This window comes from Malaclemys terrapin, chromosome 8 (assembly GCF_027887155.1).
Source record: "Malaclemys terrapin pileata isolate rMalTer1 chromosome 8, rMalTer1.hap1, whole genome shotgun sequence".
Taxonomy (NCBI): Eukaryota; Metazoa; Chordata; order Testudines; family Emydidae; genus Malaclemys; species Malaclemys terrapin.
This window is the reverse complement of record NC_071512.1, coordinates 2,789,812-2,927,299: the sequence shown is the minus strand read 5'-3', so window position 1 is coordinate 2,927,299 and position 137,488 is coordinate 2,789,812. Positions and strand designations below refer to the sequence as shown.

The 137,488-nt window shown below is 43.3% G+C and overlaps 1 protein-coding gene across 1 annotated transcript; it reads right to left on the bottom strand.

Annotated features, from left to right (window-relative positions):
* Positions 1-24,629: 24,629 nt before the first annotated feature.
* CLINT1 (clathrin interactor 1) lies at positions 24,630-103,554 on the bottom strand. Its single transcript, XM_054037206.1, has 12 exons — positions 103,341-103,554; positions 59,732-59,836; positions 58,931-59,027; positions 57,204-57,312; positions 56,160-56,324; positions 50,493-50,670; positions 44,634-44,877; positions 39,238-39,316; positions 33,550-33,627; positions 27,940-28,232; positions 27,009-27,213; positions 24,630-26,409 (listed from the first exon to the last, which is right to left on the bottom strand). Exons 1-12 carry the CDS (start codon positions 103,379-103,381, stop codon positions 26,045-26,047), a joined length of 1,959 nt encoding a protein of 652 aa, XP_053893181.1. The 5' UTR covers positions 103,382-103,554; the 3' UTR covers positions 24,630-26,044.
* Positions 103,555-137,488: the final 33,934 nt, after the last annotated feature.

The following is a 137,488-nucleotide window of genomic DNA, read 5'->3' as shown; positions in this document are numbered from 1 at the left end:
TGCGCTGCGTTTTCGTGGCGGATCCTGCTTTCTCTCTCCCTCCAGTTCTGTGCTTTCTCATTCTCTTTAATAGATTGCCACATCACTTCTTACAGCATGTCGTCTTTACTTTTTCGCGGTCTCTTCCTGAATCTTTGCAGTCTCTGAGCAGGCGATAAGAGGGACGGCTGAGGTCTCAAGGTTGATGCAACTGTATAGGCAAAATACAACATTTAACAGAGGCAACATTGTTTATACCAGACAGAGTAATGATTCCCCCCCGCACTTAAGGAGTAGAAAACACACAGGGTCTACACAATAGCATAATTTTCCCGTCCGAAACAGAGCACACACATCCCACAGGAGCCTCAAAATGGTGAGTAAGGGGGACTGATTGTTTCAGATCTGCACTGTCCTCTGGGTTTCTGTGCCTTGGGGAGAGCCAACAGCTTCAGGGGGCACCTACACTGAACACTGTCCCAACATTCTCCACAGGAGTTCGTCCTGGATGATATCTCGCTGCTGAGGGTGACCTGGGAAGCAAAGGAGGGTCTTCTACTGCAATGCGGCTTCCGCCCTGGCCCATATGCAGCTTGCCGGTGTGCAGCAATGGCCCCCCCGCCCCTCACGGCACAGTGGCACGGACACGTTAGCCTGGCTGGGACAAGGACCACGGTGGCTCTCCCGCTAAACCTGCGCAAGTGCATTGCACACGTTCTGGATGAGACATTCGAGATTACAGAGGCCAATTACCGCAATGTGATAAGCCACATCAATGCACTATTCCGCATCTAGGCATGCATGCCTAACCCTCTTCTCCCAAAGAGCCCGCACTGAAAAAATTCCTTCCCCACCAAAAAAACAAACGCTTACCGGGAACCTGCTCTTCTGCTTGTCCTCCACCAAGTACCGGCCGCTGCAACTGGCTACCATCCGCCTGGCTCGAGAAGAGCTCCTGGCTGCATGGCTCCAGGGATTCTGGGGTGTCTCCATCCGGCCCACCACCATCACTCCCGTTTTCCTCCTTCTCCTCCCCCCGCCGGCTCTGAAGTGTCCATGGTGGTGCTCGGAGTGGAGGTGGGGTTAACCTCAAGTATCGCATCCAGCTCTTTGTAGAATCGGCAGGTCGCGGGGAAGCACCCAAGTTGCTGTTTGCGTCACGGGCTTTGCGATAGGCACTCCGCAGCTCCTTCACTTTAATCCTGCACTGCAGGGCGTCCCGGTCATGGCCCCTTTCCATCATGTCCTTTGATACCTTCCCGAAGGTATCGTAATTCCTACGGCTGGACCGCAGCTGGGACTGGACAGCTTCCTCCCCCCAAACACTGATGAGGTCCAGCAACTCGCCATTGCTCCATGCTGGGGCTCGCTTGGCGCGTGGAGGCATGGTCACCTGGAAAGATTCGCTGATAGCACTCCACACCACGCCGGGCTGAGCAAACAGGAAGGGGATTTTTAAAATTCCTGGGGAATGTAAAGGGTGGGTCACATGGTTGGTTACCTGAGGCCAGGGCAGTAGAGTTTGAACTGATGACCAGAGTGGCTAGAACAGGCATTGTGGGATACTGCCGAATAATTCTGGAGGCCATTCACAGCGCATTGGGCGGCCACAGCGCTGCAGCGCAATACTCGCTATTCCTCTTGGAGAGGTGGAGTACATGCAGCGCTGCAACCGCCTTGCCAGTGTGGACGGGGAGTGATTTACAGTGCTGGGGGAGCCTTTACAGTGCTGTAACTCACAAGTGTAGCCAAGGCCGTTGAGACAATGTTTGTAAAGCATTCGGAGACCCTTGGCTGGGAGCTGCTAGCTATCTGAGGGAGTAGTAGTACTAGGGTGGCACCTAGGCATCCCAGTGATGGACCAGAACCCTATGGTGCTAGGCACTGTGCAGACAACAAAAAGATGGGCCCTGCCCCCCAAAGAGCCTCTTAAAGGGAAAGTCCCTATGTCCAAGTTCCACCTGGCCAGCCACTGAAAATGAGGATTCCCATCCTATGACACTTGTGGAAGAGATTAGGCAAGAATCCCTCATCTGTGCCAGTTTTCCCTGCCATCAGCCACCTTGCTTATAAAGCTCAAGACAGTAGGCAAGAGAGATTGTTGAGCATGATCATGGTGTGCCATTTACCTAGCTAGGCCCGAATTTAGCAAAGTACTTAAGTAGGTGGCAGACGTTAAGGATGTAAGTACTGTGTCTTGCGGCAGTTCTGTTTGCTATGTAAATCCTTTGTGGCTGGAGTAGCTGTGCTCTTAGGCTCTTTAATCCAGGCACATGTCGAATTATTAAAAGCATTAATCTATTGTCTAATCCAGGTCCTATTAAAAAAAGAAAAACAGAAAACCTAATAAAAAGACAATGAGTGACAGCACTAAGATGTATATAGGAAGGGGGAAGAGGGGTCTGGCCTGGGGTTACCAGTTATGACTCATTTACTTTCATTGGGAATCTAAAGCATTACCCAACTCCAAACTTTTTTTTTTTTTTTTTTTTTTTGCTAGGAGTCAGCTCCTCCTTCCCTGTCCCTCTAACCTTTTCCTTGACTATAAATCATTTAATGAGATTTCAACAACTGCTTCTTGCCCTGTGGAGACAGGACTAGTTTAGACTCCATCCAGATCTGCACAACACTTAAGTCAGATGCTTAACTTAAAGCACCTGGGTAGTCTGCATTAACTTCAAAGGAAGCATGTGCTTAAATACCTTCCTGATTTGGGGCTTCAAAGAAGTTGCATTAGTTGTGCCCCCAAAGGGTTGGAAAGACAGGTGCTATACGGCTGCAAATACCTGATGTGAGCATCTCTCTCCTTGGTTTATTGCTCCCAGGTGCAGTTGAATTAAACTCACTTAATTCCTGTACTATTTTTAATGGAGAGGTGATGTGCATCTAATGCTAGTTAAGCAGATCCTAGCCAAAGCTCTTTAATTGCTTCAGATTAATCAAATGGGACCAATGCTGGTTCAGATGGTAAAACGACAGCTTTTGAGATAGGATTACAGGTTCCTGCCCCACAGTGTCCCCAGAGCCCTAGAAGTAGTGGCCTCTTGTTTGTAGTGTTGCTCTATTCCGGTTTTTGGGAAGGAGTTGATGTTGTAAAAAGAAGAGGGGGGAAAATATATATATGTTTGTTTGTTTGTTTGTGTTTTTTACCACACACCACCTTGAGGAATAAAACTGCCTTGTTTTGGAGTTTCTGGGAAAAAAATCTCATCAGGCTTTGTGGGAACATTGCTTTGGTGCTTCACACATGCACAAAGTTTTCTCAGCCCTTGAAGGAGCAATTGACTCCCTAACCGACACGGTTTCTTTTAAGAGTATGAGTTAAGCAGATGTTGAAGTTTTGACCAGTCTGAATAAGTCACTTCCCCTCTCTGTTCAGGTTTTGCTTCCAGGATCTCTGTGATGACATAAGAATAAAAACCTTTCAGGCCTTCTCTGCAGCTCATGGGGGGGAGGGGGAGCAGAACCCCAGTGTTAGTTTCTTTGCAGGTCCCCTCTAAGGACTTTCGGGAACTCCCTCAGAGCCTTTCCCTCCAGAGAAGAAAAATCACGTAGCGTTAGGGCAGCTGAAGCCTGAACAGTACTAACTCTCCAGTCTTCAGCAAACTGTTGTAAGCCTGCTGCCACTTGGAGGTGTCCATGGAAGCATGCCTTGCTGGAAGAAGGATTATTGGCTGCCAAGACGGGACCTGGTAGATCTGGGCGCTGTAGCTTTACAACAGATTTTGTGCATTACCTTGGGCATGTTACATGCGCCTCAGGGGCCTGGTTTTCAATGCTGAAAACCCTCTACTCCCAGTTGAAATCACCGAGCGTTGGGGGAGTGCTCAGCCGCTCTGAAAACCAGCCCCCAGGGGCTCAAGTTGGCAACACCAAAACTGAGGCTTAGCAGCTACTCTTGAAAACATTGGCTGTGATCTCGGCATGTCCATGTCTTATCTAGAACATTGGGACAATCATCCTGCTGAACCTCTGCCGTGGTGTGCTCAGAACTGATGGCTGCGAAGAGTCCGATACTACGCTGATGAGCACCAGTAAAAAGCTTATGCAAATAAATAGATGGCCCAACCTCGAGCTGGTGTTCTGGGTTTTTCTCTTTGCCTTGCCCCGCCCCATCATTCAGGACTGCCCTGCCAGGGGTGTAGAGGGAGCTCTCCTGCAGCAGCACCAGCGGGGCGGCAGGCAGTGCTAAGACGCTCAGCAGTGAGCCTGGAGACGAGGCCTAGGGAGAGATGCTGATACACAGTGAGCCCAAGAAAAGGCTGGGGGAAAGGCTTAAGATACATAGGAAGTGGGCCAGGTAGACAATCCTTGGCTGCTTATTAAAGGGGTCCTGGGCTGGAGCCCAGAAGAGAGCGAAGGCTGAGGTTCCCCAACCAGCCCACCGAGGAAGGTAGAGCACAAATCTTCCTGCTATTAGGGGTAAGGACTAGTGAGTCTGGAGTTGGGCTGAAGCCCCAACTCGAGCGTGGAGACAATTGTTTGTTGGACTACTAATTTACCCCAGAGGAGGTGGGATTATAAAATTTCCCAGCCAGAGGGCTGAGTCAGAGTGGACGTCAGCAGGGGCTGCCGAAGCAGGAGCGCCTGACATGCCATGCCTAGCCACAAGGGAGCACACTGCTAACGGTGTTACCGGAAAAGCATCACAGAGCTGCTTCTGCTAAAAGCAATCAGCAGCAAAATATTTAATAACGTTGATATTTTAATGTGTCATCATTAGGTTTCAGAGTTAATACCCAGTGGCTTTGAACTGGATAGTTAATTAAAGCACTTGGGCTGGAACCTCTGTCGGTGGCAATAGGCATAGCTCCATTCTAGTCAGTGGAGGCCTTGTTTTTCTGACTCTAGACTCAGTAAGACAACAGCAGATCAGGTCATGTTCAGGAGGTTTTCTTCATAACAAAGGCTGGAAACTTAAGCTTTCATTAAAAAAATAAAGTAATAAGTCTTTCGAAGCTGATGGGCACCCTTGGGAGGGGCTGCTTTGAGGAACCGTCTCTATCTGACCCCGTCCGTGCCTCAGGACCTTTATCGCCTTCCCTTTTGCTTTGTACAATGTCTGGCAGATTTTATAACAGATGGTTTTAATATAACTGCCCAAATGGCCCCTAAATCTCTTCCCTGGGCTAGTCATCTCTGCTGCTCTCTGCTCTCCAGCTCACAAGCTGAACAGATTGAGATCACATTTAATTTGCTTGCCTCTGTTTCACTCTAGCCGGTGCCACAGCCGCAACTCTTCCCTTGTTTTATGGTGTCATTAGAAATGGGAGCTGTTTCTGGACACTTAATGCAGGTCAGCAGCGGTGCTGCTTCTCATCTATAAAGCTCAAGTCCAGGGGCAGGGCTGGGCCTGTGTGTATTATCACCTCCTGTAACAGTCCCATGCCGCCCAGCACAACTGACTCACAGGTCTCGCTGTAAAACAGCTGCCCATGGACGTGGCTAGGTATTCCCTTTGAAGGCAGATTGAGAGCGGATGGCTCAGATGCAGCATATAGTTCAAACCCAGCCCAGGTTGATAGCTGTTCAGCATGACATCTTCCGTAGGTGCCAAATGCCCAAGAGACAGGGTTTGAACCAAAGCCCCCTTTGAAATACAGACCCTTAGATTGCTCTTTCTTCACTTAAAAGTTCCTGGAGCACATTGCTCCTTCAGAGTTCAGCTAGCAGGGGGACGGGAGTGGTATGGGAGACGGCGTCGGATCGACTAGCAGGGGGACGGGAGTGGTATGGGAGACGGCGTCGGATCGACTAGCGCGGGGGGCGGGAGTGGTATGGGAGACGGCGTCGGATCGACTAGCCGGGGGACGGGAGTGGTATGGGAGACGGCGTCGGATCGACTAGCCGGGGGGCGGGAGTGGTATGGGAGACGGCGTCGGATCGACTAGCCGGGGGACGGGAGTGGTATGGGAGACGGCGTCGGATCGACTAGCAGGGGGGCGGGAGTGGTATGGGAGACGGCGTCGGATCGACTAGCGCGGGGGGCGGGAGTGCTATGGGAGACGGCGTCGGATCGACTAGCGCGGGGGGCGGGAGTGGTATGGGAGACGGCGTCGGATCGTCTAGCCGGGGGGCGGGAGTGGTATGGGAGACGGCGTCGGAACGTCTAGCCGGGGGGCGGGAGTGGTATGGGAGACGGCGTCGGATCGACTAGCCGGGGGGCGGGAGTGGTATGGGAGACGGCGTCGGATCGACTAGCCGGGGGACGGGAGTGGTATGGGAGACGGCGTCGGATCGTCTAGCCGGGGGACGGGAGTGGTATGGGAGACGGCGTCGGATCGTCTAGCCGGGGGACGGGAGTGGTATGGGAGACGGCGTCGGATCGTCTAGCCGGGGGACGGGAGTGGTATGGGAGACGGCGTCGGATCGACTAGCCGGGGGACGGGAGTGGTATGGGAGACGGCGTCGGATCGTCTAGCCGGGGGACGGGAGTGGTATGGGAGACGGCGTCGGATCGTCTAGCCGGGGGACGGGAGTGGTATGGGAGACGGCGTCGGATCGTCTAGCCGGGGGACGGGAGTGGTATGGGAGACGGCGTCGGATCGTCTAGCCGGGGGACGGGAGTGGTATGGGAGACGGCGTCGGATCGACTAGCCGGGGGACGGGAGTGGTATGGGAGACGGCGTCGGATCGACTAGCAGGGGGACGGGAGTGGTATAGGAGACCGGGCCAGTCTCTGAAAGGAGGAGTCACTACACTCAAGGCGATTGTAATAGGAGGGGATGCTTTGCTTTCTTGCCTTTTCACACCAGTACAAGGCCTGACTTCAGCTGAACCTTAAATCGCCTTGTGCACTTCGCTTCAACTGCAAAATCCCAGGCGGCTCGTCTCCCTTCCCACCCACTCCTGGAGGTGAAAATCCTGAAATTTTGCTATACGGTAGTCTTATGACAAGAAATCCCCCTTTCAGCTTTTTCATTCCACCACGAGGTGGCACTAGGTTAAAGAGAAACCCCTACGCAAGGCTGGCTGGGGAGTTCGCCAATCGCAGTAGCCGTTTAGGGCTGAATACTTACAAGCCCAGACTGAGGCCATGAAAGTTACACACGATACAGCTGGGCCAAGTGGCAACACTGACATTTCTTATCAACACTGAGTTTATTTAGTCTGAGGCTCTGAGAAGCCAGCTGTGTAGAAGAGGCCGGGTCAAGGACAGCGTGGGCTGGCGGCAGAAGGGGGCTACATTCAGTTAAACACGTTACCTTGACAAACTTTACATACCTGCGTCTCGAACTGGAAAGAGCCGGGCAGGGCATTGTGCCTCATTCAGGGTGACACTTTCTCAGCTGCAGTTAAGTTATTCGAGCCCCCACACGTAGCACTGCTGCCCTTTGCCGCGTGCCCTACGAGCTCGGCACTCGTGCTAGTGAGAGTTGGAACCGGTCGCAACCTGGGCCAGATCAAACCAGAGATCATTAATGAAGACATTCATTTAGACTGCTCTGATGGCCGACCCGTACTAGACACCCTGCAGCTCGGTTGGACAGAGCATCACTTTCTCCACGGGGTACAACCTGCTTGGGAGCGTCTCACTCTGTAATTCTGTGACCACATCCTGGATGGCTCAAGGGGCTTGGTAATGGGGAGATAGAGCCTTTCACCTTCAGGTCACGGGGTCACATTCAATCCAGGTTGGTACTGACCAAAAATGGTTACTCAGCTGTCGAGTGGCCTGTGCAAATTGAGTGGGGGCTCGATTCCAGAGCCCAGTGCGAGGTGTCCCTGCTAAGAAAATGTCACTGCAATTGGCCCTGGAAATCCCAAGACTGAATGGAGCTGAGGCTGAACCACCCCTTCCGTCTTGGAGGGGATTCTTGCCCAGCAGAAAGGACACTGGTTGGAAGGGCAGGGTGGGGAAGCCAGCAGTGCTGCTGCCCTGTGCTATACCTGTTCTGTCGATGAGGATCGACCTTCAGCCTCCCGGCCTGTCAAGCTGGTACCTTCCATGACACTGAATAGCACACGCATGTTTCTCTCCTGCACAGTCATAGCATGGAAAGCTGTGACTCCTGGTCATACAACAATGACAAAAACAGCCAGGGAAAGTAAAATTACCTTCTGCTGTTCAGCCACCTAAGGGTTTCAGATGCGATGTTATAGGAGAACATGGCTACACGCAGCAGCTGTTCGGGAATGCCTTTCAACCTGGAAAGTAATTCAGAATTGGGTTACTTTACGTGTCACTTTCAGGAACACTGGGTGTAGTATCTCATAACTGGGATAGGGTATTAGCAGCATCTGTGTGTGTCCAGGCACTATGAGGGCTGGAGGTAGAGCAAATAATGAGGAACAATGCATTCGGATACCAGAAAATTCACATCACTTTGATGGCTGCACAAATAGAGCTGCCTGTAAATAGAATCATTTAAGTAGGAACAAGCTAACAATCTCTAACGTGTCCTCTATTGGGAGACTATTCTACTTCTTCCAGGCAGATAGCCTTTTCCCATCCTGGACTGCTAAGATCTGATGTGTTAAGTGGAGCAGTCCTCTGACATGTGGGGCTTTCTGTGGAAGAACTGAGACCACCAGCCCAACAGCATCAAGCAATAGGAAAAATGGCAAACCCAATCCTAGGCGGCATCAGCAGAGAGAGAATACCAAACCACAGACACTGCTGATATCTAAGGTGGCTGTTAGCTGCCTGTGCAGTATTAGTCCTGGAGCCACAGGCTGGAAGACCATGGGACTGTACTCACTCCATAGCAGACCAGGTCCCCTTCCCGAATGCATCCAAACCCGCCCAGATCACCTCCTCCTTCCTGGTGCATCCTTAAGCCTAAAGGGGATGGCTAAAAAGCACTCTTCCTTCCTTTGCCAGCCCAGACAGCATGGTGCACGACCCACCCCTCACTAGAGCTCGGATAAGGTGCCCTCATGTATCAGTGAAGCCCGAAACAACCTTTGCAGAGACTCTCCAGACGCTGGCTGAAGGTAGGAGCAAGAGAAGATAATTTGGCACAAGCAGTGTCTCCATTTTAATTAATCTCGAAGTGTCCATCCAGTCTCACCCTCCTCCGGCTCCAGACATATAGCACTGTGTCACTGAGACCCACCTGTACTGCATTTTTTGAAGACTTTAGTCATTACCAACACGAACTTTCCGTACAAATAACTTGTATTTATTCCCTTGAAAAGACCCCTTTGTGTTTGTTCGGCCTTTTAGCTGTCTGTCTATTTTGTTCAAATTCCCAAAATGGGCACCATGCATTATAAAATCCACTTGATCCTGACCCTTGGGCTGGCTGTCATTTTATGCACTGACAGGATTTCCCAGGCTTTAGTTCTCCATGCCACTAACGCTGGGGGAGCTGTCCTTTCCCCCAAACCAGCTACCCCACCTGGGCTTGCTCATAGCAATTGTGCTATCAGTGGGTCCTTCCCTGAGTGACTAACTCCCCCTTTGGATTATGACCTAATGGGATCACCCTGAGTTCGGTAGGCAGCCTATCTTCAGTTACCTTGAAAAGTCCAGCCATCCATACTAGTTTCCTGATTGGTACCCTCTCCCATTACGTGTACGGATTGTTGTCATCTTAGGTCCTTGACGGGATTTTTAAAAAGACTAGATGAGTATCAACTAATCACTTCTCCTTCGCTGCTTCCGGCACCTGTGCCTGCCACTGCAGGACTATAGCCACGCAACGACTCCACCCTCATCCAGTGGCCCAGCTCCTGTGAGCTGCCATGCATACAGCTTTCTCCAGACGCTGCCCATGCGCCCAGCCTGCACTCCCTCTGCCAAACCTGACACGCACCTGCCTCCCGTGGGGTCAAAGGGAGCAGGCGTGTGCACCTTCCTGGCCTGCTAAACAGACCTAGGATTCCCGATGCTCTGCTGACTTTCAAGGGAGGCCAATCAGCTGACATGCAACGTGAGAAGCACAGAAGGGTCAAGCTGCTAATTAGCTTTGAAATGTCCCATTTCTTTTAACCACAACCTAAACATTCCTTGCCTGGAAGATTAGGAAACGTATAGCAATCCCTCGGGGGCTCTCTTTGGGGGGAGTTCCTAATTAAACCTACCAGAACTAGGTGTTTGGATCAACAAATGTGTTTAGAAGCACATTCGCTCTTTGATCTTTTCTTTTGTGCCCACAATTGTCTGTACATTCACTGTTTTTCCACTCACGTTAATACCTTTACACACACATATGGATGGAAGGAGGCACATTGGCTCAGTGAACAGATTCTGGGCACACTAGTCAGCATTACAACCTACTGTGTAAACGGCAGATTCGGTACTTTAACGTGGATTTTTGACTATCAAACTGCAGCGGTGCCTTAGAAGTTGTCCTGGTCAGTTGGGTGTTGCAATGTTCTAGTGACTTTCACTTTCCCTAGTGTTAATGCATATCTCACATGAAGTACGGCGATAGATAGAGCTATTCTGCAGAGAAAGTAGTGGTGTGAGTTCTAGAGGCAAGTTTTCCTGGTTCTATCCTTGATTCTGCATCACATGGTACAACGGATGGCTCTGTGGAAGCACAGAGCATGGGGCCTGGTGAACTAGAAATAGATGTGTGTGCGCACGTGGGTGTGCACACGCGCACACCCACACACACACCTCTCCCTGGCAAAGAGATTATACCTTCTTTAGTTTCATCTATGTGTCAGTACTTGGAATATGCTTCTAAAATGCAGTTCTAATGTTTGTGGTCTCTCAGAGCTTGTCTACACTACCCACCGGGTCGGTGGGCAGCAGGGCCGGCTCCAGGCACCAGCCCAGCAAGCAGGTGCTTGGGGCGGCCAAGGGGAAGGGGGGCATATCAGGCTGTTCGGCAGCAATTCAGTGGCGGGTCCCTCTCGGAGGGAAGGACCGGCAGCCGAATTCCCGCCAAAGAAGAAAGCGGCGCAGTGGAGCTGCCACTGGAGTGCTGCCAATCGCGCTTGCGATCGCGGCTTTTTTTTTTTTTCTTTCTGCTGCTTGGGGGCGGCAAAAACCCTGGAGCCGGTCTTGGCGGGCAGTGATCTATCCAGCAGGGATCGATTTATCATGTCTAATATAGATGTGATAAATCGACCACTGAGCGCTCTCCCGTCGACTCCAGCACTCCACCAGAACGAGGAGCGCAAGCGGAATCGATGGGAGAGCGTCAGCTGTGAACTTACCGCAGTGAAGACACCGCAGTAAGTAGATCTAAGTACGTCAACTTCAGCTACGCTATTCACGTAGCTGAAGTTGCATATCTTAGATCGACCCCTAGCGGTAGTGTAGATGAGTGATTCCATAGAAAAATTGCGGGACTTAGAATAAACATAATTTTACTTGCAAGTGCCAGTCAAACAACCTCAACCTGGGATCTGAAGATTAAGCTGGGTTTATTCCACTACCTGCACCACCAGCTGTACTAGAGGCTCTGCAGAACAGGTATACCCTCAGTTGCACCTCTTCAACCTCACTGCCCTTTGCAGAAGGGAGTGGCCCTCCCATTGAAAGCTGGTAGAGAATTTTGTTGAAGATACACAAGAATGCAGTCCAAGACACCCTCTCCTAGCTGGGTTGGCTCCTGCAATGCTAAGAGGAGTAAAAGAGTGCTGAACGTACTGGATTATAAATTACTTTTAACGCAGTAGGGCCTAGTCAGTGGAGGTATAACCAGCAGAGGATCTGGCCCTAGATCCATTGGGCCCACACCTAAACGTGCATTAGAAGGTGCTCCATTGCATTCAGTGGAACTGCAGCAGCATAAATAAGAATAAAGGGCGTTTGGATGGTAAGCCATTGTCAGCCCAAAATACTATTTGTGATGCAGTGAAATTCATACACACAGACATCGGGATTAGAAAACCATAGCTGGGCTGGCTTAAGAAATTCAAAGCAGAAACAAATCTCCTCTTTAAAATGTTCCCCCTTATCCCTAGCTGTGATTTCAAAGGGCAAGGTCCTCTCTCTGGAAGGGGTTCAGATCAGAGGCTGGGCCTGCAGAACAAAGGAGAGACTGTATACCGTCCAGTTTGCTGGCCTCATGGCGTTTAACCCCTTACGCTCTCCCACCATTTGTGTGTGCAAATCAAAAATTAGTGAAAGATTTTGGTAACCCCCTGGCATCACCAACATTTTGTAAAAAGACTAATTGCCAAGAAGCGTATGCATGTGGGACCATTAGTAATTCTGTAGCTATGCAAATTAAAACAGTGATGTATGATTTATAGCTTTAATAATGTTCTGAAGGCTCTTAAATTTTAATCACTTGCAACATCCTTTTTAATATTCAATTACTTTATTAACTAATTAGGTCACTTGTTGAAAAAGCACATAAGGCGGGTGCTATTTTAATATCAGCTGTGCATCCCAAAATCTTTGAAATGGTGTAAATGGTTTATTTATTTTAAACAGATCATTAAGATTCTATCATTAATAAGCCAATTATGAAAAAAAGCAAGAAACTGATAGATGCCAAACAGGACACCAGCAATGTCCATAGGCAGATTCAGTTTCTGAACAGTCAGCGAGGTGCTGAACTCAGATGGTGATTCCTATTCAGCTGCAGAATAAGCGTCAAGGTACATTTGGGTTCATTAGAGATACACCTAGTACTTTGTGTGCGACTTTAGATTCGACTGCCGAAAGCGCCACAGGTGAGTGATTCTGCTGCATCTGAACCCTTGAAAAGTAAAAGCTTTCGAGGGACCCTCTGACTCCTTTACAGCCCTTCTTATGTTTCCTTTATCAATAGCGAATGCAGGGCATCTCACTTGCATGGTGCATCTGCGTTCTCTTGAGCTGAGGCTTTCAAATTAAAGTAAAAACATTCTGAAGGAACAAAGAGGACGTAAGCAACACTTCTGAGAATCGGACTTAGTCGAGATCTAAGCACCTAGGATCCTGTGTCATTAAAAGTCAACAGGATTTTGACCCCTTTAGTGCCTAAGTCACTTTTGAATATTGGACTTGGGCTTCAGAGTCACTTAGGTGCTTTTGAAAATGTTACCTACGGCCTTTCATTAACGCTTGGTACACCCAAGCCCAGGTCAGCTGTGACCGAAGTTGTCACCATCTTGCTGGTTGTTTGGTGCTCTCAGTCCAATCCTCAGAAGCAAAGTCTCTATTCAGCGCAAAGTACTCCATTTGCTGACCATCTCAGCCGAAGAGAGACAGGGTCAATGGAGGTGGTAAATAAACCACCTTCACCTTTAGAAGTGGCCCCTCTAGGTCAACATTAAGACACGGTCCAGTCAGGCAATGGACAATAGCTTACTCTGCCACTGGGGATGGTAAAACTATTCTGTAGCTAGAGAGGGGGTTTCCGGCTCCCAGGGGTTATCAGTCTGACCAGCAGGATTCACGCTCTTTGCAAAGTATACATTTGCACATCTAGTCACCTTTTCCAGGGAAGTTTGGACTAGGCTTTCCCACAAAACACAATTAAATCCCCTGGGCTCCAGGGCTAAGATAAAATCAGTGTGTTCTTCAGCTGTGCATATTGCATTGCACCAATTTTCACTAAAATCACAAGTATTTGCTGCCAATGGTATTTACGCTCGGACATCCTTTGACTCACATGACCTCTGGCCCCGGCTGTAAACCAATCGTCTTCAGTTGCTGATGAGCAAATAGCAAAATGTCTTTTTTGCTTTCAGTCTGCATCACACCACTCACTACCTTCTAGTGATGGACCTGTGGGCCTGTCTCTGGCTGGCAGGGCTCCTTGTACCCTGCCATTGGAAAGTGACCTAATAAAAGGCAGTGGTCCAGTTTTGGTTTTCAGAATGTAGGATAAATAAGTGGTGGGGAAAAATTGGAATTGAAATTCTAGCAGTAACCATGGTTTAAATAATCTGTCAGTAATAACAGGGTTCCTCTCACCTATGGGCAGACTGGTGGAGTCTTTCAGTGCTTATGTAGACTGGGAAGCAGTCCCCATTGCCAAAGAAGCTTGAGGTGTATAATGAATGCACACAGGATGCTGTGGGATGGGAAAGGTTTATCAGCATTCACTGGGGATGATCTGCAACACTCACTCGTGACTTCCCAGCCGCTAAGTATTGTCCCCCTCATTCCGGCCAGGCCTTTACACCCCACAATTGTGTATTACATATGCGCACACACAGTCCCACAAAAAAAATAAATCTTAAAGAGGAGGAAATTGTCATGATCTACAAGGACACAAGAGGCTGAATTGATAGCAAACAGCCCCGGAGCTCAAATATTCACACCCCACCTAGTGGCAGAATTTAACTCTGCAAACAAGCTAACCATCAGCATGGCCACTGTTATAAAACAACTTTAATCAGTCATTTGTTTCAAATCTTAGGACCAGTGAGAAAAACAAACACACACACACACATCACTCCAGGAATGGACTCGGTATCGCTCCAACTAGCAGAGTTTAGCTTCAGTTGTATGTGTCATGGTATGTGTGGAAAAGTAAAGTTATCAGAAGCAATATGCAGCAGATCTGTAGCAAACACATACAGCTTTGCTTCTGGTTTTAGTTTTTTCTCTTTTGTTTCTTGCTCACGAGGAAAGAGCGCAGTGCTGAGATCAGTGCCATGCCCCTGCAATCATACTGACTTTAGCCACCGCAAAAATCCAGATTTTTCTATTTGACGCCAACCAGACAAGTTTCACTACGAACAACTTTGTGAGCCAGAAATGGGAGCAACCTGGGGGCCAGAGATATCGGTGTTCTAATGCCAGCCCCAGTGCAGACTCAGGCAAGCCACACACTGCCTCAGTTTCCCTCACCAGCAAAATATGAAAAATACACACCTATCTCACAGGGGGTGCATGAAGATTAGTTAGCACTTGAAGGAAAGTGCTGATCAATATTAACCATCTATCACTAATGGGAACTGGACTGTATCGCAAGCTTCCCCAGTACAGAACTGCACCTGTTTATCACTTTGCATCCAAAATCCGGAACAATTAGCAGTACTTCTTGCATGGCTTATAGACCCATTTAGTCATGCACAGGAAATGGGCACTGGATCACGCCGAGAGGATCTGTACAAGACAGAGCCCGGGGTGCCTGACAATGCCAATCCTGCTTAGAATCCAAAGGTGGGGGACGACATCAGAGGAGGCCATCCACCATTCACCTTCTCCTGCCATGGATTGGTACGACACATGCTGCTACATATATATGCTGGATGCAGCTCTCGAGGTCGGGGATTTTAGGAATACAGCCACTGACAGCTCCCAATTCCTGCAGCCTTCTTTTCACAGGAAAAGCGGCTTAGTCTCTGAAACCTGCTGTGTTGATTTCACCGTATGAACACACTGTTGTGTCAGAACAGCTCCCAGAGTGCTACCATTCCACTTCGAAACCTGCAGTTCTCTGTCAAATAGGTATGTTTTATCGCAGTTCCTGTAATTCCTGCCCAGTCATTTATTCATATGTTGGATTCCTAGGTCTCCTAACTCATTTGTGCTGAAAAACAACTCCCAGCTTTGTAGAACACAGTCAGACAAAGCAGAGCGTGGCGTTGAAACTAAAAGGTCACCAGTGCCCAGCATACAACTGGCACCAGGAGAAATAAGGAAAACAACGTGCAATAGAAACCACCACCAATGCTTTGTGACTTCCACCACCATTCCCCTGCCTTCTCATGAACGGAAGCAGAAGTCCTGTTCTCAGGCACAAAGACACTGGTACCGAAGAGTTGATTGTTAGCCTCGCCAATTCGATTCAATGTGACAGTGACACTTCACAGCACATTGCACCCAATCTCATTTGAAGCTGACAAAGATTGTTTCTGCTTTATATCTAGTGGTTTATTAATGGACTACAGCCTCCTAAGCAGATGCATATTCATTAGATAGCCAGCTGTTAGGAGGTTCCCAGATGTCGAATGTAGCTCTGTCTTGGAATGTAATTTTTTTTTCCTTATCATGAAGCAAAGCAATTGAAGCCCTATTAAAGAACCAGTTAATTACTAAACCGGTACCTTATGGCACAAGGTTGTATGTTTTTTTATAATTTAAATCTGCAAACTCTTGGGGACTGCTCAAAATTGTTTAAAAAGAACCAATAAATAGGCCTATACCTGTTTATATATAGCATATACCCAGAATAGGTAAAGAGTCCTAGCAACCGTCAGTATTTATTGCTACTGTGAGTGTAAAAAATTCAGATTTACAGTCGTCAAGGAAGGCTCTCGAAACCTAGTTAAAGGCTCCTTTCTAATAAACATTTCCATTCAGTATACGGTAGTTTCTGGTATGGTGTTCCTCCTATCATTGTGTATGGGAACAACATACAAATGGAGACTTCTTTTCTTCTACTTCCTTGAAACTTTTAGATGTCTGAAGAGAAGCAAATCCCTTGCATCACATATGGGTAGCCACATCCCTGGTGAGCCAATGGGCTCTCTGTCCAAAATAGCCTACAAACGCCGTAGGACGGGAAGTCCTATGTACATTAGCTACATTAGCTCAATAAATGATTGTCTCCATAACAGCCTGATTCTTCCCCATCCCTTTCAAGGCTTTTCACTTTAATATATATATTTTTTTACGTTTGTAAAACTCTATGAATGACTGAAAACATCAGCTCCAAAATACAAGCCTTTAAATTGTTTTTGAAATGTTACAGGAAAAACACACACACACCCTTATTAATATGTTGGCTCAAAACATTAGGTCAGCTCTGACGCTAACAATGTTAAGGGAAAATTGTTCACACTGATTCTGGATAATCTGGTGGAAACAGAAGTGAAGTTCACAAACAGCTGGGCATCATACCATTCCGCAGCAGAAAGAGGAACCGGAGACTCCGATGAACATCCAGTACTGTGGTTCTCACCCAGTTGTATACAGGGACCTCTCTCCCATTTAACAATAGGGGAAGGGTATGGTAGTCACATTCCCCTTATGCCTGTTTGCAGCCTCCAGGTGTAATAGATAGTTTATAGCTATCTATAAATATTGGACTTCCATTTCTTTATCTTGTACTTTCATTTCTTACTCTTTTATAGTCAAACACCAGAGCATTGGGAGCCTGCTTTTCCTTCTTCCTATTCCATCTGATGTCAACCCTCAGACAAAGGAAACTAATTCATTGTTCAGCAATACAATACAAATACATCAGAAGTCCAAAAATATTCACATCTGGCCATCTCTCCCCATCAGTGCAAACTGACATTACTAGGGCTGTGATATCTACAAGAGAAAAGCATTAACCTGACCATATCGTAAAGCAACTTTCTTTTCCTGTGGTCCTAACTCCTTCGTTTATTAGACTGAAGAAAATGTTTACATTTATTTTTCACTGTTTTTGCAATGAAGTCCTGTTTGACTTTGGTTTATGGTTAATTTCACTTCCAGATTCTCAGAATTGCAATGCTGAAGTTGCCAAAACTTTGAAGTAAGTGCTGTTTAACAATTTTCCACTGGAATGTTAAAAAAAATGGAAACGAACATTGGCCTTTTGGTTTCACAGAGGCTTATTTTTGGACCAATTTTGAAAGAAGTGTCCCTTTAAAACATTCCCCCCTCCTCCACAAATACATTAAAACTATTCATCAGCACCACGTATGCAGCTAGTTGACTAGTAATTATAAATACTTATATAATACACACACTCACAGAGGAAGGCAGAGCCCGCAGAAACAAGATCTTGGAGTAAGTGCCTCCAGGAGCAAAGACCTTGGAGAATAAAAAAGTCTTCAGATATTTGTTATACTGTTATTGTTGGTATCACCTTGTGTATAGGATGCCTGCCTGCATTATGTAAACACTTCATTGATAAATCCCTCCCCTACCTCCCTCAGCAAGCTGCATCTTAGTTCCTAGCTGAAACAGATGCTGCTATAAATACCCTGGTTTCGCTGTTTTGAATGTAATTTTGAATGTAGAACATACTGAATGCTCTGGTTATCTCTGAACCTGCATCTGTGCTGCAATTTAACTTGCAAGGCTCTGGGTGCAAACAGGAAGACGCATGTGTTTTTAAATGAGCTCCTACCCACAGAGCCAGACATACAGGGACAGAGTCTCCTACCCACCAGCCTTTAAAATCATGGACCCTCTCGCAATGGAACTACCTGTAGACCGAGCAGCTAGTCATTGTGAGAGTGGCGGAAGCTGGATGTCACTGAGTGGTCAACAAAGCAGCAGGCAGAAGTTAACTTAATTTGAAAACTCCAAGCGGGGACACTGGTAGGGCAAGCGGGAAGCGGCACAGTCCGAGGGACGTGCTGGCTGCCCTTCTTGAAGCCCCCTTTGGCCTGGAGCAGCAAACCACAGCCAGTGGGAGCTGCGATCGGCCAAACCCGCGGAAGCGGCAGGTAAACAAACCAGCCCGGACCGCCAGGGGCTTTCCCTGAACAAGCGGCGGCCCAACTTTGAGAAGCACTGGCCTAGGGAATGGCTGAATTTATTTATTTACTTTTATTTTTTAGCACCCATCCCAACCTGTGGGCACTTTATCACCATTGTAGGTCATACAAAAGTTAGGACACTTGTAGCACAATTACTGGACTAGATGTAAGCAGCAAAAAAAGCCAGCCCCTCCCTTACCAGTAATAATTCATCAGCCGACCCACCATCTCCCACGTTTATCAGCATATATAACTGACTAGTTAGCCACATGTATGGTTTGGTGATAATTGCAAAGTTAATAGAAAGCTATTGTACAGGTTCTATGGGTCAGGATCATTTAGTTGCGTATTCAAAATGTTAGTGACCGTACTAAGGAATAGGTGAATCAGCTTTTACAAGTTCCAGCTATGTATTTTTTTAATAAGATTGATTTGATAGTTTCCTAGAATATTTTCCTTATCTTTACCTGTGTGAGCAAGGTAAAGAGTATTAAATAACGGTCTTGACATATTTCATATCCTGAAAATTGGCTGGTGAGACTTCTTAAATATACGGTCAATACCTTTTATAAAAGCTTACAAGATGCGTTTGTGGATGTGATTTCAGTTTTTCAGGATACAGATCCCTTTAAAGAGAGGTGGAAACTGCTATCATTTCCCTGCCTAATACTTCTACATTCATCCTCCTTAGTAAGAAGAAGAACAGGAGTACTTGTGGCACCTGAGAGACTAACAAATTTATTAGAGCATAAGCTTTCGTGGGCTACAGCCCACTTCTTCGGATGCATCCATAGTGTCACTTCGACACCGAGACAGTCTTTGTTGTGCATTCTTTATATCGACAAGGAAGTAAACCTCCTTTTGTCAAGTTGTGTCCAAGCACTACCTTTGACCACTATCTAAACGTGTTCCCTTAACCTGTCTCTACACTTTGCATGCTCCTTGGGCTGGGACCACGCTGCCTTGGGTTGGGTAATGTCCAAAATAATCCAGGATTTTCCAAAGTAAGTAATCCCCTCCATCCACTGCTTTGGGTTAAATATGGGTCACCTATGGATTATGCTCATCCTTAAAAGCATTGTCAGCTTTATATTTTTGCAGGATGGCAGGTGCTGCAACTCTGGGCCTGATCCCAGTGAATTAAATGGAAAGATTCCCATCAACTTCAAAGAGCTTTAAACTAGGCCCTCATTCGGCAATTTATGGCAAATATATTGATGCGTCCCCCTTTTTTTCCTGTTAAAAGGGCTTCAATGGACTTTGGATGCATGCGTAAGCCAGCTACGTGGGCTACCAGGCAGCGAAGCCCACTGAGAAACAGCTCGGGAAAAAACGTACAACAGAGCATAGCCATAAGATTGAAAGATTCTCTCCTCTCCCAGCACCGCTGGGTCTAATAGCTGAGTAGCTTGAAACTAAAAGCAGTCTGCAGAATTCTGCCTGGATTCCTCCATTTGCACATGTTCTCTAGGGTGTCTCAGGAGTGCTGTGTTGTCATCATAAACCAACTCATGAAATGGAAAGAATTGCAGATTCCATGTAAACACATGTATGAAAAAATAGGTTGAACTTTGGGCTTCCAGTCTTCGATCATGTCATGTCTTCACTACCCACCGTATCGGTGGGTAGCAATCGATTTATCCGGGATCGATATATCGTGTCTTGTTAAGACGCGATATATCGATCCCCGAACACACTCAGCGTCGACTCTGGAACTCCACCAGAGTGAGCGGCGATAGCGCAGTCGACGGGGGAGCCGCGGCCGTCGATCCCGCGCCATGTGGACTCCAGGTAATTCGATCCAAGATACTTCGACTTCAGCTATGCTATTCGCGTAGCTGAAGTTGTGTATCTTAGATCAACCCCCCCCGGTGTAGACCAGCCCTAAGGTAAACATTTAGGCCCTTCATATTTTGTCAATACTTCTAAGGAGCTGGAAGAGGAACACTCAGGTAAAAGCTACAGCAAACCTATTTCAAGGGATTGATAGAGTTCTTGAGTTTTGTTCCTAAAGGCTGTTGCCAGAACAGGAAGATCCTGGTCAGAAAAGCTGTTCCACCCAGGAAGCTAGCTAACACAGGCGTCCATTCAGGAGTTGTTTGCCCAGCCAGTCACAATGAAGGGTGAAGAACCAACTTCTTTCTACCCCAGTGATCCTCAGACAGAGGCTCGGGAGCTGCCCGTTGCTCTTTAATGTGTCTCCTGCCATTCTTTGCAGCACATATTAAAACACTGACATAATTATTAACCAATCAGGATGCTTTTACTGTATTATTAACCAATTGTAGAATACTTGGTCAGTTGTTTTAATACTGTGACTCTTCTGGATAATGTTGATTGCTAATTTGGCTCCTGAACCACTGAGGTCTGAGTATCATTTTTATTGCTCTCTGTGATGTTGCACTCTATATGCTGATGAGTGTGAATATAATGTAACTGGAATATGCTTCATGCAAAAGATCTCTTGTAAGGAATCATTACAAAGCTTATAATCTAGTGAGTATGGTCATCCCATTTGTATAAATGTATCACTCTTCTATCTGAAACTAGAATATGAAATATAACTCTGAGGGCCTATTGTAATTATGCAAAGTGTGGGCCATTAATGGTGGTTTGGAATCTTGATGGCTCCCATCAACCAGGACAATTGACTGTGGATGGCTCTGTTTGCTTGCAGGCCTTCCTGTGAGTCAGGCTGGGAGGAATGAAGGCTTGGGGTGTTACAGTGACATATGATCATGTCACCTGAACTGGAATCCATCTTTAACCTGGTGCTTTTCCATTTAGAAGGAGGGGTGGGAACCCAGAGGGACAAAGGATTCTCACCCTATGCAAAAGATATACAAGTGGGCGGAACAGAACAAAGAGAGGAGCCATCATGAGGAATCCCCTAGCTACCACCTGAGCTGGAACAAGGGCTGTACCAGGGAAAGGATTGTGCCCAGACTAGGAAGGCGTCCAGTCTGTGGAAGAGACTTATTGAAACATCTGAGGGTGAGATTTTATCTGTATTCGGTTGTATTACTGTATTAGGTTTAGACTTGTGTGTTTTATTTTATTTTGCTTGGTAATTCACTTTGTTCTGTCTGTTACTACTTGGAACCACTTAAATCCTACTTTCTTATTTAATAAAAATCACTTTTTACTTATTAACCCAGAGTATGCATTAATACCTGGGGGGGAGGGGCAAACAGCTGTGCATCTCTCTCTATCAGTGTTATAGAGGGCGAACAATTTATGAATGTAAAACGGATTTATTTGGGGTTTGGACTAGGGTTACCATATTTCAGCAAGCAAAAAAGAGGATGGGAGGAGCCCCGCCCTAGCCCCGCCCCTGCCCCTCCCACTTCCCGCCCCCCCAGAACCCCCAACCCTCCCCCCGTTCCTTGTCCCCTGACTGCCCCCTCCTGGGACCCCTGCCCCTAACTGCCCCCCAGGACTCCACTCCCTATCTAAGCCTCCCTGCCTCTTGTCCCCTGACTGCCCCAACCCTTATCCACACCCCCACCCCCAGACAAACCCCTGGGACTCCCACGCCCCATCCAACCACTCCCCACCCCCTGACAGCCCCCCCCAGAACTCCCAACCCATCTAAACCCCTCTGCTCCCTGTCCCCTGACTGCTCCGATCCCTCTCCGCACTCCTGCCCCCTGACAGCCCCCCCGAGAACTCCCAACCCCCCCCTGCTCCTTGTCCCCTGACTGCCCCCTCCTGGGACCCCTGCTCCTAACTGCCCTCCAGAACCCCACCCCCTACCTAAGACTCCCTGTTCCTTGTCCCCTAACTGCCCCCTCCTAAGACCCCCCCCAACTGCCCCCCAGGACCCTACCCCCTACCTGTACCCTGACTGCCCAAAACTTTCTCCACTCCCCCCAAAAAGCCCCCCCCCGTTTCTTGACTGCCCCCTCCAGAACCTACCTGGCCCCCTTACCCTGCTGCTCAGAACAGGGTGTTGGGCTCTGTGCGAGCCGAGCCGGACACGTGGCTGCGCTCCCCAGCACAACAAAACCCGGTCCCTGGCCCTGCACAGTGCTGCTGGACCGGGCTGCAGGGGAGAGCTGCCGGCTCAGAATGCAGGGCAGATCCGGCTCCTCTCCAGCTGCTCCGGAGTCCAGCCCAGGACTTTCCTGCAGCCCTCCCAGCTGCTCGCTCTGCTCTGCCAGGGGAGGGGGGGAATCCCGGACATTTTGAGTGTTTTACAAATTCCCCCCGGACGCTATTTTTAGAACAAAAAGGAGGACATGTCCGGGGAAATCCGGATGAATGGTAACCCTAGTTTGGACCCCGTCGGGAGTTGGACTTCTGAGCGTTAAAGACAGGAACACTTCTTAAGTTGCTTTCAGTTAAGTCTGCAGCTTTGGGGCATGTGGTTCAGACCCTGGGTCTGTGCTGGAGCAGACGGGCGTGTCTGGCTCAACAAGACAAGGGGCTGAAGTCCCAGGCTGGCAGGGAAAGCAGGGCAGAAGTGGTCTTGGCACATCAGTTGACTGTTCCCAAGGGGGGGGTTCTGTGATCCAACCCGTCACTCTCCCCCACAGGTGGAATATCACCAGCCGAAGTGCTAGACTATATTGGTCACAAGTATTTTTACCCCTGTTGACTAACCCTGCAGATCTAGATGACAGAGGCTAAATCGCCGGTGGTCAGTCCGCATCAGTGCTCTCAACAGGGGACATGCACTGAGGAGAGATTGAGAAATCCTAGTGTAGGACCTGAACAGGAAGCTCTCTCATTGGAAGACTTTTGGGAAGTTTCTTCTATCCTTCCACACGTGCATGTGTCACCCTAACATTTGCAATATGTTATAAGAAATGTTAGTCAACTTGGTCATGTAACTTTCCACAAACCAGTCTTGCTATTTTTAAAAGAAATAAGCAGAGTGGAATTAGACTTATGGCAGGGTTGGGAAACTTTATTAAAAAACAAAAAAAAACAAACAAACAAAAACAATTAAGTAGTACTAAATACATCAACTAGGCTGCAGGCAGGGCAAACTACTGGATTATTCTTGTGTTAATTAATCCTGGGAGTGGAATGTCCCTAGAATTGCTTTTCATTAAGGGGAAGCACCCAGGGTCACACCTACTAGCATCTTCCTAATATTTGCTCAGCATCTGCTTTGCACTATGAGCAGAACACCTTGTATGGTCCTCCCTCTTTACATACATACCTTGGGCGGAAGTTTGCAGAGAAGTGCATGCATATATATATAGGATTCACTTTTTCCTTGGGCAGAACCTTTAAGGATGGAAAAACCTCTTTGAGGTGTTCCAATGAGCATCAGGGAGCTATGATATTAGCCCATGCCTCACCTTTTTCATAATTCTTTATGGACCAATAGCCTACTGTTGTCTTGGTCTATGCTAAGACTCAGTTCAATATTAGATTATGGTCTAAGGACAGAGGTATTAGATCAATGAAATGAATAGGGTGGGTCTATATAAACCATTGACCAAGATGACTTCATTTGGAGTGATTCCAATCCATTGGCTACAAAAGATATCTTAAAGGGAAAAAAGAGGATTAATAATAGGGACCAGAGTAACCCCAATGAGTTAACTTCTAAAAATATCTAAGAAATCAGGCAGGGACATAGATTCTATGTTGAGATAAAAGACTGTCAGGCCCCATCCAGAACAACCAGCCAAACTGAGTTTAAAACACATCAGTCTAAACAGCTCACTGTAGCTTCCAATTGTTTACACAGAGGACGTCCACTTTGACTGTCTTTGACAGTCTCAAGTTGTGACACAATCTAACAGTTTGTCCTATTAGTTTGGCTTTCCGTGCGTCTCCACCATACTCTCCAAAAATAATCTGTTCCCTCCGCCTTGCAATTCTGTTTTCCAAACCAGCTTGAATAGTACCATCTGTCACAAGATAAGTTCTGAAGATGATTATTCCAACAAAGTTTAAAGGTTTCAAAATGGCAACTGGAGAGAAGATCTCTCTTGCTCATCCACTAAAGTCTGCCTTGATTACTTTGATGTAACAACTCTTGAAAGCTCCTATTCTTTGAAACTAATTTAAACACATTGAATTGTTGAAAGATTAAAAACCACAGTCAGCTAATTACACTCACTCTCATCTCTTATTCAGCAAATGAATCACTTTTCATTACCACTTAGCTGAAGTACATGAATTTCTGCCTAATTAGAAATGTTGTAGATGGAGCATTAGCAAGGCTGGAGCGGGTCAGGATATCTTGCCTGCTTCATTTTTAATTCCTAACAGTAGAGCCAGATAGGAAAGGCTGGAGATAAGAAGTCATTAAACAAATGTAAATTATTTATAAAAATTACTTTGCCCAAATTATAATTATTTTTTCCCCAAACACTCTTATAAACGTCAAATGGAATGAAAGGAAAAGCGGCCCAACATTGATTTTAATGACCATTTTAATGTTATGTATAACAGAACATTGTGAATACAATGGAAACAAAGTTTTATCAATTTAATAATAAAAAAGAAATCCAAGATAAGAAAGGGGAGGTAATAAATTTCATACCTATAATATAGTGCTTATTCTCAATAATACTCCCAGCTTGTGAGTATAACCATGTCTTGTATTCCAGACTCGAGAATCATGATTCGTGTGTGAACTTAAAATGCAGAATTACAGCAGGAAAACAAAACCTTAATTAATTAGTTTCCTTTATTTTCATTAAATCAATAAAATCTTTGACTGCTACAGGTTTCCTTTAATAATAATAATAATATATATATATATATATGTATTATATATATTTAACTCCTTTCTTTTGGATTCCACCGCTGCTAATGCCATATTTACACCAAAAAGTCACCAAATGTTGTATAAAATCTAAAATCCAACGCTGTTGGATTGACAAGGGTTTAGAGATTTAACTTAAAAGACAATGTAGTTACCTTGTTGCTTTTCTTTTCGTAAAGATGATTTTTTTTTTTTTTTGCCTTTTGACTGCTATTGACACGGTAAACCAGTGGCCCCCTAAGGGTACATGTGGCATAAAGTTGCCACTGAAATAGAACTGCAAAAAGTGTTCATATGCTGGAGTTTTCTGAAAGGAAACCATAAAGCAGCTCTCGATGAAATTTCTCCCAATTCAGCACTGGGTATTAATTATAGCAGTATAGGTGTGAAGAGCCCCTAAACCTATTAATGATCAATTGCTTAAAGAGGTTTTTACAATAAAAATTTGGATATTATAGCAGTGTTGCTGGAACATCAGCAAAAGTATATATATATACACACACATTCCAGGTCCCTTTGAATTAGCCATAAGCACATATGTAAGCCATTGTTTTTTTGGACAAAAATATATATTCTTATAAAAAACTGATCATTGTACTTGAGTGACTTCAAATATGGACTCAGAGTGGTAGTAAAAGGAATGGCTTCAATTATGACAAAGCGATTCAGGGAGAGAAAAATCAAGCTCTTCAAGAAAAAAAAGAAAAGTATAAAATTAGATTCAAACAGATTTACCCAACCCCCATTCCAGTCTCCCCACAAGTTTCAATGTTAAAATTGGTTCTTCCATCTAGAAAGGCTTTTGATGGTCTTGCTACAAAACAATGGCCTCTTAATTGCAAAGTCTTCCAATTGATTCATCAGAAGAACCTTTCGTCTCCCCAGAGCTTGAACGCTAGGTGTTTCAGCATTTACAAAATAGCCTTTTGGTTCTTTATGTAGGTTCATTTTAATTAACTGATAAAAGGAAAAAAGGTATTGATCAGTGTTCTCCATCCCTCCCCCAGCTCTATTTGTGCAGCTAAAAATCCTTCATTCACTCTGACCAATTCTTTACAATCTTTATTTGCTAAAATTGGCAAAATTTGCAAAGGCATCTTGCTTGGGTTGCACAGTTCCAGGAGTCATAGCAGAGGTCATAGCTATATTGGGTACCCCCAAGCCCATTGTGCCTGTCAAACCCATTCCAGCAGCTGGCATCCCCACGTTCACATTCATTCCCAGAATTCCCTGGTTCATCATAGGCGTGTTTCCCAAAGAGGTCATACCCATTGTACCCGTCATAACATTGGGCATCCCCATTCCCACAGGAATGGGCCCTCCCATCAATGAACTTGTTGGGGATCGAACAGGCATCACGTTGGACTGGGAGTTGAGGCTCACGGCTGCAAAATTTTGAGTCATCACATTCACAGGTTGTTGCATATCTGCAGAAAAATAAAATACAACAGCCTTTAATTTAATCAATATCCTAGGGTTGAGCATGGTGAGTTACAATCTACTTTTAGAAGTTATGTAACTATATTGTGACTTTACAGTGAACAAAGACAAGGAAAAAGTTATATTTATGTTCACTAGCCAGTTAGCCTACAAAAGATGACTAATTTCCGCATCTCTTCCTTCTTCAGTTAAAATTCAGAAAAGTCTAACAAAGTTTTACAATATGTCTTTCTCCCAGGTTCACTATTGCTAACGAATTGAGCTCCGAGGACAGAGAGTTGATACCACCCATAGGAAAAGCTTAAGAGATGCGGGAGTCCTAATGATGCAAGCCTCTGCAGTTAGAGACCTGGCTTCACATCCCTGAAACATTCCCGGGCTCATTCTTCTGGATCACGTTACGGTAACAGAGCTGCCAATGGTAAGAGGCAATGGAGCAGATGAAAAATAGGATGATGATTAAAATTAAGAGAAAAGGTGATCTAGCAAAAGGGTCCTTTTTTTTTTTTTTTTAAAAGACACATTGGTAACGTCTGTATAGCAGGTCATGCCAGTGAAGTATTATTACATCAGTGGGGTCACTTACTCTGTTGCTGAATCATTGTATTAAGCGATGGCTGCTGGGGTTTGGAAGGCTGCATACCAGGTACTAAATTGTCCAAACTGATATTTACACTGGGGTCTGACCAAGTGGATGGCAGAGTTTTGCTGGCATTTTTTTGGACCATCTCTGTACTCGGATTATAAAGAGGACTGGGTTTCTGCAGCATACTGTTAACATTCTGCAAAGGCTAGAAACAGAAGAAAAAAGCTTTTTGTTTTTTTAAATGATGCCATTCACTCCCTAACATTTACTACTGCTGTGTCTAAGAAATAAACAGTTCCATCATGTCAGCATAAAATACAACAAATGGTTGTTTGTTTGCATATGAGAAGTTAAAAAGCCAAAGAGAAATGTCATCAGTTTTTATGAGACACGGAGGTTCATCTCTTTCAAAGTAGTTTCCCCATCAGTTGGTATCTTGTTGGAAGTGATCAGGATGGTATTTCATATGTTAGCACTAAGCATTTTGCATAGTGGATTGTGTCACCAAATCAGAGTTGCCTGGCATCTCCCAGACTAGGAGCCCATTCTATTCTGGGCTTTTTGAAATGCATTTGAGGGTTTTTGCACAAGAGTCAATGTGCTTTGGTTTCAACAGCCAATTACTTTCCACTGGAGTAGCCCCCCTGTGTGTCATGGCAGCACACAGATGAGGGTGAGGACTGGTCCATCAGTTGCCTGATGATGTAGGCTGCACACATAGTCTATTGGTTTTTTTCAGGTTCTAACTTTAAAACCTTCCCTCCCCCCAAAAGGATGACAGAGCATCTCAGACAGAGCGACCGAGTGATAAAGAATGCATCTGAGAGCTAGGGGTAACAAGGTTTAAGCTAAAATAGGAGGACAAAAGCATTCTAGAACCTTTTCTTCACAGAGGAACCAGTCATTAAGGGATTGAGTAACAACAGCATACCTGTGACCTTGACATGGGTAGACCGATGCCCACCGCACTAGAGCTCATCATCGCAAAATTCATGCTTTGTGAAGAAGCCATGGTTGCCTGAGAGGAGCCCATCAAATCAAAGAGGTCAGTAGAATTTGAGGCAGCTGGAGGATGGCCAAGAGCTGGCTGTGTGCTACCAAAGAGCTCTACAGCTGGCTGGGCAGTGCCACCAAAGTGCTCTCCTGCTGAAGCACTGGGACACGGAGAGGCTTGGTTGAAGGCACTCCAGTCGCCGAAGTCTCCGTTCCCACTTGCTGCTGTACCTGGGGGTGAGGGAAAGAAGGTAAAAGATTTTTGAAAGGCACAGAAAAACGCCACATTCTGTGAACTGAAACAAATGAGACCTGATTTGTGTCCGTCCAGATTAACATCTGCAGGTAGAATCTCCATCTGGACATCATTCCTTCTCATGAATATTCCAACAGTTTTAACAAGGTAGCAAAGGAAATATGAAACACCCACGCACAGACAAAAAACTACATCTGATAATGTGTCACCTATGGACCTGGGTGAGTGGGACACAGGTTTCCTTCAACTAAGTTTGCAGCATCCAAATGCTTCCAAACAGACACTGGAAAAGTAGATTTGAGGTTCTGTCAAAAGCAGGGCTAGAAGTTTAAGAATCAAACTTGCCAGGACTTTAATCCAATGCTCTGATATTCTCAACAGAGCCATGATCCCAGCTAATGGGTATTATGCAGTCACTGTACATGAGAAGCCCAATTCCACAGTCATAGTAAAGCATACAAGATAACAGCCATTTATTCAAAACTTTTTGATTACATATAATTAATAGCTTTTGCACAACATAAGAAAATAGTGACACTAAGTGGGATACCAATAAAACCAAGAGCTTTCAAAACAGATTACCAGAGGGTCCTTATCTTACTCTGTTGCCTGCTAACATAAGTAATATTTCCCCTGGGCTATGAGAGTACATGATGCTTTGATATGTACCTGTTTCAGATCACATGCCCCAATACCTACATACAGACCAGCAAGCCCAGGATGTGACAGGATCCTTACTTCCATTTCCTTACCTTTATAAGGATCAGTCAAAGCACTGACTTTAAATAAGTTTCCTTCACTTACAGGAAAAAAGTAAGTTACAAGAAACATCATGGGTAACATTTTATAGTGAAAGTTATTTAAAATATCCCAAAAGCTGTGGTGGTTTTTGTTGTTTTGTTTTTAAAGGGCCACAATCTTCCAGAGGGTTTTTTGGGGGTGGGAGGTTGGAGGGGCATTGCATAGGTCAGATTTTTGGTGATGTGGCTAATGTTTTACAGGTCTGGATGTAGTAGATGAATATCATTCTTCTGGCATATGAAATGCATAGGACTGCTTTATTTGCTACATGGATGCACAGCTTAGAGGGAACATTTCCATCATGCATAAGAATTATGATATTCCCCTGTAGGTTGTATCTCATGATGAAGTTCTCATTCCCAGTTAGCCAACAAGCAATATCCCTGCAGTAGGGAAAGAGCTCTGAACTCTAATGATTAAATCAACTCCACTGCCCCCTGCATGAGCAAAGGAAGAGGCTCTGATTGAGATTTCACTGATTTCAAAGTTACTAGACCTATGCACCTAGCTAAGAGTACAACCCACACACCTGGCTATTTCCTAGAGCTGTATTTTGTCTCGTCAAAGGCAACTGCAATAACATTTTACACTCCATGTAAATGATTAAACACCTGTGTTCAAACCTGGTTTTAATTACCCTTACCTTCATTAGTGTATTAAATTTTAAGTAATGGAAAAGGGGGTAGGAGGAAAGAAGTGAGTTTGTTTACAAAATCCAAGCACTACCAGTAGTTTTAACGCAAGAAATGGACTAATGTTGATTAGTTCAGGGCCTTACTAGAACATTTTGCTTTCATTTCCCTTACAAAAGGGACTGTATCGGAGGATTTCAATTAGTACTGCATATTAAAGATTTAAACCCACTTTAAATATTCCTGATGGACAAGTAAATGCTGAATGTGCTGATTCCATGTGTACTGGATGCAGAGATCTGAACACACAATAAGAAAAAGTAGGGGTAAGAGGAGAAGGTTTTGCCCCCCTTTTGGGGAACTTGATCAAAGATGATTAATCCGGGAAGAAAGGATTACTAGAGGGGCTTATATTGTTAGAGAATGATTAATCATTTCACAAGACTCCTGGCCCACTGCATAATGGTGATCGGTATAGATTAATCATGTTAATGCAGATAAAGGATTGTGTCATTTTAGGCTGTATTCATACACAAATTATTTGCATAGTAGGCAGCTTTATACTTGTAAAAATAACTTTATTTTGAATAAGTATCACAAGCAAGGAAGCCTGTACAATTAGGACAGTGTTTTTTTTCCCTGCCGGTTGAAATATTAAAGGTGTGTTTTAACCCACAGATACCCAATACAGCTTTCCTAAATGTAGCAAATAATGCAAAAAGATCCCCAGGTGCTGATCTACAGCCAATTTGCCCAGAGATTTACTAATCTGTCACTGAAATGTCTTCATTCATACTGGATTTACTCCTATGCCCCTAGCTGAGGCACAACTCCCAACTGCCTCAAGAGCAAGAATTACACCCCTTTTGATTGGAGCGCCACACTTTTTGGTCAACTGCAAATATCCATATTTAGCAACATTGTTAAGTTGGCACCTGCAAGTGCCTGAGAACCCTCGACTCCTACTGGAAGGCTGAGCTCAGAAAAGCTCAAATTAAAGGAAGAGGAGATTTTAAGTGGTCACCTCCAACACACTTTGCTGGCATAAGACTGTTCACTCTGGTTTGCTTACTACTACTTTGTTGAGAATCGTTTTAAGCACCACAAGCGACGTGGGCTCCATTTCCCTTGAGAAACCACTCCCCAGTGTGATATTTCATTATGGATACATTCTCCTTGTTTGAAGAAAGAGCTGTTCTCTCTTACTCCTAGATATATTCCTTGTGCCCCCATAAACAGTTCCTTGCCCTCCTTGGCATTCATATCTTTCCTATACTTGTAAACAAGTTGTCATTTAGCTAAGCTATGGAGGACCATCCATCAGTTTTAGCCCATGGATATGCATAAACATAGTCCACTGAAGACAATGGAGTTATGCCAGAGTATTGAGGGCATAACTTGGCCTCACATCAGTCCTTCCAGGTGTAACTCCTATTCCACCTGGAGGTTTTGAAAACTTGATAGCATCTCCCTTGACATCCGTCAAAGCCAATTTACCTTTGTCTCTCCATTTACTATACAAATGTTTTGTTAATCTTGGAAGACAAGTGGGATTTTAGGTATCTTTAGGGATTATCATTCTTCCAACACAGGTGGGCTGCTATTCCTCATTGCATATGAGCCTAAAGTTTTGTTTTTATTTGTTAGACTTTTATAGGTGAATTGTTTGTGGGATTGTGTGGGGAGGTGGGGTTATCCTGACCTTAAATTCCAATTTGCCAATGTAGTACTCAGTCTGAGCTTTGGGCTAGGTCAAACATTCTATTGTTATTTTCCCCCAGAATTTCCAACATACTAAAATTCCTTTGTATTTGTGTCCTCAGACATTCGCAAGCCTCCCAATTTAGTGTGCGCTCTCATATTCCAGATTAATAAAGTTGCTATGATACCCCAGTCCTAGAAAGGATCCCTGCAGCCAGCGATCCCTCTAATTTTTCCCATCCATGTGTGGAATGAAATGTGTTATGTGCACCAATATGGAGGTGATGTGAGACACATCACCTCCATATTGGTGCACATAATGTTCATGGGGTGGGATGGGGCCAAGGGGTTCGGAGTGTGGGAGGATGAGGGCTCTGGCTGGGGTTGTGGGCTCCGGCATGGGGCTCAGGGCTGGAGCAGAGGGTTGCGGTGTGAGGGGTGAGGGCTCCGGCAGGAAGCGAAGACTCCCCCCTGCTCTCTATCCCTGCAGCAGCACCTGGGCTGGGTGACCTGCAGCCCCAGCCCTGGACCTGCCACGGAGAGGTGCTTCTCCCCGGCTGCAGCAGATCTGGGGCCAGTGGGAAGAGGTGCCTCTCCCCTGGCCGTGGCAGATCCCGGACTGGAGGAGAGGCATCACTCCTCACCGTGGCCCTGAGCACCTGCGTGGCACTTAATAGGCTGCTGCGTGGCCATGCAGCTTAGAGGGAACTTAGCCTGCAACACTGCTGAACAGTTTGCTACATTGTTGTTTGCCATTACCATGTGTTTAGGGCCCTTCAATCACTTTTCAGTCCGTGGCAGTGCTCAAAGTCAAGCGATATAAATTTGTTTTTGAAGACAAACTATCAAATACTTTACTGAAATACTGCTGCCCCACTCAGATTAGTTTTTTATAGCACTTGCTTGTATCTGAAAAAGTTTGCGAACTTTTGACTGGAGAGATCAGGAGAAAGGCTGCCTTTTCTCAGAGAAAAAAGTTGGTCAGATGATCTTACATAAGGCATTAGACCATTTTGACGAACAGTGATTAGGTATATCAGTTAGCGATTAGTTCTATCAATAACAGCCAAGAAAGCAGGAAGAGTTCACAAATACTGTCTGTGGGAGCACTCAGCATATCACTAAGACTCCTGTTAAAAAAGTTCCCCCTCCCCATTTCCAAATATTATAAAACCATGTTTTTACTGTGTGAAGTTTTTTCTGCTGTTTGTTTTTCACCTGGCACACTACACCCACAAAACTTGGAAGTGTTGAATACCTTGAGTAAGTTTTATTGTCTTGATTTTCCACCCTAAAAGCCACATCTTATTTTGTTATGGTTCAAGTGAGACCATAATTCCAAATGTCAATTTGAATGGAATTCTACTTTCACTAAAACAAAGTTATGCCTGAAGCTCCCACTGGTACGGTGTTTTATGAAATAAGGCCCTCACACATTTCAGAATCAACTGTATCTGATATTGCCAAGAAGTGGGGCTCTCGCTTCCTGTCTGCGACATACCAGAGTTGTGTTTCCCTGGACCATTTAAGTACTTAAACCTTCTGCCAATACAAAGCTGAAATTTAAATACTGTTTTGTGACATCCACAAACTCTCCTCTAAGCCACCTGACATCCAGGATGGGCAAGGATATTAAAAGCCACTTGGGAATCTGAATCACTTTGAAATGAAGAGGGAGGGTAAAGACTCATCTAAATTTCCGTTATTAACCACCATTTTTTCTGACTACTTATGTACTATTTCCCCTCACTCCCTGTATCCTTTTGATGGATGTGACTATAAAGTCTGCCAATTTCCTCTAAGATATCTTATGACTTTATAGCAACATTGCTAAGGGATGCTTCTCAACAATGCAGGGTGCATCAAATAAGGCAAAATAGGCTTCTAACCCATACCCATTAAAGAACTATAGAAGAATCATTCATCAAAACCAGAAAGCTGTTCTTTACTGAGCCTCAACTCTGTGAAAATACCCATCAGAGACCAAAAAACCATCCAGCACCACTGAGGTGAGCATGTGGCTTTCTTGGTCAAACTAACACCACAAACCAGCCCCAGGAAAGGGAGCTGACTGCCAATAATGCCACAAAAAAGAAAGTGGCTTCATGCCCCGCTCCTCATCCCTAAGGGCCGTTTTTCAGTCAGTAAATTATCCTACCTTGTGGCGAGGGGAAACTTGCTGAGGCAGCGGCAGAACCAAAGTCAGCGAATCCTCCGAATGGGTCAGTTGATCCACCTAGAAAGGAGAGGAATCACAGGGTTGTGGAGCGATGCCCTGCTCAATGAACTTGACAAGGGCTTTCTGTAAGCTGCTTTCAGGCATTTCGTTTTATTTTTAAACCTCCTGCATTTGGCAGTCAGGGTTGGTTGAGTCTGTCGTATGTTTGTACCATTTTTTGAGGCTTTATTACCACCACCATTCTGTATTTATATGAACCTAGACAAATTGGATATTCTTGCCTATGCTGCAGATCTAGCTGATTGTGCTTTGCCATATAGGTGGCAGGGAGAACAAGATGCCAGTTCTGTTTCACAATTCATTCTAAAATAGTAATTCATACAGCGCAATGAAGCTTGAGAGATCAAACTGACAGGAGATGGTGCTGGTATGGTGTAAACTAAGTAATGGGAGGATTACAGAATTAAAACTTGGGAAGCAAAAAATATCAAAATAAATACTTTGTTACTGGAGGAATCCTTAATTTATTATGCTGCTTACCATGAAAAATTAAAAGTCTTCTTATATTTAGTTTTTATGTTTCTTAAAGCATGAATGATTCTGCAATGATCTTGGTATCAAGATTTCAAGGACGGAGCTTGCATTGGTGTTCATTTTTTATAAGTTTGCTTTCTCTCTAGAGCAACAACATTAAAGTCCCAACCATGCCTTTGTAAGCTACCAGTTAAATTATTAACATTTGAATATAGTATTGTAACTATTTTTCCATTAAAGCATATTCAACCCAAACTAGAAAAAAAGCTTTAATAATTATATTTGGGACAACAGAATAGGCAGAAGGCTAATTTCTTAGTCCAAAACACACTTTGCTTGACAGTGTAGTTTTTGTCACTTCTTTCCCCTACAGCTTTTAAGTGGCCATTCTAATGGCCTAAAAGTATCAAAAAGTTGACCTTATTTTTGTTTGTCCTTAAAGATTTCACCTCTGAACAGTCACACCCTGAGAAGTAGCAGCAGCAGTTCAATTATTGTGCTTTTAGTGTTATGCGTACATTATATAGGTTACATCACAGCTGCTTAGCCTGCAGTGCTTAGAAACTAGCCAGGTGGGACTGGAACATCTGTGCTGCACTCAAACACCACCAGGGACAGCTTCCAACATCTGGTGCCATTTCTGAATTGTCTTATCGCTGCAAGACATTCTGCCCCATCTGCTACTCTCAACTGGGTTAATTAAACTAGAACTATCTTCTTTATAATAAACGGCTAGCAGTAATAAAAGGAACAATTCACTTTCTAATACATGTGTACTTGTATTTCTTTTTAATGTTATTTTATTGTCGTCAATATCAGGAAGGCATGACTGTTTTTCAAAGGGGAAATGGTGTCTATCTACAGAACATGTATGATTTGATATAAAGCAGCAAATAAAGAGAAAGGGAGGACCATGCGTCTCTGAATTCCCATGGAAGGTTAATTCCATTGTAATACCTGTACCACTCTTTTTAGAAAAGATAGGAAATTTCAATCTGATGATGATGCCTGAACAAATGCAGTAGGATTTGTATTGAAGGAATTTATATAAAAATATTTGTTTAGTCTGTTGTATTTTGATATAAAAACCTTGCATTGGATATAATGTAAACGTGGGAGGGAGGTGGCATGAGCCAGTCAAATATCAAAGTTGGAAACTAAGTGAGAAGATCAAACTTACTGGGTCTACTGCAAAGGAAACACTTTCATAGTAATACCTCATTTGCTTCCTGTTGAAGAAGGTGAAGATTTGATCTTTTTGTACATAGAACATACAGCATAGGGTTTGCATTCTCCTATGTCAAACCACAACCTCAAGATCAGTTGCTTTCCTGACAAGCCAAAAGAGGTAACCCATAGCTACAGCATTGACTAACCCCCTCACTTTGAACCCAAAGTTGTAAGGGATTTCTGAATATTCTTCATTCTTGCCAATTCTCTCTCTCTCATGTGCCTATTTCATTTTCGGATTGAACATTAAGCTCAAGAGGAAAGAAGCAGAACCTAGACCGATAGCAACAAAAGCAGCTCTCAATGGAGGAAGCCACTGGCCTAGAGTTAAACCTAGTCTCCAGTAATCCTAAAAAATAGCTATGACCACCTACGTGCCACCATGGACATCGCACTGTCTTGTTGCTGTGACTTCTCTATGCAAGTCTGTCTTCACACCTTCTGTGAACAGGATGCAACTTACTTGGGCAACTTTAGTAATTTGTAAATCTCAAACTTCACCATCCCTTTCCTGTACTGTAAAGCTTGCTCAGTGTTCCCACATCTCAGGGGAAACAGTTACAGCACCTACTACACTGAAAAATACATATAGATGAGGAGTTGTTTAGCAAACGCCTCCACAGATCCTGGAACTCATAGTATTTCCCTGCCAATTTCTTTACAGGGGAGATCAAAGACTGCTTTTGACCCCTCCACTGTGTCTTGCGTGACCCAGGAAATGTTCCCACACCCTCTGCTGCAAGGAACATATTGGTCATCACAAGCGACCTGCATGTGAAGGACAGTGCTAATCTTCACAACATGAGCGATCCTCAAAGATTCCCACAGGAGATCTGTCGCTATAAATGAACTCTTTCCATCTGCCTTCGCAGGGCAGCAAGGAGATTATTTACAATGACCAGCTGGTAATATGCCTCTTCTCAATACCACTCCTCAATGCTGCTGAAGAAGGGAAAAATTGCTGTACCACTGTAGAGCAACAAAAAGAATCAGCAGCTCAGATGTGCTCAAATGTGGAGAGCTCCATTTGTTTGAAAAGGATTCAGTTTAAAAATGAAAAAAATTCTAAACAGAAGAATTTTAAAATTCTCTCATCTCCCATTAAAACTGGATTTAAAAGGGAAAGAATAAAAAGTGTTACAAAATAGGCTTTTTACAAAAACCTGATGAAGAGTATTTCCATGGATAAAGGGGCAAGGTGGAGGACAATGTGGATTCTGCTTTTGGAACACATCAGAATGACCATGGATCTCAGCATTCCCAAAATGCATGCCTCACCTCATTTACCTTTCCCTCAATAAAGGCAAATAAAAGTTAATGTATGAAAACTTTAAAGATCTTGGGAAGTGGGAAGGAGAGAAATTAAGACCGATACTAATTTATTTATTTATTTTAACTTGGTTGTCTGGTGAGTACTATGGGTGCTGTTTCTACCCAGCATCACTGCTTTGTCACCCAGACTATTTTCAAGATCACACCATTATAGCACAGGCAGTATCTCAGATGATATTTATCACATTTGACTGTTATTTCATGAATGCGTAACATGTCCAAACTAAACAAGTTTGCACTCTTTTGATAAGTGACATTGTGCAATGCAGCAGCATTGAGATGGTGCCACATTGCTCCTGGCTGCTAACAGTGTAATCCTTTACTGAATTTTCTTGCACTTATGGATTCATAAATAACCCACAAGATTATGAATTAAATACATTTTAAGTTTTATGTAAATCTTATACAATTATATCCAGCGGCGGCTCCAGGCACCAGCGCTCCAAGCGCGTGCCGTGGGGGGTGCCCTGCCGGTCCCTGCGAGGGTGGCAGTCAGGCAGCTTTCGGCGGCATGCCTGTGGGAGGTCTGCTGGTCCCGCAGATTCGGCGGCTGGTACACTGAATCTGCGGGACCGGTGGCTCTCCCACAGGCATGCCACCGAATCTGCGGGACCGGGGACCTCCTGCAGGCATGCCGCCAAAGGCAGCCTGCCTGCTGTGCTTGGGGCGGCAAAAAAACTAGAGCTGCCTCTGATTATAGCTAGTTAATGATTATGCATCATACCACTAAGCTATTAGCCCTTGGTGTTGGGCAAACCTAAGAAGTGTGGCCTTAAAAAACAAAAACCATGTATTATATAAAAGAGTAACAAGTTATTTGAAAAAAATTAAATTTGTTTTGCTCAATGAATACAGCTGGGAAAACTGCAATCAATTCACAGAATTTAATTATTCTAACCCAATCTGCTATGGGGAGGAGGCTCATTCAGCCCCACTATAAGCTACTACAAATACTGCAAGGAAAGAAGCACTACTAAGGTGCCCCATGTTACACAGAAACAGTAGCTTGTGTTAATTAGTAAAATTTCTGTTTGCAATTGAGAGAGAAACCTTCTCTCAAAGGTTTCTTGCCAACTAAAAGGGTCACACTGATGCTTAATTCTCTGTTAAAATTGATCTTGATACTGAGGGGAAAAAATTACATCCAGCCATCTGACCATCCCCATCCTCCTCCAGTTAACTCTTCTTTGATTGTCCCATTAAAACACCTTAGATACATGACAAACTCCCTTTAATAGTTTATGATCCACAGTTTTAACTGTGGCTGGCATGAATGTCTGTGGCATGACACGAGACTTTTTTTTTTTTTAATTATATTATCTCTCTCTTTCTCACACCCACATCCATACACACCCACACCCAACCCATTTTTGTACTTTTGTAGGTAAGTCACTGAAATCTAAAGCTTGCCTAAAAGAGTTACTGTGGTTTCACAGTTTAGTGCTAGCATGGACATGAGTGAACTTAAATTTCAGTTTAGTATTCAGAGAATAATTCACCATAAATTAATTGAACAGAATTGTAACTTCAGAGTGAGTTTTTTGGCATTAGGGTTGGGGTTATCCAGGGGTCATGAGGAGATAAAAGAAATGAGTTTGCTTTTGCTGTATACATTAGATGTGGCTTGTGAATAGAGGTCATCCATTTCTATAGCTGCCTATCCCTTAACTTGTAACATGAGAAACTTAAAGCTGACTGGATTGTGCTTGCTTTTAGAATTAATTATAAATAACTCTGCATTATAACCCATGCAGTTTCTGACAGACTGATTTAGTGGCTAATCTTTATGATTTGCTAACCTTATTATTAATCCTATATATAGTAAAAGCTGTGTTTATCCAGCACTTTAAATCGGACTTTCAATGAAGACCAGAAATGCCGGTTTAGAGAGCTGTCCGATTGGTATAGTCCAGTTGGCGCGGGGCCAGCAAGCTCCCTACATGGCTCAGCATGTAGTGGCGACATGTCCCTGCTGCTCCTCGGCAGAGGTGCAACTAGGCAGCTCTGCGCCGGCCCCGCCCTAAGCGCTGGCTCTGCAGTTCCCGTTGGCAGGGAACCGTGGCCAATGGGAGCTGCGGGGGTGGCACCTGCGGGCGGACGCAGTGTGCAGAGCCATCTAGCTGTGCCTTTGCCTAGAGCAGCAGGGACATGTCACCACTTGCAGGGAGCTGCCCAAGGTGAGCGCCATCTGGATCCGGCACCCCAACCCCCGCCCGAGCTCCCTCCCTCGGAGTCCCACCCAGAGCATGTGCCCCACACCTACTCCTGCACCCCAACCCCCAGCCCCACACCCCCTCCCCCACTCAAACTCCCTCCCTCTTAGTTAACCAGAATTTTTCACTTACTGGCACCCCCCATTCTCCCAACATGCCAGATAAAAAATGTAATATGGTAGTTTGTGTGCAGTTATAAACTTACACACAGTTGTCCATTTTTTTGGGTACTTGAAACATTTTGCTTTGCTTGTCACCATTTTTCTTTCCCCTTTATCCTTACAATATTAAAACCCACAAGCTTGTGCACGGACAGTCAAAATTAAACAGATCATAGATTAAGTATAAGGATATATACCTGTTGAGACTGGCTGGCCAGCACCATCAAACAGATCAAACAGATCATTAGAAGACTTGCTGCCAGGGGGTACTGAAGCCTAAAGAAGACAGAATTTACCAGCTTTTTAAAAAACATGATTGAAGTACTATTTATAGTTCAACTGCAAGTGTAGCTTTCTAACTGTCTTATCACAAACTTCACACATGAATTGAGTATTGTTCTCCTGATGAAATGGCCCCCCAAAATGGCCAGAATGTCTGCAAAGATGCAGATGGGTAGAGGGGAGCTTGTTTGAGTAACCTAATTAAGCAAAGACAGACTTCACTAGAATATATTTAAGAGAATCTGAAGTTAAAAAAGGAACATTACCTACCCATGTTATTTTTACTATCTGTAGCTATTTATGTCCACGGAAGATTTAAACCGGAGAAGCAAACATCAAAGGTGTGCATGTTTAAATCACTCTGGTTTTGGTTGAATGATATAAACCTTATGTAAAATACTAGTAAAGAACGTCACCGTTAACAGGTGGTGAGTATGTTCAATCAGTGCTCCAAGTAATGGATCTTAGGGCTTGTCTACATAGGGAGATTTCCTTCCCACATACTTATCGCAGAATTATTAATTCATTAATACATAATTATTCCATTTAGTTATACTGGTATAAGTCTCCACATGAACACTATTCAAGAATTACATTGATTTTATTCCAGAATGATGACTGTGCTTTGGAAAATTATAAATCACTTATTCTGGAATTGTGTGTCCACAGGGGAATTTACACTGGTACAACTATAGAAGAATAATTATTCTGGTATAGCTATGCAAGAAAATTTTACCATGTAGACAAGCCCTTAGTTAATGGACAGAGTTATCTGGAAGACAGACTGTTTTGCAACACATTAATCTAAAATCTCAGAATAACTGACTTGTATTATCAAATATAATTCCAAAGTTACTGTGGGACCCTGACTTAGCTTGCAAGGTCACAAAGAAGACAGAGGGAAAGCAGTATTGAAGCCTTCCTTTTATCAGTCATGTAACAAGGAAGAGAATGCATTTCCTGACAGTACCATGGCACATCAGAAGTCACTTCACTAGCATAGTCACTAATACTAGTATTGGTCATGAATTTCCAAGAGAATGTTTTTCCATCAGAAAAATGCTGATTTGGCTAAACTGTTTTCAGGAAAGGGTTAATTTTGACAAATTTTGAAAAAAAATTGGGGAGTTTAGAAATTTTCTAAACATCTCATTTTGACACTCCTGAAACAAAAAATATTTTGTTTTTTTGGTTTGAAACTTTAGTTAATTTATACTAAAAATAAAAATGTTAAAAAGTCAAAATTGAAGTGAAACATTTCAATTAACCCAATCTGAAATTTTTGGAGTATTGTTTGTGAAAGTTTTTGAAATTTCAACTACACCTCTACCCCATTTTAACGCTGTCCTTGGGAGCCAAAAAAAATCTTACCACGTTATAGATGAAACCGCGTTATATCGAACTTGCTTTGATCCGTTGGAGCGCACAGCCCCACTTCCCCGGAGCACTGCTTTACTGCGTTATATCGGGGTAGAGGTGTACTTGTCTAATTCAGGATGGGAAGTTTTGTTTTTTTTTTGTTTTTTTTTTTTTTAAATCTTATGGGATGAGAAAACTGCTTCCCACTCAGCTCTAATACACGAGATCACCATCAGTTTGGTTAATCTGAATCCTATATTCTTGCAGGAAACATCACAAAGAATGCACACATTTAGCCAACGTTACTACTCCTGCAGTACAATGGCATTCTTACTGTTCTATAAATCTTGGCACTGGGGTCAAGTGCATCTATGGCAGACTGACGACCTGCTGAAAAGTCTGTTAAGTACCATTTTACTATCGGTCTTCCTGACTACTTGCCTCAGTCACACTGGCACAGAGTTTGTGGATTCTCTTACTTTAGGTGGAAGTGGGAGGCAGTCCAGAACAATCTATCCTGGTCAATGAGAAAAAGGGGAAGGTCTGCTGACTCTCCAGAACTCTCCTGGCAGGCTTCCACATTTTAAGATGGTTTCTACCTACTAGAGGAACAGTCATGGACTCAGACATTAGTCGGGCAGGGGGTGGGGAGGACAGAGAGAGAGAGAGAGAGAGAGAAAGAACTCGAATGGCTGACATTAGCTTTATTCCTCCAATGCGAGTTTTGTACCCTTCTAACGCACTCATTAAATTAGTACTTGTGTTATAACACCAGCAGTAAGAATCTGAGACACCTAATTGAAATTTATAAGCCCATGATCATTTGGAGGGGAAAAGCCTTACAATCCCACTCTCAAAAGAGTTTTAAAACTCAAGAACTGCTTCAGAACACTCTTCCCATAGGCAGCACTAAGGCTGTAGTCTAGTTTGTAGATCCTGGTGAAGATACGCATCAATGGCCAATCAACTCTGAACATCTCTTCAGGTGAGGGTATTTGTCAATAGAGAGCATTGCTCCTATAGACTTTTGAGAACCGGTCTGCCAATTTTGGGGTAGACTTTTCTAGTATCACATCTTAGCCATTTAGAAATGGTTATTTTGAAGATTTTTTTATTCCTGTATTTGGAGTGGAAGCTCTGCAGATTTATAGATCTCTAGTCAAGCTGATAATTCATCTGAGATCCAGTTTGTGCTGAATTCCTCCTTATGCTTCAGATTCAGAGGGAAAGATGATTTTCTTAACATCACAGAATTCACAACAGCAATTATTGAAAGCAAAAGTTGACAGGATCACCTTGTCCTTGTGAAGTATACAGGATGCTTCTTTATCTGGGTAGTTTGAATACCTACAGAGGTAATGGAAACCAAGAAAGCTACTTCAATGGACCACAAGTAGATGGATATGATAACATGGAGTTTGAGAGTTTAAGACCCAGATCAAGTTCCATATAGGCCAATGTTTGTATAAAGTGGCTTTATTTTGACTCTGATGAATCATGCTATGCAAGAAAGATAGTGGAGTCTTACTGCCAGCTCCTAGAATGCTAGATATGTTAAAGATCCAAGAGATGGCTTGTCTACGGGATCAGACTGTTTAGTAAGAATGAAGGAATGTCTTTAGTTCTTCTTGGTGTCATCACACAGTCCATTAGCTCCAACCATTGAGTCTGAGCCAGAAATGAGCAGAAGCCTTCTAAGACTGTTCCTTTTGAGACGATGGTATAACATATAAATTAGATAAAATCTCTTGTTATGCTACATTCAAGAGCCATACTTCAAAATTCAGGAAGGTGGGTTCCAGATGGAAGATCTGGGTAACCAGTAGATGAAATGAACATATGGTTATCATCTCCATTTGTTCAAAGTATCAGGGCCTCATTAACCAACTGGTTACGAGCAGGATGACAAGTAATTTTTCTCTTTTTACACTGTTCTGTTCAGTAAAAGCATGGGGAGAGCAGAAGTAACTTGGAAGAGAGCTCCCATGCATAGAACTATTGAGTGTGTCCTACAAGACATTTGTTTTACTTGTGATTTGGCTGTGAAGCAAACAGGAACACTTAAGGCTGGCTTAATCTCAGATACAATATGGAAGTACTGGTTGCTCATTCTCCATTCCGACGACTGGACAATTTGACAATTCAGCCAGGCTGGATTTTCAGGTATATAGGGCTAAATGAAGGCTAGGATTCTCTCCTCCCATTCCATACTGTGAAATGTCTCTCAGCAGTTCAGAGCTTCTGATCCCTCCCGGGCAGCTGATGCAGACAAAGGTGGTCACTTATCACCTTAAAGTACTGACCCTGCCGGAGGTCTGGGAAGCTAAGAATGTGAACTTCACCGATAGCCTGAGAAGACTTTTTTTTTTTTAAATAGCCTTTTCCACACTGTGGATGACCAAATGCCCTGAGGCTTTTGTGGGAGCCCAAGGTGAACCCCCCACACCTGAGAAACAACTAGTCCCTATTATTTTCTGACTTCTTGCAGATAGGACAGCTGCATAGTGCCTGTCAGGGAGCGCTTGATGAAAGATCACCACAGGAAAAAAATGGAAGTCCAATGGGAAACATGCTCTTCCTTTTTATGGCAGAGAAGCAAGTGGACTCAACTTTGCAGCAGAAATCTTTGCAACAACCTCTTGTGGAGTCTAACCAAAGATGACACATCTATGCATGAGAGCATTGTGTTTAACAGCCTGAGGCAGTCTCAGTGACACTAATTATTTTTATAACAAGAAAGTTTAATTTCAGAGGATTACAATTTCAAATAAGGAACAAAGAGCAGGCCAGGAATAAAGATCCACTTTGCAAGTCAGTGTCAGACTAAAAATAGACAATATAAAAGATATACACTTAGCCAAGATGTGCTTCTAAAAGTTTTTGCCATTTTCCAAGAGATGTCAATAGGCTCTTGAATTTTTCAATATTTTCTGATGCGTGTAAGTGAACTGTACAAAGATTCATACTGTGGATTGACCATAAATAACTGTTTCACAGAGTCTGGCATGCCCACAATTACAGGGAGACAAAAAGCAGAAAGATAACAGATGGGGCAGGTAAGGAAATACAATATTAGTAGAAATCCAAGGGAAGCTAGGAAGACTAGAGCCTTCACCTATACTACATAAGTAGATATTTTAAACACTATTGTGAAACAGGCTTTCAACTCATCCATGTTATAAGACTTCTCCCCCTTCCCCCTTTTGCCTGTGTGTACAGAAAAAAAGTTAGTTGTGGTTGGGCCACAAACTTGTTCCAACAATTATTTTGTCGCTTAGATATGACTGTAATTAAAAACACTGGCCCCAGACACTGAGTTTTCTAGTACCCAGTAGCAATAGAGACTGACTAGATGGACAATATTTGTGAACTTACTAAATGGCTAGGGAAAAAGAAACTTGCCACAAGTATTTTTTTCCCCTTAGGTATGTCCAAACAATTTAGAAGCTTGAAATTCAGCCTAGTGATAAATCAAAATCATGTTTCTGTATTTTAAGTTGGGGCTTTGTATTTTGAGAGCTTTGCTAATTACATATGGCTGAATGTGGTGTTTTTAAACAAAAACTGTTACAAATCCGTATTGTATAGAATGCTAATGTTTTGAAATACCAGACATTTGGAGATTAAAAATAGAAGTATCTTTTGAACCTTAAATACTCTCCTCCTGCTATTTTTTAAAATAGATTAAAATAGAGAAATGATTAAAAAAAAACATCCACCCATCAGAGCCTGTCCATTCTAAATTTGTGTAGCGACGGCACTATATTACTAGATAAGGGACATTTATTCTAGGTCCAATTTTAGGGTCTTAGACACTATTGAAAATCCAACCCTTTAATTTCTGGGAAAATAGTTATTCTTTGGGCTGCTCTATAATCTACTTAATTCCGAGTTCCCTTGTTCTTAAAACAAACATGGTTTCAGAGTTGGAAGAATGGAAGTTACATCTTACCTTTATTGTAGATTGTGGGGTATGAGCTGCATTCTGATCCGGACTTGTTTTGTCTCCCGTGTAATGTGCTGCTGCTCCCAGATCAATGGTTTTGGAAGGATTTGCTGTGCGTTTGTGTCTGGTGGTGGTGGTCTCTGTGGCCTGTGTTATATGAATATGTTTGGTCGTCACCGTCTCCTCTTCATCTTTGAATTCACCTTTGGAGGATTTACCTCTTCTTGCTTTCTTTTCCTCATCACTATCACTAGAAGAGCAATGAAGAATGAAACAAAACTGATAGTAATCAGTACAAATATGATTCAATTCCTCCTCACCAAGATCCGAAGCCCACTGAAATCAATGGAGTCTTTTCATCTATTTCAATGGACGCTGAACTCTGGCCTAAGAATTTGGACAAGAGTGTTGATTTGTATTAACAAAAGACTGTGTAGACAGCGACTTAGGGAAAGGAGTACACAGCTTTAATATTTGAGAAATTAATACTTTACACTTATGTGGCACTTTACAAAAGTGGGGGTAGCATTATCCCAATTTTTCAGAGACTTTTCTGTGCATGTGTGGGGTTTAAAGGTCTTTGTTAGATACAGCTGTCTGGCCTGTTATAATTAGGGATATTTAGAAAAAGAGTGAAGTTGGTAGGCCTATTCAACACTTGCCCCAAGAGGTTATTCACTGGTCGAAATGAAGCGGCGCATCAAGAAAGGGTGCTGGCCTTAAGATGTCAAGCATACCAACTCCACTTCCAGCCCATATCCCATTTGAGATATATGGGCTTTTATTTTCTTTCAAGTATTTGTGAAAAATGGTTACCCAGCTTTAATAAGATTGTTTCCCAGTATTATACAAAACTGTTCTAAATTTCCCAGCTCAGAAAACACATTTATTCGAACACCTCAAAGCACGTGTCTGTTTTAGTTGAAATCTTTTTATGTACCACAGTGTAATGTATGTTTAGTCTGACTATTAAATTCTCCATTCTTACTTTGCTTGTGACCCAAAAAGGTGTAAAATATCATTCATTTTTGCAACAGGCATATTGCATTTTATCATTAGGGCAAGAGAATTGTATATAACAATGAAAAATGCTGGAGAGAAAGCTTAAATATATTGAAAAACTATTTTGAAATAGCAATTCCCTTCTGGGTACATAATTAAAAGTGGAAGGTTTTTATATTTTAATAATGCACAAGAGTACTAACATCTCTAATTGAACAAAGACTGTCCTTTTGTCAGTGGGGATACAGGAGCGGCGCCAGGGTTTTTGATGCCCTAGGCGGCAGCGCCCCTCCTCAGAGCATTTGGCAGCGGGGGTCCTTCCGCTCCATGTCTTCAGGGCGCTTCGGCGGTGGGTCCTGGAGTGAGTGAAGGACGCGCTGCTGAATTTCCACCGAAGACCCGGAGTGGAGGGACACCCTGCCGCCGAATTTCTGCCAAGGACGGCAAAATGCTGCCCCCCCAAATCCTGCAGCCCTAGGGTCGCATAGTGGAAGCACCAGCCCTTTGGGGATAGGACAACCACAATATACTCTAAAGGGTAGCCTTTGTATGTGTCCCATTTCCTCTATGTATATGAAGTATGCCAAACTCCCCACTATTCTCAGCAGAGAACAATCTAGTTGCCACTGGAAGTGCTTCCAAAGACTAACAGCATTAACTTTAGCCAGACATACAAGCAAGTGTGGTGAAAGACTGCACACAGCTCTGCCAGTGCACCTAGTCCCCGACTTGTAGCAACTCTCAGCTGTTCCAGCTCTTGGCCCTCTGAGCCTACAGTACTATTAGCACCATGCACAAGTGAGGGAATAGAAGGAGACCACTACATTCATTTTCAGTTGTAATATCAGGATTTTAATCCAAGTCTCCAAAGATGACTGGCAACCTCACTAATGCAATGCATCATTTAGTCACCCCTCCTGACTTAGAGTGTAAGCTCCTTTGGGGCAGGTTCTTTCCATTGTGTGTTCATGCAGTGCTTAGCACAACAGGTCTCCGACCCTGATTGGGACCTTTAGGTACTACTGCAATACAATTACTATTGTTAATTGTTAACCACATCAGTGCAGCCCCAAGTGTGCATGTGTTGTGGGGAACTTGAGGGAGAGGAGAGGTTATCAAGTGCAGGTGTTGTCACATGCACCGATGAAATGTGCACTTCAGATGCATGCCCATATTACACTATAGCATAAGTTTCAGAAGAACGTAGTAAGGTTAATCTCACTTGCTCAAGAGTAAGACACACATGACCCTTTAGTGATCTACACCACCCTTTAGTGATCTACACCATCTTAACTGCTGCACTACCAGAAATTCTAGCTCTACAAAAATAAAAAGGGTTTGAGTGGTCAACTGACCTCCAAAATCCACAGCATTAGAGAAGCAATGTTTAGGTGGATGCATGTGTTATATCTGAACGTTTTCCAGAGAGGTTAAATATATATACACTGAAATGTAGGACATAAAATATTACAGTGCCCAATTTTCTATAATAAACTGTACTGCTTCAAACTGAATGTCTCAGGAGATTTGTTTTGATTTTTCTTTGATGGTCACATTAACAGCAATGAAACATTATAGATGAACGTTCACTTTAAGTGTGTTTACTATGTACGGAATAAATCCCTATAAAATCGTACCGCTTCATGTGAGAACTGCATAGTGAATGTTAAGAAGTTTCATCTAGTATCATATTGAATCATTAAAGATAAGGTCCTATGAGCGATGCATGTTCACGTAACAGCCAGGAGCTGAACTCTAGCCTGTGGTCTCTTCCTTTGCTTTAGATTCTCTCTCCCCCCCCCCCGAAGGAGTGAAAATGGTTTACTGTCTCTTTGATTCGGGGGGAGATAGTTTGAGGCAGAATGTCTAAACCTAGTCAGCCCGCAAAGAAGGATTACCACTCTTTAAACCAAGGTCACCTTTAGCAAAGATGACACTTATGGTTTTATAGGAGACCAACACCACATTTTGTTTTCCTTTGCCATCTGCTGCCTACCCTAGCTTCTTAAAAGATGGAGAGAAATAAATTTGGACAGAGTTCAAGAATTCCTGTTTGGTATTAAAAAACTGTTTTACAGATGCATTAAGGTACCTGCAGACAATTTGGAAAATACTGCTTCTGTACATAAGGATGGGATCAGCATTAATGGAGTGCAAAGCAAGGAGGATACTGGGGTCAAGCTTGGATCATTAGTGTAAGATTAGCGGGAATCCCAACAAACAAAGGAAAACCAGAGGCTTTTAGCGACTGCTTTCTGAATTGCCTTCTCTTCTACTATTTCAGTTCCAATGAGCCAGCCATACTGATAAGTTGGGAAAGGCAAAATCTAGATGAGTTAATGTACCCTTGGAAGACCTCTGCATACCCATGAGTATGTGTACCCCTGGTTGAGAACCACTGATTTAGGTTATTTCCATGAACCCAGAAGGGAAGGATACAAACTCCATATCTACTGCACACATTCTTCAAAGTACCATTTTGTGCAGTGTTGGATTTTTGATTTTTAAGCCACACATGATTACTAAAATCCAATTTCTTGCGATCACCGATGCTTAGATATTAAATATTTATGTAGAACTTGCACCTGTAGTATTCAATTAGTGGGTTATGAAACGAGAAATGATAAAAATAGGTACAACAGTTCTAGGAGTATAAAGAACTATCAATAGGATTTTTATTGGGTTTTAATTACACATTACATCATGAGATTCCTATGACAATATGGACCTGGCCTGAGGACTTTGCTCCTCCTACAGACAAAACTTCCATTTGTTTCAGTTCCCAATGCACACATAATGGCTTCTAGACTAGGCGCCACATGTGTGCTGTTGAGGCAAAAAGATGCTTTCGGACTGCTTTTTGTGCGGTACTAGAGACACGGCATATTGGCAGAAGTCTGGATTATTTTGCATTGTGGGACTCAGCAGTGCAACCTCACCTTAACTATCACTAGGAAGAGCATTTTTGCTGGTGTATGTTGCATAATTTCCCCTTTTAACTCCTTGTTTAAAATTGATGTTATTACTTAATAGTACCAAACGCTCTTATGGCACTTTATAGAATCAAAGACATTGTCCCTGGGCTGACATTTCTGGTAAAAGATGAAAGGAAAGAGAAAGGATAACAACCAAAGATGCAAGATGTAATAACTATGAGGTGTGAAAGAGCAAATGATTAAGTTAGAAAACTGGTTAGTGCAGAAGATTAAAAACACGGGAGTAGAGCAGAAAGTAGCAGTTGAAAGCTAGCTAAAGAAGAGGGTTTTGGGGAGGGATTAGAAGGTGAGAGAGAGGCTTGCTTGGCACACTAGGAGATAAGGATCCATCCAGGTGATAAGCAGTAGCGGGAGGAAGAACCGTAGTAGCACAAGACAACACAAGGGGAATATCAAGGTAAATATTTGTTCATTTTCTATTTGAAATATAGCTAAGGATCTTTATGGATGTTCTCATGTGCAAAATTGCTTTTGAAAGATAAGGACAAAGCTCAAATCAATGTACCATTATTGTTAAATCTCAAGTTGTTTGTTTCTTCTGATTCTCTCTCTTTGTAGTCTATTGATGATAAATTCTAAGAGGGAACGCTGATGTGTGCATAGAGTACCAGTTTTTGATTTATTCATGTCCTAGGGGGAAGGCCATATTGCCCTGTTCTGAAAAGTGCCACCATTAGTATTACTTTCACTTCCCTGCTGGACTACTTGGTATTAAAAACACTTATACATAGGGTTGTGAAAAACCACTAATACACGTAAATGCAAGATGTATTAGAATTCCTACAATTTTAGAACATTTACCCAAAAGGAAATTATTTAAATGAGCATTTTCTCTGTAGCAATTTCAGATTGTTAAGAATCGGTTTGATCTCCCAATAATAAAATTTAATACATCTGTTGAAGCGTGGTGCATTTAGAGTTCATACTGCAGGCAAAAACACCTCAGTTTTATTTTCTGACTGCAGAGGATTTAGAGGCCAGGTGAACAAACATCTGTCATATTTTACAAAAGGGTTAGTTGAAAATGAAACTATTTGTTTCAAGTACAGGAGCAAGTGGTCCAAATTCTCTGTTCTTCTTGAGATCTGCTCAATACAGAAACCCAGTGAAAAAAAATGAAAATAGGAGGTGGAGGGTGGGGCTAAAGTGGCTGTAAGCAATTTCTGTGTCTCGTCTTATTCTTGGGTCATTTGGGAGTTTGCCGGGACTCGTCTATAAAATAGAGCAGCTTCAAGGCTGCTGCAGTGGGTCCAGGAGGCCACTGCAATAGCTGAGAATTACTAGAGCTCAGTGCACTTTGGCCAGACTCCCCCTGGACAAGCAGTTGCAAGGCCAGCAGAGGTGGCTCCAGGCACCAGCGCAGCAAGCGCGTGCCTGGGGCGGCGTGCCAGTCGCCGTGAGGGCAGCAGTCAGGCCGCCTTCGGCGGCATGCCTGCAGGAGGTCCGCCGGTCCCGCGGCTTTGGTGGCAATTCGTCAGCGGGTACGCTGAAGGCGCGGGACCAGCAGATCACCCGCAGAAACACCGCCGAATCCGCATGACCAGCAGACCGCCTGCAGGCGTGCCGCCGAAGGTTGCCTGACTGCCGTGCTTGAGGCTGCAAAAAACAGAGCTGCCCCTGAAGGCCAAGGCACTTATGCTGACTCTAGACCACCCAAAGAGCCTCCTTATTCTCTGGGGTTGGGGATGACAGCTACATGGCCCCCCTTGAATCAACAGAGCAGGGTAAGGGGGGGGAGGTGTCACACAACAGACTGACCCAAAATTGTATTTCTATTAAGAGGCAAAAAAATGCAGACACCTAATAAGCCTTACAATTATAGTGACTATTCAGAATAGATACAGCTGTTTTAACATAGTAGAAGTACCTGCATCTTTCAGGAGAGTCCTCTCTATCTTTCCTCCGGAACTTGCTGATGGTATCATCAATTGTGCTTCCAATTTTGTCACTCAGTTCACCTAGTTTATCGCTGAATGGAAAAGCGCCCTTGTTTTTATCCCATTCTTCATCCCATTTTGACTTGGGCTCAGAATCGTATCTTTCACCTATACAATTTGTGAAGAAATAACACTGATGATAAACGCAAGAAAAAGCCTGTAGTCTTTTTGGAGTTGTCCCCCATGACCCCCACAAAAACTGTTACCTTATGAGTTTTCAGAGCAAACCGAAAGCTCCCACAGTGCTGAATCAACACTATTACAGCAAGGCACAGCATGGAATGCCAATCATTAAGTGGCAGGAATGCAGATTCAAAAGCTTTTGTTTATGACAACTACACAACCGTAATGCACAGCACAGCACATCAGGATACTGTTAAACCCTGCTGGAGGAGCAGCATAAGAGAATCAACTCAGGCTGTATAAGCAACTTATCAGAATTGGAACATGCCATTTTTATAATGGTCACTTAATGTGTAATATTGCATTCCTGGCCAAGCTGCCACACTAAGTGGTAAATCTTTCAAAGATTTTATACATTTTAAAAGCTCATGAATACACAGAGGCACAGTACCACAAAACAGACTAGTGTGAAAACATATGGTAATATTTCTAGCATCTATTCCAGTTAAAAAACCCTCAAACAACAAGGTTTAGAAACCATTAAGGAAAGTACAGCAACTTACCTTCTCAGCAGCCAGTCAGTGCTTTCATTTCTCAACACTACAGTGCCATCAAGAATTAACAACAAAATAAATTTGCTTCTGAATGTAGAGAATCAAGAACTCCAACTAGCTGCTGGTTAGTTTAGAAAAGAGATTATACCTTTTCTTCAATTACCTGCAAATATTTCATGTACACATCTAAACTGAGATTTAGTAAAGTTAATTTTTTAAAAAAAGAATTTAAAAGATATTTTCACTAAAACTTCCCCTTGCATTGTTGGAATCTGAAACAATATGATGACTGCACTAAGTTTGAAAATTTTAGCAACCCAATCAGTGGCTTGATTTTCAACAGGCAGGTAATTTGGATCCTGGAAATGTTAAGCCACTTATGGGGTGCCTAAATTTGTATTCAATTGCCTAAAATTTAAGCACCAAACATTTGAACATGTTGGTCATAGTGCATGAAAATTAGAAAGGAGACATTGACCAGCCTACTTTTATTGCCTTACCTGAGTGAAATGGAACTAGCAAGCAGACAGCAAAAATGGTAAATTAGTTAAATTATTTGGGAACTCATAAGAAACTTGTAAGATACTTAAAAAAATACAAGGGTCATGCTCAATTAAAACAGTTTTAAATCCACACACAATGAATAAGTTATAGGAATATGAAAAGGTCCAATTGAATCCGAGTTATGCCTCTCTCCAACCTGAATTACACATGCAAAAATAAAAATCTTAATCTCTGAAAAAGAAAATGTGAACATCAAAATGACTCCCTTTGTTAGTTTTTTGTACAATACAGAATCCGGACAAGTACAGATATGCTTTCTGATCAAATGGCTCAATGTTAGTATCCAGCTGCCTGTAGCCTTTTCTCCATCTTGTATGTACCAAGACTATATTGAAAGAGTTTGTTGTAAGTGTCTACCAAACCAGGTAATCAATAGTGCTCTCCATCACAGGAAGAACATAAGAATGGCCATACTGGGTCAGACCAAAGGTCCATCTAGCCCAGTATCCTGTCTACTGACAATGGCCAATGCCAGGTGCCCCAGAGGGAGTGAACCTAACAGGTAATGATCAAGTGATCTCTCTCCTGCCATCCATCTCCACCCTCTGACAAACAGAGGCTAGGGACACCATTCCTTACCCATCCTGGCTAATAGCCATTAATGGACTTAACCTCCATGAATTTATCCAGTTCTCTTTTAAACCCCATTATAGTCCTAGCCTTCACAACCTCCTGAGGCAAGGAGTTCCACACGTTGACTGTGCGCTGTGTGAAGAAGAACTTCCTTTTATTTGTTTTAAATGTGCTGCCCATTAATTTCATTTGGTGGCCCCTAGTTCTTGTATTATGGGAATAAGTAAATAACTTTTCCTTATCTACTTTCTCCACATCACTCATTATTTTATATACCTCTATCAACCCCCCCCCTTAGTCTCCTCTTTTCCAAGCTGAAAAGTCCTAGTCTCTTCAATCTCTCCTCATATGGGACCTGTTCCAAACCCCTAATCATTTTAGTTGCCCTTCTCTGAACCTTTTCTAGTGCCAGTATATCTTTTTTGAGATGAGGAGACCACATCTGTACGCAGTATTCAAGATGTGGGCATACCATCGATTTATATAAGGGCAATAATATATTCTCCGTCTTATTCTCTATCCCCTTTTTCATGATTCCTAACATCCTGTTTGCTTTTTTGACTGCCTCTGCACACTGCGTGGACGTCTTCGTAGAACTATCCACGATGACATCCAGATCTTTTTTCTGATTCGTTGTAGCTAAATTAGCCGCCCATCATATTGTATGTATAGTTGGGGTTATTTTTTCCAATGTGCATTACTTGACATTTAGCCACATGAAATTTCATTTCCCATTTTGTTGCCCAATCACTTAGTTTTGTGAGATTTTTTTTTAAGTTCTTCACAGTCTGCTTTGGTCTTAACTATCTTGAGCAGTTTAGTATCATCTGCAAACTTTGTCACCTCACTTTTTAACCCTTTCTCGAGATCATTTATGAATAAGTTGAATAGGATCGGTCCTAGGACTGACCCTTGGGGAACACCATTAGTTACCCCTCTCCATTCTGAGAATTTATCATTTATTCCTACCCAGAGAAAGTGCTAGGGAGCACATTAATGTGCACTGAATGTGCACTTTTTTGTTTCTGTATTTTAACGTACATTGTGTTTCCTTGTATGTTATAAACATTTAGAATGCTGACAAGCAGCAGAAAAACCTGGCCTGATGTACCAAAATGTAGATTGAGACAACAAAAAGAAATATCAGGTTGGGTGGGGGTGTTAAAAAAAAAAGTTTTCCAATGTAAAGTTTATCCACATATTCCAGAACTTTGTTACACATTAGCCTGACACAGCATTGTTAAAAACTGTGGGCTATTTTGATGATAAAATATAGCCTGTTCACATTTTTTTAAACTCATAAAATAACCCAAACTAATATGTTTTTGGATACTTAAAAAAAAAAAAAAAAAAGACTCTTAAAACTATTTCCCCCCAAAATTCCTATTGGATCCCGCTGGAAAAAAATCAATTTTCTGTATAAGAGACTATTCCTTCCTAGCTGAAAGACCTGACCTTATATGTAGAATTTCAGCCTGAAGGGGTTTTTTAGTGCTGGCATTTTAAGATGATGAAAATGTTTGCAGACACTTCAATACAGTGATAAATGAAGTGATGCTAATTAGAGATCCTTTAGTATAAAAACAAATACATTTTAATGAGATGACACGGGTTCAGATTTGGAAGTGTGGTGAAAAGAGCTGAATAGAATATGGAGAAGGAATGAAGTTTCCCACTGATCAACATGGGGTGGGTAAGTTCTCTTTGGACAGAGAGAAACAAGAGCCAACCCAGACAGAAAGATAGGAGACAACAATGAAGAAGGTACAGAGGCAGTGGCCTGTGAGCATTCTACAAGACAAGAGGATTACCAGAGCCCCCAGCAGGTAGCATAAATCCAAAGGAATATATTGCAAGGAGGCACTTATCCTATAGCATGGTGGAACTGCCTGTCTACCCTATTTTTTTTTTTGGGGGGGGGGAGAAGAGGAGGAAAGAAGAGGGAGGAAATCCTTCCCTATACCATGGAGACGGTTCAGCCAACTGGCACTTACATGTATCCTTCCTCCTCACTGTGATGGAAGGGTCCCCAGTGCCACAGAGTGGCTTGTGCAGAGCAAATCTCCAGGTCACACAGAGAGGATGCATACTCCTGGCACAGCTCCTTCACATACAGTCCAATATCGCACAAAGCCACACTGGTTCCACTGCACAGGAGCACTCAGAAGTTGTGAACATGAGGGTTGGACTTTCCTCTTAGTGGAAAATATCCTGATCTCTAGTAATACCAGGGAGGATATGGACAGACTGATGGTTTATATGCAACATATTGGGCTACACAAAAGAGATGCAAATTTAGATGCACACTCAGACCTTTGTTCCTCAGTGGCAGGACTGGGAGCATAGAGGAGGCCAAGGAGGGAGTGGTGCATAAAGAAGTGCCTTACATTGCTCATGAGTGATCATCTAAGCAAAGCAGACAGAGGTGGGCAAGCTTCAAGGCATGGCAAAAAAAGACCTGATGTGAGATTCCATGCCCAAGTCAAGCTAGCTTTTAGGCAACCACTCCTGCAGATGAAGGGCAACTTCCCTGGACATATTAGGCTCTGGAGTGCCTATTGTCAAGGAGAGATGTAGAGTTATGAATGGTCAAGTGACCTTAATGGCATTTACAGACTTACACGTTTTTGCATTTTATCCTTAGAATATCCCTTTAAACTGATTTTTAAGACAAAGCTACTGCTTAGTTTCCCCCCCTTAAATCCATAGTTCCTTAAGCTTCAATACCAGCTGTTGTTCAACAAGGTTCCTTTAAGTTTCCCAAGCACCCACTGAAACACTGAACAGGTGACCTGCCTTCAGTTTTGCAAGGCCTGGTGGGTGCAATAAAGCAGCACAGTACATATTCAGCTGCAAGTTTCCTAGTGTGTCAAGGCAAAGTGGGTGTGGTACTGGCACTGGGAAGCATGCTCCTTAAGGTGCACATGGGAGCTGCAGATTCAACACATGCCATAAAAATCACATAGACCAGATGCAGACCCCCGAATTCCATTAGAGATTGTAGATCAGCAAGCAGCACCACACGCACATTAACAAGAACACACAGACCTGATGTGAATATCAAAATACATACATATGGTGGCTTATATTCCAAGTGTCCATATAATGCTACATGGGAGTTTAAGATCTGCTTGTATATCCTAAGGTACACATTGTTTTACTTTAACACCACACACTCACCACCATCACCAAAACAAATCAAAGGCACTCAGTGAGGTCAGCTCCCTGAGACAAGGGTAGGATGTCTAGGTCAAGCCATTTTCAGCTATAAAGACGTGAGAAAGTATTAGCGATCTTAAAAACAAAAAAGGAAAAACAAAACCAGAATTCTTCTGGAAGCCCTGAAAATGCAGTTTGATTTGCTTCAAACTTTCCATTAGAATTGCATTGGGGCAAAGGACCCTACATGCCAATTTTCAGATAGATCAGTTAAGTTTTGGAAGCATCAGTGGATCCCCACCAGCCATATAATAAAATCTCCATTTAGTTCATTTAAGTGACACCCCTACCCCCCACCCCACCAAGGGACTGAGAGAAACTGCCACCAATACATTTGAAAATATTTCATTTCTATTCAGATGTACCAGAAGGATTTGAAAAGTTATTAGCTCGATAAGAGTAATAAAAGTGCCAGGCATATTTTAAAGAGTCCTTTACAAAGGGACAAATTTCCAGGAAGGATTTGCTCAGTATTTATTTGCTCCTTGCTCCATGAAACCAAGCTATGTCATTGGGTGCAAATTGCTCTCCTCATCTACTTGAGGAACACAGCACTGTACTCACCATATCTGAACCCTCCGACACTGTCAGAAGAAACCCCAATGTATTTGTCTTTGTTCTTCTTTGCCTTTTTCCTCTCTTCACGAAGTCGATCATCATCCTGGGCAAACTCTACCATTTCTTTCACCTTTTGGCGTATGTTTATACCTTGGTCTTTGCCATTCTCATCTATATATCGGCAAAGGGGGAAAAAAAGAAGTAGCAGTTAGTACTGAGCATTAGACAACCTAACAAATTAAAAAAAGTTACAAAATGAACAATTATGAGAAAAATCCTAAAGTGCACTGAACCTGTCTAAAATAGGAGGTCAAACAATATTTTATTTCAATTGAAATTTCATCAACTAAATCATGTATACAAATTGTATTTAGAAAAGTCTAACATTAATCTTTAACAGATCAACAGCAGTAAGTTTTGGAGTAAAAAAAAAAACAGGCTCAGATTTAAACTATTTTCTTCACTCATATTTTATTCCGATTTTAACCCATTTTAAGAAGCAGCACCAGTTTTTAGCTTTTTTAGTGCAGTTTTTGAAACACTAATTGCTAGAATTCTGTCTCACTGCAAAACTGAATTTTTAAAGTGCTTTCAGCTAAAAACTAAAATTTGCTTTTCTCACCAGCCTCTTTCACATTCAAAACACACATTGGCCTTGCTGCCTTTGCACTGTAAATATTATTTGGTGGGAGGAAAAAAAAAACCCCAGCTTCAAACAGATGTGTGTGTTTTGGAGCTCTAACCTTTTCTTCCCATATGATTAAAGCTATTCCTTTACGGACACCACAGGGGACCAGTCTCTAGTGCATATTTTAATATAAACCCGAACACTCATGTTGTGTTGGTTCTGTTGTTATTAGCCAGTCTTTTCTGCAAGTTCTTGTCTTCACTAATTAATACTCTAGGGTCCCACGTCTTGGATTCTGCACTCTTCACACAACCCGCAACAGTCACATTCTAATTAGAGCAGGGAGGCTTCTAAGCTGGTTCAGGTGACTGACAACTCCAACTACTGTTTTAATTTGCTTATAAGATTTTTCTATTGCTCACCTACAAAGTGGTAATTTTCCAGGGAGCGCAAATCATAAATGTGTTCTCTGGCACTCGTAACAACACGCTCTGATCCATTCCTTATGAGGTAAGCTAGGAGCAGCAAAGACTATAAAAATACAAAGCACATTAAATGATTGCATGAACAAAAGCTCTATCAGAATTTGTTTTAAGTGTAATAAAGAACTAAACCCTAAAATCCAAAAGTTAGTCAATGACAAGATTTGTTCCCCTTTTAAATAAGTAACTATTACACTGATTTGCCTTTTATCGGGTTCTCTTTTTTCTTCCCCTTTTTTGTTTATAAGTATCACAAGCAAATTTAGATTGCATTTGTTCAGTAAAAACCAAAGTAGATTGTTAATATTAGATCATCACTAATTCTTGAAGGAAATAACTTTTCATCAGAAAAAGATGGTTATGGAAATTTAAAAAGCAAACCTAACCCTGTAAAACAAAAAACAGTTTTCCTGTCTCCCCTCCGCCCCTTCAATTCCCCCAATGTTTTTCATTTAAAAGCAATTTTTATGGTGACTTATTTATGTTGCCGTCTACAGGAATGTGTTCATGTATAAAACAGTATTCTGGAGTAAGCTTAAAGAAAACTTCAAGACAAAATTTTTAAAAGTTGAAAAAGTATTTTTTAAAATTGTGAACTTCCTTGAACTTCAATAAGTTCCATCTTAAAAAAAAGTCATACGTGAAGCAGAGTCTACCAGCTAAAATACGTAATCAAAATGCAATATATTCTAACCTGGTAGATAATTCCAACGAGTCTTTAGAACATTAAGTAGTATGTATGATAGCATTAAATATTAATTTACATTATACTTCAGGGAAAACAATTACTATGAGTACAAAGCATTGGGCACCCCAAGAAAACAGAGTATGCCTTAGAATTATTTTTGTCTAGTTATAATCTGAGCCTCAAACAAGACACAGTAGGATCTAAACCTTAAATTTTAAAAATGATATGTGCTATACCAATCCCACTCCACCCTCGAAAACCCCCAATATAATCCCACATATGTTGTTACATTGGAAGTACAGCATAACAATATTAAGGAAAAAGTTGATCTGCGCTACACAAATTATTCAAAGCCAAGAAAACTTCAACTGGTGTTCAGTGCTTTCTCTACCACTAGTAAGACAAAAAGGCAAATGAAATACAATCTTCAAAATGAGTGGGAAAATTTGGATTCTTTTGAGGCAGAATGCTAATGGAAATTAAGTTTTAAGTGGTTTAACTTGGAAACAATTTTAATTTTTCTAGTTAGAAACAATATCCTTTAGAATGCTTAAAAAGAATTAGAAAATAATTTGAAAAAGAATTGTTTATCAACAGGCATACATGCAAACGATTTTTTTTTTTTAAGTACAAAATGTAGATGTTATTCTGTTTGACACTTGTGCAACAGTAAAATAAGATTGCTATGTTAATTAAAAAGCATTTTACACAAAACACTTGTTTTTGGAAAGCTCAATACTGCAGAACAACAAAAGAGAAATTAGACTTTTATAACAGAGTTAACAGTAACATCTGATAGGAGAAATCTAAAGTTTATTGTAACTAGTGTTTCTTGATAATACAAAAATGTAACAGTTGAATACGTACATGCACAACAGTGCATCAAGATATGAAACTAAAATTAATACCTTAGTGTTTGTTCTGCAGTACACAGAGTAAGAGTAATCACATCCTAAAAATGTCTTTTATATGCACACACCTTATAAACTCTCCTCCAGTTCTTTTTATTATCTTTCAACATTCGAGTCCACAGCATGTTCATAAGTTCTGGAAACTGCTCATACATAAATGTAGCTCTAAGAGAATTAAACAAAAGGAGCAAAGCAATTATTTTCATAACAACTTTCCATAATAGTTTGCTACAATTTAATGTTGACAGTAGATGGCAGACTTGGTCTAAAACTATTGTAATTCCATCAAACTCCAAGTGAAGAGCTACCAAAATTTCTTATTTATACAGATGTATTTCACACACCACCATTTCAAACAAAGCTGAGTATCTATCAATCTGGGGGGGAGGGAGAGGAATCTATTCTCTTCAAAGCAATGGTTTAATGTCTACAACATGACTATGGTGGTGCCCTTCATAACTAGCTCATCACACACTATCCAAGCCCTTCTCTGAAAGATAAAGTGATACATATGTTCATGAGCAAACATTTGGCTAATCTTACTCTACTTAAAACCTTTAAAAAGTATTGAAGCAACGGGCCCAAATAGGATCTTTTTTATTCCGAAAAACCCACAAAATGACACATATAGTAAGACCAAGAATTAAAAAATAAAATAAAATAAAATACACTGCAAGTATACTGTGACAGGTTTTTGATTCAGTGATTCTGATGATTTTTTCCCCAGCATATAATCTTAAAATTTAATTTTTAATTATTTGTCAGCTCCTCTATATCAACCTGGCAACCCTGTTGGTCTGGCAGCAAATTTTATATTTCTGTATAAAGATGCATCTTTTTCTTCAACGCTGAGTCAAATTATCACTTACTTGGCAATCTCTCCCATGAGCTGCCCTGAAGGTCCCCATGGATCATCATTGGTTGCTTCTCGAACCTTAGACTCAATGTCTGAATAATTCATAACCACGTTGGTGCTGCAAAGGAAAAAAATTAACACACACATGAAGATTAGCATCAAACTGAGAAACACATGAAAACTTAATAATGACACTAGTGGGTACCTTAATGAGATACCTCTACAGGGTGGGAAAGAAAACATCTTTAGTGCAGAAGCTACCCTGAGGACATTATACAACACATTTAAGTTATCTTTAAGAAGGTTTTTACTATTCCATTAGTCTTCAAGAATACAGATGAGAGACTAGGGATTACATGAGAGATGGAATCAGTCCAGTAAAAATGGCTTTTGGTCAACTTAAAACTGAAACAACCACTAGAGTCTAAATTGGTAGTTTCCCAAGCTAGAGCTGGCTTGCTTGTCGGCTTACATGTTGCACAATTATTTGCCAGTACTTCTATAACTCAATGAACAGAAGTGGATGTGTATTTTCTCAAACCATGTGCATTATAATGAAATCCAAACAATGTCAGTATCCCAGCAGGTGCTAGCAAAATTACACAGATAGGAGAAGTTGGAAAGAAGGGAGATGAGAAATTCACAGGGAAGTATGTTTTTTAGCTTGAACAGTTTTAATTAAGGGAAAATGGGAAGGAGAAAGGGAGAGAAGCTACAGGGCTCCCTGTATGCCGATTAAAGGAATGAAAACAATATCGAGAGTTCAAGGACCCTCTGCGGGAGTTCTTGCAAAAATGCAATATGGAAAGAGGAAATAAGATGTTTCAGTATCATCTCTAAAAGAGTCAAAGAATCTGCCTTCTTAATGAATAGCTGTTACAGAAAATGTTAACGTTTAATTACAAGCCTGATTTTTAATGCTTTCTTCCAAAAAAAAAAAAAAAAAAAAAAAGTCCTAATATACTCTGGAAGCAAGATGATCTGCCTTAACCTTAACAAAAGAGGGGCTCAGTGCATTTATTCCTTAATAACTATATTCACGTGAAAAGAGCTCCAACTGCAATACTTTAAGATGTATTTTTTCAGATATTGTGCCACTGGGAAAATGGAATAATTGTGCATATGCATATTTACATCAGCAAAATATTGCACAACTAAAAGATACACCATTACCTATACTCTGCCTACTTGTATACTTTTCCTCGCACTCTCTAGTGTATTTAAAAGAGATTTGCAATGATTATGTTTATACCCTTTATACTAAGAAGTTTAGAAGAAACTGTTAAATACTGTAGATAATTATACAACTGGTTTCATAATCGGAAAGAAATTGCTGCAACATGATTGTGTTCAACTTGGAGTCCACAGAATGTCTTGTAAACCAACTGGAATGAAATGCGGAACTGGTCCAGTGGCCTAGTAGTAATGCTACGGTGGAGGCTGGGTTCAATATTCATCACCTTCCTGTGTTCTCTGAATTTGGAAGGGCAGCAAAAACATGGCTTTACAGTCACTGGTTTGGGTGTTTAGGGAGAAGCATGAATAGGTTTTTAAAGTGACACTCATCCAACCCTCCATGCAGAAGGATGATGGAACTGGGAGTGTAAAGCAAAAGAGAAAGGAGAAACAAAAAGTTCTTTTAAGACCCAGAGAAGGACACAGAGGGTAATAAAACCCGAGGCAGAACTCCTAGACTTAATCAGGGATTCTCAGCATTAGAATCCTTGCAATCAGATTCTGAAAAACTATTTTATTTGACTGTCTAAAGAAAGTATAACCCACATGGCTGAATAAGTAATCAGCAAGCCAATAGATGATGATCTGTATAGGAAAGCATGTCCAAACTCAGCAATAGGTATGAACAATAGCAATCAGGGTTGTATAAAGTCACCATTAAAAACTATTTAAAAAACCCTACAAACTTCTGTTTCTGCTGTTTTGTTTGCTGTAGACATCCAGATGTAAGCTAGTACCATTTTCAGTTCTCATGCATATGGAACATTTTCATTTATTTATTTAACTACAGGCTTCAGAAGCTTTGCAGCTTTCAGCACACTAGTTTTCTTGTCCTATGTAAGGAAAACTTGTGGGTCAAAAAGGAAAGGTTCTGTTTGTTTTTATAAAACCTCCCCAAGCTCTTGTTTGAAGAGATGGATGGGGAGGGGGAAATATAAAAAGGAGTTTCCTATATTTCAAATAAAGTTTGAGATTGAAAAAAAAAAAATCACATAAAAAAGAAACTTACAGTAAAAATACCAGCATCAACTAAATAGTTTCTCAAAGTACAGGGCTAACACAGTACTGGGGGGAAAGTAAGCAATGGAGCATGGGAGGGGGGAGTGCAGTTAAACCCCACTAAAGTAGGAAGACATGCTCCATTTCTAAAACCATCCAGCAGTAAAGTTATTGTTCTCAGCAAATTGTAGAAAGCTCTCAAATGCCAAGATGAGATCTAATGGCACAAAACGTTCCAAAACAAAATATCTTTAAGCCACAGTTAATTCAGAAACAAATGTAAACTTAAAAAAGTTGTATAGTTTGGCTTTGTTCCAGGTCTTTTAAAAATAGCTATTTCTAAAAAGGTGGAAATATAGTTTTATTCTTCCTTTCCCATGTTTTCTATGGCCCTCATTTCATGCCCTACCCATGATTCCTGTGACCTTTGCAGCAAAAAATAATTTATGTCCAGATGTGAAGGGAAAAAGTGACTAGTTTGATTGCCAAGACTTCCTGTGATTGATATAAATTTAATATCCGAGGACACTTTCAGACGCCAGGGGGGGCTCTCTGATTAGTTTATACTGGGCAGCTTCCAGGGAATCGTGCTGGACTTCATGGACAGATTGCTTTGCAAACAAATGGTTATACAATAGTTAAGACTAACAGAAGGAATCCTAGTACTGAACGCTTAAAGCACACTATAATCACAAAGATTCCCTTTGGATTTACACCAACTCATTAATTTAAAGCCTTCACAATTGAAATCTTATAACAAGCCAGTTTTGACATGGATAGAGATGTTAAATAAACGGAAGAAGTGGATTTAGCAATTAGATTAAAAGTACGGCATATGGAAAAAAATAAATGGACATTAATGATTACAAAACCTTTGCCACATTCCTTTCTGCTTACATGGTACATGCAAACATGTTAGCTTTCTTAGAATTGTCTTTTTAATCTTATAGACCATTGTCAACTCCCACGGATACATTTAACTTTTTTTTTTTCATTCACTGTTCCAGCACCTTATTTCAAAATCAGTGATGTCAGTATAGCTTTGGTTATTATATTTCTAGCCAGAAAGAGGAACTGGCAATACAATAAATAAACGGGTTCAGTAAAAAAGAGCTGTGGTCAGTGGGGTGTTCTTTATTTTAAAATCTCAGCAACAGATGGGTTAAGTTTATAAATACAAAAAGCTACACATTTACAACAATTTTAGAAAGGTTTCAGAGTAGCAGCCGTGTTAGTCTGTATCCGCAAAAGAACAGGAGTACTTGTGGCACCTTAGAGACTAACAAATTTATTAGAGCATAAGCTTTCGTGGGCTACAGCCCACTTCTTCGGATGCATCCGAAGAGAACAGGATGTATCCGAAGAAGTGGGCTGTAGCCCACGAAAGCTTATGCTCGAATAAATTTGTTAGTCTCTAATTTTAGAAAGGTAGCTCAAGTGATGCTCTCAAATTCTTTGGCAGTGGGAATGCCAGTACACCTCATTATTTAAAAATATTTGACTTGTCTCAGTGTGGATCAATTAACAAAGATTAAATATTCCTCATGTTTTTGAAAAAATGTTTATATTTAACACCTAATTCTACAACCAGATAAACTAAAAAAGAGATCCCTTTATTGTAATTAAACATACCCAGTTTACCTAAAGTGTTTTATGTGCTTCTGAAAAGGAAAGAGAATCTTTGAAAGAACTATAGAGCAACTTCATAAATATTCCAAATTTCTGAGTTATGGTTTCCTGAGATCTAGAATATTTGCGAAGCAGCTCTCAACAAGACCCAAGTGTCATGCCTTAAAATGGAGTTAAAAAACAGAAAAGAGGGGAAACGGGTTGGAGAGAAAAATTGTATGTGCTTCATTAGATTTCCTGCTGCTTGTCTTTTTTTGTGTGGGAGAAGGGAGGAAGGAGGTGTGGGAGAGAAAAGTCAGTTCTGTAACCATTCCTACAAAGATAACAGAAAGCCAAAAAACAATAAGCTCCATCCAAAATTTGTTGTGCAGAATATTTACAAATTAGCTATCCGTTCCCACTCATATTCTAGAACACTCATAAATCACATCAGCTTTCAGGAATAAAATGAGTGAAGAAACCTGAAATGCTCTTCCGAAGACAAACATACATGGATTTCTTAAAGCATACACATGAAATACAGTTCATTTGCAAGTAAAGATTTACATGTGTTACAATTTTCTGAAGGAGTGTACTTCACAAGACTAAATGCAAAAAGCATAAAGAGATCATATCTCACCATACAGATGCTGAGCACAATTCAGGAACAAAGTAGGCACAAGAAACACTGTGTACACAAGTGATAATTATGTTGTGCACATGAGCTTTCTAAGTACTTGATTTCAATACATTCCGTGGCTGTGATAACAGTAATATTTTAGGTTTCAGAGTAGCAGCCGTGTTAGTCTGTATCCGCAAAGAGAACAGGAGTACTTGTGGCACCTTAGAGACTAACAAATTTATTAGAGCATAAGCTTTCGTGGGCTACAGCACACTTCTTCGGATGCATACTGTACTATGGCTGTTCACAACACTGAACCCCATAATGAATCATCAAATCTCTATAATGCTCCTCAGCTCTGAAGAACAGCGTAATAATGAGGGTGAAGTGTATTATGCTCTCCAGAAAGTATCAACTTCTCTTCAAAGTGTTTTACCATAAAACACCCATAAAATAAACACTGAAAAGGAAAGTTCCCTTAGGCTACAAAAAAATCACTTTAGTCGCCAGGAAAAATCTGTTCTATTTTGTGTTTTCAGCCAAAACATTAAGGAAAACAGTTTTAAATAATACTTGCAATGTTGTGAGGTGAAACCTTGATAATCAATCATGTGGTTTTCATTATTCTGGATCACAGGACACCCTCCATAGATTCTTATGCTGTACTTGTACCCAAATTGGAACTCCTAAATGAGGTTTACCATCCAGCTCTAGATTTTGGGAAGCAATGTTCTTTTGAAGTATTACAAATACCTGGCTCACTAGAAAATGACATTTCAGCTCCTCAATGTGCACAACAATCCTCTAATGACAAGAGAAGTTTCTGGATTCAGAAATGTCCAAGTGATTCCCTCAACACCCCAGATTCAGACCCAAACTGTGAAATATCCCTAAAGTATCAAGGAATACTGCTTTACAAGTATTAGTATACAAAATCTGAAGTGGATAAAAATTAACTATTGCAGCACACTTTAATCAGTATTTACTGGAGTTTGCACATACAGTTCTTGCCACAGAGAGAATCACTGTGCTGAATAAAACTACACTCCCATGTAAGCAACACTAGTAAAGTATTCCCTTAATTCAATCCCCACTGTAGCACTGACGATTACGTCAAAGTAGGTAGAAGAGCCTAAATTAAGTAAGGAATCCAAATATGAGCCAATCAAAAGAGGTGCGAGAAAAGAAAAACCTCACACGCTAAGGAGTGTAATGGGAAAGTAAAACATATCCACACACATTTAGAATAGAACCCACTTAATACTGGTTAAGGGACCAAGCAGCATTACAAGAGTTATTCAAATTAGTATTGCACAACTAAAAAATCTCAAGTGCAGCCTGGGGTAAGAGTCAGGCCACTCCATGTAAAGAGCTATGAGAATTAGGACTCCTATTGATGTAGCTGGTGTCAGCGAGGGCACAGGCACAATTCTGGACATGAGGTCTGCACTGGCTTTGTTTAATGCTATGTCAAATCTAGTGAGAACTAAAATAAATTGAAGTCCTAGTGAAAGGGAATATTATAATAGTTTCTTTATAGTGATGGGAAAAGGTATTGGACTGGACAGGGCAAGACTAATTAGAAACATTTCTCAAACCTTTGGGAAGCTACCCACTGTGCTGAGGGAGCAAGCAGCGGGAAAAGGGAACCTGGCTACCCAGTTAAATTTTTTAAATGCATATTTCGAACCAATTATGATATCATGTATACATGAACTCCTATGTGCATAATATTATGCCTTTAACTATTACTCCAAGGACCTTACTGGATTATGCACCTTCTGTTTTCCCTTTTTTAATTTTACAACAGGGAACACTAAAATACTAAAAGCTGAAATGAGAAACTTTCTGCTTTTTTACCACCATTAACAATTTGCAATGAAAGATCATTCCTCAAACATCTCCATTTGAAGAGTAAAGCTGAGTGTGTGTGTGTATATTATATGTGTGTGTCTGTTATATATTACAGAAAGCTTTAATACCTACACTACTGAACAAACACCAAATTTAACAAACAAACAAACCTCAACCCACATTTGGAATCATTCTTTCCCAAGAATTACTCCTTTGATAAAGACTGTTAGGTTGGGTACTGGGCAAAGCTCTGTTACTGTAAAACACTGCTTAGTATAGGGAGAAAATTTTGCAAGAAATAATTTATTTTTTTTTTTTTACTAATTGAAGTTTTTTCTATAAGAGTATCAGAGTATATGCCTAATAGTCCTATCCTCAATCTATAATTACCATCTGCTGAACAGTCATACCTTTTAACAATTTTGAGATGTAAACACTTCAGTTTTTATCAAGTCTGTAATTCTGTTAGTGGCTTATTCCCTTTTTATGAAGCAATTCCCCCAATGCCTTCTACCTGATCACTTCAAGTGGAGTTTTCTTATTAAGCGGAGAATAAAATAAAACCTTTGATTGGGGTCATGAAAATATGGCTATGTATACAGAATTGGTAACAATTTAGTGCTCTCCTTTTCTACCTCAGTAAACGGTGTTTTTAGCAGCCTCAACCCCTGTACCCATAAAACCAAATAAAAATACGTTACCAAATATCTGTTGTATTTTTCAGACTGGCCATATCAATCTAGTTACTTGTCAACCCTAAGAGGCCAATGGCTGACATCATCTGAAAATGGATATGCAAAATCAATCTTATAACAGGGGTAAAGACCACATTGTATCTGGCTCAATAAGTAGTTGGTTCCGCTCTCCCTCCTGCACAGCTGTCTCCACCAGTGTATCCAGACTCTTGAGGTGGGGGTACACACAAAAGCATAGGAGTGTTTATCCATATAGTACTGCTCTCTATGAGCTGAGGGGTGAAAACATCATGCTAGTAACAACTCCTGAGGTAAACCTCTGAGCATGTCCAGTCTGGACTTGGAGTTTCCAGGAACATAAGCAGACTCGGACTGAGCTCGCTGTTCATTCTAGTAATAGGAGTGCTGGAGACCATCTCTCCAACCCATTTAACTACACCTCTACCCCGCTAGAACGCTGTCCTTGGGAGCCAAAAAAAAAAAAAATGTTACCGCGTTATAGGTGAAACCGCATTCTATCGAACTTGCTTTGATCCGCCAGAGTGCGCAGCCCCGCCCGCCCGGAGCACTGCTTTACCGCGTTCTATCCGAATTTGTGTTCTATCGGGTCGTGGTATGTTGGGGTAGAGGTGTACTAACTACTTTAGTGCATGTTATTGGGATTAAACACCCAAGCTGGAGGAGATGGGACTTTGCTTGTGGTAAGAGACAGAAACCCAGTTGAATAGTTCAGTCAGCTCATTGGTGCCTCTGTTATGAGCTTTGTTCAGACAGCAGAGCAGTGACCTGTCCCCTGACTTCACACAAGCAGCACACCTAGAGGCTAAAAACTGCACAATAGGTCAAATGAGGGGGTTTATTGAAAGGTGAGGTTATACGACACAACCTTTAGAAGTCAAAGATAGTAACATCCACACTTGTAGAGTAAAATAACCTCTCTTTTACACACTATATCACCAGGGTGAACATTTATCACATCACTGTAACAGCAGACAAAGCAGCTCACATTAATATTATACTTGCAATGAGGTGGCAGTTATCCAGTAGACACTGTTTAAAAAGAAGTCATAGAACTTTTCTCTCCATTTAACAGGTTAAACATCAAGAGATAGAACAGAAGTGCTATGTCCAAACGTCTGAGTGGATGAAGTATCTTTAGTACCTAGATAGCTAATTACAGGATCCTCAGTCACATATTGTAGGAGGAAAATAGATGCATTTTAAAAAGTTAAAGGTTTTCCCTCAATATAAACAACCCAGTCTTAATACTGGACTCAGAAGTTGGCATCTACTGTTAATGTCACATAACATACAAAATTTCCAACTTGCTCATATAGAAGCTATTTCCCTACATTCCTACCTAAGCTGCTCTTAACCTGTTTAGTCCATCTACATAGCGTTTACAATCAGTTTTCCAGAAGCATTAATTTGTTATTAAAATAATTTACCTAATACTTAGCCAGCTGTGCCTGAAATATTTTCAGTAGAGCATTTAAACCGTAACATGAGAAACCTGAGTGCCTGAACTCCAGCACTGATCATCAGCCACTAGGGGCCAGCACAACATGTGAGAAACATTAACATCCCAGAAAAGGAAAAGTTTGATCATACAGCTCTATTCATCTAGTTCTGTTAGCAGATTATCATGGCATCACTTGTTCCAGACTCTGAGGAAACAGAGGTGATCAACCATTCAAAACAAGTGCCTGTTTCAGAAATATACAAGGAACAGGACTTAAAGGTTTAAAAAAGAATACATCAGAGCTCAGAAGAAAAGGTGCATTACAGCCTTAGTATTTCATTGGCTTAAGCTGTTACAGTATGTGTCACTGCCTTAGAAAGCTTAATGCACCAAGTAGCTTGGTTCACAGATGGGAGTGGGAGGTCACATGCTTACTTGCCTGTCTGCTCTCCCAACCACCCCCACAGAAATTCAAGTATCAAAGTACCTCAAGCTTATTGACTAGGTTTGCAGAGGAAGGGAAGTCAATTGTACTTGGAATAAATCTTAACAGTGCATTTAAAAAAAAATAAAGTTGTCTTCATCAATCCAACATAGGTTAGTGATCATCCTACCAGCCCGGAGCGCTGCTTTACCGCGTTATATCCAAATTCGTGTTATATCGGGCCGCATTATATCGGGGTAGAGGTGTACCTTAGGTCAAGTGCTACCTGACCATTTGAAATTACCTACTTTTGAACAGCAGTTTAAAACACCACAAGAATGATGACCAGTGGCACAATTACAAGGAGTTGGGGTGAGAGGGGGCATGAAGGGCACAAAGGTTTTGCATTTGTTCAAAGTCCCATAAGCTGTGGAATTGGGGAGGGAAATGGCCCAAATACTTTTAAGCAGTGGTCCCGTACTAAATCAGTACAGCTGCTGTCAGAGTTGTCTGGAGCATTGCTCAGGCTACATGGTTGCAGTGCCACTGAAATCTGACCCACCTGCCCCTCCATAGAGAAGGGCTGCTGAGCCAAATTTTAGCAAGTGGTGTTGTGAATTGGCACACAGGAAGTCTGTTAGTATACGTGCAGCGTGGGGGAGTCCCGCAAATACTCAACTCCAAGTGGGACCTGCTCATGCGCTGTGTGGGTAAGAGGGGAGATTTGCCAGCCAAGAGAGATCCCAGGTTCCTGCAGGAGGGTGGATGAGCTGGTACCAGAACAGGGTCCAGGCTGTGGGGTGGAGGGAGAACTAGAATTCGCTCCCCCTCCCAAAGAAATATCTGAATTGGTGCCACTGATGACAACAGCAGGCAATGTTGTATATAAATACTGGATATGATAAGAATTCTCTCTCTGGAACTCTCAATCACTTGAGTTTTTTGACCAATGATACCATCTTCACTATAGCACAGTAAGAGTCTGAATAGCATTTTCAACTTTTCAAGTTAACAGTTTTATAATTTATGTGGCAGATGTGCAAGGCAAATTGTACGGAAAGTGATAAGCCAAGAAAAACATCCTGATGTCCACAACTGAATGATGACTTGTGGGAGGAAGGAACCATAAAGCTATTTCCTGTGCCTTACAACTTTTGTGGTTAAAACAGTACCAAATAAATAAGATGACCCACTATGCAGCAACCCCTTTTTCGACCCTTTAAAAAGCATGCTGAATAAAGAAATGAGGATTGCATGCTGCTATGAACACCTTAATACGCTGTACAGAATATACCTTTTCTCTTCATGAACTACTTTTACTTCTCACTTAAAACAGATTTTTAAGTTCCAGAGTTGCTACAACTTAAGTCAATGCTGTGCTATAGCTAAAGTAGTTCTCCCCCCCCCTTTTCAAAATATTTTAGAAAACGTAAGACTATTATTTTTAAGTAGTTATACAATGAAAACTGCATTAAAAGGTCAGTGTCCTGTGTCATAAGAGAGGAAGTCACCCCCTTCTGGTGAAATTTTAAAAGTGCTTTGGGAGAAAAAAAACCCAAACTATCTTTCCCAGGTTATAGACCACTGTGGAAATATTTCATTAATATGAGCTAAGCTCATATTTTGTGCACTGCCAAATGTCAGGCCTTTTACAAACAGCAGTTTAAGCCAGCCAAGAAGCCTAACAGCACAGGACAATGGGACACCTGGACTGGAAGATAATCTTAGAACTATCTAAACTTGTAGTGATCCAGTACTATACACTGAACAAAAAAATCTCTCGTCTGTGATGCTATACCTAGGAATAAGAGAAAGTTTTAATGGAAGTACTTCAGATAGTTATATTCTTTGAAAGAATTTTTGATGCACGTGACGCTACAAACCTCTAGCCATTGGGGCCACAGGTAAGCTCTCTCACAGTGGCGAGCACTCAGGTCTGATGGTATTTAAGGGTTCAGGGCCCCAGTGAGTCTGTTTTCCCGCCCCCAGCATCTCAAAGTCCATTATCCTTTTCCAGTGATGAGTGTAATTTAGGGAAGAAAGCTGGCAAACTGAGAATCTGGTTTAAATTGAAGTCAGTCTACCTCAGGTAAGAATTTTGGGTGTGGTCACAGTGAAATTCTCAGTTCCACTGAAGTAAAGACAAAACTCCCATTGATTTCAATGGGCCTAGGATGCTACTCAGTCTCCTAACCAAATGAAATAGCCTAAGGAAGATCAGCCACCAGGGCCAATAGTGCACTAACTCTCCTTGATGTTAAAACGAGGAATCCTTTTGGCACCTTAGAGGCTAACAAATTTATTTGGGCATAAGCTTTCATGGGCTAGAACCCACTTCATCAGATGCATGGAGTGGAAAACACCAAGTGGGAGGTCAGCCTAATGAGACAACTCAATTAAGAGTAGGATACCAAGGGAGGAAAAAATCACTTTTGTAGTGGTAATGAGAGTGGCCCATTTCAAATAGTTGACAAGAAGGTGTGAGTAACAGTAGGGGGAAATTAGGTTTTGTAATAACCCATCATCTCCTTGATGTTGTTATTGGCAATAAGGTAGGCAATCTAAAGTGGTTAAGAGCTCAAAGGCTGGTTCCATCAGCTTTGTGAGCACTAGATTTACAATCAAATTAAGGCATCTTATGGGGTAAGAATAAGTTAGAGGATTGAAAAGGTGTGTGGGGAAGCTGATACAGTGGCCAAATTAAGACTTACCAAGTTCAGCAAGAAACCATTTCTTAATAAATTAATTTTGTATATTGTGGTTGCTCCTAATGACAAGGATGGGCCTTACTGTGCTCGCTGCAGTACAGACGACACCCCTTCCGCAAAGAACTTACAGTCTAAGAGCCATATGTAGCATGGATAAGAGAAGCAAGTGGCATAATAGATAATAGAAATGTCACTCACGTGTCTTCAGTGTCACAAACATTTGCTAGTTCTTCAAGTCTAATGAGATATATATATAAAATAAGTTACATACAGTGCATATTTCCAGTTCTTCACCCATCAGAACCTTACAGAAAGTATCCATGTCCGAGTTTATGTAGACAGTCACAATAAGCAGTTTTAATACCAAGCAAAGTGTGAATTGGGAGTGCTTTGTTCCAGGTGGGCCTTAAGTGGGCCTGACTGGTATATAAGGGCAGTCAGCAGTGAACCAGCTGAGCGGCGAACAGCAGAGGCTAACAGAGGGAGTTCGCCTGGGGAGAGCTCACTGAGGCTTTCATCTGTGGGTTTCTCAGAGTAATTACTGCAACAGCTGAGGAAGCTCTTAAGAGGAAGGTGACATGGAAGGTGAGCGATCAGCTGTTGTAACCTGCACAGGTTGTGCTATGTTTGTCTTTCTTTCACAGGACAGAAATGACTGTCTGTACAAAGTGCAAGCTGGTCTCCATATTGGAAGAGAAGGTTCGAGGTTTGGAGAAACAAGTGTCGACTCTGCGTTGCATAAGGGAAAAAGAAGATTTCCTGGACAGACGTCAGGAGATGCTTCTACGGCCACAACGTTCTGAAGATTCAGAGCAGGCGCAGCAGGGACAGAACGATGGTGAAGAAATTTGGCAGCATGTGACCTCCAGAAGGAGAAAGAGGAGTGTCCATGTACCAGCAATGGAGATATAGGTGAGCAATCGTTTCCATGTTCTCTCTACAGGTACTAATGCGGAGAGTGGACTAGATGACCCATCTGAGGGAAGGGAGCAGAAGGAGACTCCACCGATTGGAAGGCAAAAGATGCACTGTCCTAGGGATGGGGGTTCCACGACCACCACTCCCAAGAGGAGGAGGAGGAGGGTGGTGGTGGTTGGGGACTCCCTCCTCAGGGGGCTGAGTCATCTATCTGCCGCCCCGACTGGGAAAACCGAGAGGTCTGCTGCTTGCCAGGAGCTAGGATACACGATGTGACGGAGAGACTGCCGAGACTCATCAAGCCCTCTGATCGCTACCCCTTCCTGCTTCTCCACGTGGGCACCTATGATACTGCCAAGAATGACCTTGAGCGGATCACTGCAGACTACGTGGCTCTGGGAAGAAGGATAAAGGAGTTTGAGGCGCAAGTGGTATTCTTGTCCATCCTCCCTGTGCAAGGAAAAGGCTTGGGTAGAGACCGTTGAATCGTGGAAGTCAATGAATGGCTACGCAGGTGGTGTCGGTGAGAAGGCTTTGGATTCTTCGACCATGGGATGGTGTTCCAAGAAGGAGGAGTGCTAGGCAGAGACTGGTCCACCTAACGAAGAGAGGGAACAGCATCTTCGCAAGCAGGCTGGCTAACCTAGTGAGGAGGGATTTAAACTAGGTTCACCGGGGGAAGGAGACCAAAGCCCTGAGGTAAGTGGGGAAATGGGATCCTGGGAGGAAGCACGAGCAGGAGAGCACAAGAGCGGAGGACTCCTGTCTCATACTGAGAAAGAGGGATGATCGATGAGTTATCTTAAGTGCCTATACACAAATGCAAGCAGCCTGGGAAACAAGCAGGGAGAACTGGAAGTTGTGGCACAGTCAGGGAACTATGATGCGATTGGAACAACAGAGACTTGGTGGGATAACTCACATGACTGGAGTACTGTCATGGATAGATATGACCTGTTCAGGAAGGACATGCAGGGCAGAAAAGATGGGGGAGTTGCGTTGTATGTAAGAGAGGAGTATGACTGCTCAGAGCTCCGGTATGAAACTGGAGAAAAACCTGAGAGTCTCTGGATAAAGTTGAGAAGTGTGAGCAACAAGGGTGATGTTGTGGTCGGAGTCTGCTATAGACCACCAGACCAGGGGGATGAGGTGGACGAGGCTTTCTTCAGAAGTTGCTAGATCGCAGGTCTTAGTTCTCATGGGAGACTTTAACAACCTTGTAATCTGGTGGGAGACAATACAGCGGTGCACAGACAATCCAAGAAGTTTTTGGAAAGTGTAGGGGACAATTTCCTGGTGCAAGTGCTGGAGGAACCAACTAGGGGCAGAGCTTTTCTTGACCAGCTGCTCAAACAGGGAAGAATTAGTAGGGGAAGCAAAAGTGGATGGGAACCTGGGAGGCAGTGACCATGAGATAGTCGAGTTCAGGATCCTGACACAAGGAAGAAAGGAGAGCAGCAGAATATGGACCCTGGATTTCAGAAAAGCAGACTTTGACTCCATCAGGGAACAGATGGGCAGGATCCCCTGGGAGAATAACATGAAGGGCAAAGGGGTCCAGGAGAGCTGGCTGTATTTTAAAGAATCCTTATGCGGTTGCAGGAACAAACCATCCCGATGTGTAGAAAGAATAGTAAATATGGCAGGCGACCAGCTTGACTAAACAGTGAAATCCTTGCTGATCTTAAACGCAAAAAAGAAGCTTACAAGAAGTGGAAGATTGGACAAATGACCAGGGAGGAGTATAAAAATATTGCTCACGCATGTAGGAGTGAAATCAGGAAGGCCAAATCACACTTGGAGTTGCAGCTAGCAAGAGATATTAAGAGTAACAAGAAGGGTTTTTTCAGGTATGTTAGCAACAAGAAGAAAGTCAAGGAAAGCGTGGGCCCCTTACTGAATGAGGGAGGCAACCTAATGACCGAGGATGCGGAAAAAGCTAATGTACTCAATGATTTTTTTGCCTCTGTCTTCACGAACAAGGTCAGCTCCCAGACTGCTGCACTCGGCAGCACAGCATCGGGAGAAGGTGACCAGCCCTCTGTGGAGAAAAAAGTGGTTCAGGACTATTTAGAAAAACTGGACGAGCACAAGTCCATGGGCCGGATGCGCTGCATCCGAGGGTGCTAAAGGAGTTGGCGGATGTGATTGCGGAGCCATTGGCCATTATCTTTGAAAACTCATGGCGATCGGGGGAGGTCCCGGATGACTGGAAAAAGGCTAATGTAGTGCCCATCTTTAAAAAAGGGAAGGAGGAGGATCCGGGGAACTATAGGCCGGTCAGACTCACCTCAGTCCCTGGAAAAATCATGGAGCAGGTCCTCAAGGAATCAATTATGAAACACTTAGAGGAGAGGAAAGTGATCAGGAACAGTCAGCATGGATTCACCAAGGGGAAGTCATGCCTGACTAACCTAATTGCCCTCTATGATGAGATAACTGGCTCTGTAGATGAGGGGAAAGCAGTGGATGTGTTATTCCTTGACTTTAGCAAAGCTTTTGATACGGTCTCCCACAGTATTCTTGCCGCCAAAAATAAAATAAAATAAAAAAAATCACTGGATATGCTGCTGTCAGTGGCTTCCTCTAACCATTACTATCTTTTTCTCCAAATTGAAGCTGTTTGGTCCCATCTATAGCCATGTCTACAGTAGTATAAAAGTTATTAACCTATGATCTCTCTTATACAAACGTCCTTCTTTAAAAAGGTTGTTTAATACACAAAGTACTTAGAAAGTTCTAAATTCAAGTACTTAAGGACCACGTTTCCTTTTAATGGGAGGGCTTGACAGCTACATGATAAATATAGAGTAAGAGTTTCATTTCATTATATTAGGTTTCTCACAGTGGATTTACGATATTTAGATTGCACAGTATTCACTGCTATAATGTTATAGTCAATGCACCTTTTTATGATGAAACATCCTAAGAATGGATTAGTAAAAAATATAAACCAATTTCACAGAGAGATTTAATAGTTCCTTTTCGATACACTTTCTTAGCTGAAGAGGAGACTCAATACTTACACAGCTAAGTGCTAGAAAAGTAAACTTGTGTTCAAAATTGCAGAACAGCAAAAGTAGTTATGGAACTGCATATTGGGAAAATTTTCCCATCTCTTTTCCTACACCAATATATACACACACAAATGTGGCTTATTACAGCTGAAGTCACTGTTTAGCAGGCTTAGTTCCTTTTCATTTGTATGCTCCCAAGGTTATGTAAATTACATTTAAGCTATGATAAATATATAACCAAAATATGTAAAAACATGTAGTTTGGGTATCCTAGTAATTTTTGACATGTAGATTTCTGGTTCTTACAGCTTAGATACATTTCGTAGCCAGAATGATTACACTTCTCTTTTTGACTAGTTCTCGGACTTTTAAATAATGAACAGGACAAGAAAATAAAACATTTTCTTTTGGGTAATGGGCAAACTAGCAATTCGATGAGTATTTTTAAATTAACTGTGTTCATGTACAGCATTTAGACATCTCATTCCCTCCCTTAGGACAGAGTTAGCCACTACCTAAAAGAGTAACATCAGCGACTGAGAGTGATTGCTTCCCTGACCTGCCATCTGACTGCTGCTGGAGCTGCTCACCAACGGCTACTGCTGGCTGCTCCTTCCACCCACACAGCCACCTCGGGTGGATTTTGTTGCAACTCTCTTTGCATGAGGAAACAAGGGTCTGGGTCAAAGAGCTCACGCAGCAATAAACCTTGGGGAGAAAGCTTTGGCTTTGTTTGAGTGTCAAAGTCAAATCTCAGAAAAGGGCTAATCTGGACGATACAAAAGGTGCGTGTGATTCATTAGAGAAGGGTGGAAACCACACCTGTTTACAGAAGGGTCAGAGGCAGCAGCAGTTAATTGTTTATTGTAAGTAATACACAAATAAACCTTATTTACAAAACATTGATAAATACGAATATTCTATCTACAGTTACAGATGGAATCACTAATTAAATTGGATTATTTATTCTGCAATCAGTTGCTGGAGTCAACAGTTCTTAAAAAAGAAAAAAGCACTCAGTCTGTAAATTAGATGCTTAATGCAAAATCACCTCCCATCAAGTGAATGCACATCATAACTATTTTCTTTTAATAGTCAAACCCAACCTTATTTAAAATGCAACATATTTTGCTCCTAAACATTGAGGCTAGTTCATCTCTAGTGCAGCTCAAATGAATACGGTGATGTTATACCAGAGATTAATTTGGACCCATTACACGTAACAATACATGTTTATTATATGTAATGTTATAGACTTTCAGATATTGTGAGTGCAAAGGATATTAAATATGCAGAGCATTGCACCACTGCCGCCTTTTGTCTTTTGGGATGAATTCAGCGAATCTCTCTGTTATGTGAGTGAAACACTGGCAGTGCTGGCTACAGCTAAATAGAGTGCAAGCTTCCCACACAGAATGTCCACTGTCTTTCTTGACCAGCAAAACTCCTGCTACAAGACCTCTCAAGTAAAGGCTCTAGTTGTACCAAGTTTTGCTTTCCAGATGCTACCAGAGCAAACTTAATATTTTTATGACAGTAACTCTTAAAGGCTCAATCCAGATCAGAGGACCCATTGTGCTAGGCACTATACAAACACTTAGGAGTATCAGCCCGGATGACCTTTCCAACTAAATAGACGTAACAGGTAACTATCCTTACATCATCCCCATTTTACAGATGGGGAATTAAAGCAGAGAGATTAAGTGATTTACTCAAAAGTCACACAGGAAGTCTGTGGCAGATGCAGGAATAGAACCAGATCACTTGAGACCCAGTCCAATGCCTCAGCCTCAAGGCCATCCTTCCACCTTAGCCAGTTCAGTTTACAATATATAGTATAAAGTGTTGAACATACTTGTTTATCTATACTAGAAAATTCTGTAGAAATTATACTTCCGCTTGTTCCAACACAAGTTCAGATGAACCAGTGGGAACCATAGGGTAGACGAGGTTCTTGAAGCTGTACTAGTTTGCACTGGTATATTCATAAGTCACTGAAGCCTTGCCTAGACTATGAGTCCCATCAATTCAACTGAACCAATGTGAGAACTGATGAAGTTTTATTGTAAAATTCCATGGTGTGAGAAAAGGGAGCACATCATTTCACTTCCATTGTTAGCTTCCACCTTAGCCTACAAAACATTCAACAATGACTAGGCCAGCTGATGTGGTGTGTCTGCTGCTTATTATACTAATTGTAATAGTATTACTGTCCTCCTGTGCTCCCCATCCATTTATTGCATGTCATGTGCCTTACTTGGGGCTGAAACTCTTCCTTGTGCTGCATGCAATGCTCACACAAAACAATCTCAATCTTGATTGAGGTATCTAGGTACTACTGCAATACAAATGAAGAATCATCCCAAATTTTACTAATATAGTAACTATATTAAGCTTTTTTTCTTTTTACAAGATACCTAAGCATAGCATATCTTGCAACACTTCACTGTTTTTAACTCCCCTACTCAGGTCTTCACCCCTTGCTGTGTTTATATCATTTACAAAGTAATGTCCTTGTAGAAAAAAAACTAATTTCAAGTGCATTTATAAAATGCTGAATACATTTGTGTCACTGTCTGACAAACACTTCTGATGTCATTTTCCTCCAGCATAATTACATGCTATTGAATTATCACTTTAAGACCCAAACCTCCCCACCCCAAGAGAACCCTTGAAGCCTGCACAGAGCCCCACTGAAGACAAAGGGGCTTCGTGTACATCAGCTTGCAGGATCAGGCCCCAAAAGTCTTCAACTTCCTAAAAATCTCCACACAGCAAAGAGAATCAGGTTTTTGCCCCTAGAAAGACCATGAGATAAGTGATAAAAATAATGGTTTCATATGGACAATCAGGGTTCAACTCACCCACCTTTTTTTTGGTATAAAGGAGAGACAACAGCACTAGGGATTATAAGAAGCTGCATTAAAAACAAGAAAGAATTGAATGCCTTGAACCTTATGCTTCATATTACTAACAATATAGGAGAGAAAGGATTTGTGGAATTCAGTGCAGGATTATTCCAAAATAGCTATAAGGCAACTTTTCTTTTTAAGCTTGTAAAAAGAAGTGCAGAAACAGTCAACTACTGTCAACTACTCTTTGCATTGTAAACAATGATGTATCAACATGCTAATGCACCGAGACAATTTCTCTGTTTAAAAAAATTACATTAAGATAATTCTTTTAAAAAACAAAAGCAGTTGTATCCCACGCAAGAATTCAGTTGATTTAAAAAATAAAACTAACACTGAGGATATTGGTCTATCGATGACTGTTCATTTACTGGTCTCTTTTGGTTGTGTTCCAGTAAGGCATTTAACAGATCACACCATGGCTTTCTAAAGAGATCACGAGCATGTGACAGGGTTATGCTGCCAACAAACAAGTAACATAGCTTGCCAAAGAATGGTCTTGAAATTATAAATGCTTGAAAAATATTAGCTGAACAATTAGAAATTGAGTGCTTATGCCACAAAATAGGAAGGAATTCTTAGAGAAAGACTTCAACTGGTCTTAGCAAATACACTGTGTAGTACAATGATTCAAACTGGAATTCTAGATGCATCTAGAACTATCCTTACATCTAGGAATGAAGTTGGGATTTGAATATCCAGGAATTAGAGGTTGGAGGGGCTAGGGTATACAAAGAAGAATGTACACACTTCACAATAAAGCATAGTTCTTACTTTGCAAAACATCCACTGTAAGGGACAAGGTTTATCAAACAAAACCCATTCATTGGCTTTCCATCACTGCATTGTTAGCTCAAGGTATAACTCTAGCCTTGCCCCTTAATCAACTCCTGTTTACATACAAAAAACTCAAGATATAGAGTGAAGTGGTGCTTTAACTCTTGCTCCATGGCAGGCCAGCTAAAGCTCAAATGCTGTTGATGCTTGAACTAGTAATACAGTGGGGTCTCCTCTAACCAATAATCATTCTGTGGCTATTAGCCAGGATGGACAGGGATGGTGTCCCAAGCCTCTGTTTTCCAGAAGCTGGGAATGGGTGACAGGGGATGGAAAACAGATACTTGGGACACCATTCCTGTCCATCCTGGCTAATAGCCACTGATGGACCTATCCTCTATGAACTTATCTAGATCTTTTTTGAACCCTGTTATAGTCTTGGCCTTCACAACATCCTCTGGCAAGGAGTTCTACAGGTTGACTGTGCATTGTGTGAAAAAAATACTTCCTGTTTTGTTTTAAACCTGCTGCCTATTAATTTCATTTGGTGACCCCTAGTTCTTGTGTTATGAGAAGGAGTAAATAACACTTGCTTATTTACTTTCCCCACACCAGTCATGATTTTGTAGCCCTCTATCACATCCCCCTCTTAATTGTCTCTTTTCCAAGTTGAAGAGTCCCAGTCTTATTAATCTCTCCTCATACGGAAGCCATTCCATACCCCTAATCATTTTTGTTGCCCTTTTCTGAACCTTTTCCAATTCCAATATCTTTTTTGAGATGGGGCAACCACATCTGCACGCAGTATTCAAGATGTGGGTGTACCATGGATTTTTATATAGGCAATATGGTATTTTCTGTCTTCTTATCTATCCCTTTCTTAAGGATTCCCAACATTGTTTGCTTTTTTGACTGCCACTCCGCATTGAGTGGATGTTTTCAGAGAACTATCCACAATTACTCCAAGATCTCTTTCTTGAGTGGTAACAGCCAATGTAGAGCCCATCATTTTATATGTATCGTTGGGATTATGTTTTCCAATGTGCATTACTTTGCATTTATCAACACTGAATTTCATCTGCCATGTTGTTGCCCAGTCAGCCCGTTTTGATAGACCCTTTTGCAGCTCTTTGCAGTCTGCCTGGGTCTTAACTATCTTGAGCAATTTTGAATCATCTGCGAATTTTGCACCTCACTGTTTACCCCTTTTTCTAGATCATTTATGAATATATTGAATAGGACTGGGCCAAGTATAGACCCCTGGGGGACACCACTATTTACCTCTCTCCATTCTGAAAACTGACCATTTATTCCTACCCTTTGTTTCCTATCTTTTAACCAGTTACCAATCCACGAGAGGACCTTCCCTCTTATCCCATGACAGCTTACTTTGCTTAAGAGCCTTTGGTGAGGGATCTCGTCAAAGGCTTTCTGAAAATTTAAGTACACTAGATCCACTGGATCCCCTTTGTCCTCATGCTTGTTGACCCCCCTCAGAGAGTTCTAGTAGATTGGTGAGGCATGATTTCCCTTTACAAAAACCATGTTGACTCTTCCCTAACAAATTATGGGGGATGGGGGGGTTGTTTTTTGTTTTAAAAAACACTGTTATACCCTCCATCCAAGTCCTCATCCTCTGTACTAATACTACTTTTCAACCCACCCAAGCACATTGATTTCCTGGGAAACATTCTCAATCTACAGACTCCTATGGCTTCCACCACTGTAGTATCTGAGTACCTAACAAACACTGATATCCTCACAATGCAGCTTCTCAATACATTGCTCTTTGCTATTGTGTGTTTGCTTACAGGCTTTCAAGTCATGAGACACTGATTATACCCAAATCACGTATTATATCAAGGGCTTTACTGACATGTAGCTGTAATACAACTACTGCATTCCTTTCACAACCAATACTGCAATCTGATAAAAAAAGTTATCAAATTTATCTCACAAATCATCCAGATAAATACAGTGACCAAGTGACACTATTTTTCCCCTATATTGTGCTAAAGCAAGAATGCATTGGCTGTGACTAGATCAACGGAGCTCATTCCTAGACTCCATTGGCATATAGCAGGAAGAGCACATTGCAAAAGATAAAGAAACACAAATTTAAGATAGTTTCCAAAGTGGCTTCCTTTTTTCTGGGGATGCAAGAATTGCCAAAACTAAGGCTATCCCCTTCCATTCCACCCTGATAATAAATGGATAGGAAAAAACTCTTGAGCTCAAGTAATCTAGAGTTTTGAAGAAGCTGAAATAATAGTTCAGATGGTAAAGCAATACTCCGTGGCCTCACTTCCGGATCTAGTTAACTTTAACCTGATTACACCTAGGCTATTATGCTGAAAAACCTCTTTACATCAGCAAAATCTATTAAATGAGAGCTGACCAATTAAACAACTTGAAGTTTTTCATTTCATACATCTTTTAATAACCCCTTATTACATTCAGGCCAATATGCTGGCTAGTTATGTGATGGAGCTACCAACAGGTACTCTTCCAATCTCAAAAACCACTACTCATTTTTAGTGCCCCGGCACTGGCTCAGATATTCTACAGAGGCTATGCTGCAACATACTACGGTCTTGTCTACACTGCATCTTGATGTGCACAAGCTGGGATGTAAACTCTGGTGCACACCAGTGTGCTGTGCACTAACTGGACATTAATGCATGCTAGAAGTTCCCTACCATCCACTGATGTAGTTCCATTTCAAACAGTACTATGTCAACATACACTAGAAAGCTTTTAGTATGCACCAATCATGTTCACGCCCCACTGGTGTGCATTAGAATTTACACCCAAGCTGGTCTGCACTAACGCTTAGGGCTTGTCAACACAAAAACTGTACCACCTTAGCTATGCCTGTAGAGTTAAAAACAGTACAAACCCCGAGTGTTGACACAGTTGGGAGAATCAGTTACACCTGCGTAAGGCACCTTCCTACTGGTATACTCGAGTCCAAAGTTGCGGGTATACTGCTTTAACTATTTAGGTTAGTGAACCACAAACGTTGGAGGGTTGTGCCCCCCCCCCACCTCTGTCCTTGCCTCCCACACCCTTGGAGCCGGGAGTGGGACTGCAGCTGGGGGGTGAGTGTAATATGAACGGGGGTAAAGGGGCCGCGGCTAGGGGCGGTTCTTGGAGCAGGGCCACGGTTTGGGGCGGGATCAGAGCCACAGCAAGGCTGCGGTGGGGGCCAGCAGCCAGGCCTGTGGCCAGCTGCAGCTCTGATCCTGGCCTTGCCACCAGCATTGGCCTCAGGCCAGGAAAGGAGCTGCAGTCAGTAGCCAAGGTTCGGGCCAGGGTGGTACTTCCTCCCCACCCCCAAACAGTCCGTCATGCCCCCCTGGGGGAGGGGGGGTCCCCACACTTTGGGGACCTCTGCTTTAGGTTTAAAAAGCCACCCCACCCCACCCAAAATAGTTAAATCTGCACAGCTTAAACTAAAATGAAACAACAAGGAGTCCGGTGGCACCTGAGGTTTTTTACCCACGAAATCTTATGCCCAAATAAATCTGTTAGTCTTTAAGGTGCCACAGGACTCCTTGTTGTTTTTGTGTATACAGACTAACACTGCTACAAGTTTTCCTGAGAATGGAATATGTTCATTCTTCTCTAGAAGAGATATTATGTAATGAGTTATACTACAAACCTTTTCCTAAATTAAAAAGAACTCCATATATTTTGTAAGGAGGCAGTATATTTTCTTGTCCTCTTCCCTCTGGATATTCTAGGATCACTCTACTTTAGTTTACTTTACGTGTTGTATCAAGGCAGCACCTAAGATTCCAGAAACTGTTTCCACTATAACCTTACTTTCCGAATCTATTCCTTGGCTATAACATTTTAATCCAGTTTGCTCTATCTGAATCCAAGTTCTGCCTTAGAAAAATAAAACAGAATTTTCACATTACAAAAAACTAAGCCTGAATAATCTCTGCGTGCAAAATTTTAGCTCCCTAAATAAACATTATTGTTTCAACTGCATACTGGGAACAATATTCAGATACATCTTAAACATATTTGAACCCAGTTGTCTGGAAAATCCCAACGTACAATAGCACAATTTTTTTTAATCTTCACCCTTTTATCAGACTACAGCCATTGAAGTTAATCAAAAGCAGCAGCTTTAAAGAACAGCAAAAACCCACTGCTGCCCCATCTTCTCCTGTTTCAGATTTTTCTCCCTGTCCTCTGATGAATTTGGATTACTAGAATTTTGCTTTCCCACTCCCTGAATAGCCAATGAAGGATAACAAAAGATGCAGTTACCAACTCTCAGTATACTCAATTAGCTCATTACTTCTATTTGCCTTTAAGCTTTCAGCGAAGCAGAGTCACAACCTACAAACCCTTTTCTTTGATAAAGAGTTGGACCAAGTTATTTCATAAGATGGAACAAGCCAGAGGATCTCATATTAATGGCTACAGTCCACCTCCATTGGTTCACACTAAACTGTGCCAGACAAATTGCATACAAATAAAATTGTCACAATGAAACATCCAGAATAAGAGATATCTATATACATCCATCTCTCTTTTAACCTTTTTTTTTTTTTTTTTGGGGGGGGGGGGGGGGGGAGGAGGGAGAGAACTTAATTGAGACGGAGCTAAAAATACAATACAAATACCTTGTGGTGATCACTGAAGATAAATATTCTTTTGTATTGCAAAGCTTGGCTGCCAATATTATATACAAAGTAGGTTTTTTTTTTACTGCTTACTTAGAAGGACAACATGAAGTTTCCTCTCCTTTCGGAGGGATCATTTGTTAAAATGGTTCCACTAGCAGATCAAATATCAATTAAATCCTCAAAAGACAACAAGGAGGTTTCATTTGCATCATAGCCCCAGTTTCTAGTTTCTGCCTGCAAGTACAATGAAAAGAGGATAATCTGAGATGAAACAATAGACTTTAAAACATTTAAATAATTTTTCACTATGATCCGATATAAAAACGTACAAATTAATGGGAAGATTCGTATATACAGTAGAACCTCAGAGGAACGAACACCTCGGGAATGGAGGTTGTTCATAACTCTGAAACGTTTGTAACTCTGAAACGTTTGTAACTCTGAACAAAACATTATGGTTGTTCTTTCAAAAGTTTACAACTGAACATTAACTTAATACAGCTTTGAAACTACTATGCAAAAGAAAAATATTGCTTTTAACAATCTTAATTTAAATGAAACAAGCACAGAAACAGTTTCCTTGCCTTGTCAAAAAAAATTTAAACTTTCCCTTTATTTTTTTTAGTAGTTTATGTTTATAAACCCCCGGTATTACTGTACAGTATTTGGTTTTTTTGGTGTTTGTTTTTTGTTTGGTTTCTGCTGCTGCGCTGCCTGATTGTGTACTTCCGGTTCCAAGTGAGGTGTGTGGTTGACCGGTCAGTTCGTAACTCTGTTGTTCTACTGTGCTATAATCTGATCATTGCAACTGCACCAAGTAAATTGTTATAATATATTTATACTATTTTGCATAATTAACCAAAAGAATTCTGTCATTTTGACAGTTTAATGATGGAAAATAGGACTGAGAGAACCCAGATTCCAATTAGAAAATTTTGGATTTCTAAGTTTCCAAGTTATTACCAGTAAAACTATATTATGATGTCACCAAAAAGATTATTGAATTTACCATGCAACAGCCTGAATGTTTAGTATTTTAAAGGCTTAATTGGAAAGCAGATGCTTTCAGCCTTACTTCGTACCATTATATGGTGACTAGAAAGCATTGTGAAAAATGACAACTTTCTTTCATGCTTCAGAGATGCACATGCAGCTTCTACCGACTTCAGTGAGATCACCATCTAAGGGGAGATTTTGACAGTGTCAAATTCATTCCAAAATTAATTTGAATATAGAAGTTTTAGAACCTCAATAGAACACAGCCCCCAAAACACTTCCTGTCCCTTGCCACTCTTCCACAATGCTCCCCCCCAGTCCCACTTAAAAGACAAGAAATCCTATGTTGTGCATGTGAAACTGCATGTCAGGTGCCACTCTCAAGTGACAAATCAAATAAGGCTAATATCAGATGCTGTTTTGAGGGCAGGGATAGGGCAGACAACAAGGAGAGGAGGGTGTTTCCTAATCCACAATCGGTCTTCTTATCATTGCTGCAGATTAATGAGGCTGAGCTGTGTATTTTAAGAGGTTTGAGAAATTCTAACTAATCCTGTCATTTTAACATTTCTAATTGTATCCCAAATGGGCCAGCGATTTTCTGCTACACAATACATATGCAGTCTATATCAAACTGGTGAGGATGATATGAAATACACTTTACGAGTAGCATGACAACATTTTTTAAAAAAAATCTTTCTTAAAACACACAGACACACTCTACAGTGACCTGGTATCACACTAGCTGGGACCTAATGACAATCTGATCCCCGTCCAAACAGATTTACTTATCTATTCAAAAATACTATTTTACACAAAGTACTGGTTGTTAATGATTCATCAACCCTAAAACAAGTACATCCCTCCAGTGCTTCTAACGCAATTACATTAGCTTAGAACTGGAGTTGAAAGTGTCTCATATGTGGCTATCTGCACACCTGCTAAATCAAATTGTAGTTGCCAAATGTGTGATCATCTACTTCAGTTTGCTGCTGTTTTCACAAATTAGCAGAGGTGCCCAAGATAAACCAAAAATAATGGAGTGTTCAACCCCAAAAGAGTGACTGGGATGAGAATGCAACAAACATTGGGTAAACAACAAGTCAGGAGTCTGAAGTAGTGATGTGTGAGGAGGAGGATGCAGCCCTAAGAAAGTGTGGCCAAGTCTAAAGTTGTAATCATTGGGACATGCACAACTGTCCTAAAACATTATTAAGAGCCACTCTTCTAGAGACCAAAAACCACCTCGTCACAATCTAGACATTAAATATTTCTGCACTACCCCATCTTTATAATCCTTGCCCTTCGGCTACAGAGTAGGAGAGTCCCTTTTAAGGTCGCAAAATTCCTCAAAACTTTTAGTATGTGTTTTTACGCTGGCTTCACTTAGGCCTATTGATGGAATTATTCAGTCATGAAAGTCTCCGCTGGACTTGCAGATCTCAAAGGTTATGTCTACAGTATGGCTGGGAAGTGATTCCTAGAGTGGGTAGACAGACTTACACTAGCTGGCACTGATGGCAGTCTGGGCTAGCCACCTGAGTCCAAGGTTCCCCAAGCCCCTGGGTCTGAGCTCAGGTGGCTAGCCTATGGTGCAACAGCCACACGGTGATTTTTTGTATGCTAGCTCAAACTGAGCTTATGAGAGTCTATCTGGGCTGGGAATCACACCTCCCAGTTGCAGCATAGACATACCCACAGTGATTGCCTAGTCTGGGAAATATCAAAGTAAATAACTTAATCAGTTGAAAGCAGATTAATTGAAACCTAGTTATTTGGATTGCTTTCTTTAAACTTAGTACAGTCCCAATTGAGGACACCGAGGCAAAATTCCAAACCGACAATCTCCCTAAAAGAAGACACTCATTCAATAATTTGGCTCTACTCTTCAGAAACAGGGTATGAATAGAGAGAAATAAAATTAGTCTTTAAAGAAATTGTTGGACTTCTTCATTTGAGTGACCTTTGTAGTCCCAGATGCACTTCCATATCTGTCTAAGGAGCATATTCTCAAATGTGAAGGACTTTAGCTAAACAATATCCACTTATTCCACTTTGAGCTGGGAAGTTAAAGCCCACACCCAAAACTAAAAATATACATCTCCTCTATCTTTATCCATTTCCTCTGAATACCCATGACTGCAATGTCAGGAAGATGAGAGAGATGCTGCAAGAAAGATGGAGGTAGACCAATGAGAGAGCTGAACACATTAGTATGCACATTGGTGGAATAATGGCAGGCGTTTGACACACCATCTTAGTCAGGTCTAGGAGAGCCTCGTTAACAGGTAGATTCACCCTGGAGGGTGTTGCCAACTGCAAGATATCCAGCAGCTTGTTTTGAGGATCCTTGACCTCCTCCAGCAGGATCTGCAGAGTATCTGCTACACTTCTAATGAGGTCCTGAAACTGCCTGAAGTCATCAGCCATGGAAGGTGGTGGAGGCATAACCGTCTCATCCGGTGATGACGAAATTGGAGTCTCAGGGGTGACTTCTTCATCTGCCCTAGCTTCCTGTTCTTCGAAAGTTTCCATCTGTGGTGGGGGGGGATCGGTAGGGGGCAGGATGTGAAACCCTGGTTTCCCTGAGGGATGGCACATGTGGTCTGTTAAATTGCTGCCAACAGGCAGCCCACACGTCCCAATACAGCCATTATGGGGTCTGCAAAGATGCGGAGGTACATGCAAAGCTGGTTCCACCATCCTTCGTCACCTGCAAGGTCCTCCCTGTGGCTGGCTAAAGGCAGATTCCCAAAGGGTTACGTAGGAAAACCCCTCACTGGAACCAAGGAGACCTACTGGGAATTCTCTTCCTGCACATCCTCCCATGGGGGAGGTTGGGCAGCAAATTGAGGATGGAGGAGAACCCTGGGCCATGTAATGGCTGCTCAGAGACAGAGGTCTCAGTAACAAGAGACATTCAGTACCTATCAACAACGGGGACTCTGGTTCCTCCAACACTGAGAGGTGCCTCAAGTATAGGAATTCCCGATGACGATGGGCATACTGCAGGCATTGTAGATATCAGATGCCATTGCTTGCTCGGTACCAAGGATACCACTTGCATAGGTACTCCCAGCTGAGCTGCTTGCATCAATACTGATGGCCGGACTGAGGCATGTGTCGGCACCAATGGCTCAGTAAGGTGCTTCAGGCTGAACTCAACGGTACTCTGTGTTTGTTCTCCTTACTGGTGGAGGGCATCAGTGCCCTATTGGAGCCATGCATCCTCTCCTTGGAGCTCTGGGGCTTCACAGGCTTGCTGCAACTGGAGAAAGAGTCCTCGGACTCAATGATACCTTCAGAGACCGATGACCTCACCAGGGATGTGGTCTTTTTTGGAGCAGGCTCCTTAGAGTGAGAGTCCGCGGTCCTCTTTTTGGGCGTCTTCCTAATGGGTTTCACAGACTTTCCTTTCTCAGGGGAACCATGCCCTGAGATTGATGGGGCACTGGACTTGTCCGGGGACAGATGTACCAGAGAGAGTGGGGGGGTTCCTGACCTGGCTTGGATGTATTCCATGGTATATTCCATGGCTAATAGTCTGAGCTTTATCTCACTGTTCTTCCTTGCCCTGGACATAAGGACCAAACAGAAGAATTACTTCTGGGAGACATGGGAATCACCCAGGCAATGGACACACTTGGCGTGCCTGTTGCTTACCATAGAGCCTCCCAAGAAGAGGCAGTGTTTGAACTCTGACAAGCCAGGCATGTCCTGCTAGGAGAAGACAATTCTCCTGGAGGGAATGGGGGGGTGGGAGGGGAGAAATCCTCTCACTTAAAACTAACTAACTATACTAAACACTAAGGGCTTGTCTTCACTACCAGGGTAAGTCAACCTAAGTTATGCTACTCCAGCTATGTGAATAACTTACCCCAGTATATTTGCTGCGCTGCATCGATGGGAGACGCTCACTGGTCGACTTACTTTATTCTTCTCGGGGAGCTGAAGCTATCAGATCCGAGTCGACTGGAGAGGGTCTTCACTAGACCTGCTAAATCGACACCAGCTGCATCAACTGCAGCAGCGTTGATCTCCCCCGTAGCGAAGACCAGCCCTTACTTACAACTTCCTAACTGCAAGAAAAATCAGAAGGCTGAGTATGCTCTAGGTAGATGTGGTCGAGTTCTATCTCAGATGGTAGAGAAGAAACGGAGGGCAGCTTCGCACCTCTATATAGCCTCAGGGTCTGTCATGAGGAAGTACAGGGCACACGTGCAGGACAAATGCTACCTCGAAATCTCCAATCAAGGGCTCAAGAGGTGCATGCGCACCTGAAGTAGAGCACCCATAGGGACACTACTCGAAGAAGTAGTATGAGTTCAAGAGGCCCCATAGTTGAAGTGCAGGTTTTATTCTCCCATTGATACATGTACATAACTGTCACAAACAACTGGAGTCATGTATGTGCATCGAGGGAAAAATGGTGGTCTGCTATTTATGTCTTCGTTATTGGTAACTAGATTTTATATTACATTGTTCAACAAGTTTTGAGGTTTTGGGGGAAGGGGGTTGTTTGTTTTTTAGTAAAAGTGATTGACCAGATGCCTTTAACATGGTTGCTCAGAAAAAAGCAGCAGCTTTCTCTCCTTTGAAAACATCTCTATTTTCAAAGTGTCACTTTATACATTGGAGGTTAGAGCTAATCAATATTTGTATTCTGTTTTTCTATTTTGTAAACCATTTTCCAATTTTGAAACAGGAGAACAATCAAAACTAATTAAATAGAAAGATTTAAATCTCAAGCATACAAAGGCTACTTTTTAAAGTGACATGTGAAAACAGAAATGCACATTGATTTTTTTGGCTGTGGAATAGGGACAGCACTATCATTGTGCTTTCAGTCACCATTAATTTACAACTGAGCACTCCTCTCTTAATGCGTCTTTCAGCCATTCAAATATTCCTTTTATTTAAAGATGGACTGAGAAAACAAAAGCAGGCTCACCCGCCCGATTTGTGGGAATGGGAAAGTACCATCCTACAATCAAGGAAATTTCTTGTTTTTATTACTGAGTTTTGACATGGAGCCATCACTAAATCTGATATCCCAGTCACCTATCAGGATGCATACAACTTACTAATCCCAGAGGCCAAGAGGATCTCTTTTCTTTCCTAATATTGCCATAAAGCAAATCTTACAACGAAGCAAAGCTATTCCAGTTAGGAGGAATTCAGAGGGATTCATAATTTTTTTCATCTGCCTCATCATGTTGCTTCCAGAAAATGAGGAAGAGAAAATGGCCATCAGCCAGCTCTACCTCTAAACCCTGTAAATGTGCTCACTGTTCACCCACGGGGGAGAGAAAACCAGGCACCAATGGTCCACACTTTAAGGTTTCCACTAAAACAGATCATGGCAGTCTATGCTACCACACATGGGGGGAGGGAAGGGAAAGCAGTTGCTGCATAGTTTAGTTAGAAGCTGAAATTAGAGGGTGCATACATAGAATCTGAGTGCAGGAGTCTTCCTTTGGAATTCAAATTATTTAGTGACAGCTGCGATGCTTATGTATAGATTACTTAGAAAGGGGCAATCCTGATTAGAAATTTACAATGGATAGAAATTAGTTATGCTTCTGGGAAGAAAGCATGTATACAACACCCTATTTTATAATGCACTGTCGTAGGCAGCATTAACTGGAGGAAATAGCACAGCATTGGGAGTAAAGCACATCTGAGTTTTAATCCTGGTTCTGCTGCACTCACACTGTGTAGTGCTGGGCAAGACACTTCACCTCTGCCTGACTTCCCTTAGCTATAAAATGAAAGCAAGGCTTAGCTACTTGAGAGCTGTCAAAGTTAGTTCATGACTGAAGAGCACTCTAAAGATGCTCAGATCAGGCACTTGAACTAAGATTCGTATACAGTACATATAGTGTTTATCTTGGTTCTAAGTGCTGTATTTTTACACCCCATACAAGGGTAAGAGTTTCAACCAAATTGGGTCCTGTTCCATAACTAGGCTCCGAGGAACTATAGAAACAAAAATAAATAATAATTAAGGAGCTCTAAGATCAAGTCATCACAGGAATAAAGCTGGAGTGCATGAGTTATGACACACAAGCGTCCCAAAGTCTTCCTGATCGCAATTGCCTTTTTAAATTTAAAATTATGTGCCCAATTAGATCACTCCACTGACTGAGCATTCTAACACCACAGAATGACGTTACCCATTAAATGCAATTACATATTGCAGATCTTAGTACAAGAGGTTACAAATCATCAGTGCTACAATGTCTACTAATGCACACAAGGTACAGTAGTAAGTTAAGGGACAAAGTGGCACATTTTGGAAAGTAATTTCTTCAAGCAATCCTAACCATCTTTATGAATACCAGGCAATTAGAGCTACCTTCATTTGTCTATATGAACCATAAGATTTCATTAACATCGAAGGTCAGGTATTTCAAGATCTTAAACCATAGAAACTGCCATACTGGATCCAACTGAGGTGCACCCAAATCCAATACCCTTATGACGGACAGATGCTTCAAATGGAAGTTTTAAGAAACCCTGTAATAGGCAATTACGGAATAACTTGCCAGCAGACACAATTCTTCCTTACCCCAGCAGAGGTTGTATAGGCTTTTGCCCAGAAGCATATGGGTTTATTTACTTTCCAAGTTGGCAGAGGGCAGATTCCACTGCCACATTGTGCTTCCTGGAAATTGAGGAATCAGAGTAATTTAGCAAAACAAAAATCACACCAAAAGGGTGAAACACAGCTTCACTGTAGAGGGAAAAAAATAATTCATCTGTTTTAATGATTACCATGATTTACTCAGTTTTATGGGTATTCATGTAAACCAAGTGTCCTGCACTCAAATCTACTTTGTGTAATACATGTATATATTTGTGTGTATATTACTACACCCACTTATCTTGCATTAAAAACATTGCTTCACTTTCTTTGATCTACCGCTTATTTTCCGGGCGATAATTTACTGGTACATTTTGGATGGAGGAAAAAAAGCTTTGCCACAAAAATAGCACATGGGCACAGAGATGCAGAATTTATGTTCTTTCAAAAATAAGTAATTTATATTACAATATTAAATTACATGCACTAGTAACTAGAGGGATTAATTTAGAAAGTTAGACGAGCAGGTAGAGCAGGGGTCGGCAATGTTTGGCACGCGGCTCGCCAGGGCAAGCACCCTGGCGGGCCGGGCCAGTTTATTTACCGGCTGACGCGGCAGGTTCAGCCAATCGCGGCCCCCACTGGCCGCGGTTCGCCGTCCTGGGCCAATGGGGGCGGCAGGAAGCGGCGGCGGGTGAGTGATGTGCTGGCCGCGGCTTCCCTTGGCGAGCCGCATGCCAAACATGCCGACCCCTGAGGTAGAGTGACTACTTGAAATTAAGCTGGAACTGTTCTCTTTTTGTTACTAAGCTATTCATTCAGCCCTACAAGAAACAAGGGCTTTGGGAAAGATGTTGCCTGTGACAACCGTGCTTAGCAGACACAGTTACACTCTGTGCTCGTATGCATCATATAGCTTCACAATGAGCTTTCTTCTCAATCCCAACACTACGTTCCTTCTCTCTCTCAGAAGGACTGGTAGGAGCAGAGAGGAAAAGTACATATAAGGACGGAGACAGTAACAATCACCTTGCTTGTAATAAGGATACAAAATGCTCACTGTTAAAGTAGTTATCACCAGGAGGTTTCATAAAGCAGCAATGGGAGGATAACTCATGCAGTCAGGGTTAACTGTCCCTTACATACAGTGATCAAAATGCTCCTTGCTCTAGAGATCTTACTTATACATAACAAAATAAATCTTAAATATAAGGGAAAATGAAATGACCCTGGAGCTAGAGGGGAGTTTACAGGAAGGTCAGACAGCTGTAGATAAGTACTAGACTGTTATTTACCCTTCAGCTGGATAGATCATGTGATAGATCATTTACCATAATACCGGCTATTACTACTGTAAGCCAATGAGCAATAACTTAGTCACGGAAGGGCTGAATACTCTGGGTGGACAAATCCATACACCAAAAAGAAAACTGCCTGTAAACAAGCTCAGCAATTACAGGCATAAGGAAAAATTGCTGAAAAAAAAAAAATAGTTAAGTGAGGGGATTTAAATCACACAGTGGGTATGAGAAGTAAGGCCCTACTTACATCTTGGTCAAACATCAGCAAAAAAATACAAGCAACAGGGAACTGGAAGTGAAATATAAGCCATATAACTGTAGAGTAAACTACTGATAGGCAATACTATTTAATCACTAAACATGGTGCAGACTTAACATGGGCTGATACACAAACACGTGTGACTAGGCGCCAGGGACTCCAGAGTACTATCCTTCATTACCATTGTCTCACGTACAGAGCTGAGCACTTAATACGAGTGCAAACATTACTACCCATTCTAAACTGGGACATACACACTTGCTCTGCATATCAAAACACAGAAATTACCTAAATGCATGCATTTGGCACGACAGTAATAGTGAAATATGTTTCCATAAGTATCCCACTTGAAGTAGGGCCTACAGTGATATGGAACTATGCACGGTCATGTGGGAGTAGAGCTATATATACGCATTTACCTCTACAGCCAACAGCGAGGTGGCATGTTGAAGTGTTGTGGAGGTGACACGTTCACCCTGGGGAGGGGTATGGTCAAGTTTCAACTATCAAAGCGCCAAAGCAATTCTATGATGTCCTCCAAGACTGATTATGTAACTATGGGATCAGAACCCATCGGGGGGGGGGGGGGGGAAGAGATCTATATAAGGACAGGGAATTCAGAATTCAAGATCTTCCTCACCCCTTTAATTAATTTGTATGTCCAAGTATCTCCAAAACACAAGCAGAGTAGTGACCAATCTTCTGTACTACTAACTCATACATCTAAACTGTAATCCAAATGAAGACAGACAGTCTGAAAACTTTTGGATCATCCCGTGCTCATTACATTCATATTTTTCAGTGCGACACCTATTTTGTCTAGGCATTCCTGGTTTTAGAGATTCCAAACCTCTTTTTTCAAGATTACTTTCTCCTTATAGGAGAATGTTAATTTTTAAATTGCTAAAGTATCAGATTGTCTAACATTTTGTACTATTATCAATTCATTTCTTACTCCAGAAGCCCTGGGCATTCAGGAGATAACAGAAGCTTGGAGCAGTAAAATAATGAAATGCTGCAGAAAGTGAACCCCCCGGCTATAAAGTCAACAGACTGAGATCTGATTGTTGCTTGTCACAATAGGTCCAAGGTTAAGTAGGATGGAGGGAAAAAGTTATCAATGTGCGCTAAAAGCCTGTGATGGGAGCTTCTTAGACAATACAGGCGAGTCTCATCTTACGCGGGGGTTCCGTTCCGCAGTTAGCGCGTAAAGTGAAAACCGCGTATAGTCAAAATTACATTGAGTTGAATGGCGGGCGGAATTGCCCGAACTACAAGTACAGTATTAAAATTGTTATTTTTCTCTTTTTTGTTTTGTTTTTTGCCGACCACGTAAAGCTGAAATCGCGCATGTTAAATGCGCGTAAGATGCGACAGACCTGTACACAAAGTTACAATGACATGTTATATTTATGCATCAGCTTTTATTCCCCCACAGGATCCCGAACTGTTTTTCAAACTATAGAAACACAAACACATAGGAATCGTGTCCACACTACTTTAAATGCAGGCACTTCAGGGGAAGAACACATTTGTTGTTTAAACAGGGCACAGCAACAATATGCAAATAATTCATTCAGGACAGTAAATTAAGAATACTGCATCCAACTGAAAGCAGAAGAGGGATTCGGGTAGTCAAAACATACGTACAATTACCGGTACCTAAATTAGAATTTAGCAAGGATATTAGAGCTAACATTTCCATTCCTTTGAAAAGTACCAAGGGATTTTAAGAACATAAGAACGGCCATACTGGGTCAGACCAAAGGTCCACGTAGCCCAGTAGCCTGTCTTCTGACAGGGGCCAATGCCAGGTGCCCCAGAGGGAATGAACAGAACAGGTAATGATCACGTGATCCATCCCGTGTCGCCCATTCCCAGCTTCTGGCACACAGAGGCTAGGAACACCATCTCTGCCCATCCTGGCTAACAGCCATTGATGGACCGATCCTTCATGAACTTATCTAGTTCTTTTTTGAACCCTGTTATAGTCTTGGTTTCACAACATCCTCTGGCAAAGAGTTCCACAGGTTGACTGTGCGTTGTGTGAAGAAATACTTCCTGTTTGTTTTAAACCTGCTGCTATTAATTTCATTTGGTGACCTCTAGTTTTTGTGTTAGTTTAGTAACAGGGGTGGGTTTTTTTTGACTGTGTCTTGTTTTAAACTTTCCTTTATAAGCTTCTTTGGAAAAACCTTTTATAGAATACGAAGCATTGCACACAACAAAACTGAAAAAAGGAAACTGCAAGATACATAATAATTACAAAATATTCAGTTCCCATAGTTAAAACGTGCCAACATCAAGGTCTGAAATGTATGTTTCACCCAAGAGACTAAGGCCAGGTTCCCACTACAAACTTTTGTCATGGGTGTGATGAGGTGTGACTTGATTGTGCTTTTGATGGCATAGGTGATTTTACTTGCAGGGGCTGGGCTTAAATAAACAAAGCCAACAAAAGCACAGATTTCCTGGTATCAGCTGCCTCAACACTAGGATTGGACAGTATAACAGCACAGCTATACTGGCAAAGCACTACTAAAGTAGACCTTGACCTAAGTTTCTGACGGCACAGCACTCCATAACATTCTGCCAGGGCACTGGTTCAGCAGTGACTCAGAGGGGAGGGTGGGACCTGAATCACCAAGATTACATCATGCAACACCCTAGATTTTTCTTGGGCAGGAAGAAGAGAGCTCTGCCATTTAAATACTGACCAGAATCAATCCTGTTTTGTGGTAGGACAGAGAACAAGATGACAGCTCAATGCAGTAGGGCTGCAGTCAAAGAGTTTATTGTTTTGTTTAACATATTACCTAGTTTTTAAAAAAATAAACTAACTTCCAAATGACAAACTCACAGAATCAAAGGTTTCATCTGTTCCAATGTTAATTTACTTACAAGTTAATAACTAAAAATGGCAATTTATTCCAAAAAAGATGAGAAAATTCAAGTCAGAGGCCTGCAAGCAGTATTAAGCTCTGCAGACAGACAGTTCCTCATACTAATACCACACATTTGAGCAATACAGATTGTAATATTTAGTAGCCTATGTTTTAAATTACTTCTGAACATCTGTGAAAAATATGCTAATTAGAGACAGTGGGGATCAAATTAAAGGTACAAAATCCCCTCCATATATAGCAACAAACCTACATTATCCATTTGGTTTAGGCCCCAAACTATTTTCAACTGGCCAGTAAAGACATGGCATGAAATTATTGTTCATGTACAACTCCTCAATAAACCCATAAATTTTACAAGAAAAAAGTGTGAAGCCTATTAAAAGGTTATATTAATAGCTAAAAATACTCAGGTCACACAGTGGAAACTGGAATAGTGTCTTCCCAAAACTTAAAGGGATATGATCAGGTAGTTAAAATAAAAATTTTTATTAAACACAATCTCACAAAACTTCAGTTAAAATAGAAATATTTTCATGAAACTGAAGTAATCAAGAGAAAATTTGTTTGGATGTAAATATTCCTCTCTAGGGTTTGGTTTGCAACCACCACCGCCTGGGTCCCAACCTGCAATTTGTTATGCATGGGTCCCCGCACCAACATGGAGCCAAGTGAATGGGGTTCTGTGTGGGCACAAGGGTCTACCCACATTAACAAACTGCAGAATCAATGCCTTGGAATGGAAACTCTTTGAGGACAGGACCAAGATTTTGTTATATGTATGAACAGTGCCTCGCATAATGGGAAGTTGACCCCGTTTTGGACATCTAGGTACTACTGCAAAGTGATGCTAGTGCAGGTAAATCAAAAGAGAAACTAAATTGTCTAGTTTTACATCTAAACTGAGGGAAGCATATAAAGTAAACACCTTAAAAATGTTAATTATAAACTTGGATCTTTATTTACCCTTTTCATAATCTAAAGAACTATTCTGTCATCTCTTGTCATGCCCAGTCTATTCTCAGATTATAAACTCTATGGGGCAGAGAATGTGTTTTATACCTCTTCTGGAATTCATCTAGCACACTCAGATGTTAATAAAAAAATAAAAAAATAAGTAGTAATAGTAGTAACTTAAAAACAAATGATTACTAACTCCACAATGTCTTTTTTAGAGAATGAGAGCCTAGAAAGTCTAGAAGTGGTTCTCCAATTTGACATCTGATATGACTGATCAAACAGAGCTCTAAGCCAGCAAAATCCAAAGTGAAGGACACAGGTCATCGTGGTGTAGATCACAACCCAAAGAATAGAAATAAATGATTGAACGGAAGCCTTCTTTCGTTATCAAGATATTTCCAACATAAACCTTTTGTATGAATTTATAACTGATCAGCAAGTTACAATAGTAAGTAGGCCAAAATCAGCTTTACGTAGAACCAAAGTCTAGGAGACAAAATAAGCAAAAACCTTCAAATTAAAGTTTTCAGAATTGTGTTTTCAAGTTACTTGCACAAATTTCAAGCCACTTCCTTAATTAAATCCCATTCTCCCTCTTCAAAGGGAGAAAGTGTTACTCTTGTTAAAATTCAACACTGTAGAAAGAGAGGATTTTTTGAATGACTGATTTTTAATAATTAAACAGAGTGGAGAAGCTACTATAATTGTCGAAGCCAGTGGATATGGCACTAGACATGAATAAGGAGACTGAGTTCTATTCCCAGCTCTTTCATTAAATATCTCAGCTTCCTTCTCCATCTAAAGGAGGATAATGATACTTATCCTTCTTTGTAAAGTACTTGAAGATCTATGGATGTAAAACACTACAAGACATTTATGAAAAGGGCTTATTCTAGGCCTGTACAGCACCTAGCACAATGGAACCCTGATCATGGCTGAGGCTTTTGGGTGCTACTGCAACAATAATGCTTTCAAGTTAAAAGTAATTTGCAAAAGAAAAGCTTCCTCACATGGGTAATCACTAAAACCGAAAAGTATTTTAAAATAATTTATTTTTCACCTTTTGAACTATTTCTGCATTTCACTAAGGCTGAAAAAGTTTCACTTTCTGAGATTCATTTGGCACAATGTTGCATTGTTAGGGTTTAAAAGAAATACTGAAAATTAAATGAAACTTTCAGTTTTTAAATTTAAAGAAAGTCTATATTCATGTTTAGTAAAGTGTGTTATGTATATTTGTTTATAACAAAACCTATGCAAACAAAAACTAATCTGTGTCTGAACTCCCTGACAATGTCCTTTTAAAACCTGGAATTCAAGATTGGCACAGGAACACTAGAAACTGAAGGCTGACAAAACCAGACATACCACTTTTTCTATCTATTAAAACTAGTGTCCGCCTTTGACAAGAGGCAATTTCTGTCATAAAAAGGAGACTCAGCAGAGAAGAGGTAAACAACTTCCTCAGAAAAAGTCTTACACCCGGCATTCTTAAAATGTCAACTTTGTTTCCTGTCCTAGAAAAGTCTCAGTTGTGTACTGAGTTAGGGTGCACCAGGAAGCAAAATGAATACTTAACCAGTGTTAACAAGAAGCCGGCTCTTCAGCTGGCTGTTTCTAAAGCAGGATGGTTAAAAACTGTTCCGACAAACTAGAGTAACTAAAGATTAAATCAAATAGAGTCTCATGTTTTGAAAGCAGATTCTTAACTTTTAAGATCAGAAGTGACTATTAGATCATGTCGTCCAGGGATAGGCAACCTACGGCACGCAAGCTGATTTTCAGTGGCACTCACACTGCCTGGGTCCTGGCCACTGGTCGGGGGGGGGGGGGGGGGGGGGGGGGGGGGGGGGGAGGAGGAGAGGGGCAGGCTCTGCATTTTAATGTAATTTTAAATGAAGCTTCTTAAACATTTTAAAAACCGTATTTACTTTACATACAACAATAGTTTAGTTCTATATTACAGACTTATAGAAAGAGACCTTCTACAAATGTTAAAATGTATTACTGGCATGCAAAACCTTAAATTACAGTGAATAAATGAAGACTCAGCACACCACTTCTGAAAGGTTGCCGACCCCTGATGTAGTCAAACCTCCTGTATAGCACAGGCTATAGAATTTCATCCAGTTACTCCTGTACTGAAGCTGATCGCTCATGCAAAGTTGCAACAAGTTTACCATTAAATAAAAACTGCATTCTCTGATGCAGACACATTTTGGGTGAAATTCTCAGTCTTTTCTCCACCACAAAAAATAAGGAATGGCAGAGAAACACACTAAGTGATAACTCATGTCGAGCTACATTCTTCAAAATGAGACAAAGGTGATGGTCATGTTGATAGTAACCAAGGCAGCCATGCCAGTGACAGAATTTCTCATGTGCAGCGTCTAACTATGCAAATAGCTGAGTCTACATGTTAGGTTGCCCTAAGGCAGCTTACGTCAACCTAATTCTGTAAGTATCTACACCAACGTAACTCACCCACTACATTGACTTAATAATTCCACCCCCAGAAGAGACGTAGCACTTCGGTCAATGTAATCAGATCGACACAACATCAGTGTATACACTGCATTGCTTACACTGACTGTTGCTACCTTTCAGAAGCCATCCCACAATGCCCATACTGACAGTTAAATCACTGCAAGCGCTCCTTGTGAGGACACGACACAAGGAGCATAGTGTGGACATGAAAACTAATTTAACTACTGTGGTGGCTGTATGTCGATCTAACTTAAACCAGCTTCATTTTGTAGTTAGGGGTGGCCATGACAGGATGGATGGAGGAGGGCGGATGAGGCTGTGAGAGGAGCAGCAGCCATGATGGGATGGATGGGGGGCGGGGGCAGATGAGGCTGTGAGAGGGGAACCAGCCATGACGGGATGGATGGGGGGGGGGGGGGCAGATGAGGCTGTGAGAGGGGAACCAGCCATGACGGGATGGATGGGAGGGGGGCAGATGAGGCTGTGAGGGGGGCACCAGCCATGACGGGATGGATGGGAGGGGGGCAGATGAGGCTGTGAGGAGGCACCAGCCATGACGGAACGGATGGGAGGGGGGCAGATGAGGCTGTGAGGGGGGCACCAGCCATGACGGGATGGATGAAGGGGGCAGATGAGGCTGTGAGGAGGCAGTAGCCATGATGGGATGTGGGGGGGGGCAGATGAGGCTGTGAGGGGGCAGCAGCCATGACGGGATGGATGGGGTGGGGGAGCAGATGAGGCTGTGAGGGGGCACCAGCCATGACGGGATGGAGGGGGGGGCAGATGAGGCTGTGAGGGGGCAGTAGCCATGACGGGATGGGGTGGGGGGGGGCAGATGAGGCTGTGAGGGGGCAGTAGCCATGACGGGATGGATGGGGGGGGGGAGCAGATGAGGCTGTGAGGGGGCACCAGCCATGACAGGATGGATGGGGGGGGGGGGGGGGCAGATGAGGCTGTGAGGGGGCAGCAGCCATGACAGGATGGATGTGGTGGGGGGGGCAGATGAGGCAGTGAGGGGGCAGTAGCCATGACGGGGTGGGGGGGGCAGATGAGGCTGTGAGGGGGCAGTAGCCATGACAGGATGGATGGGGGGGGCAGATGAGGCTGTGAGGGGGCACCAGCCATGACGGGGTGGGGGGGCAGATGAGGCTGTGAGGGGGCACCAGCCATGACGGGATAGATGGGGGGGGCAGATGAGGCTGTGAGGGGGCAGTAGCCATGAAGGGATGGATGGGAGTGGGGGGACAGATGAGGTTGTGAGGGGGCACCAGCCATGACGGGATGGATGGGGGGGGGGGACAGATGAGGCTGTGAGGGGGCACCAGCCATGACGGGATGGATGGGGGGGGGGAAGCAGATGAGGCTGTGAGGGGGGAACCAGCCATGACGGGATGGATGGGGGGGGCAGATGAGGCTGTGAGGGGGCACCAGCCATGACGGGATAGATGGGGGGAGCAGATGAGGCTGTGAGGGGGCACCAGCCATGACGGGATGGATGGGGGTGGAGGGAAGCAGATGAGGCTGTGAGGGGGCACCAGCCATGACGGGATGGATGGGGGGGGCAGATGAGGCTGTGAGGGGGCACCAGCCATGAAGGGATGGATGGGGGGGGGCAGATGAGGTTGTGAGGGGGCACCAGCCATGAAGGGATGGATGGGGGGGGGGCAGATGAGGTTGTGAGGGGGAACCAGCCATGACGGGATGGATGGGGGGGCAGATGAGGCTGTGAGGGGACACCAGCCATGACGGGATGGATGGATGGGGGGGGGCAGATGAGGCTGTGAGGGGACACCAGCCATGACGGGATGGATGGGGGGGCAGATGAGGCTGTGAGGAGGCACCAGCCATGACGGGATAGATGGGGGGGGGGGGCAGATGAGGCTGTGAGGAGGCACCAGCCATGACGGGATAGATGGGGGGGGGGGCAGATGAGGCTGTGAGGGGACACCAGCCATGACGGGATGGATGGGGGGGGGCAGATGAGGCTGTGAGGAGGCACCAGCCATGACGGGATAGATGGGGGGGGGGGCAGATGAGGCTGTGAGGAGGCACCAGCCATGACGGGATGGATGGGGGGGGGGGGGCAGATGAGGCTGTGAGGAGGCACCAGCCATGACGGGATAGATGGGGGGGGGGGCAGATGAGGCTGTGAGGAGGCACCAGCCATGACGGGATGGATGGATGGGGGGGGGCAGATGAGGCTGTGAGGGGACACCAGCCATGACGGGATGGATGGGGGTGGGGGGCAGAGGAGGCTGTGAGGGGGCAGCAGCCATGACGGGATAGATGGGGGGGGGCAGATGAGGCTGTGAGGAGGCACCAGCCATGACGGGATGGATGGATGGGGGGGGGGCAGATGAGGCTGTGAGGGGACACCAGCCATGACGGGATGGATGGGGGGGGGGCAGATGAGGCTGTGAGGGGGCACCAGCCATGACGGGATGGGGGGGGGGGGGCAGATGAGGCTGTGAGGGGACACCAGCCATGACGGGATGGATGGATGGGGGGGGGGGCAGATGAGGCTGTGAGGGGGCACCAGCCATGACGGGATGGATGGGGGGGGGGCAGATGAGGCTGTGAGGGGGCACCAGCCATGACGGGATGGATGGGGGGGCAGAGGAGGCTGTGAGGGGGCACCAGCCATGACGGGATGGATGGGGGGGGGTGGCAGATGAGGCTGTGAGGGGGCACCAGCCATGACGGGATGGATGGGGGGGGGGGCAGATGAGGCTGTGAGGGGGGAACCAGCCATGACGGGATGGATGGGGGTGGGGGGCAGAGGAGGCTGTGAGGGGACACCAGCCATGACGGGATGGATGGGGGTGGGGGGCAGAGGAGGCTGTGAGGGGGCACCAGCCATGACGGGATGGATGGGGGGGGGTGGCAGATGAGGCTGTGAGGGGGCACCAGCCATGACGGGATGGATGGGGGGGGGGGCAGATGAGGCTGTGAGGGGGGAACCAGCCATGACGGGATGGATGGGGGTGGGGGGCAGAGGAGGCTGTGAGGGGGCAGTAGCCATGACGGGATGGATGGATGGGGGGGCAGAGGAGGCTGTGAGGGGGCACCAGCCATGACGGGATGGATGGGGGGGGCAGATGAGGCTGTGAGGGGGCACCAGCCATGACGGGATGGATGGGGGGGCAGATGAGGCTGTGAGGGGGCAGTAGCCATGACGGGATGGATGGGGGTGGGGGGCAGATGAGGCTGTGAGGGGGAACCAGCCATGACGGGATGGATGGGGGGGCAGATGAGGCTGTGAGGGGACACCAGCCATGACGGGATGGATGGGGGGGCAGATGAGGCTGTGAGGGGACACCAGCCATGACGGGATGGATGGGGGGGGGGGGCAGATGAGGCTGTGAGGAGGCACCAGCCATGACGGGATAGATGGGGGGGGGGGGGGCAGATGAGGCTGTGAGGGGACACCAGCCATGACGGGATGGATGGGGGGGCAGATGAGGCTGTGAGGGGACACCAGCCATGACGGGATGGATGGGGGGGGGGGGGGGACAGATGAGGCTGTGAGGGGGCACCAGCCATGACGGGATGGATGGGGGGGGGAAGCAGATGAGGCTGTGAGGGGGGAACCAGCCATGACGGGATGGATGGGGGGGGCAGATGAGGCTGTGAGGGGGCACCAGCCATGACGGGATGGATGGGGGTGGGGGGGGCAGATGAGGCTGTGAGGGGACACCAGCCATGACGGGATGGATGGGGGGGCAGATGAGGCTGTGAGGGGGCAGTAGCCATGACGGGATGGATGGATGGGGGGGGGCAGATGAGGCTGTGAGGGGGCAGTAGCCATGACGGGATGGATGGATGGGGGGGGGCAGATGAGGCTGTGAGGGGGCAGTAGCCATGACGGGATGGATGGGGGGGGGGGGGACAGATGAGGCTGTGAGGGGGCAGCAGCCATGACGGGATGGATGGGGGTGGGGGGGGCAGATGAGGCTGTGAGGGGGCAGCAGCCATGACGGGATATAGCGGGGGGGGGTAGCTAAGACGGGACATACGGGGATAGGGAGGTAGAAGAGGGAGTCACGAGGTATGGGGTCAGAAGCCATAACGGGGGAGCCCGCTGAAGGGGGCGTGAGGGCAGCACGAGGAGACAGCTTGGCGGGGGGGGCGGGGGGGGCTCCCGCCAGCTCAACAGGGGGCGGGGCAGCGGCCATGTTGGAGGGCAGGAAGGGCCTAGTGGGGGGTGAGCGCGCGGCCGCAGGCCCGGACCCCGACACCCCATAATACTCACGCCTTGTCCACCAGCTCCCGCACTTTCCACATATTGAGCATGGCGGCGCTGGCGCAGAGCGCTCCCCGGCCTAGGTCCCCTCCTGCTCCTCCGCCGCCCGGAGCCCCGCTCGCCGCTCCCCGGGCCCCCGCCGCCGAGGCACCGCCAGGCCAGACCCGCCTCGGCTCGCCGCCTCCTCACCCCGCAGCTCAACGGCACCTACGGACGCGGCGCGGCCCAGCCTCCGGAAGCCGACGCCACAGGCCCGCAAGGCCTGCTGGGACGTGTAGTCCACTGCCAGGCGGGGGCGCGGAGACCGCCGCGCTCGGCCTTAGCCCTCGCAAAGCATGCTGGGGGAGGTAGGCCGCTTTGCCCCGCGACGCTTGCTGGGAGTTGTAGTCCTCGTGAGGTAATCGGAAGAACTTCGGGCGTTCCTCGCAAGGTATTCTGGGAAGGGTAGCCTGTCTTCTTGGGAGATGTAGTTTCCCTCAGAGGCAGGCGCTGGGGCCCCCTCAGAGCACACCGCTCTCCCCAATGGCCCCAGAGTCCCCAGACCGGGGTGTCCCGTCTCCCTCCCCACGGGGCCAGGCAGGCGCGTGGATGTAGGGTGACCAGACAGCAAGTGTGAAAAATCAGGACAGGGGGTCGGGGGTAATAGGAGCCTATATAAGAAAAAGACCCAAAAATCGGAACTGTCCCTATAAAATCAGGACATCTGGTCACCCTATGTGGATGAGGCTTGGCACAGTTCGATTTGTAATATGGTTTGGGAAATAATGTTCACAGGTAATATCGAGGTGTTTTTCAACGTTTTAAAAAATTTATTTTTATCTATTTATTTTTTAACAGTTGTGGGAAATTAACGGGGGGAGGGGGAGAGACAATAATTATTTAATGAAAACTTCACAAAGCCCCAAAACTGTTATGAGCCAAATCAGCTGGGAGGAAGAATTTAATCAGAAAATAAAATGTGATTGATACGGAGATGCTCAGAAAAACACCATCAAAGAAGAAGATGGTGCAGGTTAAAAAAACACAACCACCAACAACCTGGTGTAGAGGGGAAAGGAAAGCAGCTGTACAAATTATATCTATATTTTTCAGTTGGAAGGGTGGGTAAAGATGACAAGAGTCAAGCCCCATTGTCCTAGGTGCTCAACACACATAAATTAACATTGTCCCTGCCCCAAGAGTGCTTGCAATCTAAGTCAAGTTGCAACAAGTGATTGTAAATCTGGGGTGGAGATGACAAGATCATGAGGTTCCATAGGCTGATGATGTGCACTACTTGATGGCTCATTTAACGGTACAACAGGTTTTTAGGGCAGGAAGGGAAACAAAATACCCTATTTTACTGGTTTCAGAGTAGCAGCCGTGTTAGTCTGTATTCGCAAAAAGAACAGGAGTACTTGTGGCACCTTAGAGACTAACAAATTTATTAGAGCATAAGCTTTCGTGGGCTATTTTACTGAATATCCACCAACATTTGAAAGTGAATAAATGGGGATTTTGGAGACAAAATAAAATGGAGACACAGCTTTGAATAACAAGGACATACAGCGAAGCAGGAGGACATTTTTGGAGGAATGACATGGGAAAATAAATATCTTCAATATTCTGGTCTGACTGTTTGCAGTAGGGACTATTGGCTAGTGTGCAGTTGTTCTAATTAATTACCAGAGCAGTCAAACTTAAAATGTTTATAACAGTCTGAAAGTTTTTTGAAATGATGAGCACCTGCACCATTCATTAACGTCATTTGGCACGGAGGGTGCTCAGGATCTTTGAAAATCAAGTTGTAGTTGTATTAAGATAGGAACTGAAAAATACCGAGGAACTCCAAATTAGTAGGCCCTTTTGAAAATGTTGGGTTACGGTCAGACCACAAACCACTGTTATACATCAGATGAGCCACCAGTTAGTCTGCCGCCCCGTCTCATGCTCTAGTTACAACATGGCCTTTTCCTTTCATCCTACTTATGTGTATTTAATAGATTCTCCTGAAACACCTGCATGGATTAATTTCTTTTTTTTAGAGCAGAGGTAGGCAAACTATAGCCCGTGGGCCCATCCTGCCCGGCCCTTGAGCTCCCAGCCGGGGATGCTAGCCCCCGGCCCTCCCCTACTGTCCCCCCACCCCCGCAGCCTCAGCTCACCGTGCCGCCAGCACTCTGGGCAGCGGGGCTGCGAGCGCCTGCCGGGCAGCAAGGTGGTGTGGCTGGCTCCGGCCGGGCCGCACGACTGCCAGACGTGCTGCTCTGAGCGGCATGGTAAGGGGGAGGGGAGTGGGGCGGGGTTGGATAAGGGGCAGGGGATCCCAGGGGCAGTCGGGGGACAGGGAGCAGGGGGCGGTTGGATGGGGTGGAGGTTTGGGGGGGGCGGTCAGGGGATGGGAGGGGTTGGATAGGCGTGGGAGTCCCGGTGGGCCTGTCAAAGTGTGGGGGTGTAGATAGGGGTCGGGGCAGTCATGGGACAGGGAGCGGGGGGGTAGGATAGGGGGTGGGGTCCGGGGGGGGTGGTTGGGGCGGTTGTCCCAGGAGGGGGCAGTCAGGGGACGAGAAGCGGGAGGAGGGGTGGATGGGTGAGGGGTTCTGAGGGGGGAAGTCAGGGGGTGGAAAGTGGGAGGGGGCGGGGGCCAGGCTGTTTGGGGAGACACAGCCTTCCCTACCCAGCCCTCCATACAGTTTTGGAACCCCGATGTGGCCTTCAGGCCAAAAAGTTTGCTCATCCCTGTTTTAGAGCCATGCAAGAAACAACAAGGAGACAGGTCTACGCACAAAACAATTATATAAAATAACTTCTGATTAAAATATGTTTTTAGCCTCCAGGCTTATGCATTATATATATATTATGGTATAACATTACCTCTTTTGGCCATTTTTTTCCCTACAGAATCCATGTAGGTAGAAACATTTTCTTTAATAATGGTAATTATCTTACCTAGATTAAAAGAAAATGGGAATTCAGAGTTAAGAATAAAATTCTGTATTCATGATTTCTTTTTTGTTTATGATTTATACATCACCTTGAATATGCCTTCCACTTTACAGATTATTTAATAGCGTCCCTGCCCTCAAGGCATTACTTAGGTATTGAGATATATATGCAAAATAGTCCACTGAATACTTGACCAACATTCGGAAATAGGGACCACTACACAGTTAAAACTAGATTGTGGCACCTATATTGGAGACGAGTGCTTCATCATCCTAGAGACACCTATATTGGAGACGAGTGCTTCATCATCCTAGAGACACCTATATTGGAGTGCGGTGCTTCATCATCCTAGAGGCAACATCAGGAAGCATGAGAAAGGCAGGCGACTTCCTAGAGTTCTCTAATTGCACCGGGGTGGGGAAAGCCATCTGTCACGCACCTTTAAAGGATGCACCAAACATCTCCTCCCGTGTGGACCTGGCTGGCATGTAGATGGGCATCAGCCCCTCAACTGTCCTGAGCCCAGGGGCTGCTTGTCTGGCTGGCCTTTACTCTCTCCCCTGACAAAAAGAACAGGTGGCTGGGTAGGGGAATCATAATATAATTCCCAAAGGACTTGTGAATGTTTAAACTGCTTCATTAAAAGGTCAATGACATGTCATGGCACATTTTTAGAAAGATTCCATTTAGATACAAATCTCCTCATACAGCAGGTTTTCTATAATTCTCTTCTCTCTTCATTATTAAACATAATGTATTCCTGAGACACATGAGCAACTTCTCCTCCCAGGTGGTTGAGATCATCTGGGTTAACCTAGCTTCTCTGCTCCTAGGTTCCATCTTTATCTGGGTGTGTAAGGTGAGAACAAAGGAGATGCAAAGCAGACGGTGGCGGTCATAGCAGTGGGCAGGGTAGAGGATTTTCCTGGCTGCATTTTATATTAGATGAGTGAGACAAGAAGCACGGAGATTGAAAAGGAGGAGGTTGCAGTAATCAAGGTGAGAAGTGATCAGAGCTTGCACCAGGAGCTTAGCACTGAGAATGGGCGGATGCTGGAGCTGTAGAGGAATAATTGGCAAGATTCAGCAATAGCAGCAATGTGAGGAGGAGGAAAGAAGATTTAAATGATACATAGGTTGTGAATCTGTGGAACAGGAAGGGGAGAGGAATCGCTGACAGTAATGGAGAAGCAGTAAAGGAGAGGGGTTTGGGAGCTAAAATGGGGCATTGAGTTGTTGCCACATTGAGTTTGTAGCAGGACATCCAGATTGACATTTCAGAAAGGGGTCAGAAGAGCAAGACCGAAAGGAAAGGGAATGGCAGGGTGAAGCACATGCACATTTGGAGCTAGTACAAGTTCATCTGCGTATGGTACATGCAGAAGCCTGGTCTCCACTACTCACAAAACAGCAAATCAATTAAAGGAAACTAAAAAAGGAGGAATCATACTTTAAGGCTGCTCCAAGAGAATATTAACTTGCTTAAATTACTTGTCAAGAAAGTGTTGCAAGATTTTATTTGTCTGTGCAAGGGTATTGAGCAGTTATCATAACAACTCCCTTGTGATATAATGACAACTATGGGGCCAGGGCAGTGATTCCATAGATAAGATTGTCAGGAAGTTCCCATTCTAAACTCAGTTTATCTATCTAATCTATCTATCTATCTATCTATCTAATCATATGAAATTTTGGCATGCTGTGTCTTATGCCAGAGGAGAATTTTTCTTTAGAAAGCTTGAGGTCAATTGGACGTTCTTTTTTCAAGCTATCGTACTGTATTTCATTCAAGAAAATTGCAGAAAATGTAAATGAACATTTGCCTTACCTTTCCCCCACATACATCTCTGTACGTAAGCCTTTTATTTTAATTGTCCCCACAAAGCAAACCAGATAGCACATGAAAAATCTGTTGCAACCTAGTGCTCAAGTAATGACTTGTAAGCCTTTAAAACTTAGTTGTTCTTGAACGAATCTATGAACAGAAATGGGTGTGGTGGCAACAGTGGGATGATATGGTTATACCTGTATTCAGCTTTTCCACTTTCTGAAGTCTATTTCTGTATCTGTCTGTCTGTCCAACTGTCTAGGTGCTTATATGTCCTCCATCATCATCAGAGGGTCCTGTGGCACAGGACCCTCTGTTGCTTTTTACAGATTCAGACTAACACGGCTACCCCTCTGATACTCTCCATCATCATGGCATCTAAGTGAATATGGCAATACAATTTTATGCAACATCCAGTTCAGTATCCCAAATGGGCCCTGATGGCTTAAGATTGGTGATAGGATGCAGACTATCTAGACTGCTGGTTCAAATCTAGGCTGGTTTAGAAATGACCAAAAGGTTTTTAACTCCTAAAGCAGGACCAGGATCTGTGCATTTGTAGCCACAGTGTCTGGAATGGTCCTTAACACAGCTTGTTTTTGGCAATACTTGCAGTTAAGCGGTACTCAGCACCAGTTCAGCTGCACCCATTGCAGATACCCATTGTCAGGTACTTATCCTAGCATTGTCAACGACATCTTGTAACAGTGAGTTCCGCAGGTTAAGTATGTGCTGTAACGCACAAGTGGCAAGCTGGGTGTGGAAGCTTGCTGTGTGATACCTGTTCTTGCTCTGTGCTACCATGTTCTGTGGATAAACAGAGGACTTTGGTCTCCGGGAGGATGAGTACAACAGTTTTCATTAGCACTACATAAAGAAGAAATAATATAAACTATCACCACACACTTCAGAGAGAGATGGTGAATAGAGGGGGAAGTTTCAGACACAGGCAGAAGGGGATAACAGTGAATACCAGAACTCGGGCAATCTAGCATCTCCAGGATGTAGGGAGATTAGCACTTTTGCTAATCTCACCCGTATTAGCACATACCACAGGCTTGTTTAAGTCAGTGGAGGATTTAAAAGTAAGAAAATGTTAGGGGTAATGTTCAGGAAAACGTAGTATAACCAGGCAATAGCAACTGCACAGCTAACGTTGAGACAAGCTTTTTATTTAAAGTAGGAATGAAATAGTTGTTTTTAACCCACAGGTGATTTAATGTAGCCTCCAGATTTTACACATGAACTCTTCCGAGCCCCACTGAATTTTCTAAAGGACATTTGTTTTAAGAATTAGTCACTTTGGCAGGGGGAGTATTGAAATAATGCTCCCTGTTTGAAATTTGATGTGTCCCCCTTTTTTTCTAGATCCCTCTAAACAACCACAGACCCTGTAAACCCTGAACTTCTCTCTCTCTCATGCACACACACACGCACACATAAGTTAATCATGTGCACTGCAGCACGAGCTGCAGGTTCTCCAGGTAATGTTTTAGAAGCTATCTCCCCAATCCGCCATAACATTTTCTGTCTCCACCAAATGGAGGTGACAGCTCTCCAGCTACTGCCTGTTTCCAGCACTACCTGTCAGCCTCCTTGACTCACCAGCTGGGCTCAGTGCAGAGCCCTGTGGAGACAGAGACAGAGAGGTGAGGTTCACAGCCGTCTGCAGGGTAGCGGAACAGGCAGTTATGGGGGATATTGAGAGTGAATGCTCCATTTAGAAGGAGCAGAGAGGGGTGAATGGGTAGAGGAGAGTTCTAGGGGAGATCAATGCCACCCTATCCATATCCCCCTCCAATATCGTCCTTTCCCCTGTAATACCCCCTGGACCAGGGGAAAATGCTTTCCTTTACCTCTAGCGCTTCCAGTCTGAGGAACTGTCTGTGGTTCATCTTCATAGGACATTCGTGTTGGCAAACCCCAAGTGGCTCGAAGTGTTCTGAGAAGTAGAAATGGTAGCTCTGACCCTTAGACTGCTGTAGGGACTAAGCCCCACCTGCCCCCTTGTTGTGTTGGCAGGAGACAGGAAACGTGTGTGAGTGCTGGAGGAAAGGATCAGGGTGGGCAGGATAACATCTCAGGAGTGGGGCTAGCAGCCCTGCTGCTCAGACAACTTCCCCTGCTGCCAAAACACCTGTAGTTTGTTAATGAAAGTCCCCACCGGGAGGAAATATTGACCATTAACCTTATTCTGCATGCAGTCTTAGCTCTGTTTTCTTTCCTCACGTCAGCAATCACCTGTGTGCTCAGGGCTTGCAGTTAAGAAGAAGCAGCAGTGGAAGTGCTGGGGTTGCCAGCTAATGGCAGATGCTGAATGTTTTGAGTTTTTCCTACAAGCAGGTAAAAGGAAACTTTGTGCACTACTCTGCTACTTTCCTTGAGGCTTTCAGGCCAGATTTGCAAAGGTAAGTGCCTACGTTGCACCTGTAAAACATTACACGTGGGGAAAACAGCTAGTGGTATGTGTCACCGCTACCTATTTTGTGCCCACAAATACCTGTTTGTCCCTGGCTGTGTATGCTGCATGGAATAAATGTAGGTGCCTGTTTCTGAAAATGTGGTCTTTAATATATAATTCAGAACAGCCATATGTGAGTGTATTCGTTCTTTATGTCCGCAACTCAACTGCAGATTCTTTACTCTCTCTCACACATCCTTGGCTCTGATATATTCTGATGATCTAGAGGCTGGATGCTTGTTGGGACTGTTGCTGCAATACAGCACTTGCTGAAAGTTCTTACATGCATTTCTGTCTCTCCACAGCAGCTCTTCCTGGTGTTTAACTATTCAGTCCATGAAGGAGGAGAAACAAGGAAGAGGCTGCCGCCTGCTTTTTGTAACCTTTAGCAGTCAGACAGGTTTTTCCTGGTTATCAGTCAACTCTTGGAGTTCTTCTACTCCAGTGACACTGGCCAGAGATGAAGAACTAGTAGCAGCAACATGTTACAACACAGGGTTGAAACAGAAGCACATACCAGACTTTTGAGGCTGGGATTCTTAGGATTGGCTGTGGGCGTAAACGTTCCCATTTGCTATTATGTCTTTATGTGTTTAGTCTGCATCACTGAACTTTGTTCCCAACTCCAAACCAGAAAAGTCTCTCCCCTCTCTGCTTTCAAGAATATCGCAAAGCAAACTATGACCCAGATTCTCTGCTATGTCCAGCCACAGCATGAGGGGAGAGAAGGCTGCAAGGTAGCCTGCTGTGTTTCTGTGATTCTCAAGCCCACTCTACTTTGGCTCTTGCACTGCTTAGAGCAGTTTAGGGGTTGCTCTAAATGCAGCAATGGGCAAGGCCATGATGGAGTTGAGGATATTGGGAATACAGAGGGCTCCAGCAACACTCCCTCCTTGTCCCCAGTATGCTGCCTACACCAAAGGCTAAAGGGGGTGGTGTAGAAATCGGAACCAGCTATGATGGATATACAACCTCACAATCTGGGAATCCCCAGCCAGAGAGGTACAGCCAGTTTGCAACCAGAGAATCTGTCCCTCTCCAAGGTGGAGGCTCTGAGGGAAGAAATACTTAAAAGTTCTGTTCAGATTTAGTTTTGATCTTCCCTCAATGGGCTTCAGTTAGATCATGGTTAAAATAAATCTCCAAAAAGGAAAAGGGCAGGGGAAAGTGCTGCTGTTTATCTAACTCTAATAAATAAAATATTTTGCTGAGTTTCTCTTCTCTCCCTGACAAGTCTCTGTCAGGTCATCAAATATATCTCCAAGAAAGCCACCCTGCTACCCTCAGTGGTGTGTTTTTATTCACTTGTTCACCCTTCAGCATGAGCTTAATGCAAACCTTCAAACTCACAGTGAAGAGGGAGTCCACAGGGAAAATGTTAGTAACCCTTGAAGCTTAATCTGCTGAGCTTCATGGTGCTTGCCCACTAGTGTTCTCCAGCTGGAGACCTGTTTGCTGCAGATATACTTTGGAAGATTGGGGCGAAGAAAAGTATAAATGCTGCCACCCTGAATAACAGGGTCTGTTATTGGAAAGGGGAAAAATGAAAGAGAGGAGCATCAAGGTAAGAGGTCTGGAGAGGCAGGGATTGTCAAAAAGCCTTTCCCATCAAGCAGGCTTCAGAGAACCATAACAGACGGATTTTCAGTAACAGTCAACTATAAGAGTGTAGGAAGTTGACATGCTGTCCCTAGGAGAGCCGAGGTATTGACAAAAGACATGCAAACTTGAAAAACATACATTTGTGGAAATATCCATCATGACAAGTGACTGCACTTAAGTCACCAAATGCACCTCACCCCTGGGACAGAACTCACTTATAGTTGCACATCCAATGAAACCATCCATGGATAAAGCGAATGGCCAATAAAAGGGAAGCAATGGGTAATCAGATCTTTCAAAAACTATTTAGCTTTTCGGCAGTGAGTACTTACTATAATTGACGTGTACTTCCCTGCAAAACTGCTGGGCTCCTCAACCCCACCGTCAGAAGTGCTGAGCAATTCTGAGCTGTTTTGAAGCACAAGCACATCTCTCCAGAGTCACTTAATGTAACATCTCAAACTATTCTGAGTAGAAGTCTGACGTAGCCTTTCAGTCATTGTATTAATTGCACATGAAGGATGTCCCTATGTTTTGGGATATTTTTATGGTACTAGCAGCAGGAACTATTTAATGCTAAAGGGTGTTAAATGGTTTAGCACAGAGATGGCCACTTGAGGCCCCACAAAGTAGAAAGTTCTCAAGGTTTGAGTAGTTAGGACAGATTTTCATTTTTAGTCAGAAAGAGTCTGATCGGCAGCCGCTTCTCTGAGCTTACCTTTCCATTTCAGTATTTCCTAGGGGCCATCATCCTCCACTGAAGATGACATTATCTTTTACACAAACTGTGAGTGTTTTTGTCACCCGTTTGATTTCAGTCCAAAGAGAGTTAAGATCTTGGATATATCCCTCTTAGATGGTGAACACCTCTCTTGGGTAATTTTTATTTTCTGCCCGGTGAATGAAAGCCAGACCCACTAACGACACTCAGCTATTTGCTTTAGGATGCACCTGCATATGTACTTGTTTTGCAACAAAAATATCTCTGAAACTGAAATGATTTGTAGGCGAACTACAACTATAGCATGCTAAAAGTAGTCAACAAGAGCTGGTAGATACTTTCTGTAGTGTGGAAACTAGGGGGAAGTGTAATCAAAAATAATCACAATGGGCCAAATCTGAGGTCCTTACTCATTTTTATCAAGTACATCTATCTATCTACATCATCATCTTCTATTTACATAACCATCAAATCTTAGGCAAACTTCCAAGACTTTTTCTCTCTCTCAAGGCTTTTGCTTGAATAAGTGATGGAGAAAATCTGAGTCAAGACTTCAGGATTTAGTCCAGCCTGCTTTCCTTCTCCATTTGGAGTCCATTCTCTCTCCTACCGTGTTAATATTTACTGGGTGATCACAGGCAGCAGAAGTGGCATGCCATTGTTGCTGTCCGTTGCTTCACATGCTTACTATCAAAAAACGGATGGGGGAATCTCTGTGCCACTCCCTGTACACAGCTGTGGACAGCCTTTGCATATCTGATTTTTTGTTGCGATTTGGAATGAAAATATTTTCTAAAATGTGAATTTTTCTCCGAAACAGAAACTCTGGTTTCCACACCACTGTAAAATATATAGAATTATGGTTGTCTGTCTTAGGTAGATTATTGCTGAAAAATTTAAACTGGTTGGTTGACAGTCAAGAAGTACAGAAAGAACAGGAGTACTTGTGGCACCTTAGAGACTAACAAATTTATTAGAGCATAAGCTTTCGTGGACTACAGCCCAGGATGCATCCGAAGAAGTGGGCTGTAGTCCACGAAAGCTTATGCTCTAATAAATTTGTTAGTCTCTAAGGTGCCACAAGTACTCCTGTTCTTTTTGCGGATACAGACTAACACGGCTGCTACTCTGAAAGAAGTACAGAGCATTCCACACACAAATGGGCAGTGTGGGAGGAGGTTCAAAGATGAGAAGCAAAAAGGACGTGCTTAGGAGAGAGCCTCAGGTGGGACAAGGAGTGAGAGGGGAAGTAGAAGGAAGGGAGAGCAAAGTGCTGGGTTCATTGAAAAACCAAGGACATGTTCCTTTTGTGGTGGTGGGTTGATTAGCATCAAGCTATGAAGGAGAGGGCTTAGTCAACTCACAGACAGGCTGCACTGTCACGGCTATGGAAATGCCAAACACAAAACATGTTGAGAATTGTTGATTGCTCCTTATGACAACGCAGACAGGAAGGCCCACAGGCAGCGGGAGGTGGATTGTTCTGATGCAGTTTTATCTCCATTTCAATCTGCGTGGTTGCAAGATAGCTTTTGGACTTTGTAACTCTCCTTGGACAGTTAAGCACTCGTTTGTATCTGTTTTTTAAAAAAAAAAAGATATTACTGCTTCTATAAAAGCCTTGGAAGCCTTCCTGCACATCCTTGCAATTGAAACTTTACATGATCTCAGACGGCCACATTATTGGGATAATGACAAATTTAACTTTATGAAAGCAAATAGTGGGTGATGGGATGGTATTTGCAAAAGTCACCCTTTGTGTGGATACATTTGGCCAGTGCCAAGGGGTTAAGTCGTGAGTTAGAGTTGAGATGTTGTGCTCAGATCTTTTAAATGCAGACTTCGTCAAATATTGTCATCAGCAGAGCATGCCAATTTACGTCAGTTGAGGATCCTGCCCTAAAAACAGAAGAAAAATGAAACTGAGGGAATAGAATATTTAATCCTGTACTTTTATTCAGTTTGGTGTTTTGTGTCATTTAAAATCTTTTCCATATTTAATAGATCTGTATCTCCGTCAGGGCAGCTGCTTGTTCTGGGAGAAATTCCATGGCCTGTATCAAGAACAAGGAGTACTTGTGGCACCTTAGACTAACAGATTTATCTAAGCATAAGCTTTTGTGTGGGAGGGGGGAGGGGAAGGTGCGGGGGCGGTGTCAGATTGGATGGTTGTAGTGGTCTCTTCTGCACTTAGAATCTGTGTACCTGAGTCCTGTTTATCCCCTTCCTTCATGGGCTGGGGGAGGACAGGCTTGCCTGCATAGCCCTCAACATGCTCATAATGCTTGCAGCTCTGCATTAAGATAATGACTATAATCAAATCTCATGCTTCAGGGCTTCAGCCGGTCATCTGCAGGGGTCAGAAAAGCATTTTCCCCCTGCTGCACCACTGGGGTGGCCTTTTCCCCCATCTCCCTCTGAAGCATAGGAGATTGGTCCCAGCTGGAGACAGGACAGTGGACGGGGAGGACCGGTGCTCTGAGGTGATGCAGAGAATCTTTCTTCTAGATGTGTGGCGGGTGTGTCTTGTTGAAATGCTCAGGGTCATACTGATAGCCAGGTTTGGGGTCAGGAAAGAATTTATCCCCCAGGTCACATTAGCAGGGATCTTAGGGGTTTTTCGCCTTCCTCTGCAACTTGGGGCATGGTGTGCCAGCTGGGATCATATGGACATATCTCACCTAATCAGTTGCCTGCTATTGCAGGATTCGCAAGCATTGATGGCACCTCGGTCTCTCGCATTCTCTGCCTGTGGCACACAGTTTAGTTCCCTGAGGACTGAAATCCTTTAGTTTGACGAAAGTCTTTGGGATAATATGGGGTATCTGAGTGAAAATTAATGGCCAGTGAAATACAGGAGGTCAGACTGGATGATGTAAGGGATCCTAGCCTCGCCCAAAACAAACTCTAAGAATCTATGAATTTTAATTGGGGAGCTAGGTGGGAAACATCTCAGTTTAGAGGATTCTAGTGCATTTTTTAAAATGCTAGACAGTAACATTATAAAATGGATCTTACTGTATAACATTAGACTTCCCTTCTGAGCACTGTAGAAATATTGGTACAGCAGAAAAAAGTCAAAGTTATCTGAAGGATCTCCTTGGGGAGCTGAAAAATTATCCCACAGCTGCCTGTGTCCCACCAATGAGAAGTTTTCATAAGCACTCGCTATATTCTCTCCATATTCCTGCCTATCTTTCAGCCCACTCAAAGTGTAGCAATTTAGTATCTAGATCTAAGATCCTGTGTACATTTTTCCTTCATAAATACAGGGACTCAGCACACCACAGGCATACTGAGCCACCCCACCATTAAACAAGTACTCTCTGTAGTTCGCAGAATTCCCAGAATACATGGCATGGAGTAGCATGGCATTTGAGATCTGAAGCATCTGAATGTCATGTAAAGTTCAATTAATTATTTTCTAAATGGTCACCAGAGCTGCTCTAGCTTTGATTAGGATTCAACCAGTATGACACTGATCACAGTGAAGCCTTTCAGAGGAGGGGATGTTTGCTTTTGCTGTGGGCTGCTTCGCCTTGCCCTGTGACAAAGCCATTTCAGTAATGGATGCGCTCTACAAGGCTTAGAAAAACACGGCTGTGTTCTTTAAAAAAAAAGAATCATTGTGCTTCAAATGAATCATCTCAGTCTGATTAGAACGCTGGCCCAGTGCCACTTTCACACTAGCAGCCACTAGAGCACAAACAAGCCAATCCTGGCCCGTGCAATGCTGAAGTCAATTGCCTCTTCACTTAAATCTGTGGCAGTTTAGTGTACACTAAAATAAAGGAGTCAGCAGTATTCAAATTGCCCTTCTCGCTACATACTTCTTTTGTTTCAAAGGATCAGTCCTAGCCCTGCTCTGTACCCTTTGTTCTAGCAGGGCAAAGAGGATGGACAGCTAATTTAAAGAGTCAGTCAGAGATTCATAAAGCCAGCGTAGCCTGATCCCCTGCTGTGATCCTGAGCTGGCGAACAACAATTGGACACACGTTAGAGCAGCCATTAGGTTGGTATAAGTTGCAGTCCTAGCATTGGGGGGATGAAAAGGTTGCAAAGAGCAAGCTCTTGAGCTGTGCAAGGCAGACCTGAGTGGCTCAGAATGAAAAACCTCAAATCCAGCAACCTGGATGCTTTGGGAAATGAGTGGGGAATTTGGGCTGGGATTACAAGAGTATTTAGTATCAGAGGGGTAGCCGTGTTAGTCTGGATCTGTAAAAAGCAACAGAGAGTCCTGTGGCATCTTATAGACTAACAAATGTATTGGAGCATAAACTTTCGTGGGTGAATACCCACTTCATCACTATTTAGGTTCCTAAAGATGCAGGTAGGTGAACAGGTGGATTTACACAAGCACAGGTTAAGAGCCCAATTCCCACTGAAAATCACTGGGAATTGGGCTCTTAACTCACTCAGGCACTTCTAAAAATTCCACTAGTTGCCTCTCTGCATCTTTTGGCACCTATATACTCTTGTAACCCTGCCCCTAATTAACAGAATTATTGTTCTATGGCTTCGATTATTGGCTGACGTGGTATGAACATATCTTTTGTAACATGCAAATAATTCACAAAAGGGAAAACTATCCTCATCCACAGCAAAATAATAATGAAAACAAAAGTGCCACAAGCCAGTGACCATCCTCTTTAAAAGGTTTAATTTCTATTGCCCGGAGTGGAGCTGAAAGCTTATCACACTACATGCACTCAGCCAAGTGCCAGCTGAGATTGGAAATGTTTAGCAGCTTTGGGCAGTGCCAACACGCTGTGATTCCCCTTTCCCACTCAGACTGCCTGGACTCACACCAGCTTTAGACTGTCAAACAAAACAATCTTTTATTTTTTTTCCTGTTTCTTGATGGGATTCAAACAATAAATAAAAATCACCATCCCTGCAAATATTCATGAGCCATGAAAACATGGATTCTTTCTGGTTTCCCTGGCCTTCCACAGTGCATACGCTTGGATATTTATTTCATTAAGCCCATCCTTCAGGCTCCAGTCCTGTAAACACTTAAGCACATGAACATAACGTACCTTGAGCTGCACTACTGAAATCAATGCAGCTACTCCCAGCAGTAAAGTAAGTACAGGAGTGTTTGCAGAATCGCAGCCTTAAAGGGCCATTTATTTATTATTGACCTTGGGCTCTGATTCGAGTCAATTCTTGAGGCAGAGTTGCTCTCTGGGAGCTGGGCATTGGCACTGGCCTGAAATTCCTGAGAGAAGGGATTGCACTGCATGCTGTTTGACCATCTCATTTCAGGACTGGTGTATCTGTGTAAATAAAGCAAGTTACAATTAGGAGCTACCTAGAACTGGAAGAATGCTGGTTTCACATTGCTGGTTTATCTCATGTGAAAGGGACATCTTTGCCAGAGGCAATGGCATTTAACTGCAAGGAGACTACATCATTACAGAAAAAATAGGCAATGCAGAAGCTAATAGGTCTGTAAGAGGAGGGATGGCCATTGTTTTTTTGAGAGTGAGTTTAATGCTAATGAACTGAAGGGCCATTAGCACCATCTTTTCCAGAATGCTCAGGTCTGACCTGAAACACGTCTTGCTATTGAAGATCCTAGATGCTCTTGAAGTGAGAATGCCAAGGTTGATGACTTGTGCCAAATTATGTGGGGACTTGGGGCAGGCTAGACTGGGAGGGCCAAACTTTTCTCTTTTCTCAGACTTGCATCTGAAGAAGTGAGGTTCTTACCCACGAAAGCTTATGCTCCCAATACTTCTATTAGTCTTAAAGGTGCCCCAGGACCCTCCGTTGCTTTTTACAGACTACCCCTCTGATACTTCTCTTTTTGTGACCTAAGGCAGGATTTCCCTCCAATGGGTTGATTCTCCATTGCATGGATGGGAAGGGGGGGAAGGGGTTATGCAGGGCATTGGCGAGCTAATGAAAGTGAGGTCACTGAGGGCTGGTCTACACTACACAGTTAGGTCGACATAAGGCAGCTTATGTATCTTCTGCAGTGACTGTAAGTTTGCAGTGTAGACATACCCTGAGTGATGATTAGAGCTGGAAGGGAAACAATTTTTTTCTGGGAAAAATATTTAGGCAAAAAAATGTGTTGTTGTTTACAATACAACTTATTCTTAGAAAAATGTTCATTTTTAAAAAATTAAAACCATTTTTTTTTTACAAAAATTGAAATTTGTTGTGGAAATTCCTGCTTAGTCAAAAAGCCATTTTCCATTAACCCTCCATCCTCCCCCCAACTTTTTAATAGAAAATTTCCAACTAGCTCTAATAATTCTTCTTGATCAAAATCTCTTCCAATAGTTTGCTTTCTACATTCATTTTTCTCTTTTAGTGATGTGGAGCTCTGCCCAGTCCCTGGAACCTGCACAGAGATGACATTTACCCTCTATATGTCTGATCCAAAGCCCCCGTCCTTCCTCTGGCCCCAGAATGTGATTGATTGGTCTCTATGTATTTATACTGGAATGCATCATTTTATCTATATTAAACACAGAGGATCATTTTGGGCAGGAGGGGTGTGTGTGTGTGTGTGTGTGTGTGTGTGTGTGTGTGTGTGTGTCCCAGCTTAGATCTGTTTCCATTGTGATGTGCTTCTCTGATAAGGAAAGGTATAGGAAAGAGGCCACTAGTCTGGCCTTGTCTGTCTATATAAGAGAAACCCCTCATTGAATAACCTTCACAGAAGCACCCATGGTTTAACTGGCTTTTGCCTGAGTTGGTTGGCAGGGTAGAGAACTTAGCACCAGAGCCTCTTACGGAGTTTATAACATTCCGTCTGAAAATACCTCTTAAATACCCGATTTTGAATGTTTTGAAATTCCTTTTCTTTCTCATCCCCCTCCTCCAGGCTTCTCAATTAATGATGGAATAAATTGACCAACAGGACAAACAATTGACAGCTGGGGAAATGTGCCTAGGTAGGTTTAGTTCTGCTTTTTCTGTCCTTAATTCAATTTATTTTTTTCTCATTTTGTTTGTTAAATGTCCTTGAAAAGGAGCTTATTTTCCAGTCCAGTCACATCCTAGAGAGAGAGAGAGAGAGAGAGTGTGCGTGTGTGTGTGTGTGTGTGTAAAAGAAGTGTTTGGAATCTTTACATAGTCTGACTGTACTTAAATTTTGAAACAAAGTCATTTCAACCCAAAATATGCAACTGTTGTGTTTCAATGCAAGGAGACGAGGGAGCAAACTACCTACTGCCCTCGCCACAGACCCTGTTTGTCTGGTGGTGACTATTTATTTTTTATTTACTTACATTTCAAGTATGATAAGTCTTCTGGCTGGTGAGTTGATGAATGATTACACAAGAGTTGCCTCAGCTACCTTGATAAAATGTGGAGTAACTCCATTTATTCTAATGGAGCTAGTCTCTGAATTTACATGGGTGTAACTGAGAGCAGGATCTGGCACTCTGATTACACAGCACCTTCAGTAACAATGACTTTTATGAACTGTACCATCATGATGAGGATCCTGAATCTTCAAACCCTCAATTAAACTTTGTAGACCAAGCTCTACCTTCCATTATAGCTGGGCATTTCCATTGCAGACAATAGGAAGCAAGCCGAAGCTGACCCTTGACTTTACTTTAAGACTAACCTGAAAGAGGGTTATTAATACTGTGAACTGATTCTGTGCAGTTCTGCTGGGTACTAGTGTGATCTCAGTTACAGCGGTGTAAGTTCAGAGTGACACTGTTGACGTCAGTGGGATCACTTTGGATTTATACTGCTGCAACTAAGATCAAAATCTGGCTTACAGATTTCACTTGGGCTGTATATAATTCAGTGGACAATCTGTGCAATGCCGTGTCTGTCTGGTTTTAAAGGTGGAATCTAGTCTCTTTATATACCCAGCTTTCTGAATCTGTGGCTATTGCAAGCCGAGGCATGATAAATTCCTTTTTAAGAAAAAAGAACTTTAATTTCAGTCCCGTTGCATCCTTTCCTCGGTTCTTTAAAGTGTTGTTCTTCTCTGTGGAGAAGATAATTTAAAGTGATACTTGACTACAGTCACACACCTTTTGCCACCTGAGGAGATCTGTAGCTGAATTGATTTGCATATGTATTGAATATGTATTCCTAGGATGGCCACACCAAGATGCCATGTCTCATTTACAGCATGTTCCTGCTGGCTCCGAGGCTTGTTAAAGGAAAGAGACTGTAAAAAAGAAAAAACACATTACATGTGGACTGCAAACATAAAAGTGACTGAAGTAGGAAGAGAAAGAGAGAGATTGGCAGCCTGGAGACATAATAAGCTATTAAACCGTTTAAGGGAGGCCTACCATGGCTTGCTGAGTTTGTTGTTCAATTACTATTACTGATGAAGAATGTCAATAATTATGATTTTCAGCCTGGCTTGACGTTTACATTTGTAAAAGTTTGAAAGTCCGACTGTACTAAAAATCAATGGAACAACCGTTGTATCTTCTCACAAAGAGGGTGGATTATGCCTCCTCCACATACTAAGAACTTTCAAACTCCAGGCTCATTAATAGACTGTGTCATACGTCATCATCACTGCTTCATATGTCATCATCACTATCACCACCATTTGCATTCTTTAAAGGGGACTTTATATATCCTTTGTATTTTAGGATGGCACCAGAGTCCAAATCTCTAAAATAGCAAGTGCTGAATGGATGTCAGCAGAACACAGATTATAGACCGGGGTCGGCAACCTGCGGCACGCATGCCAAAGGCAGCACTTGGGCTGATTTTTAGTGGCACATTGCTGCCAACCGGGGTCCCGGCTGCCGGCCCTGCTCAGCCCGTTGCTGGCCTTGATTACGGAACTCCAGCCGCTCAGCCCGCTGGTCTGGGGTTCCGGCCGCCGGCCCCTTGCCAGCCGGGGTCCCGGCCGCTGGACCCGCTCAGCCCACTGCTGGCCTGGATGGACAGAACCCGGCCAGCAGCAGGCTGAACAGGGCTGGCGGCCAGGACCCTGGCTCAGCCCGCTGCCAGTCTGGGATTCTGTCTGCCGCCCGCGCTGCTGGTCTGGCACGCGAAACCTTTTACTGGCCCGCAAAACCTTAAATTAATGAAGACTTGGCACACCACTTCTCAAAGGTTGCCGACCCCTGTTATAGACTATCCTTTCTCAGCCTCTCCATTTCCAGTTCCGACGGTGGCATGGTGCTTTCCAAGAATGATTGCCCTTGGCCTTTTTGACATTCATGTATAATTTACATTTCACAGCAATGTAGCCATGCCACAAAACCATATACTTTACCATGTCCTACCCCGAAGCGATTTCACTGAGAAGAATGGTATCAACTGTATAACACAGGCTGCAGTGTGTGTCTCCACCAATGGAAATACCAGCACCATACGGAGTAACACTCATTGTAAATCTTGAAGAGATGCGGTGAAATACGCACCCCTGACAAGGTCCTCTTTTGGTGCTGTGCCTTCCACTTTGTTGGCTCTCAGGAAGGCTGCCCAGTAAACTGATGAAAACCCAAGTGTAGTTGAGTGGCCCAGAGATTTATGCAAGACTAAAAGCTCTCTGATGTAGTCAGTTAAGCACATTCACTATTGAAACTGGTGGCAATGTATGAATAATATCTTTGCAATAGATCTTCAAGTCAAGTTGTAGGTACATCTTAGCTTTCACCCATAAAGCATGTTTAAGTGGTGCACAGGACTCTCTGCCGGGCCACTGTACTGGGATACATTTCACCCTGATTGTTCAGAGACCTTGGAGGAAGACAAAGGACAATTCGAAAGTCTGATGTCTTTAAAACTCTCCTTTGCCATGATGCCTACAAAAAAGAACATTAATAAGGTTAAAAGAACATTATTAAGGTTGCAAAGTTAAATATTTTGGAAATATCAGAATTAAGGTTGCCAGTGCAACCTTAATTCAGCTCCCTTGTGTGTATGCATTATGATACAGTCTTTGATTACATGATCACATACACCTCTACCCCGATATAACGCAACCCAATATAACACAAATTCGGATATAACGCGGTGAAGCAGTGCTCCGGGGAGGCGGGGCTGCGCACTTTGGCAGATCAAAGCAAGTTCGATATAACACGGTTTCACCTATAACACGGTAAGATTTTTTGGCTCCCGAGGACAGCGTTATATAGGGGTAGAGGTGTACTTTTTTTTCCTGCTTCTGGTTTTTGAAGACTCATAGGTCAGAAAATGGCCAAATTTTCATCTGACCCTCAAAATGCTGGTCATTCGGGAGCTTTGCTCACCCCTGAGCTATATCACATCCACACTGCATTGCAAGCATTTCCTCTTTAGGATAGCAGTAAAGTGGCCTGAAATGTTTGTGCAAAGGGAGAAAATGCGATAAGAAATGGTAAAAGGATTGAGAAGAAGCTCTGAGTTATAAGAGGTTTCCCAGGATGGCATCATCAAGTCCCTTAGATCAGCTTTTCTTCATCGCTCTTTAGTAGATGAAGATGACAAAACAATTTAAGATGACCCAAAAAAGAGAAATGAAGATAATCTAAAAATATAATATGGTCACAATTTATCCAAAGTGCCTCATCATTCTGGATTCATTTAATATGCACTGTAATAGCACTGGTCCTTATAAGAGCGTTTGGTATTCAGATGGATATCGCAGACACCTTCTGTAAGTATTGTGTTATAATTTAACAAAAGTTATTGGAAACTATAAATAAGAGCTCACTCTGTCTATAATCTGCCTTTGATGCATAAAAAAGGCATTTGAAAAAAAATCACACATTCAGACAAACTGTAACTTAGAAGCAAAAGAATTTTCTGTTCATTAAAATATCAGAGTCACTTTCAGCAGTAGGAAAATCTTTACTGGTTTGCTTCACTTTCAGACACCCTTTCTGTAGTCCATGAAGGGACAATGAACCTGATTCTTCTTTCACATCCACCGGTGTAACTCTGCCAAATTGATGTTTCTCCTCCTGATTTACACTACTGTAACTTGAAAGGACAATCTGGCCCCCATCTTTGGAAAGCCTTTCTTCAATAATCGTCATCATTATTATCGTTGTGGTTTTGCTATATTGGTCAAAAACCAAAAAAAAACCTGTTTTCATGAAGAATTTCAAAAAAAGGAAGTTGTCATCATTTCAGAATGTTGGAAACAGACCCATTTTTGTATTTGAAACCTCACTCCACAAAATTTTTCTTTTTCACATTTTTATCAAGAACATTCACTTTTTGGGTTATTTTTGTTTACCACGCAATGTGGGTTTTGGTAAACAAAACATTTCTATTAGCTTTTTAATAAAAAATTTGAAAAAAATATTTTAAAAAGGCACCACATTTTTGATGAAAAATGTCAGCTATTTTTCACCTTTGAATTTGTTTTTGAATACAGCCATTTTTTGATTAAAAAAAATTGTTTAAAAATTTCCAAGCTCTGATTAGTATCAGTAATAATTCATGTGTCAGATCAACTTCTGCACCCTGGTTCTGGGCTGATGGAGTCTGCAGTTGAATTGACAGAGATAAGACTTTCCTGTGGCGAGCCTTGGGCTGTGACATTCACTATGACCCACCATCAAGCTGAGTCTTGCTTCCTTAACGGTTTAATGCAAGATCCATGTCTTTCAGCAAGTCTGCATCTTAGAACTGAGTTGTCACGTGGCCCCTGCTGTCCCCTCTGAGAAATGAACCATCTCAAGTAATTGGCTTTACATTTTCAGGACAGGGAGGGGACATTTGTTCCTCTTCCTGAGGGAGTGGATGTACTCTGAAACGGTTTTCATTATAAGCAATTCATGGCACAGTCCAAAGCCTCCAATGAGCTCCTTGTGGGTGTAGGGGTCTGCCTGTGCAGAGCTCACTGCAGGTTCAGAGCCTGTGCTTGTACAGCTCCTAGCACAATAGGGCCCAGATCCTGACCGAGGCCTCTGGATGCCATGATAATATAAATGATTCATACAGGTGTACTCAGACAGTACACAGATGAGTACTTCAGCGATAGAGACAGGAACAGATGTTTTGAAGTGCTCAGGGCAGTTTTCTAAGCACCCACAATGGGAGCCAGCTCTGTTCCCAACATGCTGGGCTCTTTTGAAAAGCTGGCCCATTATACCTACAGCATCAGAAACAAGCACAGTTCTTTATACATCCTTGAGTAGGAGTCGTCCCTTGCCCTGCAGGGCTCCCACCTCTCCCTTTGTGCTGTACATGCACAAACATGGTTTTGGTTTTGTAAATCCTTCCTTTAGCTGGGATTCTCCTGCCCCCTGGCCTCTAGCCTCCGACAGCACATTTCCTTCTGCTAAGAGAGTGATCAGTGGCTCCAGTCCCCAGGGCTGCTAATGGGATGGGGTGCGGGGTGTTGGAGACACTTTCACACCCGCTAAGGGATGGTTCATCAAAGCAGGTCCTTGTGGGGATTGATTCCCCCTTGGAAATGTAAAGAGTTAATAACGGTGAGTGTTTCCTTACATAGATTATAGCCTGGTGGAAGGGAGGTGGGAGAAGTTTCTTTTAGAAATACCTTCATTTTAGCAGCTCTTCCCTCTAAGAAATGTGTCTCTGCTGGCTTCTCTCTTTACAAGAATGTATACCCTACCAGCAGGTCTCTTTTGCAAGAATTACAGCTGGTGAATAGGGGAGCTCCAGGACAAAATAACATCTCAAAGGCTTTCCCCACATCAGGCTTCTCTATTGTAAGAATAATACCCCTGCAGGAAAGGCAGCTCTCCCAACTAGATACTACAGCCTGGCCCTGAGAAAGGGCTAATACAGATCAACATATTTTCCATGTCACTGTGCTGTTCCCCTCTGTGTGAGCTGACAGCTAATGCTGTGAATCTGCTGCATGTCCCCTGTGCCTGGAGGAGTTTGGATGTCAGCTGCAGCGGAGATGGGGCAGGCATGGGCAGCCAGGCGTGAGCTGAGGGGAATGGTAAAGAGCAGCCAGAGAACAGGTCCTAAAGTGTCATTGTGGACCTGACCTTTAGAATGCAAAGCATTTGTCAGAAACCCAGAGAAAAGCCAGTCTCACCAGCCAAGTGACACTGAGAGGAAAGAAAGCGTCTCTCTGTCTTTCACACACCCATCTGCACCCCCGCCCCCCATACACGCACACATACCACACTAAGCGCTGGCTTACATTACAGAATTACTTCGGTATAACTACGTTGCTCAGGGGTGTGAAAGTGCCTAGAGCAGGTCTACGCTATCAGTGCAGCTGCGCTAATGCAGCGTTTTAAGTGTAAACCTGCCCGAGGCCTCATTCTCCTGCCTCCAGATACAAGTGTATGTGCTGAAGCCAGTGTGAGTCACACCGACCCACTGGCAAGAGAATGGGACCCAATGACCGTAGTCTTGCTCAGTCATAGATTCTAGGGGCTCTGACCTCCCAACCCACCCCAAAGGTACAAGTAGCTCCCATTGAAGTCAGTGGAAGTTACCCATACCCTGCATGGGTGTAAATAGGAATCTATAGATAGGGACATATCCTGGCCTCAGGTGTATGGGAGCAACTTGATCTCAGTGGGAGTTACTTGAATCTTGCTTGTGGTCTGCAGATCAGCGATTCCATTCTGTGGCCAATTCCAGCCGGCCTTCACCTTGGAACTCTGGCCCTTGGATTACATAAGAACATAAGAACGGCCATACTGGGTCAGACCAATGATCCATCTAGCCCAGTATCCTGTCTTCCGACAGTGGCCAATGCCAGGTGCCCCAGAGGCAATGAACAGAACAGGGAATCATCAAGTGATCCATCCCCTGTCACCCATTCCCAGCTTCTGGCAATCAGAGGCTAGGGATACCATCCCTGCCCATTGATGGACCTATCCTCCATGAACTTATCTAGTTCTTTTTTGAACCCTGTTATAGTCTTGGCCTTCACAACATCCTCTGGGAAAGAAGTTCCACACGTTGACTGTGTGTTGTGTGAAAAAATACTTCCTTTTGTTTGTTTTAAACGTGCTGCCTATTAATTTAATTTGGTGACCCCTAGTTCTTGTGTTATGAGAAGGAGTAAATTACACTTCCTTATTTACTTTCTTCACACCAGTCATGGAGGATAGTTCCATCAATGGCTATTAGCCAGCATTGACAGGGATGGTGTCTCTAGCCTCTGTTTGCCAGAAGTTGGGAATGGGTGATAGGGGATGGATCACTTGATGATTCCCTCTGGGGCACCTGGCATTGGCCACTGTCGGTAGACAGGATATTGGGCTAGATGGACCTTTGGTTTGATCCAGTATGTCTGTTCTTATGTCCTTATGTTCTAAAATGCAACTAATGTGTATACTGCGCTTTGTAGCTATCAGGGCCGGCTTTACCATTTTTGCCGCCACAAGCAAAAACAACCGCTCGGACTGCCAAAGCCAAAAAAAAAAGCCGCTCGGACTGCACCGCCCCAGGCACCTGCTTCCTCCGCTGGTGCCTGGAGCCGGCCCTGGTAGCTGTCTAGTAAAACCAACCCCCACGTGTGAAACAACCAATACAAGTAAAAGCACAGTTTTACCTGTACAAATGGCATCTACACTTGGAGCTTCTGCGGGCACAGCTCTGTCGGTCAGGGATCACACCTCTTCACTCCCCTGAGTGACAGAGCTCTGCTGTAGTGTAAACTTGGCCTCAGAGGAATACCAGGGGGCAGAGACTTGCTCAGGTGCCGTAGACCCAAGCTATGAAAGGGTTTGTGGGCTATCAGCAAGATATTGAACTGAACCCCCTTTGCTTCACCAGCAGCCAATGCAGATTGCAGAAATTAAAGATCATTTAACCGCTCTTTCCTCAGCGAAGCCAATCAAACATACAGATCTCTTGTCTAGAGTAAGGAAGGCAGAGCACCTAATCAGAATGAGTCCCCTTTCATTCCCCAGGACACCTTTCCCCAGTGCCATGCAGCCCAAGTGTTATATAAATGGAGGTTCTGTACTAAGTGTTGCAGATTCTAGGTGCTGTGAGTAGTTGAGACCAGCAGCTGCCTCACTGAAGTGCTAAGCATGGGGAGCTCCGGTCCTGCCTGGTCGCTCTGTGCTCTGCTCTGACATCTAGTGGAACAATCGTACTAAAGCATCAGACGAGCGAAGCCGCTGAGACAATGGTTGGCTTCACTGACTACAGCGGAACAATAGACTCCACCATGTACTCATTTGTTTTATTGCACTTAATACAGCCAAAGCAATTGTGGCAGGAGAAAAGAATAGCCCTCAGCCTGAACAAAGAGCAATCCTCTTCCCTTGAAGAATGTACTTCCTCGTTGCCAGCTGAATGGTCTTCTAGCTGCAATAGTTTTAGGCAGCAATTTCACCGTTACCTTGTGAAATAAACTATAATTAGCCTGCTGTCCCATGAGGTTTCAGGGTAAAATCCTGGGAGGCCTTGTGATAATCCCTGTGATAAATGTGAAATTACGAGGGGCTATATTTTCAAAGAGGTCTCTCAGAAGGCACCCACACAGTCTGGGAGCACAGCTCTTTGCATTAGAGCGGGATGAATAACTGATTTGTCAATTTAGTGGCAGTTCCGGAAAAAATTGGTTTCAGATCAAAGTGAATCTGAAAATTTGGGGGAATTTTTGGGGAATTGCCCATTTCAGGTCTAAAAAAACCAAGGAGTCCTTGTGGCACCTTAGAGACTAACAAATTTATTTGGGAATAAGCTTTCGTGGGCTAGAACTCACTTCATCAGATATATGAAGTAAAAGATACAGGAGCAGGTATAAATACATGAAAGGATGTAGGTTGCTTTACCAAGTGTTAAGTCAGTCTAATGAGATAAATCAATTAACTGAGCCAGTGTTTGAACCTGAGTCTTTCACATTCTAGGTAAATGCCCTTAGCTTGGGGCTGAAGGTTATAATGGGGACGGTGGTGGTCGTGGTGACAGCTGCAGCACATCCACCTCCACCTTCTCTTTTGGCCATTTTGTGAATGACCAAAGCTATTTGTGTCAAATATGCCAATAGTAAACTTTCAGATCAACTGAAACTTCATTTTTTGTTGAATAAACAATTTGTTGGGAAAATTTGACCCAACTCTAGTTTGCATATGCAAAGCCATCTCTTTTCACTCATGAGAAAGGAGTTGTGTATGCAAAGAGGCATTTTGTCTACATAGGGGAGATTTTCAAAGGTCCAAATGGGAGCAGGGCATCTGACTGCCCTCGTGCCTTTGCAAATCTCCCCCACAATGGGGCTGTGACAGGTTCCCCCTGGGGTGCCACTTGGAACTGGGGTACCACTGAGCCTGCTTGTCCCACCAGCCTGGGCTCCCTCTTACACTGTGATACTGTGATAAGCTGCCAAGTTCCCCAAGCTTGCTCTTTCACCAGTCCATACAGATAGGGACACACCCAGCTGCATTCTCACACACAATTGCTGAGATCAGCTCTGCACGGGAAGGCTCAGCTAAGGCACCTCCCAGTTGCTAAGGCACCCCCCCCCCCCGGATTGTAAACCCAAAATTATACCGTCTTGTGCTGCACACGGAACTGTACAGCGTAAGCTCATAAAAGTCGCCCCCTCCCTCAATGTGGAGAGAGATATGCAACAGCTTTCTGCCCCAACTTATAATTTCCACACACTTTTTTTAGACAAAACAAAAACAAGTATATTAACTACAAAAGATAGCTTTTAAGGGATAGCAAACAGATCAAAGCAGATTTCCTTAGTAAATAAACAAAACCACAAACTGAGTCTAACACACGACAGAGGTAGGATATGAATTAGAAAATTCTCACCCTGAGTGATAAACAGGCTGGCAGATTCTTAAGGCACAAGTTGCCTTTTTTTCCGAGGTTTTCAGACACAGGCTAAAAATTCCTCTAGCCTGGGACCATCACCTCCCACAGTTCAGTCCTTGCCCCTCAGGTGTTTCCAGGTGTGTTGTTGTAGGGAGAGTGATGTCTCATCGTGATATAATTTTCCCCCTTTTAAATCTTCTTCCCACTTGCTGGAAAGCTCTTTTGCTGTGACCTGGGTCAAACCGTTCCCATTGTGTAGTGCTATTTCTGAGAGGTTTCTATTGTACACAGTTCCTGGGATAATCCTTGTGCTTGTGTGCATTTCCTCAATAAGCCATTAACATTGTTTGGTCTTTTTACTGTTGTAAACTTCATAACTTCACATATGATGATAGCACACACAATCCAATGAGATATTACTGTCTAGCAGATCGAGACTTTTAGAATGATACCTCACAAGGCAGATTTTGTACAAAACATATCCTAATTACATGACAATGGTGAATATTGGGGTGCCAGGGTGTCACATAGGCAATGCATGCATCTCTCACTTCTGCTGAGCAGACAAACACTGGATTTTTTGCTCATGGAAGGGTGTACTGGCAAATTTTATGGTTGCAGTTTTAGAGGCCCTGTTGCATATTTGGCTCTATCGGTGTGTTGCTGTGATATGAGCTACTATGCTTAGATAATGCTGATAATGGTAGTGATCTTCCCATTATATGTGGTCCCTTTAGACTATGCTAGTGATATTTATGACAGATGAGTAAACCCTTCCAAGTTCTGTTTGCAAAGTGCTTTGCAAATTTGTGCATATGACTGGTATAGTTGGCATGGACTGGCAAATCCTGAGCACGGAAGAGGACAAACCCAGTTTTCTCGTGGTCAGATTGGCACTGCCATGGTTTGGATCTGACAAGTTCGTGTTTGTTCACACACAAGTTAGCCCTGTTTGGTTGCTTCACCACAAGCAGGATCTCGCTGCAGTCCTAATGCAATTCCAGCTCTCTGTTCCCAGAAATTGGATCAGGGCTGGTATGTGAATCAAAATATAAAAGCGTAATAGCGAGCCAGTTCCCACTCCATTGGTGGGGAATGACAGGAGTGAGTACAGGCTTCTGGTAGGGAGATATAGAGATGAGATCTCACTTCTGCTGCAAAAAAGAGAACTCTGATCTCGGGGAAGTTTCAGAAGCAGGGCTACAGTTATGAAAGCCAGATGTAAAGCAGCCCATGAGTGGGGGACTTACAGAAGCTAGTAATGTGTCAAGCCACAGTCTGAACAAGACAAGCCAGTACAGGGGCATGTAGTCTCACTTTGTGACTTTTCTGTTTGCCTCAGAGAACTCAGCTAGCATACAGCCTCTCGCACTGAGATCAGTGGATCCTGCTGAACTGGGCTGGTCCTCCCAGTCACGAGGGGCCGGCTCAACCAGTCAGAGGCCTTGGAGATACACCACATGATTCACCCCACCTGACCCCTTGTGACAAACAGGGCCCAGGCTCGAAATAACGGTGAAATGACAACTCGAGGCCTTCCAGATGGAGGAAAAAAGCCCTATGGACAGCAGGGAAAACGGAGCAAACCACTGCTGTCCCAGAGACACTCTGCTCACCCCAGCGAGGCTGATCTGGGGTGCTGTATTGTAGTCGGAGCTGCTCGCGTCTCCCCTTCTTGGTTCTCTAACTAATACTAGTGGCAGTGTCACAGATTAGCTGCTGCGCCGTAAGCCAGAAGCAGGGCAGGCTGCCTAGTGCTTGGAGGAAGGAGCAGCGACAGGGAGCTCACATGGAACCAGCACTATCGTAACGTGGGAGCACAGGGCAAGTTCAGGCCCTCCACATCTCCTGACGGGTTTTCTTGCACTGTTCGGTGACAATACACATGTCTTAGACAAGGATTTAATTAAGATTTGAATAAGCCAGTCACTGCATACTAATTAAGAACCTACTTGATTATTTCCACATATTTTGTGAAGTTCAAGAAATTGGTTACGTTGCTATTAAATTAGCATATAATATCTGCAGCAATTCTCATCTGATGTAATGGGGCTGTTACTGTGTGTGACTAAAATAGCGATTGATGAATGAAATCCTGCTCTCTGAGCCATAGCAATGCTGTAAGCAGGGCAGGTATATTTTTGACACATACCGAGCAGGTCACGGTGAGAGATCAGCCCAGGTTGTGAAGTCTGGACTTGGGAATTAGGACTGGCTCCCAACCAGCCCAGGACTCAGCTGTCCCTCTTTGGCCCATCAAAGAGATAGGCGGGAGCTGGGTCTGGTTTGGACCTGTCTCTATTTTTAATATTAACTTTATATTTGCTTAACACACAGGGGCCAGCTCCCAGGGTGCAGCTGACCTGAAAAGATTGCAGATCTTAACGCGCCCCTGTGCATTACTCTGATCCTGCTGCTGCTCCGGGCAGGCTGGTCCCTCTGTGCTGTGTTAGAGCAGCCTGAGGTGTTGTCTAACTTACACTGGCTGCGATAGTCATATAGACAAGTATCAGCATAATGCAGGGACCTCCTGGCTATACCTCTTCCCTGTGGGTGTAACTCCTATCCCCTTTGCTGGTAGAAGGGGGATATGAGCTCTGCATGGCCATCCGGAGGATCAGCCTTACATTGCAGTCTATTCTGAGACTATTAAATTGGTTTTGAGGCCAGATCGCCCTGCTGGAGTGGAGCAAAACAGATTCACATTCATCACAGCCAACTTGGGCAGGGTGGCTGGGGAGAAGGGGGCAAGGGCAGGGATGTTGTTCTGCCCCAGCTAATCCTGGTCACCAGAAGGGTCTCTTGGGTTCATAGGCAGCTGGTATAAAGTAGGACAGCCTGTGGCTGGGGACTGGTCTGGAACCAGGACGGTCCCAGGATCGGGGAATACAAAGATAGCTTGAAGCCACTTTTGCACCATCCTTCCTGAGCTGCGTCGATGGTAGCTTAGCCACAGTGCAAAAAATGGGCCACTGAATCTTAGGATTTGATACAGTCCAACTGTACGGTAGCTGTGAAGAAAGCTGTGGGTGGTCCAGGTTTCCATTATGTAGTAGGAAAAGCCATATCAACTACCCTGACCAGGCGTTCTGGAGGTGGCCAGTTGTCCTTTTGCTCACCTGCTGTTGACGATACCTCGTAATTCTTAACAGTGCCTGCATTGGAATAGTGTTGGCGTGGGGCTGCCCCTCTGCGTCTCCATTGCTGGTCCAGTTTTTAAGCAGCTGGAGCAGTTGCCAAATTCAAGAGAGCTAACACAGCATCACACTGAGAAGAGTTGTCTTATCTTCTGTTTTACTGGCTGGCTGAGAGTCACGTCTGACTGCGGAGTTGGGGTGCTTCCCCAGGAGCCCCGCCTGAGCGGACTCGCTGCGGGAAGTGCACATAGTGGAAGTGGATGCTGAATGCTCCGAGGTCAGACCGTGGAAGGTCGAAGCTATGTAAGTTTCTTGCCCTGGCGACAGTCTGCTCAGAGAGAGGAGGTTCCCCCAGAGTCCTGACTGGCCTCACATAGAGTAGTTCCAGAGCATTGCCCAGGGACTCCATGACACTTATGCATATGTCATGTGTGGCTAAAATGCATGTGCTCGCATAGGCATCCTGTGGTCATGTTCAGCGGGGGTGGGAAGAGGGAAACTTACCAAGATTGGGCAAGTTTGTTTTTTTATGCAGCTCAGCTTCCCGTCCTATATATAGAATATACAGGTTCCCAATGTCCCTGGGTGAGCAGATCTCCCAAGGCCCACAGCTGGGTTGGCAATGTGTCTTGTGGACTGACTTTGAGAACGCTGATTTGTAGCATCCTTTCTAGAGGTTTGATTTCTTATCCATTTCCAGCTTGACAACTGACTAGGCTTTTACACAATATCTCCTGTTCTACCCCATAAAATCCCATTGTCTGAGCCAGGTGTGCTTACGTGAGCGAGTACTGGCCTACACAAAGCTTCCCAAACAGCTCGAGTTTGAAAACACTTATTGAAATGATCAGTGGCTAAGTCAGTATCATTTATTTGTATCACATTAGACCCTCGAGGCCCCATGGTGCAAGCCACTGTTTAAACACATAGTAAGAGACAGTCCTTGCCCCAAAGAGCTACAATCTGACTAGATAAAACAGAGATGGGAAGCAGAAGCATAGAGAGATGAAGTGACTTGCCTGAGGTCACAAAGCAGGTTAGTAGCAAAGCTGGGAATAAAATCCAAGTCTCCTGGCTCCTAATCCAGTGTTCTATCCACTGATCATACTGCACTCGCTCTGCTTTGACTGCTACAACCTATAATCAGTTATGACTATTACTGTTTATACCCTTGTTGAAAAGTGGGTTTCTGGCTTTTGCCCCTGCTGCTCTATCCTCCTGGGAAGGAAAGTGGAACTGCTGTCGTTTATAAAGATCTCATTCCCCTGATAAGGCACTGGACACACAGGCATCTAAGTTAGCTAACTGTAGCAAAGCAGTTGATCAGCATGTCACCCATTAGTGCTGTAGGTGGAACTGCACTTGATAGGAATTACACTAAATGGATACAGGAGACCTGGGGATAATTGACCAACCTAGTCTTACATGTGTTTGTGGAAAGAAAAAGCAACAAAACAACAGGCATCTTCTTCATTAGCCTCTCGGCAGAAGTAAGCAGCAGGAGGGGATGCTGGGGGTCAGTTCCTCAGGTGGTGTGAATGGGCATCGCCCCTTCTTCAATGGAGCTATGCTGAGCTAACCGAGACGGCACTCTGTATAATACAGGCTGGATCTGGCCCGTGCTGTGGAGTTTGCAAACAGAACTGTACTTTGCTAGTTATATAAACAGACTCTCCGGGTGATTTTTTAAAAATGAAAAGCCCAACACTTACGAAGAGGTGAGGACAAGACTCAGAATGTTGGGATAAACAGGTTTATTGTCATTAGTCCTTTTTCTCGGGTCTGCTGGCATTACGGACAACGATAATAAAACTTGGCTCTAATATAGCACTGTCCATCTTTAGAGCTCAATGCATGTTACAAAGGAAACCAGTATTGTTATCCCCATTTTACTGATGGGGAAACAGAGGCACAGGGCGGTGAAGTGACTTACCCAAGGTCACCCAGCAGGCCAGTGGCAGACATGAGAACTGAATCCAAGTCTCCCGAGTCCCAGGTCAGTGCCCCAAAAGTCACTGCTAACATAAGTGGCTGCATCTCCATGAAATAAGCAATGGGATGATGTGCAATGGAGTTATATCAGTGATTAATTTAGCCCATATATTATCCACTCAGTGCAAAGTGAGGGGAAAGTTTCCCAGAAAGAAATTTCTTTAGTGCTAGTATGGCTGCAAAATAGACTTGTCTTTTGAGTCTTTCCTCTCCTTACACAAGTACGAGGCCTTTCACAATCAAAGGGAGCCTTAATGCCACCTTTTATAGCTCTGCATTTTGCTCTGTTATTTGCATTCAGCATTGATTCCCTTTATTTCAAAGGGGATAGTGACAAGATTTGTGAATTATTCCCAGCCAAGTCCAAACAGGAGAGTTTTTTCCCTGTCACCTTTGGGGACTGTAACCTCCATGTAATGTTTCTGGTTTCTGACTCTACCTCCACTGAAGTCCATTACAAACATTTCTTTATACCATAGCATTCATCTTCCTCTGACAGGTATATTTCACAAGTCTTGCAAAGAGCTTTGTTAAAGGGGAGATTGTATTGCAATAAATTGATGCAATGATTTAAGGTCTCAGTTCAGGAAAGCACGTTTATTCAGGACAGCATTTAAGCATGTGCTAAAGTTAAGCATGCACTTAAAACCCACTGAAGTTAAGTTTTCATGTATAAAACAACTAAGTTTCTAGCCCTCATGATTGCAGAGAAAAAACAAAACACAACCCCCGTTTTTTTTTAATCCAATGATTTTTAAGCCAAGCTCATGATTTTTGAATGTTCCATTGAATTCACTGGGACTTAAGCACATGGTTAAGTTAAGCATGTGTTTAAATGCTGTCTTGAGTATGGGATAGACTTTAGCATGTACTCAAGTGCTTTCCTAAACTGGGGCCTAATTGAGTTAAGGATGATTGTTTTGTTTGTAGTGGCAATCCCTTCTTACAGTTATCGACAGCCGGCTCCTGCTAATGCACTGAATCCCTAGGAAAGAAAACAAACCTTGCAACTCAGACACAGATAAAAATCAAGCCGTTTATTTTAAAGAGAAGCCGGATTTTCATCTTTTTCAATAAAAGAGGAAACTTGATTAAATTCTCTACACTTGTAAGCACTGTGCTTTCAAAACAGACCTGACACTAAGTAGGTTAGTGGGAGGGGAGCTTTAACAAATTTCCTGTAACAGAACTTGATGTGATCCTCTGACCTGAATTTTCAGTCTTAATCTGCTTTATAGAACATGCCCGATCCTCAAACAAATGTAAAATCCATGAAGAAGCTTAGCTGTTAATTTAAAACAATGCAACATCAAAACAAAGCAACTCTCTAAGAAACATTAAACCACAACCTAAGTAAACAGGGAGTCAGCCAGTTACAGTAAAACATTGTTTTTCAAAGGAAGAAAAGTTGTTATTGAAAGTGTTAAAGAAGCAAACCTGGGACTAAGCCCAAAGCTACTGAAAGGGGCTTTTCATGATACATCCCCCTGAAAAACTACAACCCTCCCATAAGTCATCAGATATGGTATTGCAAAGGCATTTAGATGTGAGGTCCTGTCAAGCAATGCAAAAGCCCAATGATATATGGCCCAAAGGAGTTTATCTTGCTCTGGGAAAAAAAGAGCTTGGAACTGACATTTTATATTTCGAAGCCAATAAAAACATCTTAAAATAACGCCCCCTCCCTCCCTCCAAGAGCAGCTGACAGTGAGAGACAGAGAGAGAGCAGCGATCACAAATGATTCAGTTTCTGGGTCTGAGAACTTTGTTGTGGGCAGTGCAACGTGAGTGATTTATAATTAACTCTAACATGAAGAATAAAATGCAATGCTTTCATAACTTCGCTACAAAAATAACCACATTCGCAGTGTTTGCAAAATTGGAAACAAATGTCCCAAGGAAAACAAGAGTTCTTTGCAGCCCTACCCGTGCTTTAGAAAAAGGAATATACTGGAATTCAATCATTACCACAAATGATGAGCCAATATCATTTGTCATGGGAAATTCATCTGGGTAAAACAGGATTGCTCCATTACTCCTCCATGACTCAAACAAATAATTGTACTGAAATATCTTAAATTAAAAGCAGTTCAGTCTGTTTTTTCTCTTTGGCAGCTAAGTTTTGTCTTCTTCTGTTTCTGGACCTCAAGGACCTGAAAGTGAAAAGCAGTACATTTAAATATATACTTTTGGCATAACCCAGCCAGTGTTTGAGAAAAGACTCTTGTGTCCTGGGTGCTCATCTCAGTGTTCTTGGATAATGGGCATGTACAAACATCTGATGGTGCTAGTGACAGCAAAACTGAGCCCAATGGATTTTTGTTTAGGTGAGGTATGATTTGTCAATTTGGTAGGTACTAATTGTGAGCACATGAATAGACCCACTAAAGTCAACCGGACTACTCAAAGCTGAATATATGCTTAAGCACCTTGCAGAATCAGGGCCTGAATTAGATAGATTAAAAGTTGAGAGGTTAGTTGGTCCGTAATGCTGTGCTGTATAATGCCTTGGAAAATAACAGTGAGGATTCTATCTTGACTCATGAGAAAGTAAAAGTGAAAAGTTTCTCTAGGAAAGTCCTGCACAAATCATAACAGTGCTGCCACCCTGCATGATCTTATTATGAGTCTCATGATATTGTCATTTTTCTTAAAGCCCCAGCTCTTGGAGTCATGGGATTATATGAAAATTTCAGTTTTCACTAAAAAAAAAAAAGCTTCTAGGTCTAAGGATTGCACACAAAAAGGAACCCCCACAGTAATAAGTCACCATTGGGCCTCGTGACTTATTACTGTTTAATTTATCAATTAATTCAAAAACCTCCTCTATTG

Coding starts and splice junctions, on each gene's coding strand:
- CLINT1 (XM_054037206.1), bottom strand. CDS start 103,381: ATGCTCAATATGTGGAAAGTGCGGGAGCTGGTGGACAAGGC. Junction 44,878..50,492: donor GACTCTCCTGAAAGATGCAG/GTACTTCTACTA, acceptor TTGCTCTTCTAG/TGATAGTGATGAGGAAAAGA. Junction 28,233..33,549: donor AAGTTTCCCCTCGCCACAAG/GTAGGATAATTT, acceptor CCTCACCCCCAG/GTACAGCAGCAAGTGGGAAC.